Source organism: Varroa destructor, unplaced genomic scaffold, assembly GCF_002443255.2.
Source record: "Varroa destructor unplaced genomic scaffold, Vdes_3.0 BEIS01000005.1, whole genome shotgun sequence".
In the NCBI taxonomy this organism is placed as follows: domain Eukaryota; kingdom Metazoa; phylum Arthropoda; class Arachnida; order Mesostigmata; family Varroidae; genus Varroa; species Varroa destructor.
In genome coordinates this window covers 40,238,134-40,381,035 of record NW_019211458.1, presented here as the reverse complement: position 1 = coordinate 40,381,035, position 142,902 = coordinate 40,238,134, and the positions used below count along the sequence as shown (strand labels likewise).

General features: G+C 40.6%; 3 protein-coding genes and 6 long non-coding RNA genes across 24 annotated transcripts in view; 5 read left to right on the top strand and 4 right to left on the bottom strand.

The window, feature by feature from the left end:
• The window catches only part of LOC111251903 (uncharacterized), a 17,478-nt gene extending 13,082 nt beyond the window's left edge, over window positions 1-4,396 (top strand). Inside the window, exons 3-5 of one of the 3 annotated variants that reach the window (XR_002674011.2) lie at window positions 1,393-1,505; window positions 3,325-3,382; window positions 3,925-4,396. This is a non-coding gene — a long non-coding RNA (uncharacterized LOC111251903). The remainder of the gene's footprint in view (window positions 1-1,392; window positions 1,506-3,324; window positions 3,383-3,924) is intronic. The other 2 variants (XR_002674010.2, XR_002674009.2) reach the window with 2 other exon arrangements.
• Window positions 4,397-21,472: 17,076 nt separating this feature from the next.
• LOC111250813 (glutamate receptor 2-like) lies at window positions 21,473-31,201 on the bottom strand. 7 transcript variants are annotated; one of them, XM_086989716.1, is made up of 11 exons: window positions 29,495-31,201; window positions 29,162-29,229; window positions 28,901-29,012; window positions 27,645-27,694; window positions 27,300-27,476; window positions 26,645-26,806; window positions 25,965-26,115; window positions 24,709-24,923; window positions 24,493-24,594; window positions 24,022-24,209; window positions 21,473-22,864 (listed from the first exon to the last, which is right to left on the bottom strand). In XM_086989716.1, coding segments are annotated over exons 1-11 (1,422 nt in total). In that variant the 5' UTR covers window positions 29,496-31,201; the 3' UTR covers window positions 21,473-22,668. The 7 variants fall into 7 exon arrangements, with proteins under 7 accessions (XP_086845842.1, XP_086845843.1, XP_086845845.1 ...); XM_086989717.1 differs by lacking the exon at window positions 28,901-29,012 and having other exon boundaries at window positions 27,645-27,659; window positions 29,495-30,808; XM_086989719.1 differs by lacking the exon at window positions 28,901-29,012 and having other exon boundaries at window positions 29,495-30,793.
• A 778-nt stretch (window positions 31,202-31,979) lies between these two features.
• On the top strand, window positions 31,980-35,957 carry LOC111250812 (tubulin alpha-2 chain-like). The gene is made up of 4 exons (XM_022806593.2): window positions 31,980-32,353; window positions 32,963-33,824; window positions 34,561-34,670; window positions 35,185-35,957. The coding sequence occupies exons 1-4, from the start codon at window positions 32,109-32,111 to the stop codon at window positions 35,315-35,317; spliced, it is 1,350 nt and encodes a 449-aa protein (XP_022662328.1). The 5' UTR covers window positions 31,980-32,108; the 3' UTR covers window positions 35,318-35,957.
• A 1,704-nt stretch (window positions 35,958-37,661) lies between these two features.
• On the bottom strand, window positions 37,662-41,651 carry LOC111250814 (large ribosomal subunit protein mL62). Of its 2 annotated transcripts, none has more exons than XM_022806597.2 (6): window positions 41,408-41,651; window positions 40,535-40,580; window positions 39,988-40,047; window positions 38,796-38,878; window positions 38,200-38,364; window positions 37,662-37,893 (listed from the first exon to the last, which is right to left on the bottom strand). In XM_022806597.2, the coding sequence occupies exons 1-6, from the start codon at window positions 41,549-41,551 to the stop codon at window positions 37,795-37,797; spliced, it is 597 nt and encodes a 198-aa protein (XP_022662332.1). In that variant the 5' UTR covers window positions 41,552-41,651; the 3' UTR covers window positions 37,662-37,794. The 2 variants fall into 2 exon arrangements, with proteins under 2 accessions (XP_022662332.1, XP_022662331.1); XM_022806596.2 differs by having other exon boundaries at window positions 38,195-38,364; window positions 41,408-41,645.
• Window positions 41,652-46,817: 5,166 nt separating this feature from the next.
• On the top strand, window positions 46,818-63,312 carry LOC111251890 (uncharacterized). 6 transcript variants are annotated; one of them, XR_002674005.2, is made up of 6 exons: window positions 46,818-48,108; window positions 48,862-48,989; window positions 50,576-50,826; window positions 56,862-57,030; window positions 59,257-59,780; window positions 59,924-63,312. It is a non-coding gene; the product is annotated as an uncharacterized LOC111251890 (long non-coding RNA). The 6 variants fall into 6 exon arrangements; XR_015328066.1 differs by having other exon boundaries at window positions 46,829-48,108; window positions 59,257-59,317; XR_015328063.1 differs by having other exon boundaries at window positions 46,834-47,644; window positions 47,782-48,108; window positions 59,257-63,312.
• An 8,127-nt stretch (window positions 63,313-71,439) lies between these two features.
• LOC147755690 (uncharacterized) lies at window positions 71,440-73,923 on the bottom strand. Its single transcript, XR_015328842.1, has 2 exons — window positions 73,816-73,923; window positions 71,440-73,577 (listed from the first exon to the last, which is right to left on the bottom strand). It is a non-coding gene; the product is annotated as an uncharacterized LOC147755690 (long non-coding RNA).
• Window positions 73,924-86,302: 12,379 nt separating this feature from the next.
• On the bottom strand, window positions 86,303-89,360 carry LOC147755689 (uncharacterized). Its single transcript, XR_015328067.1, has 2 exons — window positions 89,046-89,360; window positions 86,303-88,055 (listed from the first exon to the last, which is right to left on the bottom strand). It is a non-coding gene; the product is annotated as an uncharacterized LOC147755689 (long non-coding RNA).
• LOC147755688 (uncharacterized) lies at window positions 89,206-90,990 on the top strand. Its single transcript, XR_015328068.1, has 2 exons — window positions 89,206-89,626; window positions 89,898-90,990. It is a non-coding gene; the product is annotated as an uncharacterized LOC147755688 (long non-coding RNA).
• A 6,419-nt stretch (window positions 90,991-97,409) lies between these two features.
• LOC147755687 (uncharacterized) lies at window positions 97,410-102,580 on the top strand. Of its 2 annotated transcripts, none has more exons than XR_015328835.1 (2): window positions 97,410-98,039; window positions 101,700-102,580. It is a non-coding gene; the product is annotated as an uncharacterized LOC147755687 (long non-coding RNA). The 2 variants fall into 2 exon arrangements; XR_015328834.1 differs by having other exon boundaries at window positions 97,410-98,080.
• Window positions 102,581-142,902: the final 40,322 nt, after the last annotated feature.

The following is a 142,902-nucleotide window of genomic DNA, read 5'->3' as shown; positions in this document are numbered from 1 at the left end:
TATTTATATTACGTGGCCTTAAAGGTAAGTTTAGAGCTGTGATATAATGGTCACAGAACCTATTAGCTTTTTTCGTCTTGTTGGAATGTCACGCGTAATTGTCAAATGAGGCCCAGCCAATGGACGTCTAAATATACGTATGTTAATAGTGACCGCACTACCTTGTCAGGCTGCATTTGGTAATGTATTAACCTATAATGAAATTCTAACTAAACGAATATTCTGCAATGATATTATAATACAGTAATATTTTAAACCGATTTAGCTGGGTTTCTGTGTTGTAAAAAAATAGCAGGCCTCGATCAGCCTAGCCGAAGATTCCTGCTCCAGTGGCCTGGGTAAAAATTGACCTGCTTTCAATATTAGATAGTATCGTTACTGCAAGCACCCAGTCACTTTCAAAGCGTTTAACAAGAGACAGAAACTCAACAAGCCCTATTGAAAAAATTCACAGCCATAAGGTTTTCACAGACATAAAGGGAGATGCCCAATGATTAACAATTAGAGCTCACACAAATGGGCTGCAATTCAGCAAAATAGACCGGGCTGTATATCACAAACACTATAAAAGCAATTTTAAAAACTCGATTTATCGCATGCAATGCTCAGATCAAGCTGAAATAAGTAAATTTCCTCTATACTAAATAGCGCATTTCACTACCCTGAAAATCGAGCCCGTCATCTCCTCAGTATCCGCATAAAGAGACAAATCGTTGCGCTTCAAGGTAGTGGCAAGTGAATAGCAATGCGACACAGGCATACGTTTTTATATGCAGAGATTTTTATATGTAAGTCGGTAAAATAAATCGTTCTCGGCCTACCTAGCTCCACCACCGCCATAATTTCGTTTCCATAGCTAGCACGAGATCGCAGTTAATTCTGGGTCGCCGATTGCTTCTTTTTTTTTTCCGATATTTTTTTCGCCTGAGTGGGTCGGTCTGATCTGTGTGGTTTGTCTGTTTCACCACAATGGTGAGGCTCTTCAAAGCATACATGGAATTAAGTTATACTATTTTAATTTTAGAAAAAAAAATGTATATATATATATATATATAATGATAATATCACGTGAAGATTGTCTTAATCTGGAGAAGATGCGAGTGATTCTGCTAAGGTCTTTGTCGTGTTAAACATAATAACTTATAGTGACCTATCGTTAAATTTGTAAATCTAATTAATTCATTGGCCTAATTAATAATGTCGACAAATAGATTTTTTATATAATTTCTATGATATTTACTATATCCAAGCGCTGGACCTCCTATTAATTTAAACAGCTATATTTACTTATCGGCAGACGAATACGTATCTATTACAGTTCACGCCGAGTTCAAAGAAATTGGTTATGGTCTCCAATCAACGATCAAAATCTATTTTTTTTTTTTAACGCAGAACATAGAGATGTCTCATCACGGTCCATAGCTAGCCTGAGTTACGGATTTACTGAAGATTTGATTCAGAAGTCATTGGGTGAATGGACATCCGAACGGCGGCTATTTTCAAAGGTGCAGTATCAGTTCATTTAGATCAACGAGACGACGATTGAAGTTAGAAATTCTGATTAATATAAGCGCTTACTGATGAAAGCAATTTAGAGATTGTTCGATCAGCAGAAAATAGTTTTGGCTTCAGAGCGAGTTGGTTGGCTGCTGAACAGGAGAGATGGGGGCATGGAAGCGCAGATTTCAGACGGGATAGCAACTTGGTGGATCGAAGTCGCAAACGGATACCGCGTTTGCGTCATTTCAGCTGCAACGAAAACGTTATTACTTAGGATATGTTTCTATTAACAGCAGCCATTGCGACGGTGACAATCTAAATATTTGTAATGGCTCAGAAACCATATCTGTAACCATACAACTATTGACGTTTATAAAAAAAACTAACTGGAGTTTTAGTATAAAGATTGTTCCAGATTTTCTGTAACAATTCCGAGTTTTGCATATATATACGTATAACAAGTTAATAACCTGTATATTTCACTTCAAATTACGTATACGAAAAGAGTTATCTCTTACGAATTAAACAATATATTCAATTTATTATTTTGTCTATACAACTACGTATATTGGCACATGTGTATCTGTATGTGAATGTGCGTGTTAATCTAGGCTTCATTGATGACTGAACGATGTCTTGCACTAGTTGTAATTGCGGCGAAGACCTGTAATTTAAGCTACGATAAACTTATGTTACAAATGTTCTTCAAACGTGTTTTCGAAACCTTTATATATATATATATATATATATATAGGCGTTTAGTGGAGGTCGTGCTTGTTGCTACGGAACTTGTCCGCCTGGATGACTACCTGATTTTCTAGCAAGAAAGGAACACGTTCTTACTAACGTTTTGGTTTGACATTATTCAAAAGTATCATAGGAAATTAGTAAATTTCCTGTATCCTCAATTATGAGGCTAAATGAGTGCCACAAACCGGACGAACCCCAGCAAACCCCCCAGTGAGAGCTAGGAGGCGAGGGATGTTTAACTAAGTGTATTAGAATTTATTTTCAAATTATAATACGATTTATATGAAGTTTTTTTTTCTTCTATATAAGACAGAAATAAGTCTCTCTGACATTTCCTTTTGTGTTAGTTAATAACAAATATGTAGTAACAGTGGTTGGCTAGTTTTTGTCGGTGTCTCTGATGCGCTAGCGCGGGGTCTATTTCTGCATTTTTCTAACCTATTCTCGAAAATAATGACGATCTGATTCGTTCAACTGCTAAACCATAATCCATTTGCACCAGACTCTATATTTATAATATCTAAAAAGATTTATTTTAGTTAGGACATCGCGTCATCGTTTCGTTACTTTTGTTGCAGACTGGACTTACATTATGTTGGTCTCCGTGCAGTCAAAAGCCAGAGATCAAATTATAGTTTACTCGAAATCAAACTGCTATATGTACGTTCGTGCTAAAACGCTTATGTGTCAAACGATGGCATGAGACGGGAGATAAATGTTGCTTACGACAGGCAGGAGTTTGACACTAACATAAAATGTAGATCTCTATCGATCTGGGTGGTCCGGTTGAATAGAACGTTCAAATGGATCCCATATATCCAAAATGGCAAACTCTTCTACAACTGGATACAAAAAAGAGGTACAACAAATTTGAGATGAGTCACCAGACTATTTGAATGCAATTGTCATAAGACAAACAGATATGACAATAATGTTCTATAGCCACACGAAAACTGGACCGTTGATTGCGAAATAGAAGCATTTTTGGAAGCCAATGCTAAAATGTACGTAGTCCAAAACATTTTTTAAGCCTTCTCTGAGTCCTAACTGAGACAACATGTATTTTTATTCTAGGGATTTATCCTGGTGCACTGAATGCTCGAGAGCAATGGGTATCTTAACTCGCACATAAGTAACTATTAAAAATTTATAAAATTATTCATTATTATTAATAAGTGTATTCTATTATATTATATATATGATATATAATATATTCATAACAATATCATCGTAAAAAATTAAATGGAGCACTTTATTTTGTGCTGCATTCTAACAATAACAGTGCACAAGAAATAAGTTTTTCCTCGATCCTTTTTGACCGCCTTAAGACTTTGACCTTAAGCAATCTATATAATACATAATAAAGATCCGTTGCATTTGATACTGTTCAGTATTCACCTTGCCGATGCCAGGTCTGGCTAACTTCGGACAAAGACACATAAACATAGAAGCTTCTAATTAAATCAACATACCTCACTTGATCATTTTAATCTAGCGGTTTGATTCTAGGCTAAAGGTCGTTTAAGATAGGTATTTTGCAACACGTTTATGTCAATATTATTATAATTAGCCTATAGCTGGTTAGAATGCAGATAAGAAGAAATCACTTTAGAGCAGTTGGTAAGTAACCCTCTCACTTTATATCATCGTTCTAAGATATTTTTATCTTTCCAGGTAGAAGATACATTTGTATGGTAACTTTCCACTAACGACAAAGCAGGATTCCACTTAAAGCAGCCGTGACAAAAGTAATTAAGGGCAGAATTGCTATTGATCGTGCACTTTGTCTGCCTTCTGCCTGCACCTCCTCCCCCCCCCCCTCTGCGATGCCCCTTTGACGTTTGTGATATAGGCTATGAGAAGCTGGTACTCCAAAACGAAGCTGTGGTTACGAATCAAGGGGTTTTTTTATGCTTTTTCAAGGAGACGCGCATCGTTGGAGTTCTTGATGGCGAAGAACAAGCAATGGATTTATTATATATTGTGGATTCCAATATATAACAATAAAACATCAATGCTACGTCGTTGAAAAGGTTGTTACCAATTGTTTTGTCGTCACATTTAATGATTTTTAAGCGCAGTCAATAATGTTACATTTGATGTATCGGTTTCACTATACAATAAACTATAAAATAGACGAAATGAGGCTGGAAAACAGTTAACGAAACCAAATCTTTATATGCGTTTTCGTTTCCGAAACGTCTTTAATAAGTTAGAAGTGCCTGGAGTATATCTAATAAACTTGTGCTCCATTCTACACGCTTCTTAAGCTATCCCTAATTAATGGATTACCCACCCAGCGTTACATCTCTCGAATATAATTACTTTAAATTTCCAACACCCGTCAACGACGGACGCATACTATATAACCTGTGTAAATAAAGAAAAATTATATCTACGCAGGGCTTCTAAAGTCCTCTTTAGTAACACTTGTTAGAAGCATGCTGGCCAAAGTACTTAGTTGAGCTGTTCGATAGACTTGTTAGATATCAGCTGTCTGAGTACGACGTGAAAAATATGGTTAAATAGGGGTGCTACGTGCGTACACAGATCGGATGTTCTAAAAACTGTCCTTTCGTGTCCTTGAGAACTCATAAATTGTCGGCAATAATCATTTATAGCGCAACTTCAACACTAAGGACATGACCTCGGAAGTATAGTCAGATACTGTGAAGGACACCATCTGTTTATGGGAAAGAAAGACAGTTTGCAAATATACGTACACCGAAACCGTTGACAGACGTGACCAACATATAAATCAGGCTGCAGACTTAGTAGCATTGTAATCAACTTTATCTGCATTTTTCGATCATCGCAGTCCAAGCAAGCTTCATCTAAACGATACTTTATTAGATTAAAACATTTCATTTTACTTTATACATGAACATACGCCGGAAACAATATCTACGATGACGATCAGAGGCGGTTAGAACCGTTTAAGCCAAATGTGCTCCATTTAGTATACTTCATCATTTTGGCTCGTCCGCCGTTCTCTAATACCATTTGCACAGCGGAAATGGCTCAGTGTTTACGCAGACAAAAGCCACCCAGCCGACTCCTTGTTGTTATGCAAAACAGCTTTATATAGATTCTAGATTTTTTCTGTTTCTATTGTCTATAATATTTTTTATATACCTTTATAACAATTTTTGCAACAAAGGTATTTCTCCTCGGACAACACATAGGAGAACATGTGTATATATAGATTATGGTTCGTTATCTTATGACTTGTTCACGTTGACCTATGTAAACATACGATAGTATTTAATTTATTATTAAACTAAATAATTTAATTAGGCACGAATAGAAGCAGTAGATACGAAACCTTGTATGTAGTTACTGTCACGCGCCTAAAAGCTCTTGGACCTCTTAAAACGCTCACAGTAAATGGAGAAGATACAATTCGACATTCGTTAGATAGAATTTGAATTAAAGATTCGAGATCGGTTGGACGGCATTCGAACGAGCTCAGAATATCGGATAAACGTTTTATATTACTATCATTGTTAGGTTTCCATTTTTCGTACCGAAATATGATTTTTATCCAATGAAGGCACAAACTGCACAGAGAAATCGCAGGTGGCATAGGTTGAATGCTGCTTTCGTCCATTTATATTTAAAAAAAGGATAAAGGCTGTTGTTCTTTGGGACATTCACTCAGGCTATAGCCATTGGCGGATACTGGGCATACGTGGCCTTGAGATGTATCACCGCATCGTTCTGTTTGTGCCTGCTACGTAGGGCGTCGCCAGGTACTACCGCGTCGTTCTCTAGATTGCAATGTAGCCTAATCGGTTGTAATGAATTACATTTTGGCCAAATGATAAAAAGTTTGCTCAAGGGTCGTATCGGACACAAGCGATCCTCAAAGTTGAACAAAAGAACAGCGAACTCCAGCTAATTGAGGTGTCCATCACGTCGAACTGCAATAGTAAAAGGCAATAGCAATAACCAGGCCGTCGTTCGCATTGGCTCAACGTTGGAACATGAACAACTTTTACCGCTCAGTTTTACATATATTGTACGTGTTATTTTAGGAATCGATGCGTTAAGCAACTTGCGATTGGGCTATGAGCTTTAGCAGCGTTAGCACTAAATAGTTAAAAAAAAAAAAGTGCACACTTTCCTGAAAGAGCTAACTATAGGTAGATTGATAACTAATAATAATATCAAGAATTATATTTATTTGGAATTACATCAATAAAGCGCTGACCCGATGATTGCTAATTAGCTTGCTTTCACCCGGGAATAACTCGTCCATGACCTCACTGTATTGGCCAGCTGAACAGCTTGACCCTGCTTTAAAGCCCCGAAGTCGTTGCGCACCTTCTAGGTTGGAGGATCGTATCAAGGAGGATCGTAAAACCCTGGCTATATTTCGACTTCAGCCGTTGCGTCGAACCGATACACCTTTTACTATTAATGCATAGCCAGAACGTTGGAGCTGTCTAAAAGAGCAGATGGGCAAATCGCCTTAATCTAACGATGATAAATGGCAAAAGCTAACGATATGCGTATATGCACTATGTTCTTTTTCTGTGCCATGAATTTTTCCAGATACGAAGCCATTCCAGTACACAGTTGATACAAGTAGCGTTCCGGGTGGCTGTGGCTCAAGTGGTAGGACAATTCGAATTGAACAAGTGCTTCAGCTATTTTTCTATCTCAGGATTAAAAACGTTTCCTACCGATTTACTATGCCACAAAACCACAAGGCTCCCCATCTCTTTTTGTACCCGGATAAGCTAGATCTCTCGTCGAGCTTCAAGGTCGACTCCTGCCGTCGGCTCGTCTAAAAGGATCACTCGAGGACCTCCCAGTATTGCTAGGCCAACCGGTAACTTTCGCCTGTTCCCGCCACTGAACTACATAAAAAAAAAAAACATAATTAAACAAGAACGCACCATGGAACGGCAATCAAAACGAATACTTTTAACTACAATGTATAATATACTAGTAAAGTTCATAGACCAAGCATGAAAAAGAAGCACACAACTGATCGAGGATCCAGGTGACAAATTTAAGTTGAACGTTCCGTTATCTTAACCAGCCTAGTATTTGTCATCATCTAAGTGACTATTTAATTGGTTGATTTTCTCCATAAATCTAGATGAATTAAAGTGACAACATTTAATACGGTGGCCGCCGTTTATACAGTGGTTTTGTTCATCTTTGAAGTGAATGTGCCTTGGAAGACTCCTACCTGTAACTATCAGTTTGTTTGTCGGCGTACATTTCAGGATCACAAATCCTGATAAGGAATAACGCTAGATCGTCAGCTTTACTTCATGAAACGCCACGAAGTAGGCAGAACAGGCCCGACGGATTGTGGGCAGTAACCAATTTCTTTTTGAAACTAATACATCAATAAAAGGCCCATTATATAATATATAAACAAGCCTTATAGTGTAATAAAGCAGACTTGCTTTATTTCGTCCGGATATCTCCAATTGGCAAGCCGTTATTTTAGTAATCAGAAGGGCCTTCTTTAAGGATTATCATGAATTTAAAATGATCGCAATCGACTTTTCAATTTTGTGGCCACAGCGTCTTCCACGTTCCTGAGCTTCTTCTTGCTTGTGAACAACTTGAGCAGCATTCTAAAAACGGCTTTTAACCTTAATAGATGGTCAAAAATAATGTAGAGCGTTCAAAAACCATTTTAAACAAGAAATCTTATCAAGGGTTTGTCATTATCAGGTTACCCTTTTGACGCTTGCCTTCAAGCTGCAATTGCTGATGAAAGCGTCACCGCCCGACGTCAACAGATCTCCACTGAACATTCTAAATGTCGTGATTTTACCGGCTCCATTAACGCCCAGTAACCCGAAGCCCTCGTTTTTTTAACCCTGAAGCAGAACGTTGTAAACGTAAACGGTATGACGTTTACTGTTGGCGAGAGCCTAGAACTAAGTCCGTTTAGCCTGACATATAGCGTTAAGGTTATGATTATTGGCGCAATATTAAGGGATAACGGAAAGCTAACGATTTACATGTTGATAAACACGGCTTATACAAGACAGGCTGAAAGTTATCTTGTGCATTTACCTGAACAAAATATCCTTGACGATTTCTAATCTTACATATGTTTTAGACAATTTGTGGGCTGCCATGGCAACACCATGATCTATTGTCCCAGTGATTATTTCTTCTACCAAGTTGCTTTCCTGAAGGACGGACGTGCATCCGCCGCTCGTGGATGATTAGCTTCTTTTTCCGATGCCCCTAGGAATATACCTAAGTCCATTGAAATTAATAGGCTAGTAAATAACAAATAGAAGCGTAACATTATTATTTCTACCCTTAATGAAAATATGTTTGTGATTTGCTTCACTAGCAAAGTTTGACTGTAAGATTCAAGATCATGCGATTTATTTAGTTATTTTTTAGACACGTGTTTAGGTGATCCAGTTTATTTTAAATTAAAATGGGAAAGGAGAAAATCTACGAAAATTTATTGTGAAGGACGTTTACTATACGTTTTGAGCAGCTAATGGCATTTTTAGCAAAGATTGAACGTTGCTTCATACAGGAATAGTGATGAAAAGCAACTAAAAACAAGCACTAACGAGTAAGATCATCTTCCGGCCGGCTCCAGCTTCCGTAACAAATGCCGATTTTCGATGGTAACACATCGCCTCGCTGTATTCCGCGGTCGGACACACTGGAAAAGTATATTTTTCGGTGAAACCAATCCGGTGAACCAGCCCTTCTTCGATACAAAAACGCAATTTGCTCGAAATGTCTTGGACTATTTTATAACTATCGCAAAAAAGATCTGTAGTGCTTTCTATCTAGCGTTTAAAAACATAAATAAAAATCCAGTTACAATTGTTGTTTTTACTTTTTTGGTTGGCATGAATAATTGAATTTCAAAACGCTTTACGATCTGAGTTAAGCGAGTAGTTCCCATAGTGAAAATTCGCATTTGAAAAGATAGTGTAGTAGAAGATGAGAACATGAAAGTCAAAGTTACTGAAATATTAAGTAACTTTACCACTATATCAATCTGTCGAAAAGAGGTTTTTTAGGACCAAACGTGAACCATGTTTAGGACACATCAAAACGGGTACCAGCCTAAAAAATGCATCAATTATCTATGAAATGTTTGCACAGCCAGCTAAATTACCTATTGTTCGGGCCCACGATACAAGTGGCTGTTATCGTAAAACAAAGATCTGGCGGAGTTGTTATATAAGTGTAGTTCGCATTTGAGGGAGTACGTTCCATATGAATATATCAATCATTTTCATTGATCTTGATTTTCTGTCTTAATCAGGATGCTTATTAAATGGCTTGGTCGAATCAGTGCAATAAAGAAAATATTCTATATTCTCTACAAGCTCCTCTCTACTCATAAACTACATATAAACAGCATTATCCATACAAATATCATAAGTTCTAGGCAATATTAATTTTCTTTACATATATATGTATACATATTACTTACGAGTGCGTAAACGTGGCCTACCCACGAGAGCAGCATTTGTTAAGGAAGTCTCTGTTTTCTTCGCGGGTGCAAAGCTCTGTCCGCCGACGTGAATCTCTTGGCATACTCTCTTGAGCTTCACGTTAAGATGAAGATTGGCTAGACCAAACTGCGGTATGAAACATACAGCATCTGTGGATGTTTTCAAGGCTGCAGAATAACGATTCCCACGCAGTCGACCAAGCAATTATAGCATTGCGATGATGAGGATACCGATCATTCCTGTGTAGCTAGACAAATGTCATAAAGAGAGCATCAGAATCTCTATCGGACTTGGTCTATCGGCGGCGGCGGCGGCGGCTCGAGTGAGGGGAATTCTGTAGTACCTTCGCGTCTCACATACGAAAATGGGACTTGTCAGCTCCGCTATAAATCAACCCACCTAAGTAACCCTAAACGGAGACCAGTTCAAGAGCTAAAATAATTATAATAATATCGATCTTACTAGATATGCTTCCACTTCCATAATGTTGTCTACTAATACTAGACACAACGATGCTTATCGACAAATATACAAAAAAACATTATCGATAAGAATCCCGACGGTACGAAAAAGTGTAGGACAGTGAGATGGTGACGAACCCACAGAGATAAAGCAGAGATCACAATATCACGTAGAGAAATTTTTGTTTCCTCTATATCGTTTCGTGTAATTCAGAAACGGGTTACATTTAGTAGCAGCTTGATGTTTATTTTAAATTCTGTAAACCAAAACCCTCTGTCTACGTATACGATACCGTAGATTTAGTAGTACGATCTCTGGATGAATTGTGCGATCTAATTAGTGCCGTTTTCGTGTGTAGATACGTAATTATAAATCTAATCAAATGCTGCTCGAAGTATTCAAGGAAGTTGATCATCTTGTCCAGTTTGGGAAGTTCGAAGTTCGAGTCTGATAGTGTATTCATACCTCATAGCAGCTTCTATCGCAACGAAACCTCCTACAAAACGTCTTGCCACTTCACCAATACAGCGCTCATATCAGCGTTCGTTGATCACACGCATCCTATAGCGCGTCGCTATCGGCGTAAACAACATTATTATACATGACTATTCTTAAGCAACAAACAATTCCCCCTGTACTCAATCATCTTCAGTGAAACAAAGTAAACAAGCTTACCAGGCTCCAGCATAGACATAATATTTGTAGTGCATGTCATCTCTCAATATAAACCTAACCCCTACATTCGAACCACATGGGATTTACGGTGACTATCTAAGGGGGAGATGAGAATAGATAACTAATTATCTTATTAAGTATTTCTTTTTTTTAGATAACGAACGATCCAGAGCATATCATACTTCCAGCTGAAAGAAAGGTAATGGGTCGCCCAATACATCGACTTGTTCCATCGCAAGATTGTCTTTTCTCGATGAAGGTCTTGCAAGATTCGTCGTGACTGAGGACACATTCTTGCTATTGGCTCATCCAGGATTATCGCCTGTCTTAAAAACCCCATCGTAGCAGTAGACAAAGTCCGTTAATTAACTCTTAAAGGTTGACAAAAGATATGCCGATTTACTGTTCAATGAAAAACATGCACATGCTTCACTTGAAAGCGTTCGAAGCTACGTCGTTTGTTAATTATTTAAGTAAATGCACCGAACTTCCCCCAATCAGCGCACTGGCAGTCGACAGTTTTCGCTTTATTCCTCGTGATAATTTCTTGGAAAGAACGTCCACTTTGGGCTTTAGCTAGAATTTTCTCACTAGCTCAGCCGTCGCCTCTCTAACGGCTGCAATGGTTGCACCTTTGATGTGGCCAAAGAACAGAAGATGTTCACGAATCTTTTGGAATAGTGAACAGTTAATTAACGTAGTTTCATAGGAATAACCTCTTTATCTTAGAGTAAAGCATCTTTGAATAAAGTATTTGCAGACGCTACAATAGCGACGGGAACTACGAGAAAACGTGGACTAATAAGTCAGTCAGAATGTAATCTTATACGACCAAAATAAATGATTTTGATACACAAAATGCCACCCCATGGCGTGCCAGTACTGTATTCTTTTGAATGCCCGTATCCGTTAACGTAAAGTTAGGAGGAAAGAGACCCGACATGTGTATCAATAAAGTTCAAGTAAGCTAAAATGCAAATAAAATACCTATGTTACCCCGAAGTATAGACGACCGATGGGGGGTGACAGCGTGATTCACTCTGTCGACAATAATTTGCGTTCATAGTATTGTTTCGACTGTGCGTCAGATCGAAACCGGAAACTATGTCCTTCCTTAGGTTGCGACATCGCACGCTGAAGGTACGCATCGGACACTTCTATTGACAAATTATCCAAATATTGCTTCTTTTTTTGGTACAATTAGTATCATAGCTATACTTCACCGGTAAGGACGTCCATTATGGTAGTTTTCTCTGCGCCCTTGTGCCCAAGTACGACTCAGATCTCGCTCCCAAACATCTTCAAGCTAACGCAGAAGCGTGCCTTACACGTCCTGAATGCATCAGACACATTGTAACCTAAATTCATTGGGTTACCATCGTATTATTGTTATTATTTTCATCACTGTATAAGCCGAAGACACTAGCCAATGTCCTAGATACAAATAACTTGCGTCGCCAATTTGATACAATCATAGATGTTAAGTTGCGGTCGAAGTTCTGTTGGTTTCCATTAGAAAGTTCTTTGGAGCTTTTTCGGATATTTTAATGGAACACAAATACGAGGCGTTTGAAAAAAGACTCTTCGCCAGTTGATACGGCCATCCTTGATGCCTGAACCAAAGAAGGCTAGTATCTTGTGAGCTGAACAAGACGATAACGGCAATCTCGCAGAACAAAGAAGATGCTGTCATGCAGGTTAACAGAATTAGAAGCGAACATCCTACTTCAAAAGTAGACTGAAAATGTAAAATTTTGGATTTATGGACTTTTTGAAGCGGTACAGTTGGCAGCGCACGATTCGATAAATGCTTTTCAAATAGATCCCACGAGTCTGTTTCTTCCTCGATATCGATTAAATCAGGAGACTTTTTTTTATTGAGTAGGATTTCTTGTAGACTAGTAATGTGACATAACGAACCGTTATTATTGGCATCACTCGTTTAATTAACGTGTTGTCTATTCCTTGGATAGAATCACTCACAATAAAAACTTCATTGAGCTTTACAGATGAACTGTTAAGCAGTTAAAATGTTGCTATTACATTAGAGTGTCACACATAACACACTGAGATTATCAAGATTTTTGTCAGAGCGTAAATGTCGAATAAATACCTTTCTGGCAACAATATCAGTCACGGCACCCAACCCACCTTGTGGAACTCTAAAGCAATGTACATATCATTGTTATATTATATGAATTACTTGCCTCCTATCTGTCTCGGAGTAATCATACTATGTAGGTATAGACTAAGTAACAACAGAAATAAGCCAAAGTGCCAAAGACATTAAACGGTAGCATTTACTGCGTGCGGGTGTACTTAGTTGTAAAATCATTTTTTACCCAAGCAGAAGCCCAATTCACAACCTTTGACCGAGTTAGCAGGTAAAATTTTTATGTTATTAAATATACTCAAAGGTTTTTATGTACAGATGAATAGTCATAAGACCTGGTAGGCTGAATTTTCTCTTCGTACCTCCTGATTCGCCCACTTTAAAGAGAAATAGGGGATGTTTAGGTATTTCGATCTGCCATGGCCACACGTTGTCAAGGTAGGTCCATAAATGCAGCACGCTGCAAACAGCGCTTCCATAGCAACATCCAGGACAATGTTACCTTCGAGGATCGCTGCCTCGTAGAGCGTTGGCTACTGAGCGCCCACGTCTGACTGTATGCAAAGTAATTACAAATCCGCGTTATTCCCTAAGAAAATATATCTGCAAACCACATATTTCATTGATTCTGTGCCACTCATTCTAAGAATTACCGCTTCGCAGAATCCCTCGGAACAACAGCGGGTGTTTGGCTCCCTGCCGTATGGTGATATGTTATAATTATAGCTTTGAAAGTTATAGAAAAAATATTCATAAACTAATGGTCTTCAAAAGATAGCGACAGCCTCACAGAAGATAATGAGCTTGAAAAACCAATACAGTTCGGAGTTCGGCATAAATAGCGTGCTTAGTGGCTTTGTTGATCTCGAAATCTCTCGGTATCGGCTCTGCTGGACGAAGTCCAAAATGTCAAAAAACATAAATAGCGAAAGAAGCCGGCACAGGATACTGACAAGTGCGTCGAATACCACACGTATATCTATTGATGGTTCTGTTGTATTTAATGGAGGTGTTACTATACCGATGTTTTTTTTCTTTCGTGTCGTATAGCATTTTACAATAGTTATTTTGCCAAGCTTGTAGGGCTAAGTTCAAACGAATTTTCTTCCTTTTTTAATAGACTACTAACGGCCTCTAATGGATCTAATTGTGAGAAATATAAGATATAACGTGGCAGTAACTGCACACAGTGTAAAGGAATAAGGAAGGATCCGAATTTGTAAGAACCGTCTGTCCCCTTCGAAGAGGAGCCTGAAAAACAGACGGATAAACAATGGTTCTAGAACGTCAACCTAAAAGGACTAGCTTAGCAACGTCTGATACTTAATATCGTTAATTACCTCAAAACATAACCAACTTTCTTTCTTTATTTAATAATGTTTTCAATTCAGTTAGGGGTGTCGCATGGTAAATTTCTGATCTGATTAGTAGTATACATCTACCGGTTTACCATTAATGGCAAGAGATTTCAAACTCGGTCCTACAAATATACAGATGTCGGTAACTTGTAAGTTGCGCGAAATGTTACACTGCTTGATCCCTAGCGTCGCTTTTCAAATATTAAATACGACGTTCCGCCATTCTGCAGTGTATCCACATACGGATGGCACTCACTTCTACACTAGTTCCAATAGCACTCATGAAGCTATCTGACAGTAGGTAATTTTTTTTTAACTGTTTTTAAAAGGTCCCTGTCATTCTGATTATGTCATGAATGACAGAGATATTTCAAAAGCGTTGGGTCGTAACGAGCAGGCCGAAAGCCTAGTAAATACGATGACGACTACGACTAATCCCAGCAGCATCGTGACGAATTCATTAAAGAACACGTACGCCCAGCCTGACAGTCTCATCATGCGAAGATACTCTTTAAATTGCCAAAAGATCATATCGAAACGACAAACGATCTCTCGTTAATAGATAGAAATAATCAGATATGTACACAAATGAGGACTATATTTATGTCGACCATGCCGCTATAAACTCATAAAATTACTAGACAATTTTACTCTGTAGACGAAAAACTAGTGTAACTGAAAACTATGAAATCACTGATGGAATCATTCACGCGAACCAAGTGTCTGTATTAAATTTATTCAAAGTCTAGATTTTCGTAGAACCCATTGAGAAATCGTTCCGGGATTCGTTTTATGTCAACCGATAGTAAACACTAAATGTTGATATTTTACTTTATGGAATTGTTTATATTGCCTGTCGAAGCGAACAAATGAAAAATAAAAACACTGTTATTATAGAAGTAGGGAATAACTAATCGAATGCAACAGACCCTTATTCGTGAATGTTTACCATGAACGATCTGTCGAATATATCGTACGACGAACAGGGTCCACGCTACGCTAAACGAACGACCATTTAGCCATTTCGAGTACAGGAATCGAGGCACGTAAATCCGTAGAGTTTACGTATATTAAATCAACGAATAGAAAAGTACAGTGATCAATACGGGCGCAACTTTGTAGCGAGGAGATGGTTAGTATCATATCGTACAAGTGTTATAGGGAACAGGTGGGCATGCTATGTTTAAATGTGGCGCATACAGGTTTGAATATTGGAAAATTCATGGATCCACTATAGCATCATTACCTTGTGTCGAAAATGGCTTTCCCTTTCTAACTTGTACCTTTTTCTATACAACATACATAAACGAAGGGAAAAATGCGCATATATGAGAAATTGCGGCCGCAACAGGAAGCCAGCAAAAACAAGCAAGTCTTCGCGTGTCTATTCGATAGACTGAGACGATTTTGGCCTTCAATAATTTAACTTTACTATATTATATAATATGTGCCTTTTCCAGAGCGTCTGTCAGTTCCACTAAATCTTAGTTAAGTTTACCTACAGGTCAAACTCCGATGTCATAATAGTTCAGGCAAGACCTTACTATCCCTATGCCTTGAACCCTTACTGGGGTGCAGAACAGACGTTTTGTTTCACACTGGTCCCACGTTGGATAGAATAAGACGCACCTAACGTTTATCTACGCATGTACACTGTGTCTAAAAAATCATTGCGTAAGTTGTGCACGCATCAGTACGCATTGCTAGACACGAAGCTGCCTTATTTTAATTACAGATGATTTAATCGTTAACGAGTTTGAAAAAGTACATCTACCAATTCCATTACCAATAGAAATTCAATTACTGTATTTTTTCTTACTTAAATACAACTATAATGTTCGAGTTGGTGGTAAATAGATTTGCCTTATGTTTTACCACCAACCAATGCTTCGGCATCCTTCACTTTAAGCTACGTTATAGCTAAGGTTTCTCTTGTCCATCTTCCTAAATTCAATTGCAAGCGCCATTTTACCTTTCTTGAGCTCGTTGTTGAGCTCATTCGCATCTTTGAGTGACTCACTCGAAAGTCCGGCTGCAGGCATAAATTGATCCAATTATTATCAAGTATTGTGTTATTAACACTGTGCTCTCTTAAATATATATAAATATAGATGTTATTCTAAGATTGTTTTTAGTTCACGACTGTCAGAATGCCTAAGCGCCCCACAGACACTCCACAGAAAGAGGCATATGTATGTCCATGTACATGCTAGATAACGAGAGGGGCGAATGCGAAAAATACGTTGTACTCAATCGTATTATTTCGATGGCTATTTCAAACGCACACTACCATTTTCATATAGTTTATAATTAATCATGGCGGATGCCCAAAGAAGCCATTGCTCTCCTGGAGCAAATGCCAAAAGTAATTTAATAATCTGACCCTGTCCCATTTTGCTTTGTCGTTAACTCTGCTTTTCTTAACCTGTATCTTAAGCTTTGTACCTATAAAGTGATGCATCGTAGTGCTAGAGATGAAGTTAACGTGAGACCAGGTCTTTTTAGACAGAAATATTTCTACCGCTATACGTCTATTGAACATGCGGTTTTCGTGTGGGTTGTTACCGTAGGTACTAACAATCTGCAAAGGCTTCCTGAACGACATTTTCAGTGTAGTTCGTTTCTGGAGTGATGAGCACACGAGTATTTCCACTAATAAGTTGGCTGCTTAGGAAACTCCGGCTTGCACGCAGTACTGCGAAACTGCCGTATGTAGTCTTATTATTCCAAAGAGAACCATTCGGGTTTACAAATTCGGTATTTTGACTTCGAAGAAAAACCAAGACCCCTGTAGGAGAATGCAGCATACTAGTAATTCTTTCATCCTGAGGTGCATCTTACATGTGGTTAGAGCCCAGTGGTTATTAGCATACGCTCGTCTTCTCTAAACTCGTAAAAAGTACTTAAGGAAAATGTCCAGTAGTTTTTCAGCTCGTTTTCAGTATTTCAAACTTTAAGGAAGTATGGCCGAATGTATTTACGCACGATTGGAACACCTGGAGCTAATTCCCCAGTAATCCATAATTGAAGCCCAACTGTGAGACTCAGTTAACGGACCTCTCGGGACCACTGAAGGTTTGGCCGTTGGTTAAACTAGTACCCACTAAAGCACGATCCGCCGTTGTGACGACACGCAAAGGTTACGCACCGTTTCTCGCATTACTTCGGGGTTCTCGAGGAGGGAACAAGGCAGCCGCCAGCATTCTACGCTTGTTTCATGTCAACTAGTATTCTTCTACGTGCTTTTTTTCAGCTCTTCTTTCCTCCTCATGATTCTTTCGAGGAAAACTGAACCCGCTATCAACGTTGTTTTCATTCTTATCATACCTTCGAACCCGTCCTTGATCGTCACCTATGATGCCATTTCCCGTGCTAACTCCTGTCGGATGTCCCGCAGGGCTGAGCATCTAAAAACCGTGTGCTCGGTCCTATCCACTTCCACTTAATCGCATATAATGCACGTGTTTACCTACGTTTTGCCTGTTTTGAGCATATACGTTTGAAATTGATCGTGGTTCGTAAACGTCTATGTGACTTGGTCCATCAGCTCTTTGTGTGGTTTGTTATATCAACTCTTTAAATCTAGGATGGGACTAAGTACAGGATCCTAACCTTTGACCTAGTCCCTGATCCCAGATTTGCTCACATCCATTGCTACTGCTACTTCTGAAGGATGGCGGTCTGAAATGTCGTGAATGTAAATCGACATAGTGATACCGCTTGGTCCTCCCATGTGCAAGCTGGTGTTATAGTGGCAACGTAGCCAGCACAAAGACTGGCTTTTACGAAGCTGTTCTATAGGATCGCGCTTAGATAAAATTTTCGCATGAACTCCGGTACGAATCTAAAACAAAGTGAAAGGTGCGGAAGTATGAATAAACGAGTGTGATCTAATGGAATACAACTCTATAGGAAATGAATTGCATACCAATCAATTCCAGAGAGATTAGGAACTCAAGAAGAGTTCCGGTAGGCGATCTTTTGATACCCAAACATCTTTCCACAGCAGCACGCCTAGTTGTTTGCAAAATGTCGGCTGGAGAGACGCAGCCATCGAGGAATCTGCGTTCCTCGATCGGTGCAGGTGCTAAACACGTGTAATAAGAAGATTGCATTGTGGCGTCAACGACTCACTTAGGCACATACTTACCGAGCTATATCTACCTTAACGAAAGAATGAATTTATATAAACATGTATGTATATATTGATATTAGCGCTTTTCCTTGTAATATAAGAAAAACATATTTGTCTTATAATATAAATTGACGTTCCCTGTTATGTTCAAAGGATAGAAGAGTGAATTTAGCCGTTGTCACGGCCGTTGAAACAACCCTAATCCATTATTGTCAGTATTTAATTAATTGCTACTAATTTGAATCATAATATATCCGAGGAGATAGATGTCCTCTTAAAGCTGCCACTGGGGAAACGTTCTGAAATTGGTGTGAAACAATAACGAAATTTTAACATTCAAAAGAAAACAGGAGCTTTCAAGGTAGGCGAAACAGATAGATCAAGTTCATTGGCTCAGAGTTCTTAAGGTCCTTTCATACGGCCTTCGTATGCAGACAGAACTGGTCTACAAATTCGGGACACCAAATACGTCTTCCCAATGTAAAGTAGCTGTGGACACGAATGTTCGCAGATCCAATACCTAAACCACTTTGTCTTCGAACGTGCCTCGAAGAGCTTATATAAATAAATCAAGATATCCTTGATCAACCATGTAGTAACGGCAGAGGAAAATTTATTGTTGAATAGGAAAAAGCGAGCTTCTATTTCCGATGCTACTATAAAATTATGCAATCAACATTGTTTGGCACCTTCTATCCCCATCCACCCTCCTAAATGTGGCCGTTATAACGTTGATCATTAGAGGCCTTACAGGATATTCCTTAACAATCTTTCTAAAAAGGTTAATACCTTGACAACAAAGTTGTCAAGAGGATGAGGCAGTTTAAATCGTATCGCTATTAACTAAACATGTTCACTCAATCTTTAAAGCGTATTATCTTCTAAAAAATCTAAATCTACTTTGAAGCTCTCCAAAAAATAATCCTGTATAATAATCCTACAATACTAAATGTTAACTATTAAAATCTGTTCAAAAATTAATTACATTGATTTCAAAAAAATTAAATTCATTCAAACTTTTTTACGGGACAAATTACATTAATTGACAAAAGCCGTATTCGTTTCAGCGTTAACGTGTGAATGTCCTCTTGTCTAGGTAGTGTACAAATATTAAGCTAGACAACTAATGGTCCGCATTAATATAATAGAGGCATTGTCAGTATTTTCAGGACATTATAACTGAGGTCTATCACCGAGATGACCTTCATGATGTTCTTCAATGAGCCCTTTGTCCATAACAACTCCTTTAATTTGACTGAATATTCAACTCCTAGCAACCTCGCATGTCACATGCTCTTTGCTACCGATCACCGATTTTGCAGGTACCCCCCCGTTATGCCGCATTTCTATATGTAGAAATTCCATCTTTAAATCTTGGCTTCTGTTCAAGGACCTTCTAAGTGATAATTTAACAAGTTATCTGTATGCTCGTACGTACTCAACTACGATAGCGTAGTAACATACGATGTAATATTCATTAATGTGAAAATTTTTCACATAGATACTGTTTCTGCTAGTGTAATATCGAGTCTTGTACTCCAAGTATATACATTCCAGTTAAAAGTAGAATGATAAATTTATTTAAAAGTTTCCACGTTTAGATTTAAACGAACGGCTTTTGTTGATAAGCTACAAAACTCATAGCTAAATTGAGGCAAAAGCGACGCTCTACTTAAATTTGGCAACCTGAACTTGGAAATTCTACCATTTTGGGTTTATGGCATTTTATGCCGAGAGCGAATGTGTTCAAATATTAACGATACTCGCAGATTCCTCAAGGCAAGGTATACGCGGCAAGTTTAAGCTAAGTAAAAACTAATATGAACCGAGTCATAGTTTTAGTTTCGATCTAGATGAACTCTACAGATATATATATATATAAATGAAATATTTTTCTATGCAAGCAAAACATGAGTATCTACAAGGGCTATATTATCACTACTTACCGTAACCATAACGGGCCTTTTGAAAAATAGCCTCATGCATTAGGTTAATGATATTCGAGGTTGGCCCAAGGTTGTTCTCGATTCGGAGTGAAGCGGCAGCAGTTTATGGATTTATCGGAAATTCATTTAGTGCCGGGCCTTATTTCTCAGTTGACCTTGCTAAGCCTTGATTTCAGTGCAGACTCTTTTTTAAGATAGAAAAATGGATTCCTCTCGTTATGTAAATAAAGGGTATACGTTAAAGAGGTAACCATCTTCGATGTATCCTGTCTGAATGGAAGCTTAGCTAATAGATCGAAACATGGATTGACAAGCCTTTCCAATACCCCTGACATCGGCTTATGTCGTGTATAGTATGCTTGCGCTTCATTATCATTTAAAGGAAGCAGATCATAAGACATCCGTTTTGACGTGTTTTTTTTCCTGATAAAACAGAAAAAAATACCAATGAACATTGTGGTCTGAGTAGAAATTATTCATAATCTACAGACGACATGAGAGTATGGACAGCTAATTTCATGTCTTATGTTATCTTTCGCCCAGAATAAAAGGGTGAAACATAATATATATTAGTAAAACGAATTGGATTCATCTGCTTGGTTACCCTTATTCGTAGCTAGTCGTATCATCAAGCCTAGCGCTGTAAACGTGTGTTGATTAACTGTATTTGCACGCGCATCCTAAACAATGTTCATAACCTTCAACCTTACATTTTTTCAACATTTTGTGTCTCAGACGATGTCAACTTTAGTTAAAATTCTAAACGCCTGACGCAGTTTTCAAACATAATATATATATATATATATATATACGGCAGTAATTTAAGTAAAAACAGTAAGTGAAAATAACATTCTATTTCTGGCCTACTTTTTATAGCATATTAAATTGATATGATACTAAAAACTTGAGGGCTTAGCGAGTGAAACAATGAGAATAGACGGAACAAGAATCGCTTACGAACCTGTGAGTTGCGCTACCTGCTAATGAATAAAATCTGAAAACCAGAAAATACCCATACCATAATTTAATTAGGTACCTATCGATGAATTGACTACACGTTCTTGACACAACTGTTGTAGAAATGATTTTCATTGGACGCTATGAATGAATGAATGATTGCAATTCACCTTGTGCTCCTGTCTCCTGTTTTTCCTTTGCCTATAAAGAAGCCCTCTATCAGACGCTGAATCATAAGCTGACAGAGCAGTTGTATCATAGTTTGGCTAAATGCGTCTGCTCTGTGCAAAACGAAAGTGAGGTTCCAGTCTATTAATGGCTTTTTGTTGGAGTGCGTGCGGTTCATTGTACACACTTAAATCCTCGATCCGTACACAAATAACTTAACCTAACTATTATCATATAAAATCATGATCGACTGGCATATAGTTATAAAAGTGGACGCTAGCAACGCATTGCTTTTGCCTTCTATTGCTCTGAAGCCGTACGGCCAACTTTGAGATTCGGCTAGATCATTTATGTGCTTAGAGTATAATTTCACTGCTAGGCTTAGAAGTGTGATATTTCCGACTGCATTCGATGTTTCTCCAGACAGATCTACTGGATGGACCATCGCCAAAAACAATACCACCCCTCTTCCCCCGATCTTCGTCTAACTATGTGTTGGGTAAGCTTCTCTCACAATAATTGACGTCCGTTACGTTGCCTCTTGTTATTGTCGTTAAAGCTCTTCAAATGACGTTGGGCATTTTATCATAGCATTAGCGGATGTATCGCCGATAGAGTGACACTATTATGTTTGCAAACGTTATTTCGGACTGAGGCATCGGTGTATGAAGTTACAGCCGCTACGATATTTTGCTTTCCCCATGTGAAACTGGGCAGTCGATGTTACCGGGTTTTTCCCTTTGCCTCTTCTGATTGGGTATTATCTGCATGGTGTGCTTCCCGACAAAATAGTTAGGAAAAGCATTAGTCAGTAGTAGAAATATGCACACATCTTTTCCTCCAGTTAATTTCTAACCGAAGGCGCAATTGAAACTGTATTACCATGATAATAAGTAATGAAAAACTTTTCCGATGTCATATTCAGTTGACTATTTGGAAATTGTAAGCTGCGTTCCTTTACTCGACAAGAACAATACAAACATTTAGACTTCTTTCTATTTCGATAGCATGTTTCTATTGACCCGCTGCAATTTGCCCTATATCAATTCGACTATAATCTTCCAATCCATAATATTGTTCCCTTATTTTTTTAAGGTAGACAACCGCGAGAGGCATAATAGTTACACTTGCTTCACCTTTCGACCAACACAAGAAAAATGCTGATGAGTAAGCCGGACAGCCAGACTAAGAACATGGGTTGAGTTGCTTTAAGATTTAAGGCTCTGACAGGATCACCTGCTTTAGTCATTGCCCTGCACTCATCTAGGCCACCGTACTGTGAGTATAGCCAACGATTTATAAGGCCTTGCTCAACCATCCAACGAATCCTACAATGAAAAAGAGAACGTAGAGAAAAATTGTTAGTGACGATATTCACTAGATACATGGTTTTCTCCGCAATAAGTGTTATATGCACATGTACGATGTATGCCTTACACGCTACAACCTGATGCCCAGCTGGGTAGCGGTCTAATAGTTTGGATTGCTTTCGTCATCGTTGTCACCGATTGAAGTGAGAGCAAAAACGTGTTTAGCGGACTTTGCGGTCAATAGATAGCACAGACCGCACAGATAAAAGGCTTTTGACATCATCATTCGTTTTCATGTCGCAATTAGCCCATCCAATACGATATAATGAGCCGAACGAATTAATTTTTTATGGCCTAAGTCGACATTGTACACGACCACGTGTATTGTCCTATTTTATATTGCATTGTGTGCAACTTTTCAAATTATATTGCTACTGATAACGAAGGCTTTAAAGATTGACCAGACTGACGCAGTTTTCGCCGATTATCTTACCTGTAGACACTTAAACGGAGAAGATTGAGGTAAATAACGAAACGAGATAGTTTCAGTCAACAATGATTTCTAGCCAGGATTAACAAGTTAAATTATTCGAGTCGAAAGGCCCTTGTGCCTTATCGTCTGTCTCCTACCGAAAAATGTACAACGTAAATAAACAACACCTAAAACGATGATTTTATTCTGTCTTTAATGAAAACCTTAACCCAGTAGCTTTATCACCCTTTATGCTAAATTAACGGTAATTTTTTTTTCGTCCAGTGTTATGGAATGAATTCCTGCAAACTTCTAATTGTCTTAACATTTACAAAAGTGCGCTTGCAAAAGAGTATCCCATAAGCAACACTTTATTTAGCATACAAAAAAAAGGTGCCGTAATAAGAAAATCTACCTAATTAAGGGAAAGGATGTGCCACGTATATATCTTTGTTGAAGCTCAGAATCAACATGTTTATTTATATATATATATATATAATATATAAACCATTCGCATTACGAATGATGTGACTGATAATGTCCATAGGCAGAATACGATCGTTTGCTAATTGCCTCTGTATAAGCATTTTTAAAAAAAGCATTTATAAAGCAACACTTTTTTTATGTGCGTAATCAGCCTGTAGGCAAATGAAAAGTACATAAAGCGTGCTTGCAACCAAATATTTAGTAATAATAAAACTACCTTTTGTTGATCGCCGAAGTAATCTGTCGAGGTAAGTTCCTATGAAAGCACATTGCAACTTCATGCGGAAGAAAACCTTCAATAGCAAAATGATAATTCCCAATTGGCATTGCGCGAAGACAAGTACGAGCCACGTGATAACGCATCACAATAACGCTTGACATAATTACCGCTTTACTGCGGATTACCTGCGAATAAAGCATTTCGTCAGATTAGTACTTCGTAGACGTAACGTGTATTAGGTTGACGTAATTTCACTAATAGTAATCTTAACGCATCTATCATTGGACGACGAACGTCCCCTATGGAAATCCAATAGTACTGACAAAGTACGAATCACTGATACGATCATTCATCAGACTGTTCGTTTCTATTCAAACCGCTGTGGGATGAAGTCTATGTTTGTGACTTCAGACCTACTAATTCAACGCAACTTTTCAGTGTGTATATATATTCTAACTAAAAACAAACCTGATCCATCGTTGCATCGCTGTACAGTTCTCTTGTCTCTTTAGACGATTGGTATTTCATAACCAAGTTGTACACGTTCAAATAGTCGACTGAGTCTGATGTCTGAAATATTCATAGGACGCAATTTAATTTCTTGCGCAGAGCATACGCAGTATCCGACAATAATCAAGCTGATCAGACAGCGCGGACAACAGGGGACTGGAATGTCCTTCGTACCTTCAGTAATGCCTCGTAAGCGCTTCCTCGCCAGACGAATACTGGCATATCTTTTTTTGCCAGTTGTTTCATTGACTCTATTTTAATTGGATCGGGTTCAATCATCATCGTTGCTTTCATGTGACCAGTATATGCAGTCATAAGTACAATCGTTCCCAGCCACCAAACTTGAAGCAAAACACGCAATGAATCCGTTCGAGGCAGGTGTACAGAACCTGGGAAATTATAGGTATATTATATCATTACGTATTTTATTAAAAACCATTCTCGCTTTTCTGTTGTAATAATTTCGTATCATTCATTATCAGATAAAGCTATTTAATTATTTTCGGATTTAAACTAAAACGTTTGGATCTATGATGCCAAACTAATTCCGGTAACAGGCTCAAAACCATTTCTCCATGAAGTGGTCCGTTTCTGGAGTATTGCCATAAATATTATATTTATTTAACTTTCTACAATTATTTCTATTGTTGCTATTTTGCACGTATAAGTTTCACGTCTAGCCACACTGTTCTGAAGTGCAGTAAGCAAAGATCTTAGCAGCAAACCATGTGGGGGGTTTACTCTCACATTTTCCAAGTAGCCACCGCCCACATGTACCCCTTGGGGTATGTGCGCGTTTTGGTAGAATATTTCTCGCTCTCGTATGCAGTTTTATATCGGCCTTTCCGTCTCATTCGTATTTTGGCGCGTGAATTAACCCGCACACACGAATTTCTCTCTGCAGAGATACTTCTTTGCGTTAATGTATGTATTTTCTGTATTAGTCATGCTTGCATTTTGTAGGTTCAAATCACTTTGTCGCTTCCCGGCTTTTTCACTTCTGTCCGCTTCGGAAAAGTCGGTGCGCCAACAGCTTTGCGTCTCGTACACAAACTGTTCACTACAAAGATCTTCCTGAAAAGTTTTATTGTACGGCCAGATTCGGACGTGCGCCTTTCGCAACAGCGTCCATTTTTACAGGTTTGGAACTCATTTGGTCTACCTAACGTCTACTGTAATTATTTAAGCGTCGGCCTGAAAAACGGGCAAGAGGCTTTATCTTATATTTAGTAATCTCTACATTGTAATCGAAATTGCTAGGCCTTTCAGCGTATGCCCTACTACAAACCCTGTTTTGTTCGTAAGATACAACTGAGCCTATCAAAACATGTTTTATTAGGTGTTGAATAATTACACATAAAAAAAGATAAAGATTATAAAAGACTTCCGGAGCGCTAATATTTCGTTAGCGATAAAATGGTTCTACTTACTTTCAGCAAATACAGCTTTTAGGTATGTCTCTATATAGTGACTGAATCTTCTGAGGTAGTGCTTAAAGACATTCTCGGGGCAAGACACTTTCTCAAAGTAAACGCTTAAAAGAGAAATCCCAATTATTGTAATGGTCAGGGCTAGCCAAACCTGCAAAATATATTTAAGGTGTATTAAACATTATCAAAAAAAAATCAATCATATTACAAAATTTTTAAATAGGAAGTAGTTAATAAATAAAGTCATTGTCTGTTTAGTGGCGACCAGTCAAAGTGGTGACGATTATGTACTATACTATACTGTAGTGATTCAGTGCTATCTGTACTCAGGCAGTAAAGTCGTAAACGATCATGCAATACCTAATACAAAACATGCTATTCAGTATCGCAAGATGTTTATATAAGTCAAAAAAGAATTAAGAGAAACTAAAATGATCCTTTTTCATTCGATGTATGTATTAGTTAGTCTCACTATTGTTATTATTATTAGCGTTGGTAAAACAGAATAGGCCGTATTGATTACGAAAATAGGTAGTATGTAGGTAAACTAAAAAATAAGTTATCTGTGTATCAACTTATTTTTTGATAAATACACCTAGAAAAGAGTAAAGTGCTCGCATGTGCTGTTGGCTATAGAGAAATTTCATATCCTGTCTACAGTACAAAGTATGCCTACTTACCGTCCAGTTAAAGACCATCAGAAATCCGAAAGCATTTACTTGCGTGTAGGTAGGATATCCTGATAGGATTGTTAAGTAGTCTGTTGTGAGCATTGAACTGAAGTCGACCGCCGCAAAACGCTGTTCTGTAAGAGCGATAGGACCCAGAGCAATATCGGTCCTCTGAAATGTAAACCAATAATTATCTTTCAAATGCCTATAAATGTTTGTAGCAGAAGGTCAAAGAAGCTTTTAGACGAAGCCCCAACGTCAAGTAACTTGCTACGAAAAGAGATCATTATCGCAATCGTGCTAATCACAACACATAAAAATAAGCTGGCCGACGTACTCGCACTATCTGAGCGCTTCGGCAGTGTGTGATCAGCCTTTGGCCTGATTTCGACTACTACTATCCGTGCGGCATATAAGATTTCACGTACATGTTTATGGTTGACGAAGTTAGTGTAGCCTTGAGAATAATTATTGTCATACAATTGGCGTGGACAGTGTGTGCAATTCGAAATCAGTGCACATGCTCCCCCCGAGCTCTGGTAGAACCAGCAAGCTAAATAAACAAGGTGCGTAGTAAAAAAGAATTGTAAGCAAAATTATTTTCTAGAAAAAAGAGCGAATTCTTTATAAGCTTTTCCTGCACTCCTAGATGCAAACAACTCACATTGTTATAAAGCATTCCAATCTGCCCAGTCCAATTATCGTGTATTTTCACGCCCCACTCGCCATCTTCGGGTGCCTCCATACTGTATTTGTAATTTAAGGTCTCGGCTAGGGTGTCCGCTAGATTCTGCATAGGTCCCCAGGAAGCAGTTCCGTTTGAGAAAAACCATGGAGGCAACTTAAATCGAACAGGCAGCAGCGTGAAGAGTTGGTAGTAGTACAATCGAACGTTTGGCCATATTTTTGACTATTCGATGGTGGAACTACAGATCGCAAGAAATACTTTCTGCAGACAGATAAAGTATCGCACTCAGCGTCGATTACAGTTGTTTAACGTATTACTTACGTGGGCTGCCGTCATCTTAAGTAAGCCATTTGTCAAAAATTCCGATGCGTCTGAAAGAAAGGCATTATTATTATTAAGTTCAAGACTAACAAATACTGAACAAAACGGAAGGAATCAACCTGGCCAAATATAGCATGTTATTTAATTATTATTGGTTCATTAGTTTATGGCCTTTCCGAATAGATACTGCTGTCAAGCAATATCTCGTACACATACGACCAGAGTTGTTCAGTAACGCCAGCTGGGCTTGAGCGTACTAACCTCAACGACATATATGCGTGCACGAATGAGCATCATTAAAAACTTCCCTATTACGCAAATCAGCGACGCACCAGCAAAAACGTTGCAACGTAAATAAAAAAACAATCACTAGAAATGTATGGACAGTAGTTCACCCAGCTTACTGACATTTCTCTTTGCCATATGATATTGTACTTCATTCGTATCAAAGCAAACAGTTGAAAAGTAATAGATCGCAACGTAAATTACCTTGTCTTATTTTACAGGTTCATAAATAATAATAATAATAAATAATAATAAAGACTAATACCTCTCATTAACCTTATTATTAGGAAGTGATAAAACTGTAATTAGATCTGTAATCTTTTAATATGATGCGTCGATTAAGTGCAGGTCGGGTTAGCGGGCTTACTGCATAAGCTACTAGGAGTAAACCTCGTTCGCCGACAAAAACAACCAATTGCAGTAAAAATCCTTTTCCTTAACGCCTTCCCAGTAAAAATCACTGTTCGACAGGCCACATGCACAGTGTATTGTTACAAAGTAAGCACAGGACAAACTCAAGGCGAAAGGCTCACTATTGAAGGCAACTCACCATCTAAACGCAGCAAATTAACCCCTCATAAAATTCGCCTCAAATTCATATTTGAGCTTACGTCTTGCTTGGATTTTACTATTTAGAATTAGAGCAGTTTATAGCAAAATCATCCAATATGACAATATAATTGTTCGTGACACATCATGCTCGTAGCTCACAATGAAAACCCTTTGCGTAAATTAAATTACATATTTCCAGTAGTTATTAAGAATAAGCCTGTCGTAAAGGAAAATACTTACTAAACCCTACCATATTCCACCTACAACCTGTCTACAGTACGACGACCTTAATCCTCTTTGCCAAGTAGCCAACTGGCCCACACAAATTGTACAAGAAACGTAAATATAGTGCAAACTTAACGAATGATTTGTCTAATGATACAGTGGCCATTTGGTTGAATATTTAACAACGCGTTTACCTTCTCCGCCAGCTAAATAGTTTACCATTGTCATCGCCATACAAATCGCTGCTATAACCAGTCCTTTTTGATCGATGTAGATACCGCAACGCGTTCTGCCTTTTAGTAAATACTGTATAAATAATAAACAATGTACATATAAGCAATATAATACGTATTTAGTTATTATCAAGTTCTGAATGGGTTCTAAGGATTCTTTGGCATACACATTCAGACAAAGCCTTTGCGATAGATTTCGCATCAACTGTACAAACGCTTCACCTGATCATTAGAAAGCTGTTTCGCAAAGTTAATTGTTGATCGGAAATGCCGTCGGTCACACTGCTTCACTGAAACAACAGCACCACAAGTAAACTTGAGAGTGCATTATCCACGTTCCTCTCAAGAAGAGAGCGCATACGTTCATATCTCAAAACGTGGGGGGCGTGCGACAAAGTTCCATTTATCGTTAGTGCCAAAAAGATAGCACAATTCATTAAATATATCGCAAAATTCTGGGTACGGTAGTATAAGTTATGAAGTAACTAGGCTTTCATTCATAATGTATATATTTATAGGTGATCAGAAAACTAATAAATCAGGTATTATACTTACTTTGTCACTACCAATTTAACTGAGTCTGGGCAACAGCCTCTTCACGAACCCCTGCAATCGTTCATGCGCCTTCGTCTTACGGCGTTCAACTGCCGCCCTTTCGCCTACTCAGTACATCTATTTCGTCCTTTTTGCCGGCGTTACAAATTAAGCAGTCAGCAGCTTTAAACGATGTAGCATCCCTTGTTAATGATTCTGCAGTGTTCGGTCCACAACTTCGCAGCTATCGATCATCAGTGCCGCTAGCCATCGAACCTGGACGCACGAACTCTTCACCAGTTTTGCTTTCAACCTTTTTCTGAGCTATCGACCTTATCCTGCTTCCAAGCGTATCGCTCTGAAATTCTTAGGTCTAGGATCCGACTTATCGTTATCTCTTTTGCGCTTAGCGTCATTCAGCGTTCATTGCCATCACCTGCTTAACACTCGGTGGCCGGTTGAGCAATAAGTTCCCGCCCTTCTTTTTTAAAAGATCAGTTTATCTCCCTTCGCTTGTCGTTTACCATTGATATACCGCTCAAAAGTGATTTTTCTGTTCTGTCAGCATGTTATAGCAATATCGTGTTGCAAGCGCAATTTCAACCCGAAAGAGCTCCTTGACTTTGGATATACTAGGTGCAAAAAAATGTATTTTCAATACCTATTGTATTATGATTTTCCTCATGGCCAAAATTTAGCTGAAATAGCCTAGAACATTCGCTTTGTGTACGGTGACGGTGGCATCATTCGAAGGACTGCCTGAGAGTGGTGAACCAAACTCGGGAATGGTTATCGAGACCTAAAAGAATGCCCTTCGCTCGATATGACATTTCTGAGTTTGACGACGACCACCTGAAGGTACCTTTGAAAGAAAACAGCTAGCAAGTAAGTCGGGAATCAGCCGAAAACGTGGGCTGCAGCCACAAAACCGGTGTCAACCACTTCGAGTTCTCTGGATCAATACAAACACTTGAAACGTGGGTTCCTCATGAAGCGTCTAAATCCAACAAGATGGGAGAAAATCGTGAACAATGACTGAGAATAACCTAACATAATAACTAATTGTCACAGTAATAGAAAATACGGTGTGTTCAATATATTAAAAAAGACCGCAGGAACTTCTTATCCAACCTAAATACGTAAAAACGTAGAAAGGGCTTGTACGAAGGGCAGGTGTTGGATTCGTACAAAAATGTACGTTTACCGTGTCTTATAATGATAGAGCGACCACAGAGATTTTTCCGCCTAAAACAGCGAAATATATGAAGGACAGAAAGACGGTCCGTTTCCATGTATATTTCGGCAGGCAGAATTGCTTTTAAACATATATCGTTATCAAGATGTACTCACCCTAATGCAAAACATACCTTTATATAGTGATTTTCAAACGATGGATTCGATATCTGTTAAAAGACTTCAAAAATCTTGTGCGGTCATAATATATTTCTGTTATGGACATTACAATCGCAGCCTTAATATATTAATTATCAATGCTATTTAAGAGGTGAGCATAACAAGCTTAACAACCGCTGTGACGGACTTATATTCTTGGACCTGTTCGACCTGCATTGTGGTTAAACCTGTTATACTGGTGTAAGACCAGTCGCCGAGGCTCTTTTGTTTGCCGAGGAATTTGTTTTATTTGTATAGATAACATCTCTAACTTGCGAGGTCTACAAATATTCGAATTACGGGCGGATCAGCGGGTTGCTTTAGAATACCGTGAGCTACTACAGAACTTGAATAGACTTGGAATAGACGAATAGATCTCTATTACGCGTTACTAGAACAATTTGAGCAAAAATACAATATAGTAGCTGCTGTATGGTTGTTTTTTCAATTATTTAATCAGAACGTATAAAAACATACATTCATATTAGGATACAAAAAAAATCGCTGAGGTACAGATGATAAACCTGTGCGATAGAAATGTGCGATTGTTTGCGAGCCTTTGTTTACCTATTCACCAGCTCAACTGGAAGTCAGGCTGTGGTCCTTGCAACACCATGCCCTTTTCAGTTGGCGAAAAAGAGTGACAAAACTTAAAACAAGAATACGAGATAGCCAAATGGTGCAGCCAGCTACCAACTCCTTCTTATGGCAAACATGCTGTTTCAGTCATTCAGGGTAGAAACACAAGGCACGATTTGAACTCTGTAATACGACCGAGAAACCCAATAAGAGTTCAACAACGCCGTCTTCACTGACTCTCTGCCAATACGCTGACGGATCGACCAGTTCATTTTGGTTACAGTTTTTCCACTGGGTAATAAACTGGTGTGCCTGAATGAACAAAGTAGCGCAGATCCCATGTCAATCAAAAACTAGTCCCACATCTGAATCATATTATGACGCTGTTGATCTGTCATTCGCTCAGACTACAGCATGATATACAATAGATCGCTGGCAGCTGTCAACTACATTGCGGCTGTATAGTGGTACGGCACGTAGAGCTGCTATTCGTTCATTCAGCCAAGCCCTTCCGCACGCATGTTAATGTCACGCAAGCTGCATCGGCTGCTTGGCGTTGTCTAGCAGATGACTTCGGTTCGCAGGTCACTGCGCAAGACGCACAGAGAAAAGCAAGCTTATCAAAAAAAAGTCTAGTACCATACGTAAGTGAGCTCCTATCAAGATGAGAGAGATTCTCAACCTTCACATAGGTCAAGCTGGAGTTCAATTGGGCGAGCAGTGTTGGAAACTCTACTGTCTCGAACACGGAATCGGCAATGACGGCACAGGGGTCTACGAGGACAAAAAGCTCCGTGACTCACTGATATCGTTCTTCACTGATACAGGAAGAGACCGATATGTTCCCAGAGCGATTTTTGTCGACACGGATCCCTCAGTTATTGGTGCAATGAGCAAGAAGCCTATCGGGTATGTACAAGTAATGTGATGTGCACAATGGGATACACTACTCAAGCAGCATCAGCGACCTTGGGAAAAAACAATCGATAAATATGTGTCTTTTTTTTCATTTTGTCTTAAAATGAATTTAGTTTATATTAGCAATGTGCCACTGATCAATATCATCTTACGCTCACAAATCACTGACAATTATGGAATACATAACGTTTGTTCACCTGCAATGGTACACGTTTCTCGATATGTTTGTACAGAAATTGATAAGTTTAAAGCCCTCAAAGTTCACGGGGCAAAGATCCTGGGTCCGCGAGAGAATTAACGCGCCACGCTGCCCACACCTTATCTATGGAGATTCCTTTTAAATAAAATAACGCTAATTTTACTGGAAGATATTATGGACGCTGTGTTTCTCTCTATTTGGAACAATTAATCCATTCAATTGCGATGGCCAAAGTGTATAAAACGCGGACTCTTATCATGACAACCTTCCGAGCTACTTGAATACGAATATTGAAGTAAGCTATTTTTCCTTGATCAAAAATACGTTCATATACATATATGCGTCCTTGCAGAAACATGCCAATGAATACAATGCCAAATCTGCATGTGATTTGCTTACAGGAAACTTTTTAGCCCTTCGCATTTGATCTCTGGGAAAGAAGATGCTGCAGATGTCTACTCTCGCGGTTACCAATCGGACAATCGCCAGCTTTTAAAAAATACTCTCAATGTATTAAGGCGCGTAACTGAAACTCTAGACTCACTTCAAGGTTTCGTAGTATCACACTCTATCGGAGGCGGTACAGGATCTGGTTTTACGGCTGCCCTTCTACAGCAGCTGCACGAATTTTACGCGAATAAGTGCCGCCTACAGCTGATGATCGCACCTTCTCCAGACTGCAGCGAGGTTGTAGTTGAGCCTTACAACGCTGTGCTTCACGTAGACTCCACGTTCGAAAATGTCGACTGCACGTTTATGGTTGATAATCAAACACTCTTCAAGCTTTGTCGAGACCGGCTAAAGATTAGGAGTCCATCTTATGACAACGCAAATGCTGTCATTTCCCAGGGTTTTTCGTCAATCATGAATTCGGTGGGGCTGGATGGATCCTTGAATGTGGACCTCAGCGAGTTCCAAACAAATCTCGTCCCTTTTGGAAGATTACATTTTACGATGATGAGCTACAGTCCATTCGTTACATCCGGACACCGCGATCTAAGCCGTGAGACGTCCGTCGTGGAGATTACTCGTGACCTCTTTCAGTCAACTAACAGATTCCTAACTTGCGACCCACAGAAGGGCAGTTATATAGCTTGTGGCATCCTCTACCGTGGGGAAGTTTCACTGTGTCATGTGCAGCAAACTCTGTCGAATATACGCGCTCAGAAGACGCTGAGTATTGTTGACTGGAGCCCGGCGGCTTTCAAGCTTGGGGTGAACCCTCGCAAACCATCTGTACTTACCGACAGTGGTTTCACAAAGGTTAGTCAAATCAACAGTTAATTTTAAGGTCAAACACGCATCTAAGCGGCCAGAAACAATGTGTTACAGTAATTTACATATGCTTTGATTTTGTGTATGTAATCGCTTGAGACTTTAGTAGCACTTGGTACACTACCACCTGTTTTTAAATTCTGTGGTTTTCCTACCCAATTTTGATTATTGTAGTTAAATCACTTTCCTTTTTATTGAATTATTATTAATTTATTAAGAGGCTGCACCCAGACGGCGCTTTAGCTGCCTTTATTCTAACGTAACGTTATAACAACTGGCACAACATATACTAAACAAAATTTCATGGGCCGCTAAACGTTATCTGACACACCGTTTGGATTCTTCTCTTATCGTTATTATGATATCATTTGTTGCTATACATGTGAGCGGTATGCCCATTTAAATATTGCGACAAACCGTATCGGTAAAAGGGGCCAGCGTAGTTGCTAGCCAACTGAATTTTTCGTATACTAACTCCAAATTTTAAAACACAAAAATAAAGTTTATAAAAATATTGTTTTTCTGGTAAATTGATTTTAGTCAGTTTGTTCACAATCACACACGTTTATACGATTAACGCAGCTCTGCAAAACGCGTTCTGATTAAATTGTTATCAAAACTGCTACAGATGGGAGAACTTTTTAAAAATTAGATTTGTAGTACATGTGGCGATGCTATTCAAATAAGCATTTTTTTGCGGTATTTATGTTTACTTTGAATTCAGGTACCGCGCTCCGCGTGTATGTTAGCAAACAGCACGGCGCTTGCTTCGGTTTGGAGAAAGGTCACGCGGAAATTTAATCTCCTGTATCGCAAGAAGGCTTTCGTACATTGGTAAGTGTATCTTTCATTTGCCTGAGAATTTAATTCGAGAACGAGTCCTATCTAAATATATTCAGATATGCTTGATAAATAAACGAATGGTATTCATAATCTATAATCAGTCGATAAATTGGAAAAATAAAAATAGTAGTTGTTTTCGTCATTAACTATGTTAGGTTCTATTGGATATGCAGGATTATACTGCTCATGACTTAATAAATCAATTAATTTTTCAAAAACTCAACGAACGAAGACATTAAAAATAAGTTGGTTTATTATTATTTTAACACTATTTTAAACTTTTAGTTTTGCTAGTGTCTCATGGGAAGTTTAGAAAAGCTAGATGGGACCGATCAATTTTGGTCGTATTTTTGCCGTATCAACTTGCAAATCTTGCTTGGCAAATCCAGGAAGTTTCTAAGAATTATTTAGTTTATAAGAATATTTAGTACATGTCCTAAAAATTGATTCAAAACTAAACTCGGGGCGAAAACACGTCAATATAAATGACTGTTCAAATTTACAGGTATTATAATGAGGGACTTGAAGAAAATGAATTCAAGTCAGCTTATGACAACGTTGTCGACATGCAAAAAGAATATGCGGATCTCGAAAGTAGCCAGATTGAGCACAATGCTTCACGATCAGACGGACTATAGAAAATGTCCCATATAAATGTTCTGCTACATTGACCAGCTTTCTGGTTGTTGGTGGTTGTAAAGCAAATCTACCTCTGAACAACGTTCAGAAGCAGTTCTTTAATAAACACTGTGGCTCGCAAGTATTTTTTGCTCAATCGCCAAAATGATAATATGATATATATATAATGAGGAGTAATATAGGTAATTATGATTAACACGCCGTTGATTATATGTACATAGTTATTGTCTGTGATACGTTTTAGCAATTGCATTAATTTAAATATGATTTTAACAAGTTATTACTTTTTTATTTCTACTGATATATCCGATACAGTAACGGTTTGTAATAGTATTTTTTTATTTACTTTTACGTGACCTATGCTTGATTAGAGCGTTCTAAACGAAGCCTACCTTTATTACATTTCTACCCTATACCTAATATATATCTAATGACCTGTTAAATGGTATCGGTTTTAGAATTCGATGCGCTTTTGCCTACTATTATGGTTATATCTGCATACGTGAAAATTATGTTCGGTAGTCATTGGCCAACGTGTTAATACCCGAGACAATCGTTGTAGACCTACAGCTTCTCTACGAAGTATCTGGAAACCGTATTTTTATGTCGCAATATAAACGAAGATGTTTGGATCTACTACTCCGTTGTGCTATTAATGTCTAGTAAGTAATATCTAAGATAGTTCGCAGTGGGAAGTGGTCGAAATTCCACAGGTTAGATCTGGTGTATGTGACACGTTAAAAGTGCGAAGAATGCTTCCAAACAAGCTCATCCAAACGGATAGCCAGGTTTGGTAAAAAAAAACCCAATAATCGCGTTATCGCAAAAAATTATGTTCTGAAGTACATGACTTGCTTAAAGAACGATTTATTTCAGAGCGTTTCACTCAGGTATATATATACCTGAATGTATATATAGATTATATACATCTATATATATATATATAGATTATATACATCTATATATATATATATATAGATTATATATATCTATATATATATTTAGATTATATACATCTATATATAATGTAAAAAAAATTCCTATAATTGTAGTCGAGATGTTGCCTCAGCCTTTTTTAAAACAAGATTGTCATCGTAGTACATATTACCTTTAATCAAATACAAACAACGTTTTCAAATCCATAGCTTAACTCAAACTGAAGCAATTCGAGAACCACTTTCGGAAAATCTGCACCACAAAACTGACCAGCTCTAATAATATGCGCATTAAATTTTCAATAACCATCTGTATGTTTCTTCTTTTTCCCAATACTTGCAATTAATCGATATATCAGTAGTTAGGACGTACAAAACACAATGCTAAATAGGCTAAGTTATGTCTGAGTTGTTGCTTCAATTAGTATTTCATGAATGGGCTTATGTATATGTCCTCGCCTTCCTATCGCAATGAATGCGTCTTTGCCGGCACATAAAACTAAAGTTGATGGGAAGAGCGCAAAAAGCCAATGAAAACCCTTAAAAATCCTGTGAAACTGGATCAAATTGCCATTTAACTACATTAGTGTATTGATAGCAACCAGTGCGAAACGTTAACTTGTTGAGTAATACCTATAAAAGAAGTGCCTGTGATTATTTCGGCCTTGACGAGTAGAGTTGACTGTAATTTCAGTGTAATCCGCTGAAAGCATCAACATAAATTTGTTAAATGATGATTTCGAAATTTGATTTCATGAAGAGGTTCGTCCAATAGTCAGACGTTATTACTTCAATGTAAGAATACTACAACCAAGCAGGTTTTTTATAGTATATCTTTTTTTTTTACAAAAAGGAATAACCTATTTTTACTGACTTATCCTAATAATAATAATAATAATAAATAACGTGACTTTAATACAAATATTGACAGAGATGGAACACTTTTATATGAACATTTAAAAACCTGCTCTAGGAACAAACGTATCTCAGATTTAGCTACCGAGCGGTAGTACTCTGTCCACAGCGTATTCTATACGTTGCGCCAGCCTGGTACCGATAGGGTTCGATTCGCGCTTGGGGTCAAAGAGATTTTGCAATTGGCACCGATCATCACGTGTAAGCGAAATAAGGTAGTGGCGACGGGCGTATCCACCGCAACAATAATATGTCTTGCGCGACTCTCCATCCAGAAGGGGCACAAGCATTTTAGGTTCTTATCCCTCAGATACAACAGACCGTACAGTTAGCAACCGATGTAAAGGAACATGACATAATATTTCATTGCTCGAGACCGTTAGTCGCGGATTAAAAAAATATTTAGCCACAGCAGCCATTGGTCTTTATTAGCACGCAAAGCGGAAGTGCTGACTTGGTTTAAGATAACGATAACGGTACAAAGAAAAAGAACTTCTTGAGCGTAATAAAAATCTTACTTTTAGTAATTTTACTATGTGAAATACGGTAAAATATACATTTTCACATACTGTTTAAGCTAAAATATGACTACAACTATCATTTTGTGTAATGAAGTTTAAGCAATGTCATAGTGTGTTCAAAAGCCATGATCGGCTTGACTGTTTCGGCGATTTTGGCTTTTGATCCGTTTCTGTCGGAGGCGAATGGCAGCTGCGCGGTCCAGTCTATAAAAAATCAAAATCAAATGTAACCTACTATTTAAAGATTGCACATGAATTAAGTATTTAAAAATGTAACTCTGTAATGAAAACTCAAGTAGAAATTTTAAAAAATGTTATCAAGGCGCTTCGAATCTGTATATCTTTAGCGCTTCGAATATATTTAGTGGACAATCATTTTCAATGCATATAATTCTCTATATTTACCGAGCTCTGTACTGGATGACTTTTCTACAAAAATGACGTACGTGCATAATTAGTTCGTCAATGTTGGTTTCAAGGCCAAAAGTCCGAAACCTATATATACCTTGCCTTGAGCATTTGTCGTGTCTCCTGGCTGACCTCTGGCGGAGGTTTACATGCTTCGAACACCATCGTCCGAATGCGATCCACACAATCAGCCGTATTAAGGATCTGCTTTCGAGTGCGGTCTGAACTAATAACAAAAAATCCATCCTTCGTAATGGAGCTGGCACACTATAAAGTACATATCACAAACGCCATCGTTAATACATAGAGGTTAGAACATGATAAAACATCACGCGGTTATAGCACAAAAATACCTTTACTAAATAATTATGAATAGCTATGTTTTTTGTCGCTATCGTTTTCATATATCACACAATTAACAATATGGGCTGACTTAAAAAATTATATATAGGTCTCAATTAAGGTATGCTATTTTGACGTATAGCATGCATTTGTATAAAAGATAATATCTACAGCAGAAAATACTATCCAAGGCTTAATAGCAAAAGCTCTCCCAGCTGAAACGATTTTATATCGCACTACATTTAATTGATATTAAACATGAAAATAAATAAGCGGCCCTCTAATATCTATTCGTTGTCGGCGCGGCAACAAAATATTTATCGATCATATTGCTAACAAAAGAACGTAATTCATACTTGGGTTTTGAGCCTTTTTTTCGCGTTATTAGGAATCCACGTCGCCGAATCGATATGGAACCGTATGTGCACTTTAGAGTTTGCTGAAATGATGTGGATATTCATTAATTGATCATACTATTCACCTGAAAGCCACTTGCGCTATTTTTTTGCGGTAGGGTTGTTAACATAAATAGAGCGTTAATTAACATAAAAATTCAAACCCCCCTTCTTCCCCCTTTCTTGCACGGTTATATTTTTATGTTCCACTTGCTACTTATTCTTCAACCTTTTGTTTACACAACTGACCTAGAAAGGTCAGGTTGTTCGGTCCATTCTTGAGCTTGTTTACGTTCACCTTATTTTTCTTCAAACGACGTGAAAAGTTATCTTCCCATTTCTTTCAGAACTTTTTATCTTGACTCTAGCAATGGTGCAGCTTTATTAGATTTTTCAAATGCTCAAAAGCGCGAAATTGCCATTATGTAATACTGGGTGGTTCGAAGCGCTTTACCCTCCATTAGCTGCTCTAGGGATATCCTAAATGTCTTATATTTTATATTCGGTACTGCCTTAGTTCCAAATTACTTTAGACGGTTGACATTCATCAGAATGAAACGAAGCGTATTTGCGTCCAACTTTGAATATCAAAACCTCAGGCATCGCTTAGTTTAATAAGCAAGCACATAATCACTGCACGATGATAAAGATATGGGCACCCTAAATAGCATCTCGTTTCATCTGTCGCGGCGGCTCTAATCGCAAATCATAGAGCTCGTTCACCAGAAGCAGACTAACCATAGCAACAAGGTTGTAATACAACGTTATAATAGTTCAGTCTATGAGGTATTTATGAAGAATTAGTACCCCAAAATTTGTAGTACATTTACATCTATGAAAAAAACGGTACATCTATAGATCTTTTTTTCAAAGCGTTCAAAAATAGTTATCAAAAAATCAAAAAAGTATCGATACTTTTTACGTAGAGTATTATCAATACGATAGCATTACTAGTATTTGCTCAAAAAGATGTTAATAAAGACTGTCGGCGGCAAAACACATATATAAGATTTTAGTAAAAGAACGATCTATATATGCTTCACTTGCTTTAGAACATTTATCATGCAAATATATTCGAAGCACACAAATTACGATAAGTAGTATTTTTTTAATAAATTCAGTTTAAATCACAATGATACGATGAATAACTTACTTGTATTTACATGTTGACCTCCTGGACCGCTACTTCTCGAGTAGGTAACACTCAGCTCTTCTGTAAAATATTAGCAAATTATGGTTAACATAATACAAATAGCATTGCAATATGTTCGGATTTTAATTGGAGCACGTGTGTTGGATATGTTGAACGTCCAGCGATCTACTATCTCTTATTTTTGTGACCATGTACACTGTCAAATATTACAGATAATAAGCTGAGTTCAAAGGGTATCAAGTGCTGAATGCATTACCGAGGTTTTTCAATTCGGTATATAGGGTAGTCCTATATTATCGAATGAAATACTTGTAATATCAAGCTACAAGTATCTCAATATTGGAACCTCTGTAACTAGTCAAAAAATACTAAATCACTTAAAATGACCATAAGTATGTATCAGGCCAAAGTTAGGTCATAATTCAAAACATTTTTTTCCTATGTAAGAAGACGAAATCATAGATTGCAGGAAATGCCATCATGTTGAAGAAGGGCTTCGGAGGCATCAATCGCATGCGAACACATGTTTGACTAAGATACTACTTACTCATAGGAATAAAGCCGCTGAATGTAGATTCTGTTGACTGGGGGGGCTGAAAATGTGAGTCAATGTAAATTTGAGAATTTTACCTATGAATTATCCAAGCTTTCGAGACATCTGCCACATACAACAGTTCGATGATAAAAGTCGTAATTACAGCATATTCATCAGTTACATTTAAAATCCTTTTTTGAAGAAGTACCTATTGCATATTCTAGTCCATCGGGTGAATGGTTCAACTGAGCCACTTCAACATTTTGAACCATAGCCTTTTATTTTTTTATAACGTATTAATGCTTGCAACGAATAGTTTTAATACATCTTGCTCGAAAAAAATGATGATGACTAATAAACATTAAGAATACACAAATAAAATGATGAGGTAACAGAATACTCTGACATCCTTATATGATTCCAGTACACCTTGTTGCTCGTCGTACTAACAACACGAAGCTTCGTGCACTTCATAAATGTTACGAAATTACTCGTTATAAAATGGTTTGCATATAGTGAAATTATTATAAACCAATTTAATTATTAATTTATGATATTACCATTGTCGTTTAATTTTGGCTTTATCCGTACTTAAGCATAAGGCACTGTATTTGATGTTGAAGCCATTCATGCTATTTCTATCGTAATGACTCTTTTATTAGTTACTATTCTAATTCGCTGCTGAACCATTCAATGCCGTAATGCTTATTCCATTGTTACATTTATGTAAGATGTGCAGCAGTCGTATTCAAGGTGCTCAAGTAAACAAATGTTGCCTAAAAATTGATATTAACTTCTCAACTCAGCCTTGGGTTTACTTCATCCTCCACGAAATGATTAGTCTGCGTAAATCTTTATGCTTAATTGCAGATGATCATTTTTTACCTGAGGGGAATCTGCTATAGCTTCGGGTCCCGCACCGTATAGGTTCTCAATATTAAGCGGTGACTTGAAGGAAGCTTCACGAACGCCAGTTAAACTAGTTCGTTTAAATAATACACCTAAAACGTGCCTTAGACAATGGGCCATGTTTGCCCCTTTGTGTCTTGTTTCGTTGGGGCTCAGTAACTCTGCGCGCACAACAGTTGCACTTCTGCCAAGCGAATTTCGAATATGCGGTGTGCTTACGGCACACGGCAGTGATTTGGCGCGTATGTGGGACGGGCGGGCAACATGAATACCCTCCGTTCCAGCATAAGTTTGTATTTTGTTTCTGTAAGTCTGTGTCTTCGGCCACTCCTTAGCACCTGCTGAAGCGATTCAAACTGCTTGCTTGAAATGTTTATTGCGTGACACTAATAGTACCAAACTGTACCACATTTGCCATGTTAGTTTTCCTGTATTTTAGGCTCATGATAATAAAACTTCACAGGCATAAGCTTTTTTTCGGGGTAGCATCTTCTCGTCAAGTAAAGCCTGACTTAACTGTTAAAGTTGTTATTGAGACTTTCTTTATATATATACATATATGTGCAAAACCCATTAGCCTTATTTTCATAACGTATAATATATAAATAAATTAGTATAGAAGGTCTTAAAAAGAAGCATTTCGATTATTTTTACTGGGTAGTCCTGGCTTAAAAAAAGGCTGGTGTCAAAAGTCTGTGAAGATTTATGTTTGCTCTCATAAAAAATAAACCATTGTGAATTGATGGTCGACTGCGATATACGCTTGGAGCTGGCAGCCGTCTGAGGACGTATAAAGCCGCCCTTTAGGCCTATGTATGATACGATTCTTTACTAGTATTCAGTAAACACCCTAAGCGCTAATGGAATTAATATCATACTTGTCCGGAGATGTTGTTAAAATTTCCTCCTAATCTTAACGCATGAAGCCTTACAATAGTCAAAATTAACTTGAAGAGGTGATATTACCGAATACAATGAAGGCAAAAGAAAGTTTCTATGGAAAGAGTTCTGCCAAAAAGCGAATTCGTAAACCCAAACATAACTGAGTACAACCTATGGTGAAGTAGTTAAATGGTTGATGTATTGTTCCTATTAGACCAACGTCCATTGGCAACGAACTTCACCAGTGATAGAATCGATGGAAGTAATTTTCATTTTTTTCCTATCCAAACATTTTTTGGGTATAATCAGCCCTCTTGTTTTCATCGTAAAGTTTTCCTTACGATCCTTATCGAACTTAATCTTATGATAATAATAATCTCAATCGTTGCAATAAGCTCTGCGAGTGTCCAACAACGTCTCTGGCAGACAAATTTAACATATCATTTGAAAAATCAAAAAGAGGTTATCTCAAAGATGTACATGGCTATATTTTTTTTGGCATTAAGTTTTGTGGCGCACACATATGTCTAAGAATTACTTTATTTAGAACAAAAAGAGATATACCGAGAGTCAAAACTTCGGTTACAACTAATTATGAAAAGAGAAAGACGACAAAGCAACTTGTTGTAAGTATAAATGAGATTAAGTATCCGTCCATTCAATTAAATAGATGGTCTTAGCAAGGATAGAATAATGGTTAGGCAAAGGAAATGGGACCTTTGCAGAGGGGCTGCAGAAGCTCAGCGAACCATGCTCCAATAGCTTATTTTATACGCAACTGGCGCAAACGTGTCCTTAGAACCACGGGCGAGGTTAATGATACGTTCAAATATTAACGTTCATCTTCGTTTTCGCTTCTACATACACCTGCGTTTGCAAAATGTGTTATTCGTTTTGCTTGAATCAGCTTTGAATGTATATATATATATATATATATATATATACACATTGTTTCCTTTTTTGGGTTGGGTAATAAATTCTCGCGTTTTTTTCCTTTTCGTTTTCCTACTTTCCTCAGTTATTTCCATGCTCTGTCAGCCTGTTTTAACGGTACTACGCTGCCGAAATAGCCTGAGATGTTTCGCGTACGTACAGTAAGAGCCCTATCGCTTGGAAGACTGTTCCAAAGTAGTTTGCCAAGTTGAAAAGCGTATCCGAGAGCTAGAGGATGCCCCCTATCTGAGTTGATGACAATCAACTGAAGACATCTTTGATGAAAAGCGGCTGAAAAATTAGGGACCACAAAACTGTTGTTAAGCGCCTCAAAGCTCCTTGGTCTATTATAGAAATTTGGAAGTTAGTCCGCAGTGATTAGTTTCTGTCATCGGTAATAAGAGGTGGTTTTTGCATGTTAACAGCAGAACAAAATTTGTGTCCCCCTGTCTTCAAAAATCCTTAGTTCTAGGGTTCTGGCAAAGGAACAAGCGTTAATCACGTAATGTTATATGTCGGATTATAGCGATAGTTAAAGACATTCCGATGAATCAGACGTAAGTGAACCTTCATGACTAATTCGATATAAGTCTCATCTCCTTTGACAACCCTAAGTTAAATATCTAGTCTTATTTAAGTTTAGTACATTCCAATAAGTAACTGACTCTTCGTATGACGTTTCTGTCACAAAACGATTTTTTAAAAATCAAAAACATCGATCCAATTTTTTGGAACGCATCAAGTTACTATATAAACTCGGTAAGTATATAGGGGCTTTGGCACATCGTATTGAATAAGCTTGGAAATACACTGACAGCATCTTGCTGCAATAGTTCCCACAAAACCACAGTACAAGAAAGATCTAGGATTTACGCAATAAAGAACTGCTAAAGATCAGTAAAAAAGCGTTGTCATCACTAACAACTGTACTTTATTTTAGCAAATGTTGATCTATGAAATTTAATGAATAAACAAATTTGATAAATTCCACAGTGGTACTTTGGTAGGACACGAATTTATTGGTAACGACGCAATTCATAATTCTTTGAACTTTTTTTTTTAACTAGCTCTGCATTTAGATATTAGATGTTTTTAAGATTTTATAACTTATAAATGACATTGTTCAATACCGTGATGTTCGGCTAGCATTTATGCAATGACCTGCAAATTGACCTTAATAGAACATTGGCAGCGTTCCAACAAAAAACACTCAATATGTCTTTAAGCACTAACGATATTGACAAAAAGGACAAGGCTTAATCGACCTTTACGATCTTGTAATTTATAAAATCGAAAATCCATAAATAGATGTTTATTATTAGAGGCCATTCGATACTCAGTACTACTATAGGACCGGGAGAGTTAGACAAAATAAATATCCAAAAGAAATAATAACACAAAGTTATAGAAAGGATAGATTGAAACGATCACGTGCGTTTAATAACTTACATTTGAAGACTAAATTTTGAATAGACACTGATTTTCCAGACGACTGACACCCTGAACGCGGATACAGTTAACATGTCAGTAATACATAGCTTAATAAACAACCTCACATTCGTTGTCGTTGTCAACAACCCGAAAAGATGATAACAGTTATTGCATTTCGCGGTCTGTCGATTATTTTTACTAGAACCACTGTGTGCGTGTCTTTACGTGGGTAATTGATATTTCTGAAAATCACTATGGTCTCTTGCGATGATGATCAGCCGTGCCAATACACCTTCTTGACTAACCTTCGGTTACAGACAATTTCAAAGACATCAGAACTATCCAGATTTAGCGAATTCGCCATTTTTCCAGTTGTTGCCTATAGTATCGTATAGTCAAATTATACCAGCCTTCTGGTTTTAGTACTTGTCCATGTGCAAGTACCCACGATCGACGCCATATGTACTATGCAACCGTCGAAGCGGCCATTGTTGGTCTGATCAAAACTCGTACGCCAATCGCTGTCATCGCTTGTACACCCATGCTTTGAACGTCTATGCTACTGCTGATAATGATAATTGTTTTGTTAGGTTTATTCGATAGACGCAAACAAAACTGATGAACGGATCAACGAGTTGATAGATTGGCAGCCACGGACGGTCAGAGGGCGACACCTGACATTCTAAGGCATTCGTCAAATTTTCAACTTTCACTCGCACCGTCTTCGTCATCGGTTCGATTCATCGTTTGACGCTGACGTTGTTTCGGCACATCGACAGCCGCTGCTAGTTAGACCCGTGTAGGCATTTACTGCGTACCTATACTGAATCTGCCGCTGCCCCTGACTTTGCGTCCAGCATCTGTCGACGTACACGACCACTTCTATGCTGTAGTAGTAGTATACATAAATCGTAACATATGTGCAAGTACGAAGCAGAGGAATAGGCGGCAAAGCTAACGTGCCGCATTAGCGAACGCAAGAAGCGTGCATTAAAAAAAAAAAGTAGAAAAATCAAAAAGGAAGAAAAAGGAAAAAGAGCGAAAAACTTAAGGAAACAATGTGACAGAACGCGGTAGAGGGCGTACGTCGTGGTCGCTGTTGCGATAATGGTGGTCATCGATGACGTTGTTCGCTTGCGCGAGCTACAGCCGCAACAAAAAGAAATGAAAAAGGCGACGCAACAAGAGGTGGTATGAAGACACCGGTCAGGTACTGCGTACAACAGGGATGATACCAACTGAGAAGCAGCAGATAAAAGCCCTAACGAAGAAAAAAGGCAGGTTTAACACAACGAAAAAAACATCGGCGAATCGGAGAACGATAACGAAGATGAAGCAGAACAAGAAGACCGAATAAAACGAAAGCTATGCTCCTGTCCGTCTAACATCACTCGTGCCACTGCCAACAACATCGTCATCATCATCATCATCAATAATGGCAATCATTGCCTCCACCCCGTTGACCTCTGCCGAATGGAGGTCATCATCTGGCGGCAGCGAGGGAGCGGGAAGGGGGCGCATGAGAAGGCAACAGGGCGGGTTTTCAATAATCGCAGAAACTGACTTCTAGCATCGTGCATTGACTCGATCTCGTACCTACCTAGCATAACAATCTTAGCAAAGCTAGCGTAGTAGGCGATCGAACCCATCCCTTAGCTCCGTCCGATCAGCAGAGAAGTTAGCCTATACTAACAATTACCGTATATGAATGTTTTGATATAGATTGTGTATTTAGTACAAGAATGTATGCATATTTGGTATTTCATCTGAAACTACCGTTCGCAATCGCAGTCTATACAGACGCCTTTGTTGATGGGCCGTATATACTACTGAGTAGTGATGAGCAAGCGGGTGAACGCAGGGCAGGAATGTAGGCAACCGCATTTGCAGCAGCAGCAGCAGCAGCAGCAGTATCTGCGAAAGAGATTCGCACTACCGCACGGTGTCTCGCGTCTGATTGTGGTGGACTAATACGCCCCATGCTTACAACGAAGAAACGCTTGATTGACACCCGTTTGAGATACTAGTTGTTGCCATTAGCGATTGTATAATGGGCAAATCAATGATGGGAGAGGACGCACGAGGTGAGAAATAGAAATGGCTCAAAATGGCATGCGCGGCACGTCAAGCTGCTGCCTGGTAATGTCTCTCATTCAATATGGTCAGCGATGCTGTCAGCAAGCACAGATCATCATCATTAGAATAAAGAGCAACGTGGCCACCGTCAGCTACAGTGGTCACAACAATAATAACCAAACTAATGCCATCTCCAGGTTCTAGTGATATTTGTCCAAAGAGAGCAAAAAGCAAGCGCAAACAATTCAAAGAAAAGGGTAATGAAGTAACAAAGGGCGCTTGAAAGGTTGGAACGGGGGTTAGACGAAAAAGAACCGTATGAGAGAAAATGTACAAACCAGCGCTGGATTTGAGCATTATCAAGTAGAGAATGGCATTTCAATACAGATAAAAGCGGAGGATACAAGAGGCTCGTAAAATCAACTAAAAGAAAACGATGACAACGAAAATAGCTGAAATCCAAAAGCAAAATCACTATTCAATGACGAAAAAATAAAAAGTAGGAGTCAATCTGGTTAAATTTTTCTCCACCTGTCGAATTCGCTACCACTATTCACTAGGAACAAAGGCAGAATTCTACTTCCTGCCTACTTATTTGTGCCAATCCTCAGAGAAAGAAGACGCCACCGTCACCATCGTCTTTTCTCGGCTGTACACAGCCATCCAGATCTTACGTAGCGTCATATATTTTTAGCGTGCGTCCATATGATTTCGACGGCACGCGGTTGTTTGTTATGCATAGCTTGCCGTTTGCCTCCGGATTTTTAGCCCCGTGTCACCTGACTTTGATCAGTTAGTGTCCTGGCCACCGTACTGATTAAGGCATCGTACCCGATGTATGGGATGCATTTGATCAATTGCTTGAACGTCGAGGCAACTGGGTCCTCACAGGTCAGTGCATGCAAGCAGATTTCGAATGTCGACATCGAGCGGGTCACACCCAACGCCACGGAATCAAGTGAACGCTGAATATGGCTAATGTTATCTCTATTTCTGTCTGTGTGGCTGTGACCATTTACCGTACAAAGGTGGCCCTATGGACGGGACGAATGGCACACGCAGCGGCAATAGTGATTCAACCTGTTTGACCTATCGATGGTTCCGTTCGCTACCGTTTACGATGCCGGTCGATTTGGCAAACGTATTGACAGACAAGGTCCAAAAGCAAATGCTAAGTTGTCATCACGACTATCAGAGTAGGAAAAAGAGACGTAAAAATTTACCAACCGTGACAGCTGGTTATTGCCTGACGAGTACGAGATGTTACTGCAGATGTAAAAAATGACACATGGTTGAGCGTGCATTTAATATCAGTTAGCGCGAAGAAAATGCCGGCGTGTGTTACTACGACAATGGTAAGCGAGATCTACTTCACGCATAACTTAATCTACAAATATTGCCGAGATGACCGTAGCCATTGATTTTATGTGAGTTAGCATCCATACATTATAAACAACATCCTCTAATAGCTGAATTGGATTGAAGCATGACAAGAGTAATTTAACAATTTGCACTATTGTTTACTTTTGTTTTTTCTCTACCTAATGCACAACAGGCCAATGCAAACAATAGCTATAACCTTAATAGAAATATCAACAATCCGTGACTGATGATGGTTCTACAAAAGTATAATACAACACTAAGAATTAACGAGGTATCACTTTGATAATACTCATAACCGGTACAAATCGATTCCTTAGCTCTTAGTTGTTTTTTTTCTAACTAGCAAATGTTTACTGATTAACAGTATACCATTGTGAACGTCATTGAACTGAGGGCTACCGTTACTAGTTTCCTATACCGGCCTATCCTATATTATTAGGATTCGTATTCTAGGCACTTTTTGAAACTATTATTAGTCTTGGCTTTTATAGCACCTCGTACAAGGTAGGACACAGGAGTCTCGAAAGGGTGCTTTAATAACCTATCGTATGGCCAGTTTGTAATGACAACGGTGGAAAAGCATGAGTCCATTGAAGTAAACTTACCTGACGATATCCATTTTGAAATTTACTGATGAACTTGTTCTATGTAGCTAAGGGAAGAGGTTCTGGAGTTCTTACTTAATTACTGTCAGTGTGTATATTGATGTTCTAAACGCCACACAGGATCTGCAATCAGCCAAAACGCTCATGTCAAGACCGCCGAAATCTTCCACCGCAAACAGAAGGGATGCAGATCTATTTGAGAGCTTTTACAGCCGAACAGATTTCCTGCATAGATGCTTCCAATGATCGTGAGTACTTTACTTTTGACGTACAACGATCTTCACAACTCTATACATTGATTGTTCGTTATTGATTTTTCGCCAATCAACTAGATATGCGCAAAAAATTCCGTAATATTTTTTATGATATGGCCTCTATGTCCGTTCCATCTATTGGCATTCGGACCTTATTTCGGCCTTTTTTTTTTTTGCTGTTCGCGAATATCGTTGATACGTGCGAGCGGTGAAGAGGACTGTGAAAAGCAAAGTGTAGTATATAGAATTTTTGTATAAATTGACTATTGCAATATTGTACGAGGTATTAAGTCGCATTTTTCCCACTGATTCACACCTGCATATCGATCTAATCAGGGGTGTTAGTCGATTTGTGCTTCAGACTGTGAACAATGAAAGCGATTCGAAAAACCCAGGCCTTTCCTCTTATAGTCGTCAGCCGACATAACGAAATCAGAAGGAAGAACCCACACAATGAAACGTAAGGAAGATAAATACATGCATGACCTGGTTGAGAGGGTGGAAAACGCACTGCATTACCTTCTCCTCTTCGACAATATTGAAGAACTTCACATAACTTCAGCAGACGAAGACAAATCAAGTTGACCTCAAGGGTCAGCCGCGCACCAACCGGCTTTTTAAGCTTCTCTAGCTGTATGAAAAGAGCATCTGGCTAAAGGCTTTCCCTTCCTTTTGTCTTTCAAGTGCCAACTGAATCTAAAATGAATGCTCTGATCATACTTTAGCCACTCTTCTCAAACGAACATTCTCTAAGCAACTGATGCTACGATAAATATTTACATGCATTCTTGCCTTCGTGCCACCTGTAATTCTCGTATTAACATTATCGAACAACTTGTTCTTGTTCTACTATATATAACAACTTGAAAATGAGCATTCATCGATGGTTAGGAGTTTGACCTTTATATGCGTATGCAGTCCAAAAAATTTCCTAAACCTAGAACGTAAGCGTAGCGCTGTCCCGAAGGAAAGAAGAGTTACAACATTACAATTACTCTTCTTTCCTCCCTAAACCTGTAAATAAAGTCGACTGAATAGCAGCGTATATTGAGGCTTATGGTAGACTCTCCGGTTGGGCTAAAAGAGTTCGGGTCACCGACGCTACGAGGGAGAGGGCGCTGTGGTTAAATTTATTGCAAAATTCATTGGAGTGCTGATGAAGTTTGCATCGTCTCACCACACTCATGCGTACCGCTACGCGTCTGTTGGCTATAGCACGATCGAATCGGACTTTCGTAGTCAAATCCAAGCGGAGTAACAGCTTTCCGCACACAGCGACGCCGTCAACGATTCCTTTAGCCAACTAACACAAAACAAAAAAAAACTTTCCAAATCGTCGACCACCGTTCGCGCTATATCGCTATAGTACCGGCAGCGGCGATAGCAGCGCTCAAAACATCGTAACTTAAAGTGAATTATTCGATAGAAATATGATATGGTATCGCTACTATTGTTGACGCTGTTTTCGTTATTATTTCTCGTGTCCTAGTCGTCTGCCGCTAGTGGTGTTCACTTTTTTTCGTTTAACCGCCACTATCGCCGTCACCTCTCACATCTCGGCCGATCTTCGTTCTCACCAGGTGATCAAGAAACTGCCGTTTGCTGACGCCGATCATCATGATGAGGGCGCGTGAAGTCTAGCTTCTAAACAAGTTGCCGCCGCTACCGCTTCTGCCATATCGAAGCAAAGAGGAAAAAATGCCGAGAAGACAACGGGTTCTGGAGAGGGCGGGGAAGTTTGCTGTTCATCTTTTATTACAAATGCGACCAACTACATAACACTCAAGAACGACTATCGACGACAACATCAGCGCCAAGTGCGTCAACAGCGGTAAGCTAACGTTATACTAGAATGGCCACGACTCGGCAGTCCGAGCGGCAGTTGCCGACAGCGGCCGAACATAGAAAAAAAACAGAGCTTGACCTAACAGAGTGGTGTTTCGCCAATTGTGATCTCTGTACGCAGTCGCAAACGTACGTATGCATGGCTGTTGGTGATGTGCGGTCTGGCCAGCAGGCAAAAGGCACCAACTACTATGAACTAGAATGGAACAAGCAGTTTCGTGCTCGCTTTCTTGGGGCATTCTTCGTTTCCTTCGACTCTCTGGGATTCTTCCCCTCTATTCTTTTGCTGGTGCCTCGGCAACGTTGAGAGCAGTAGCGTCGGCGGCCATATCGGCGATCAGCCGGGATCGATTCGGGCGTGAAAATTGATTTGGATTCTTTTTTGTCGCTGTTGTGAAAGGATTGTAAAGGAAAAATCGCATAAAAGAAAGCCGATCGCCTGGCTGGTTGACTTAGTGATTTGCTCAGGTTCAAAGGCTTGAAAATGCCACTTGGATCACTATCGCAGTATAACCTCTAATGGAATGCACGTTATCACCTAGCATAAAAACGGGAGAGGCGCTAAATAAATTTGCCGCGTACATTTTTTTTTTTGTTCTTTTTTTACTACGCGATTCGTGTGTATATCATATCGTTCCTCTGATAGGAAAAAAAGAGTGAAAAAACACATACACCGTATATCCACAGTTATGGACCCCGAAAAGCATTAGAAAATTTAAAATTATAATCGAAAAGTGTGTGTTGAATCGCCGGTTAATTATTGCGTTAAGGTTTACTGACATGATACGTTTATCCATATTACGATAAGCCTAAAAATGTGTTAAACCTTTGCTTAGGTTTTTCCTGTAACTCATTACTACGCATGCAAGCCAGATGCTTTTGCCACTTTTTCTTATTTTTTCAATTCGACAAAGTTCTAAACGGTAGCTAAGCAGGGGGGTTTAACGTTTCTCAGTATACATTTAGATCTGCGAGTGAGGTACGTGGGGAGATGAAGAAAGGCTCTTTGCATATACCGAGTATACCTAAGCAGCTTAGGTGCCTAGCGGGTAGCATACTGCTTTCCTTTTCAAGTATTCAACGGATCCTTTGGTATTTGCGAAACAGTCGTTTGTGATCTCGGATTGTCATAGGATCAACTTGTTCGCGGCGCTCGTCGTGACTATGTCGATTGATTCAAATTTTACTATTTTGTTTCTAGCTCCAAATTCGGCTCAGACGTTTAACGTTGTCTGAGACACCGAAAATGGGCCTATATTGAAACCTTTAAACGATTCGTCACCATTCTACTCCATACTATTGAAAAGTGTCCTGTCTCCTCTAGGCATCCGTTGTGACCTCACAATACAGTCAACGAAATTTCTTCTCCAGTTCATTTTCTTAGGTGAGTTCGTAGGTTTGCTTAAATGTATCGAGTTAAGCTTCCTAATATGGACGCCCCTGGCGCAAAGAGAAAAGTGAATTTTCAACATCTACCTTATTTCATTTTCATGCCGGGGTCAAAAACAGCCCGGAATCTTTGTGCCATGTATGATGTGGATTTTGTTCCTAAAACGGGTGGTTCGCGAAGTTCAACAATTTGACATTTTGCAGCTGAAACAATGTGCTTTGCTCAGGGCTGGTGAAGGTTACCTAATAGAAGACGGTAAAGAACTAGCGAAATGACCAACAAGATAAACTGTGATTATGGTCAGACATGTTGAATCTATGGGTAGCAACCGTAGTGAGCCATAAACTGGATCAAAAGCGCAAAGAAACATTATTCATTATTGGCTGTGAGCATCTTGCCCAGCATTGGATAGCACAAAACTTCAATAAGGTCCTAATCAGAACTGCTATTGGTGATTAAAAGTGGCGTCTCTGCTTTAATACGAGGTAAATAATACGGCTAATCTCTAGGGATACGACTAAGCCCAGATACTCATTTATGCTTTACGTCTGGTGGGATTGAGATGGGCTCACTTACTGGGGTATCTTGCGAAAAACGAGCCAGTTTACAAAAACCTGTACGTAGTCTAGTTAGAGGCTACCCAACAAAAAGGACAGGGTGAACAAGGGAAAGTTCTTTTTCTCGACGACAACACCAGAGCTTACATGGCAAAGTTCTTCCACATCCAACATATTGACCGGACCTCGTGTAGATGGATAATCTCTTTTGCGGGCCATTGGTGATTATAGATTTGACAAGGGAACTCATCTTAAAAACTGGCTGCACAAGGCCTTCAATAGCGGATCAGAAGGTTTCTTTCAAATTAAATCGACCGAGGAATAGGAAAAGGCCGTACAAAACCTCGGCGAATACCTAAGTACGTCGATTTGTTTGGAAGAAAACCTATGTAGTATTTTAATGAGTCGCTTATAGCGTCGAATCAGATTATCATTAGGCTGCTAGTGAGATCATCTATGGAAGTCTTATTGGTTTAGTTATTCAAACGGCTATAGTGTATTAGGTTTTTATTTAAGCCAGCAAGTAAATCACAACTGACCGCGCTCCCTTGTACACGTACTCGTATTATAGTAGGCTCGTAAACTCACCGCACTCATACCGATTTTGTCATAACCCCTTCTATAAGTATAGTGAGTGGTTTGCGATCGGCATGTCCGTGCGGTTATCGACCAACGACGTACCGACCAAAGCTGCACAGATGCACGTTCACCTGTATAAGATATGAACGTCATATGTATGCCTATCGGTTATGGCAATGGCCATCGCGACAAGGCACGCGGCTGATTTCTTTTTTATGCTGCTGCCTGCGTCATCGTAGCCGCTTCTATTGATCATGAATGAGTACGAAATGCAGTGGTGAGTCCCAGCTGATGTTGATCATAATGACGATGGAGATTTGGTCACCGCGATTTTCAGCAACACCAGCAGTACCGTCATTGACTATTACCAGCACTCAGGCGACTTGGCGATGAAGTGAACAGCCGCTAACGGCTTTGCAGTGGACACAACTATCGTTTACCACTATAACAACAACAATGTACGACAGCACAGTTTTCTCTTAAACGCACACGCGCGCCGGCAACCTCTGACCCCCCATCGAAGGGGGGCGGATTCGGGTTTAAGTCGATAAGCAAAAGCAAAAAAAAAAAAGAAAAAATACAGGAAGGTGTGTAATTTTTGTGTAATCGAACGAAGCACGTCTCACGAGCGTGCGAACACGGAGCAACGCGAATCGGGGTCCGCGATGATCCGATCACCATAGTACGACATCATACTACTGATATAATGCATACCGATGTAGTATTCTGTGAAAAAACGGGCAGCAGCGAAAACTCCTATGAATGAATGATTCGTGTAAGTGAGCGTTCTTGGGTGAATGACGAAGCCCGTTGTTATTGGATTGGCCTGCGATACGATGTTGCCTTAAGGTGGTAATGGTTCCGATCTGCTGCTGCCGCCGCCGTGCCGTTGTTGTTGCCATCGTATGCCGTCAATGACTGAATGAATGGATAATAAAGTTGTATTGGTAACGATAATCATCATCTTTGCTAGTGATTACCATGACGTTGTTACTGATGACGACGACGACGACGACGGTGTTTCTGTTGTTGTGACTGATCGCTATTCATGTTTAAGTGTCAGTTGGAAGTTGCTATACTGATACTCAGCGGCGATAGTAGAGGCAGAGTCGCTATTGGCTAAGAGGGTAATACTCTAATATCAACAACGGCAAGGAGCAGTAGCGGGTGCGATGAGGTGGGCGGCGATCGCGAACAACCGATATACGTTAGGCATTAAGAAGGATAAAAGGAGTACAGGCAGCGGTCTGTGGGTCTAAAGCAAGCAAGAATACAAAATGCTATTCTTATCGTTATTGTCGATTTTCGTTCGGTAATGTCGAGCGGTCATGTCGCCATGCGCGATGGCTAACAGATCAGATCGGGTTATATGTGGAGGATACGCAAAGCTTCACAGTAAATCGACCAATGGCCGACGTACGTAGGGTCTCGTCAGTTGATCTCTGAAATGAAAGAATTACAGTGACTTTCGTATCACGAGCATCGGTATTACCAGCTTCACTATATGCGTACCGGCGCCATATTGCTTTTTTAAATAACAACGAACTATCATAATCAGAGATGGCGCATGTAGACGCAATACTAGCGGTCTTTTAGTTCATATTAGATACAAATTGAAAGCAAGAAGGAGACAAGGATCAAATACGTATACTCTCCAATAGAGCTATTTTTACCTAACGGGCATGCACATAGAAGTTTACACAAATATGTACATACATGGACAAACAAAGGTAAAAATATGTTTCGAAAACGCTATTCCATCTGCCAGCCTCTAGAAGCCCTATAACCGTACCTTCGTAGGTTCGTGTGAGCCGTCGGACGTATAATGCTCACTGCAGTTGATGCTGTCGCAACGTTATTCAAGAACGTCGACCACCCTGAGAGTCGTCGCCTCAGTAGACATTTTCGGCCAATCCGGTGCCAAACCCTGCTGGACGTAACTGACCATCAGCAGGCAACGAAACCCCACAAAGCGAGGCAATACGACGAAAGAGCGATTTGTTATTACCCGAATATACAAAGGGTATATCTGATACATAACATTATTATTTATTGTTGCGTATAATTCCAATTAAATAAGAGGCTACATATTGTAGAACACTGAAAAATGGAACCACATTATGATCTTTTTCAGTTGGTTTAAAGGTAATAAATTCGCTCGTTTCCATTATTAATTTTTATCTTGAAAAATATTCTAACATTTAAAGCGAACGAAATATGTATGTTTGTATCGGTTGCATTAAAAATAAGTCGTAGGATTTGCTCAATATTGTCTTCATAGTTAGCCTTCGTACAGCATATTTGAAATGCCTGGGAAAAGGCACTTTCCATTTCGAAATTACTGGAGGCTTACGATGACCCCTGCTATATGTGGGGCACTTCCTACGACGGCGCGCAATACTGAAACTTCGTCTTATCAATCACTCTAAGGCTAGTGCACTGCTACGATGGATGTTGCCTCATGATAACACTGCAGGACGGTTGTATTAAATTATAGTACAGAAAACTGTTTTCATACACGTTTTCATAGCGCAATGAATTGATAACTGAGGCACCTTGCTGTCAGGAGAACGGATCGCGCAGCCTAGATCCAACTTTCGCAAACAGTTAATCCGTTGTGCTGTACTCCTGCTAACTTAAAGACAAAGCTACTAGGGATAATTAAATGCGAAAAAAAGGAGGCCAATGATGTTGCTAATAACAACGAGTAGTATCATGCCACAGACTAGCTTAAGAATTAAGAGTTCTACCAAATCATATGAAAGTCAAGCAGTTTTTCCACAGCCTCATCTTCGCCTATGTACCTAATGACGTTACATTTCTTTCCCGACCCCTCGTCTGGCTTATTGCAGAAGCAGAGTATTCGATTGTAGTAAAAATTATTTCGTTGTAGGCACTATTTTTTCTAATTTTCGATTGCGACAACTACCGCGAAAACGCCAGTCAAATCTATGTAGAACGTTCCGTCATTGACCTTTTTGTAGTCGTCCAAAGCTCCTGAGCAGATCTTTTGAGTGAAGCAAACCTTATTTCAGCTTGTTTTCGATTTCCATTGCCAGCGATGTGCGCGATGGCCATGGCCAAGTGCTTTATCCTGATGTCTTCTAATAAAGGGGGTGTATTCTGCCATGGCTGACTATGATCGTCAATGGGTTGTTCAAACTGATTTGGCTAGCAAGGCTGTGTTGCCAGAAAACATAGAATATCCAGATCGTTCAATAACTAAGACGAATTTTGGTTTCTCTGCTCAACTTTTCTATTTTAAGTGTTTTTTTGATTGCAGCTTACCTTGTGTCCATAGCATGCGTAACAATGTCTGACTAGTCAAGAGAAATTAAAAACTTAGAAGTACGCGTTTGTTTTCTGCACACTCCCTATCGTATGCCGACCTCGGACTAAGCATACTGCGAGTGCATGCTCACCACCGATGATATTTAACTCATAGTGACTCTTTAAAAATAGTTTTTTCTTCTTTTTTTTTTTTTTGATAATTAGCAAATATTCAGTGAAGGCGATTATCTGAGAAGTTAACTTGAGTCAACCATACGTAAAGAATACACTTATGCGATTGCTGGGGTCTTCGACGACGAGGGCCGCTTTCAGTCAGGTGGCGTCAAACTAAATATAAAAGTAACTATCGAAAACTACATGGACCCCTATCGAGGTAATATGTAATAGATAATAGTCGATTTTTCGAGTTAGTGGTAATTTGTACATTTTTTGTTAATCTTTAATAATTAGAATTAGCATGATTTCAGTTTAGTTAGCTAGTTTTCTAACTTTGTCCGCTAATGAAGCTGGTGTCCGTATTCTAAGCAAACCGAAATGTCCTATGTTTGCGTCCCGAAACGAAGACGAACAAGAATAAACTCGTCCTCTTAACTTCATGTCTGGTCTATATTGTCTCAGAACAAGTTAGACATCGACTGAACTTTTCGGTGTATTTGTAAAAGCATCATAGTCAGTGTCGCAATTTCGTCTCACGACATATTAACTTACCTACGACGACAGCTAAACAAGGCGAATTTATCGTTTGCCCTTTATAACAATAAAGTAAAAAATGTATGTTCAATTATGCTAAGTTGGGGTAGGTGTCGCTGAATGTTGTGGATCAGTAGCTGGGTCAGATACTGAAGGCGCTTGGACCAAACGAAAAGACTGAGGGTTGACGCTGGCCAAGATAATAATCAGTATTTAACAATTTGTTATTGATTTCAATAAAAATGCAATTATCCCGTACTGGCCCAATAGTGGTATGATCATCCAAGGGATGCTGTCCAAAAATTCAATCGTCGGCCATAGATAAATTATAAAAAATGTGAATTTCTATATTTGTCCCGTTGAATCCTCCTTGGCTACCTTTTGCTGTAATCTCTGCGTCCGGCCATTTGGTGCATCGGTCGTTTTCCTACTTCTTTTTTTTTCTGCTATTGATATATCAAGCCGTTTATTAATGAGCAACACGCTTTGTCCATTTTGTCTAATCGGTAAGAATCACGAATTTCCATTCAAAATTAACACCATCATCATTAACAACAGCTACTTTCTTTGTTACCCTTCTATCGCCTATTGATATTCATTCGGGGTTCGAGGTTCATTGTCCGTTACCAATCAGCGAATGATTCAAGTGGTGATTATTTTTTGTAGACCTGTTGATTTCCCTCCTAAACTTCACCCCGCTGGCGTTGATTGCTCGTTGGTAATGCCTTCGACCCAACTGGTCCTCGTCAGTTGATCGACTCTGTTCAAAATGACGCTGTTGCCAATAATCATTATATATGATACAGATTTGAAATTTGTAAAACGACCGACAACCGCTCAATAACAAAGTTAGTCAGCCGCACGTTCTAAATGGGGTGTTACAAATCAGTGGACAATTAAACATACGGCGGCGTAAAAATTCAATAATGAGTGAAAGTGAGCATTTCAGCTTGCCAATGGAAAATCATATTATGCCGTTGTGATGAGTTAATATTCCTAAAGGCCCGTGTCCATGTGCGAGATCCTATAGGCACTGTTGTAATGGGGTCCGTACCGAACGGCACGGGAACAACGAGTTGATCTACGAGGGCTTCGTGAGGTGCTGACAACTTCATAAAAGCTAGCTAGCTAAAGGCGCTCCTGCTGTTAACACTGTTGTTTATTGCTCTGTCGGACAGGAAGAGTAGCGAGTTTGAATTAAAACTAAGTTTCGATGAATTCTGGCAGACCTAACGCTGCCAGCTTGCTAAGGTAACAGCAATTAAAAAAGGCCGCCGTTCGAGGCCGTCAGACAGTCGAAAAATAGAAAATAGCAGTAATTATTAAAGGTCTGTACAGTAGAAACAACGCTGTGCCGTTTTCGTTACGGCGATAGTCCGATAGATGCGTTCGTTTGTGCAGAGTGCCTTCCTTAACTTAAGCCGGGTGAAGGGGCAACTATGACGTGCTATGATGACAGGCACATGTCATCTAATGTTAGTAAAGACTTCCTTTTTTTTTAACTTGCCATTATGTACTTCTTGTTCACATCTTTAGTATATAGAAGCTTCTGTAGAAAAAAAAAGTAGATAATAATTTATACTGATACCTACTATATCAATAGTACATGACTTGTCTACCTAGATAGTAATGAAAGTATGGTAAATATCTTTTAAATATAAAAAGAACATATGCTAAAGCGTTTTAAAAAAACTACGATTTCCGCGTCTAATTGCTACATAACAATAATAATGTAAATAAGAATAATCGATAAATATCAAACTAATGTTTAAGGTGATCTGCCAGTTGCACTATCTCAAAACATTTTTTTTCTTTTTTGTAACAATTATCGTTATTTTTTCTTCTGTAAGGACTGAATCTTATATTTTTTTTTATCATAAATTACTAACTAATGTGATGTTTATTATAGGTGATATATTATTTCGTCGCATGATAATATGAAGATCTCATCTGCAGCAGACAAATATAAGGTCCTGTACAATTAAGCCCCACAATCAGACATGCTTTCTGTTCTCTGAGACACGTATCTGTTGTATAATAGCGGCGTGCACAGTTTTATTCTGAATTTCAGTATTGTCTAGCTAACCTAAGATAGGTTAGCATTTTGTTCCAGATTAGATAATGAGACTGTTTTGCTGAAAGGAGTTGTTAATGAAAAAGGGTTCCGGGGGGAAAAATTAAACCCCAGTTCGGCGATGATGAATGGAGCTACCTGCACGCACAACTCTTAAGAACGAAACACTTTGCGCATATGCCCAGCTACAATGTAGGAATGTACAATTGGAGGAAAGTTCGTTGAATAATAGGAATGAAGAGCTCTGGACAGAATGCGTCGGTCACAATTGTCACTCTACGAGTTGATATAAAAAAAAAAAGTAGCCGACGCAGATATGCACGAGTGGCAAAACACCAATGAGCGAAGGAAGACTTAAGGTCTTTAGAATTATACTTCTTACCGTTTAATTGTTTTGCAGTGTACTTAAATTTGAAAAAATCCTTTACATTGACAACGATTTCCCCCAGAATTAGTTTTACGTACCACTAATACTAACTGTTTGTAAACCCCACGATCGTAGATGGCATCGTTCGAAACAAACCAACAACAATAACAATACGACCGCCGGAACAACTGAGGTGAACCGTACGCAGTTACGCCAGTCTCTCAACCTCTGAGGGGACAAAAAAAGGTCACAATCTTACATCAAAGGCGCCATATTTGAACGAATCTCGCCTCGTACGTGCGCAATATGACTGAAGACTGCGGGGTTTCAGCCTGCACTGTGGAAAATGCAACAGGGTGTTCTATAAAGTTAGTTGACGAGACCGACCCTTAAGCTAAGCCAGCAAAACAATGGCAATGTAGACCATATGGCTTGCCTGTTGCAATGGGCTGGCACTGTACTGGACGGCCTTGTTTAACGAACGTTTATTCCGGACTGTTTCGTCCTCATATGCGGGATTTCGTTATCCCAAAAAGCAAAGGCGACACAAGCCAACCGACGCCGAGGCGAGGAGTCACGAAAACGTGTTTGCTATGCACTGCCTTTCTATCCGCTGGCAAAAAGATTGGACGCGTTCCTAGAGAGTATGAGTGCAACATTCAAGAAACAACACGATCATAGGAAAAAGACGTGCAAGGTCCCCCCTTGCCGATATCAACTTCGGCCAGACTTTATGGACTTGAAAGCTGCTTTCGACTCTCTCTCAAGGAATATAGCCTAAAGTATCCTTGCCGACGTACGAGCTTCTGCAAAAGTACTTAGTAGCAGCGATACTGCAAAAGAACAGCGCTATCTATAATCGATGCTGGTGTTTTGAAATCCAGACTACAGGTTTAGCCCGGGGTGATCACTGAAGCCCTCTCCTTTTTTCGGTTTTGCTTATCCCGGGCAAGATGCGGGGGTTTACAAATATGGTGAGGATTTGCCTCTGTGCAGGATTTTTACAGGAACAGTCGCTTCTATCTGCAGCACGCTACAGCCAGACCAGATTCCGTTGTCTCGGAATTGAGTCTAACCATCAGTCTAATCAAAGCCGAGGCAACTGAAATCAGGAGAAATATCAGAGTCGCGCTTTGTGACACGCTATACCTCTCGAGTCAGCCACCGACATATATAAGATGTATATTCGCCCCGCTGAAGCTGCTGATCTTTCTTCCTACCAAACCAAACCAGACCAAACTTTCTTCCTTCTTCAAAGACATACGAAAAAATGTAGAAAGTCTTGATAACGTAGTCCTCAATATTTATACCTACCGATTGCACCTCTTAAACACTTTACGACATTTCCACCTCAAGGTTTCACCAGTTGCCACTTGCGGGGTGGGCTTAATTTAGAAACACTTAATAATATTAGAGGACTTTTCCTCAAAAGAATCTTGGAACTGCACAGGACAACCCGTAACAGGCATGTTTACCTAGCGGCGGCTGCAGCGACGTCACCGTTTACCAACCACCTACTTCGCAGTTTTAATCTACCCGCAACACGGACGCTTCAAAAAAGCAAGTGAGAGAAGCTGTAAAATGGAACCGAAAGGGGCGGAGGTTGACCCCGAATGGGGGCCATCACAGATACGACGTGGAAAGGATTTGACCGGCCTATCAAGCATGTGGTAACAGGCAATGCAGTACACAATTTCTACCATCACCTATTGAAAATACAGGAGTTCTGTTATGCGTTTGTATTAAATCTAGGCAACCATTTGGTTTGTATCATACTTTCGACTATTCACAAACTCAATCGCAAAACAGTCTGACGCAGTAATTAACCGAGGAATGGCACTTGTATAACGCACTTATTGGTGGGCCCTAAACAACTTACCCCGTAGACGTTGAATCAACCAGTTTAGAAACGTTATCTTTAGCCAAGCTTGTGAAGCAATCATATATATGGTATCGGATAGGGTATAAAGCTTAGTACGCCAAGTTGCCATAAATATATATATTTCGAATTTTATCTGGCAAATTTAAATAAATGGATTTATCGGATTGATTATTTACAAGTTTACAAACTATTCCATATATTCTTTTAAAATCTCGTTTTTGCTATACGAACATCTCCTCTTTCGTTGAGACATGTAAAATGCGTCGCTACTGGTTCCGTGCGCTGTTTTTCCACAGCTTTTACGTAACCCTTTAATTGAATCCATCCCCCTTTTGCTTATCATTTATAGCCACTGATACATAATTAAAGTGCAACTTCTATAAACGTTGTGTTTGTAAATAATCTCAACTAACTTATCAGCTTTAACGTTCAACAGGCTACGACCAAGAACTGCTGCCAACTTCGAAACCTCATATTAAAGGCGAGACAAGCATCATTACGTCCGCAAATCTGCTATAATTTATTATTAATTAATTAAGATTAATGGCTTCATTTAAGTGTTCCAGCTGTAGCGGTTCGCTATTGTAATGTATTGGCTGGAGTAGTGACAGTACGGTGATACGCACTTGTGTGTATATACGTGTTAATATTCCTATATATTGTACGTATGTGGTGCAATAAATGAAGGTACCCGCACGCACATTAGCCAGGGAAGGATTGTTTGTTAGCAGACGGGGACGTGAGTCAATATTCGAAGTCCATTATGAAGATGCCATTCTAACGAAAGAGCTTAGCGATGAAAGCCAATAAAAAACGATTTAAAGCCGTTCTCTTGAAAAGATAGCCGTATGACGACTGCGGCCGGTGTATCTCGTCGGCTATGGATGAAGTTACGTTCTGAGTGCGTCTGTTCGCGCGGACTTCCTTCACTAGTCACCTATAGCTGCTCGCTGATGATGATTAATGTGCAAACAAATCAAAATAGAAAAAGCTATTTTTTTGTACTTCAGGCGAAAAAAAGCCCGTTGTCACACAACTTGGGAAAGGCGCTTTTTCCCGAGTCATCTAATTTAGATGTGAAACTGCTTGTGCGATTAGGGTCTTCTCATGTCGAGGTTGCGCTGTCACTAAGTTGTTCGTATCACGCGTTCCTGTGCCAAATTGTGTTTACATTCATTTAATATAAAGTAAAGGGAAACATTTTATACGGCCGGTGACTCTAACAGGTTCATATATTAGATAAATATTTTTTTTAACAGCCTAAAATGAGTTCTAACTCTCTTGTCCTATATAGAGATACCACTGTTTTTCAAATGTACAGTTATCATACCCCAGGCCTTCCTGATACCAAACCGTAGCCGGCCTCTAATATATGAGTTTACGAATCTTATCCGAGAAGAGCACCCTAATGGAATTATTGATTGATATCAAAGATTTCTGTTTCAATCGTACGTGCGACAAGGTTACGTATCCCTAGCAATGTTTAACCCTGCCGGTGAGAGGCTCTTGCAAAGCTGTTTCCTGCCTGTAATTGATTTGACGTCGGAAAGCTTTAAAGCCTCAATGTACCTATCATTCAGCCTTAACGATATACTTGTACTGTAATATGATTATGGAATAAATTCGTGTTGTATAAAAACAACTGTCCGATTCGTTCAACCTATTTAAGGCTAAGCTGCCAGCTGAAAGAAGGTCAAAACACGACTTAAGGTTATACCATCTTTAATGCTAATGATGGTGGTCCATGCTGATAGGATGGCCGCTCTTTTACGTGTCCGGTTCGTGTTTTAATAGTCGCAGGTGACTGCCAAAGCTGAATCACCGATTTCGTTGATTGAGATGGCTGAATCGTTCGTTAGACCCGTTCATCCGTGACGACCGCTCTACTCTTGTATTATAAATTGATGATATTTGTTTGAAAACAATAATTATTGCATCTCATCGTAGATATGATCCATAAAATTGACTATCCAACAATCACTCCTAAGCGAATACAAGCTACGATACTGTTGAAGCGTTTTTTTTTTTATAAATAAAATAAAAAAATAAACTAATTTTGATACGGCTAATAATAATAATGATACGCGACAGGATCGATTAGATGCTAAGGTAAAAGAAGGTAAGAGATACTGCACAGATTTGATTGATTATGGTACTTCAGGATGAATGAAGCAAACAAATAAAGGGAAAGCTAGGTTGCTAGGCGAGGTTAGGTCACACGCTGCTAATGAAGCCTTGGCCTCTGACTGTGGCCTTGGCCTCTGACTGTGAATCAGTTCGTTACTGGAACATTGAACATTGAGCATTTTCTTTTCGAATATCCAGTGCAATAGACTTACGTAACGTAAAGCAAAAGCGATCTTAAATTCTTCGTATTTATTTATAAGTAGTTTAATAATTTATCTGTTTATCGTGGTTTTGCTTAATTACATCGTTTTAGGTTTTCTTTAGACAAAGGAAGCAATTGGAGGGAGGCCAATTTCGGCATCACCGTTTACTCTATTTATCAATCGGCGATATCCGTTCTCAGGATATGTTTACAAACGAGAAAAAAAATCTATGTTAATACTGTGAAGACGCTGTACCGTGAGATGGCAAACTAATCTACCAGATTGTTGTTGCCATTGTTTTCTTTCCGCACAGTAGCTTTACATCCTTTGTCCAGGTTCACCGTTGAGCTACACTGTCGTTGTTTAAGCGATCACTTCGGCTCGTTCCGGTGCGCTTGCGATACTGTATGTCGATAACGTCCGATCCTATGTGATTCAAATCCACTTTTCGACCGAACCATTTCATTGTCGCTGCAGTCCTCGTTCCCCTATATCTACACGGTAGCGCCTCACGTTGTTCGTCAGGCACGCATACGAAGAAGATCTTCCCATAGCACACGTGTCCCCGAACCAATAGACCGAGAAGCGGACGGAGAGGAAGATCTAGGTAGAGGCGAAACATGAAGTATAAATTGAAGAACACTACAAAGCAATTCAAACAAATACAGGTTACTGTGCAGGCGGGTAAGGACAACAGAGCAACGCGTCGAACATTCGGTGTTCGGTTGATGGCCGATGTCGCTTATAAACAACAGGTGCGTTCATGGGATACTATTTTTTTTGGTTTTCAGCAGTATGTGACGGGATTTGTTGGAGACGATTTCCGGCGGCTGGCAGAGGCGTCGCTTTGCTCCGTTACCGTGCCCCTGCTGGGCCCTTTAAAGGCTACTTTTGTTTTGTCGCGCGTTCCGTTACCGTACCATTACGATAGGGTAACTATAGGAGACAGTGTATATTTATATTGGATCGGGAGCAAGAAGGAACGGAAATTGATAATCGAATTAAGGTTGCTTTGCCTGTTGTTAATGCTCGGACGAACTCCGTATTGTTTGTGTGATTGACATTCTATATTTTTGCCATATTACTCTTTTTGGATCAGCGTATTAGATGTAACAGTTCGCACTTTGAAAAAAAATCAGCTACCGATAAAGGGGTACGCACCGAGTTTACTATGTCGATACAAGACGGCGTTGGTTTGAAATGGGTATTGGCAGCGGAAAAACAAGCTATATGTTAGGACGAACGGCAGGATAATAAAGAAAAATATTCTAGTGTGAGTAGCTTTGAACCAGACTACGAGGGGCGAGCGTAAGGTTTGATTGTAAGACTTCGTAGAAGTTATTCGGGTGGTACAAAATTCTAAGTCATCAAATCATACTTTCGAAAAAACAAAGTACGTTAACAGCTTTCGCTTATCAATTTCTGAGCTTCACATAGAAGCGCTTCATCCCACGTTTCTATCAAGTGCGGAACTATGCAACTATTCAAATTGCGACAGATGAAATCAAGCAGTCACCAAGCAAGTGCAAGATAACTGTTTCTATTAAAAAAAAAAAATAGAATTTTTAATATCGGAACGTACGAGGATGTTATTGTACCCAAATACGTTGGCCAATATATCGTTATATCTTTAATGTTGTCGGATGTTGACATTAATTGACCAGTCTATGTAACATTTGAGAAAGTACTCCTTGGCTGCATTTTTGTCTTGTTATCGCTCGCGGATAATCTACAATTACACAACAAGTGGAGATGCTCCAAGAGTATGCCCCATAGAACGATAACAGGATTATCTGCGATATATAAACTTTGGTAGGCTGAAAGATCAACTGATATCTTTCAACATTAACAGGCACTTAGCTGTCCAGATATGTAGCTGTTTCAGAAAATATTCTTCCGCATAGTTGTTTTATTGATTCGGGTTAGTTGCTTCTCGATTTTCGTACTGTATATGAGGAACGTGGCTTCCTCTTCACTCAAAGCTAAAATGCCGATTATCAGATACTATATGGTTCCTCTCGTGCTTCTAACACAAACAATTCAGGACGCTATCTTTTGCTGTTTCTTAAATCAACTAAACGCCTTGAAATTTATATCAATCCTTTTACGAATTGCTCCTTTCAAATGAGTGGCATTTTACGCCCGATTCCACTGCACTAAGGGGTTAACCTTCAACACGAAACAAATTGTATCTACGCTTAGATTCGAACTCAGACCACCACAAGTCCCACCGGTTTAGGAGGCGAACACGCTACGCACTACGTCATCATCAAGCATGCTTTTTTTTTACAGTCGTACAAATCACTTTTAGCTTAATGTATATACTGCTGCGAATTCAAAATGACGCCAAACTGTTATTTCTGAAAGTTCATGTCGTACGGTAAGAACATGTAGCCACCATAGTCTTAACTCTATTCTCAATCGTTACTAACAATGTAAACAGCCATATATTTACCCGTACCTAAAAGTTCAATCTTGTCTCTAAACATTTTAGTCCGCTTCTATATACACGCAGGAGTGGCTTGACTTGCTGAAATAGCTAAAACCGTAAGAATCAGCGACCGCTGCAGCAGTAATACTCACAGTGGCAACAAGGGCGCCTAGTATAATTCCTTTGTCGCGATACGCTGGCACCACCTTAACCGCCGACCTCAGATTTTCATCAGATATAATATAACAGTACTACTATTGGGTTTCTTTATTATCTCCAGGCTCGTTATTCTCACCCAACCCGAACAGGTATATGTCGGGCTAAGCCAAAATCTAGGGGGCGCCTGTATTCGCATTGAAATCCACGTGAGTTACATGTCCAACCGTGCAGCACTCATACGTTTCTGTGAGACTACCAACCTCCATATGAATGCAGGTTTTATGTAGCATTACTCTGTAGTGCTTATATTCCTATTTAAACGTAGAAGGAAGAGCGTTTAAGTATTGGTTAAGCATGCTCCAAAAGTGACAATCGTGACCGATCAAACAATCGAAGACGCTTGATCGAGCATATGCTGGAGAGAATCGAAACTGATGTATGCCTATCAAATGTATCATATCAAAATGAGAGCTAGGCAGATCTTGTGATGCCCGCCCTCGCCCGGGGCAATACCAATGATACTATTAAACGTCGCATCGTACCGAACGGCACGGACGGCGCAATCGAACATATTTGTAATTGGGTTTTCGGTGTCAGGCGTATAGAGCCGATTTCTCCGAGTTTCGTAATTACCAGTGACATTCTCTAGTATAAAAAGACCATCTCCAAGAGTGCTTTTGAACGACATTTATTACCTCTACGTGTTGAACCCACCGTGCCTATTTTCAGACATCTATAATGCCAGTGTGTTTCCTTCACAGTTGGGAAAGACTGGTATTATAGGATTCTCATACAATACCATCTTTACGAAGCATAATAAGCCGCTCATGCAAACAGTGAGAACGCCTCCGCGATCTCTTCAAATTACAGACGCCAAGAGAACTAAGAGAGATTTACTGATTAGACTTAGTACTATAGAACGGTAATGATTGATCGTCAAACGCAAAGCAATCCAATGGGGTACTTCTTCATATGCGCACTGTTGATTGCACTATATGACTGGTGTATACCCAATTAGAATGGCCAGGCATGTGATATCAAAGCCGGTCGGGACCATTATTACCCCCTTCTGCTGCTATCTACTGCCAATCAGTACAGATTTTTACATAACCGGTATTTATCCTTTTCGGAAGGGTTGGCATCGAAATCTTGTGTTAAACCTGTTATAACGAAGCTTCATCGCATACTTACGGGCGCTTGTTATGAATATTACATAAGGTGACAGGATACTTAGAGTCCTTGTTATATATGAAGCGCCGAACACGTCTAAACGCTAGTAGTAACAATAAGATGTTGTTAATGATACATCTGCGCTGCTTCCTAGCCAATGTATCGCAGTCCCGCATCATTTCGCGCTATTCGAAGCTAATCAATACGGTCAACATTTATTTGGAATACCAGCTCGGCTGCTTAAGGGCCTCCATGTCGTCTGGTTACGTTTCCGCAGCAGTTCAAAGCATTCATGAGTATCGGCCGATTTTATCAGACTTAAAAACTCCCCCTGTGGTGAGGCCATTCCGGCCGGATTTCCACCCAACAGTACGGCGCCCGTCAACGCTGGATCGAAGTATTTCGAACGATTTGTTTGCCTTCGCAATCGGATGCGTCGAGGTGTGAATCGGACAAAACGACCGCGAGATTCTTGTTCGTTCTGATGCTAACATTTATCCTATGCAGAATTTCCCGTATGAGTGATTTCGTTCTTTAAATGTGGACTTCTGAAAGAATCACATAGGCGTATCTCCTCCTTATAGATGAACGGGCTTATACAGGTAGAGGCTAAACCCTTCTGCAAACCTTTTCATATTTGAAATTTAAGTAAAACTTAATTATCACATTGCTTATCCACAAAGCAGTTGCGCACTTGCGAACTTGTTGAAGTTGGTGAACTTTTTATTATGCCCTACATAGAAGATACTTAACAGCGGGCAGCATCTCAATGAAGAATTCAGCCTTTCCAAATTTCATTACGCTGTGCATATCGAGCGATACCAATTCAACCGATGACAGTAGCTCCCGTACAATGAAATATTAGATTAAATATCTCTATTCATAACCGGCCGTTATCTTCAATTATCCGAGGTGACATATAATACGCGTATGTATATCTTTCAATTAGAAAAAAGAAAAAACATATTTTTTGCTGCGGTAAAAAATCAAAATTTTGACTTATCCTACTATAGTATCTATGCGATATACAATTTGCGCTTCAGAAATATGACTGATCTTACAAAATCAGATGTTACGTCCGAACACACGATTGAGTCCTTTTCGTACTTCGCTTGAGTTCAGTAGTCTTTCGTGGGCTATGCATTCAATATATCGATAATAGGCCATATAATTTACATTTATGATTGGCAGTAAACTAAATGGAAAATGTACAATGCAACAGTTATCTCCGAGTAGTACAACGAGTTGGATTTGCTTAAGGTCGTAGTTTAATACTCAACTATCAATTGTAACAAACCAAATACAGAATTAGCGGAATATCAGTCGCCGTGCGTGCTCTCTATTGTGTGTTCACCATGAACAGAAGGAAAACCAGTAAATACTAGGTAAAAGTATTTAGCATTCAATAAAGTGCGCATTTCCATCCATCGCAAACATGTACTTGAAAAGTAGAAAGAACTAGGATCCTTGTTTTAGGCCCAGGGGACAGTGGTAATGAGAGCAATACATTTCACAGGACGGTCTCTAGAGACGCTACCTTACATCTTGAATAAGTAACGAATGAGTAATACCACCGTGAGACATGTTGGCAGAAGAATGAATGGAGCCCTCTGCGAGCGCTAAGCTAAATCTGATAATGAAGAAGCCTGCCCTTGAACTGTGGCGGGAAGAATGGGTATAGGATAGATATTGACAAAAACGAGATGAATGGACAAGATTTCTGATTCTAGATATCTCGAAACGGTACGACAGAATCGAAGGGGAGACTGGTATATTATAAAAATGTTGGTATTAGATAGATGTACATAGATAATTCCAAGCTTACGTAGTAAGGACTGCAAAGGCCCTAACAGATACCTTTAATAAACTCAAGGAGTGGACGGAATGGTACACAGTGCACCCCACAGCCAAGCACTTTGCTCAAGATCAAAAACAGAACGTATATGGTTAAGGACAAAAATGTATTTCAGCCAAAAAGCATAATAATATCTAAAATAGGATGGAAATGCGGACCGAGATTTGTAACAGTTTCTATGGAACTGAAAGGTGAATTTGAGAACGACAGCAGACAGTCAGATGAAGAGAAGATGCTTACAAAAAAAATGTCAAAAGTAAGCAGCCCCAAGCAAAGAGTTAACCCAAATATTGATAACTGCGAAACACCTGGCGAACATTTAAAGCAATATGAAACACCGAACTTAGAGTCGTTGGGTAGTAAGGCCGCTCTTTGTCGTGAGACACTTGAAGACCACTGCAAACATAAACAGTGTTCTTGGAAATAATTTCTTTTTTGCCTTCTGATAGTGAATAAAAAAACGAATCCCTTGCGCAAGGCAAAGACTAAGAGGCCTTTTCGCTGCCGTCCTGTCTGAAAAAATGTTGAGCGTCGACTATCAAACCGTCATATCCTCCAAAGAAAAAGTTCTACTCCTGATGGGTCAAAAAAAGAGCCACTGCTTGATACAGTACTTCAAGAGTGTCTCCATCTTGGATTGAGCACCTGTTTTTCGTGTATTAATGTTTTAGGAAATCTAAACTGTAGCATTAGATCGCTGCACCTCTTTTGTAAAGGCCGAACCGAATTCGTTGTAAAACTATGAATTTACAGTTCAGTACACTGAACAGAAAGCTATAAGTGTTTCTGTGAGACGTAAAAGCAACATTAATTTCAAAAACAAAGTTCTGATCGCAGTTTGGGCCTCTGTCCAGGGCAGGGTTTTTGGACAACTTAGACGTCAATTCACTGTAGACGGCGCCATTGAGCCGGACTTCATCGGGCTTAGGCGTATCGATGTGGCCTTATATTGAGTTACTAGTTAGGAGCTAGTTGTGCATCTACAGAGGGCATTTCCCTAAATGACTTGTCACCTATTCAGGACCTCATACAAACAGTACGTAGTTAAATCGAATAAATACGCTTGTTAGAAATATTTAACAACGAAATACTCAAAAGCTTCGCTGCATCCCTCCTCATTCGACATGTATTCTGATTATGATCTGACATTATGAGAACGATCTGAGCGAGAACTAATCGGCTGCGCGATTCCTCATTCGAGTTCAAAAGCGATGAGTTCCTATTTAAAAGTGACATATTCATAGCTGACAATCATTTTCGATAATCATAATGATATATGCTATACAGGTCCACGATCGATCAACCACTCGGAAAATGTGGCGAAGCTGTGGCATTTAGCTCTCTTCTCCTGGGCTGTTTCGGTGACACCGGTGCAATGATAAACGGGCATCTGTGTGTGCTCGTCAATTGAACTTACTGGCTATTCTGTGTAGTGGTTTCCTCTTCTAAGATCCTCTACTCAACGATCCAGTACCTTTACAAAAACATCTAGACAGATCGAACGGTCACTTCTGTTCATGGTTACCATAACAATCTTAAGATATCGTAGGATGGGTTCCTGTTGCTACTGAGGTTGATGAGTTTGCCTCTTGTTACAAAGGTGCAATGCCTCACACTTTCCTCGGCTACCACACAGGATATTGTTTTGAAATAACGAAGAAGCAAACTGGCGATAATGCCTAAAAAAATAACGTATGCGTTATTAATTGACGATAAAAATGTGATCAATGATTCTAGTGGCATCCCCTGGAAGCGAATCAATGCACAAATGCGTTTAACATAGTCCGTTTGTGAGTAATTTAAGCACAGAAATTATTACAGCTATTCATTTTTAGGTACTAAATTAATATTATTACGGGTCGCCTAGTAATTGCATGTTTGTTTTTAAAAACGACCCTAAGCTCTCTAGCTTAGCGGGAAGCTTCTTTGTTTCATGTTGTTTTATTTCAGTGAATCTGCTATACTGAGCTCGGTCTTCATCTGCTAAGTTTCCTCCGTTGGGAGATAAGCAAACGCTTTCACATTCACGTATTTGCTTATTATGTCGCAATCATTCCTGCTCCCGCACACTCGATCTCTCACGGTCGAGTATATGTAGAATCATTATATGCGTCATATAATGCGGAAATCTCATTGTCCCGTTGTCAAAATTCAATAAAAATTCAACTAACCTGTCCCTCGCTGATATGAGGCTGTTTTGCATTATTTCCTGACTTTTTTCATTCTATGTTCATCCCATACGATGACCATACACAAGCGAGACTCGGCTATCAATATTAGGAAAGGCGATACTATTCGAGTGGAAGCAGCGCGTTTGTTGGGGTACTGACTTTAATTTTTGCCTCTCGATCATCAGTTCTCTGAAAGAGATCGCTGCCTTTTCCATATGAGCTTTCCTTCGCTGATACTTATTTACACTGGGCCTTGTTACCTTCGTTCGTCTTTTGCTCGCCGTTGTCGTCTGCGTTCCTAATATGTTCGACATACGTTTACGCACTGCTCATGCTCCGATAACTGTTGTCGTTGTAGAGACCCGTATTTGCTTTGATCCTCATTTTTCTTTCGCGCCCGGCTTCTGTTGCTGGCGCTGGTCACCGGTAGTAATGCTACTGTTTTGTTGGGTCCTCTTGTATTCAGTATTCGGTTGTTTGGGCATATGTGGGCTTGCCAAGGATCTCTCTCGATCGAAGTGTCCATTCCAGCAGCTCCCACCGGGTCTGCCAGTCGACTACGGCCAGATTAAGCCAGATTGCCGTAGTGATAACTGGATAGGGACAACACATCCAAGTAACAACATATCATCGATGTCTACGAGGCTCGTCCGAACTGCACGAACCCCGTTGCTATTGCTTCCCCCTTAAACTCCCATATACCTGACTAATCTAGCAATGGAACGTGGCCCCGGTCGCATTTCTTTCATTTAATTGCACTGTGAATTCGTCTGCGGACGGCACTGATAGAGCGTTGGTAGCGCGCGAGAAATCGACTCAATTTTCAGCCTCTTTTGCGACTGTGATTTCCTATGACTAGTTGGGTGTTGTCCGTCAATGGCTATTACAATAGAGTCGGCCTTTTCATAATCTCAGCTGCAATCGTTATCTGAATATTGGTTTCTCATTCAAGCTCTTCCTTCCTACGACGGCAATATTTTACTGCTGGCCGATCCGGGGAATAAGTTCATTACACTTCAGTTTCCTGCATCTTCCTTAGCCGAGACAAGAGTCCAAAATCCTTATTGAAGAATCTGCTGTAAGGAGAATGGCTTGGATGGCACAAAGCTTTCTCGCCGTCACGCTGTTGCTATCGAATGTGTGGCTGACGGGCGAATGTCTCCAAGCGGAACCAACGAAGTAGCTGATACGAAGAGAGTCGCCAAGAAGGGCTCCCATTGTATAGCTCATTTGGCTTTGTGATCTTTTGTTGCTTATTTTTCATACTGTAACTCCGGCTCAGTCTATAATAAGACAACGGAAACACTGTTCTGCGAAGCGATATTTGAAAGACGTTTTTGACGTTTGTACTGAGTAATGCAGCAAAATTTCCTTAATGTACATACATAACGCATCCTCAGACCCCCCAACAGCAAACAGCGGATGATATAGAACATTATCATCTATATGACCCTACAAATATATACGTATATGTGTGCGTACAGCGAACACTATGAGAGTTCCAGGGTTAACCAAAGGGGGTCAATATAATTTGTTTTTATACCGGTATTAACGGTTTGCTATACGCTTTTTTCCTACTAATTATATTTAACAAGTTTTTTCTCAGGTTTAATTGTCAAACGATACTTTCTACGGGGTAGATGTAACTGGGGGCTTTTTCAGCAGGTCTATGGAGCGGTATGGCAACAATCTGCCAACGCTAAAATTTGATGCAGTAGTAACCGCTTAATCACGCTTGTTATAGCAATGCACCTAATAGTCTGACGCATTTGCCATCCAGTTCACGCAGCCCTGAAAGACAAATCATTTGAGAAGATAATTTGTGATTTACTTCCCATAGAACTTCGTTACAGTCTGACTTTCTCAACGATAGCCTTCATCGTCAAAGGTATAAGCCCACGGTCTTAGTAATAGATACAATTGCAGCTTGGGACTAATAGGCTGGGAGTAGCTAGGTCGTCACAGTGTACCACTGCCGTTGTAACTGTAATAACAAAGGCCCAAATCACAATTGCTTGGTAACACCGACCATTGTTTTAGTAGATAAAGTGTTAACGAGATAAGCACAGGATGGAACTTGGCACAAATTCGAAAAAAAAAAAACAAAACAAATCGAAGCTGTGAGTATGCATCTGTGCAGACGATGCTACAGCAACGACACGCTCTTAATACTATCGGCTGATGATACTAGCAAATGGAGATAACCCCTGGCAGGTGATGTGGACCGCAACGTCACGTGGGAATTTCGTGGCCAAATTCTTGTTTAAAACTGGACAGCGGCTGAACGACTGACAGACCGTGCCCTACAGATACAGGTTATAATAACGGATCAATATCTGCCATAAATACCTTTCCCGTTTCATACAACGCTAAAGTAGGACAAATCATAATAATAATAATAATATATAATACTAATACACCGACAAATCTAAAATCCAACCCAAATAGATCATCTTGTCAAGCAAGGTTGAAGTGGACGACTCATTTATATCGGCCACAGAACCCCTACAATACCCTTTTACAAAACCAGATATCTTTAGTTTGATTTATGTAGAGCAACTCCGATTTTCTCCTATAAGACCTTCCAAGAATTTGAATATAAACAAACACCGTTGTTTGTTTGCTTATTCTGGGACTTTTGATTAAGTGCTTTTCTCGTGAAATTATCTTCCTCTGCCTTGTGTGACTCAGACAGAGGTTCCAAATACGCCAACTGCTTGGAATAAGGCAAGACCACTATGACTTACTCGGCTAAAGTTTAAAGAGAACAATTGAATCCATAAATATTTGGTGTTATCAAAGCTTAATAGAGTATCCTCATAATGACTATTTTTCAGTTTATCATATCAGCGAAGATTATAGCTGAAATGTTTCATTCAGCAAAATTTCCCTAAGTGGAGTTTGCCCCCTAAAGTACCATGCCACTGTGGCAATATATATACTCGTTAAAGTATATGTGTGTGAAGTTCGCACTTATGGCACTGTCCATATATATTAGCTGAGAGCTATAAAGCTGGGGAGCGATATACAGCCTCGTATGAATGTGGCGCGTTGTACAATTTAAATACATGCACTTGATACAGCGTAAGAGTAGGCTCTACTTAGTGACAATAAAGTTAGAAGAAGAAAACTCAAGTGTGTGAAGAATGAACGAATGCTGATCAATATGATAAGTGGATCCCGTAACGAATCGACCATTACTTACTTATATATATACAGAGAGAGTGAGAGAGAGTTAATTATCTGAAATAGATCCAAGGCACATGTAGCCGTTCCCCTAGCTATTTTGTATGCACTCTCTGTTCTTTTTTTTGTTTTCATGCTGAAACTACATTGAGATTATTAGACTGCCATACTGTCTTTCATTTCAGTTCAAATGTCGGTCGTTGCCATAACGTTACAGTAGAGCCGCACTCGCTTCTTGTCGCGTCGTCGGTGCTTGGACTTTTGTAGTCGCTAGCCGACTGCCCTGGACCCTGGCACAGGTTCCCACGCTCTCTCACTACTTCTCTATGTCATACAGTCGTAGTACCGATCTATCTAGTTGTGATGGCAGCATATATAACTTGTAACAATCGTACCACCGTCTTTTCTTAGTGGTCCACTGGCCTAGGTGTCGAAGAACTATTTTCCCAAAAGATGTAATGGATGTGTTTAGCGACATTTTACGCTTGGTTAATAATGTTAACAGCTACGTAACGTGTACATTTCTAAAACAAGTCCCTTGTTAACGTTTGCTCGCAAGTGTCCTGCTACGTCAAAGGAGAATGAATGGATGGCCGATTCTGTCGAAGAAGCTGCGGTGTCCACTGATCAAAAACGTGTGCTATCCAAGATAAAGCAAACGCAAAAGCAATATGGTCAATGGGAGCTGTTTGAACCCCTTATACTACTAGGAACCTTATACTAGCTCAATCATAAATTCTTGACTAGTTGGAAACTCGTTGCTATTGGAAGAATGTTTTCGAGTTCGGCCTAACGAGTTACAATAGGGTAACTTGGAAGTTTTGTCTTATTGCGTTCTAATACGGAGTCGGCACCTATGAGTTCGAGTCTTCAACACAGATACTATATGACCAAGCAATAGCGATAGGGCGTTGCATTTCCAGTATAAGGCTCTAGAATGTTTTGCCAAAGTTGCCTTTATACTGTTTAGAAGATCAGTTAGTCTTCGTCTAAGCGTCCAATTTGACCCCTTTACAACCTATGCATTTTAGAACTGCTAATTGCATAAGAGGTATAGTTAACTGTTATAAAAGGTGAAATGTTAATAGATTTTTCAATAAACATTCGTCTAGCGTCACTGTATTGTCGTCTATATTTGAATCTTCTTCTGTTTGTTTTTATATTTCTATTGCCCTAGCCATTTTTTTTGCTCACCTCTGACCCTTACGGTGCCAATAAACACTACATCGAAAATTTGGTCTACCACTTGGTCGTCTTCAGATGAATGCGTTTCTCCTAAATTTACAACTTTTCGTTCTATATGTACCCCGCTATGGCACTATGATTTATTCTTGACATAATATAAAAACCCGAAATTTCACAAATACGTTTCTGGGGAGGAGGTCCACATAAGTAATAAAAACTTTAAAAGAAAACGTTCGCATATTGTTTATATCTATATAATGTGCTCAAATTAACGTTTAGATCTATTTAGATTGGTGACCTTTATACTATCGGTATTAGAACCTGTTTTTTGGCGTGACGATTTTTTGGTCACAAAAACAACAAAGGCTTCGAATCGTTGCAGAAAACCCCTCTAATTTTTTTTATTTGATATCATGTGAGTGACTAAAAGAAGCCAGTACATTAACACTGATTCGTAAATTTTCTAACTTGGACTGGAAAATTTAATGATGAAAATTGATGGATTATCATTTAGTATATGTATTGCTATCCGGTTCAATAGCATACAAAACATTGATAGTAATTAACATGACTGTCGCAATATAGTGTGTTTTTAACATACATATGTACGTACGTACGTACTGCATGTACTAATGTATATTTGATTTTGTGAATTGTTATGTAAATCACGCCACGTATATAGAAAAAACTCATTCGAATAGCGCGGGGGAGGGATCAGCCTCAAAAATATTAGAAACTATTTACCTGTAAAATGCAAATAAGGCATATTGATGTTTCGCTTCAGACTGCAAGTAAAGCCGTCTGCTTGCATACGATGACAATTTAATTTTACAATATTTTTTATATCTGAGAGATATAAAAAACAGCTAGCCGTGACGATATTTTGAATTGCTCTACCAACGACAAGCTTGGTCCAAATGGCCAAATTGTGTGTCGATTTCATATGTCTAAAACCATGGGGACGAACTTTGATGTTTGCAAGGTTCCCATTTCGTGGCCTGCTACTACGAACCATAAAACGGACTAGTTAGTCCTAATAGTTCGCTGTAGTTGTTTGTTGCTTTATGCAACATATACGCTTGATAAAATTCGATACTGAGACGCTTTCATAGCCAATACAGGAATTTTAGACATTGAAATAGAAGAATGTTTGGCCTTATAGCAAGTATGAGAGAGATTCTCTAGAGAGTAGTTCTATTCAATGCGCAACGAAGTTAAAACAAGAAAATGTAGATATTACGAATACGGCTTCTCGAAAATCGATCGTTTGCATTGCTTACGGAAAGCACCCAAGATGGCTTGTATAGGGATTGAAATTCAAGCTCTTGTGTTATCTGATGCCAAACAATGCGTGTTATGTTGCCGAGCTACTAGCTATTCCTATACGCCAATCATGAAGTTTAATAAAAATGCAATACTGATGTCCTGCTGTTCTACTTGTACGAGCTAGTAAGAAGATTAGAAATATAGGGTTTGTCTATATTAAAAGCATTTTTTTCCGGTGTTTTTCTGACCGCTGCCGAGCAAGCTGCCGATAATGGTACTCGAAAGAAGCCATCAGTAGATAATCGTCAAATAATGTAAACGTCAGGTCAGCTCCTTAGGGTTTAGGCTGGTGAGGCAGCACAGATCTAGTGCTTAGTTGTCAGATAGAATATAGTGCTTAGGCGGTTTTTTGGCGGTGAGCCTGCGTCTAGACGTCGAGTCAAATGGAAAAGCCACGCTGCTGCTGCTGCTGATGCTAAATGTTATTAATTACTTCGTGGGCTTCTCTCCCCATCCTTGTACGTTTTTTACCAGCTATGCAATCATATTTGATGGTTTCAGCTAGGTTTGTCTTATTTGACGTTTTGTTATTTGTCTGGGCCTGGGCGCGGGTTTTTTGGCCTTGTTATCCGTCGTCCCGGCCATTGATGTCTACCTTTGCGGCCGCGATCGCCATCTGACCCGGATTAAAGGAAGATGATTCGATTCAAATCATCGTGCATCAGGGGGGGTCCAACTCTGACGAGACCAATCATCAACCGTCGATATCAGTTGCCGTACCCTGACTTTACGTAGCTACTTCACATCTCCTGGCGGAACCGTTACGCACTGCCACGTCTAACCCATCATCCTGTAGTCGACACGTTCATAAACTTGCGCACATACGAGCGGCAAATGGGATAAAATAACGAGAAACATAATTAGAACTTTGTAGCTAACAAATTAATTCAAACCCAGCGCATACTGCTGGTCAGGTAATGGCTAACGACCATCCATAAAATCACGCGTGGTGGCCAAGTGGTTGCTTGGTATTTCCGCTGCCATCATCTAAGAGGCGATCCGTACCGCATCGCCGTCGCTGTCGCCTGTATAAGTATGGCCGTGTGGGTATCATGTATCGTTGTATGTACAAATATGATAATTGTGTACAGTGTGTGTGTTTGTGTGTGCGTGTATGTATAAATGCCGTCATAAAGAAATAATATGGTAGGATATTTATGCTATCTTGACGTACCACTGGATAGACATAAAGGTAGGACGATATTTAGTAACTATTTGTTCAGTCAACTCATCAGCTGCAGAGATAGCAATAGCTGAATTTGTTTATGGCAATAGCTCGAAGAAGGAAAGGAGAAACCTAGTGTGCTGCATTGGCAATAGAAAGGGGTCGCGCTGTTACTGTTACAAAGCACTGACGCCGCTTGGCACACTGTTTAAACCAACATGTATATATGTACATTATTTAGCAAATCAAATGACGGAAAACAGCAGTCGAAAAGCCGTTGTTCTCCTGCCAATGGCGGCAATCGAAGTAGACGACAAAAAAAAAACAGAAAGCAGCAGCCGAACCTTGGGCGAAAACGAGACTATACGTAAATATGCGCGTTTTCAATAAATAGATAAACAAGGGTAGATGGACAGAAAACTAGAAGAGCGAAGGGTCCTAGAGCCAGAACGATATTGTTTTTGCGGTGGACATGACTATGAACTGATAAGGTAATGCGGTAAAATGGCTTGGTCTACGGATTTTGCCTGCGGCGCATAAAGGTTACCGTCGTTGGGCTCGCACATATGTCCGTGGTGAAGTGACGCTAGCCGAAACAGGAACAATCAGAAAGGGCAATATAGGGAATAGATAAAACATCGTTGAAACAGAACATGAATAGTTGAGTACGCATATGTTGCTAGTAATTGATTGTTAAGCTTCTGGCGTCCGCTTTGCTCGTTCGATACATGACCAGTAATTGATTGTAGTGTTATAAAATGTCATAGTTATGAGATGTGAACCTATGTGCTATTCAGATCGTTCGCTAGGTCTGGATTCCACCCGATCAACCACCGTACCCACGACGGCGGTCCTGTTGCCTCGGTGCACATACATCGATGGCCGTTGCAGCATGAAAAATCTACCCCTTCTCTTACACAAAAAGTTTCTCAAATCTATCGCAGGACCTCCTTACAGAAGATTTGTAGTCCTAAGCTCTGGTTCTTTCCGAGACCCAAACGCCGACGCATAGAAAAAGTATTTATCCTGCAAAGTAGGGTGTTCCCAGGGCGTACCTTGCCCTGCTAACGTACAGATATGGCCTGGTACTGCAGGACCACGACACCGGTGAGTACAGTAGAGGATCGACCACGGTTTTTCCAGCTGCCTGAAGAGGTCTACGGAGCATCTCTGGGTTAGCAGAAAATGTCGTCGAGCTTTATATGAAAAGAATACTGTTTGTTTTTCATTTACTCAGAGATCAACTAACGGGAAATCACATGCGAGAGATTCATTGATTCGACTATGTCAACAAGCTTTAAATTATCAACAAAAATTTCACTTTAGCGGCAAGTTTAACAGTCGGCCACAATCTTACAAAACCGTATAGCTAGAGAATACTAGAATGGAACGCGTTTATAAGACTGAGGGTGACAAGCAGTATGGATTCTAACGTTCCTCATAAGAAGGCTTTGCCTTTATCGGTGGGAGATTCAAGAGCACCTTGTTCCCTCCATTCCCAGTTGTTGTGGGCTCAAAGCGTTAATCTGTTCGTCCGAACATTCGTGTTTACCACTTCAGCGGATATTCTTTGAACCAAAGAAGTGAGAGAAATAGATCTAAACGACCCATTCGTCTCTCTAAGTGCCAAAAAAAGATGCGAAATAGTACTAGTTACACTTCCTCCAGTGTCGACTCCCATCGGAGAATGTCGACGCCTTTATCCAGTGCTATATTCAGTAGTGCTTTCTTCGTGGTACCTGCAACCCCACAAGTGCTTTGGTAGTAAACAGCCTTCCCTTGCCAGTACACCTTTAAATTCGCAATCAAGAAAGACCTTACGCAGAACCCTGTAGGATGGACAGAAGCGCAAGTGCACCAAATTTCGATAGGGTAACAATTTCAGCCTTACGGGCTCTTTTGAAAGTGGCGGTAGGTTGGTGCTAACGCTGGCGACTCCTCTAGTGATTTCAGCATCAGCAAAATTTTACCGATATGAATCATTTGATTGATTAGGCCATCATTCCTTCATCTGAACTACTAAAGCTGATGACATATTTGCTGTAGCGGGTCGACGCATTTTCGCTGAAACAGCTCCGTCAGTATTTTCCGGTTGATCAAAGTTCCAGTTACCAGAGCATTATCTGCTATCGAGTGTGCGCCTAAAGGTATGTCCGACGACAGCTAATTTATTTTATCGTTCGTTATTTTGCCCATAGTCACGGCCTACTTCACAACGCCTACTACACAATGGGTGAGAAATCAAGGCAGAAGTAACGCTTTCTACTGCACAACGCCGCCTTAAATTCTAGTCAACGACCCTCCCGGAGCTTGTATATCTTTGATATACATCTTGTACATTTTTGACAAAGTAGGACATTTGGTTTAAACAAAGCTTGTATTATTGCTAATTGGTCCTTTGTATACGGATAAGAAGTAACAATATACTACAGAAGAAGGAAAGTATCGCTACATAGCAGTAGCAGTACACACCGTACTCATTAACACGAAACGCCATGAACTTGAATCCCGGGAGTAATATGCCCAAACTTTTCTACTAAGAAAGAATGGTGATGTCGTCGTACTCGTTAGATGCAGCTGTTTCCGTAGTCACAAATTGTACGTAAATGACGCGGAGTTCCTCGTATATGCTGATCTGTTAAGATGGTCCGCTTCTGTGTAGACTATATGCGTTCAAATACAGTCTATATTCTGATACGCAGTCATTAAAGACGACCTCAAGGCTGAAGATGCAACCGGGAAAAGAGTACATCCATGGTATATGAACAGTACATAAAATCTCATGTATTATAACAGCTATAAGTAGGTACGTTGATCGTGTGCCCTTTTACAGGTCTCTTTGTCGATTGTTTCCTGAAAGTAACCAGGTAACTGTTGCAAACGTTTTCCCTCTGTAACGCGAAAAATAAGCAGCGCTGGGGGAGTCAAGCGTGTGACTTAATTTTACTATGCACAACAGCCGGAAGCCCAAATTAAAGTCGCTGCGCATATAAGTCTAAACTGTGTTGACAACGTAAATACATGCAGAACTATATTATCAGATCAATAACGGCCATAAACCCTACACGATCTTTGATAATGCGCGGCCGATTGTTGAAAACAAACATTGTAGCCTTCATCCTCACAGAACAACAAACACGTTCTATGAGCCCCATTTAACCTATTTATCCACTAGTTCCCCATCGGCAGAAATCTTTCTTTCGTCCCTTTTCTGTATGCCGCAGCGTCAAAAGCAACCCGTATCTCATTATGTGTACCTTGCGTCAGCGTACAAAAGATGGTAGATGATCATAGCGATAAAGTGTCAATATAGAAGTAAAGAAAACTGGTCGCCGGAGATACAAGTTGTTGTTGGTAAAAGTCCCATATGTGCAATGAACGGCAGTTTCTATCATGCTTCGAAAGTGAATATTCTAGATCACGCGCTGAAAAATATCTATCGACTCACATTGTACGTCATGCCGATACGTATTTTGACGTTACTTCAACCGCTGGCCGAAAAGATCGACGTTAATAATAGCGATTAGCTGAAAACCTCATAGCGGCTGTGTGTGATCATTGATTTAACTGACACATTTTTAAATCATAGTCAATCCTCATGAATATGAATGAATCCGCAATATGAAAAGCGTACGGATAAGGGTCTATAAGGAGTATATCGAAAATGTTTAATTTACTTCCATGGCCCCGTGTGGATAGCGAAAAGCTGTTCGAACATCCAAACAATCGTCTACACGTGGCTTTCCTTAGACTGCCTCCTTGGACGACTAGTAAAATCGCCAACTGCTCAATGGCTGCTTAACGAAACTTACTTCGTTCCTAATACAAATACGGTTAATAGAAGTACGTAGACGTTGGAAGTGACCGTGCGAACTATTAACTATATAGTAAACAATACGCGCCGGTAGGCCAGCCTTGCAATCCCTCAGCCTTTAGTAATACTTAGCCGTAAACAGTAGTTACTCGTAAATATCGCTTGTAATGGTGCGCTCACCTCACGATCATTTCAGTTCTGCAGTATCGCTGCTCTCGAATCTATTCCAAGCGGATGTTCTATGTAATTTCTTGACAGGTCGGTGCTGTTTTGCCTGATCGCACGGCCGTCACAACGGCCGCACAGCGGTGAAGATATTGCCGACGCACTCGAGATCATACGCAATCGTCCATCACAAAAACGACAATACGTGAGACAAAATATATCAATTTCATTGGGATATCACGACGGTAATCCAATTCATATATTATAGTGTATGTCTACAATGGAACAAGCGCCTCAACGTGGGATTTATTTCGATAGCCTTGTCTGTATATATATATATATATGGTCTATTCCATCACATACAAATGCGTTTTTCTTCTTTTTCTCTAAACCTTTCCGTGTTCATGCTTCAAAATAATGGTGTCCTTTCAGTCCACCAATTTGGTGCACCCCTAATTTTAGCAGCCATTGTAAAATATTCTCTACGAAGCAACGATTTTTCACTTCCTCCAGGCATACGTACGTATTTGCGGACGTATGTCGCTGTCAGCATCATCGTTTCGATGGCTTTCTCATCTCAATGGTAAGCTAGAGCTGATCGAACATCATTCACCGATTGTGCTCTTGTGTTGTATCAGGTCTCTGGGTCCTCCGCGCTGAAGTCGACGGAGGAAAACTGTATCTGTCGAACACAATCCCACTTAAGGAAAATGTTCTCGATCCTCAGATATAAATTACCCGTCAATTGGCTACTGGTCAGTCGCCGCTTGAAAATAACACGGGTACTGGTGAAGTCGTTGAACGACTCGAATGCTCGCAGCCTTCGGCTAACGTAATGATTCCAAGCTTGACATTGCACAGTTACTGCTATGGCATAAACATCGGGAGCAAGAAAACAAACAGTCAGTTATTGGGCAAAACAAAGCAAACGTATCCCTGACTGAGACAATATCGATATCATATCGTCGTAATGGTGTTGTCGTTTCGGTCAACACGCTTTTTTTTCTAGTAGAGTAAATTTATCTGGTTCTGGCAGCTGGACTGGCATAAAAAAAAAAAGACAGATCTACATAAACTGACATTATCTCATATTAAAAAGGAAGCCTACATTTCGCTTTTTCCCCAATGCCACAGCTAGGAAGAAGGCTGCCTAAAGGGACACCAGTTAGGGCTGTAGGAAACTACTGAGTAGACGTCCATTGTAGTAGTTTGTTCCAACTGGACCCCGTGTAGGCTAGGCCTTCTGCTGTGCGCTTCGGACTTCCGACAGACAGAAGTTTTCCGCTCGGCCGAGACGTGAACTAAGCGCGCAGTAATTTCTGCCTGCACCTGACCGATTTATAGGTAGAGACATTTTGAATACATTTCAGGTGGCGGGAGACTATGTGTAACTTCTCATCTTCCTCATATGTTTAGAGTTGACGATCGGATTGATCGATATCTGTGTTCCAGGTTCGCGATACTGTAACCATCGGATATAAGCGACGGCTTCCAACGCCGGATTGCCATTGCTATTCACACCTTCCTGTAAATTTTTTTATGTGGACTAGAAGCGGCGGCGGCGGCGGCTAGCAAACAACATACGTCTGCGATAGATCCAGGTGATCTGCTCTACTTCATTATCACATATCTGCACTTGTGTAGCTTTGACGGAAGCCGATTATCATCTGCGCATCATCTCGATCGGCTGATTCATTCTCGAAAAAAGCTAAAGCTTAGCTATAGTTTTTTTGGAAACGTTCCTATTGTGTAGCATACATTCGTTCGACTTGCTACATAGATAAGGTTATATGATTTACGCTAAAAACTAGAACAATATATTATATATCTGATAATTAATGTTGAACCGAACTCTAGTTCTTGTTCTGAATAAACAAAGGTACAATTTAGTTTAGTCAGAAGCGCTCGACTTCTTAGAGATAGCGCTTTCAAGTAGAAGATAACCTTAGCGGCATTTTCTAAAGAATCTCTACAATTTCCTAGCTAATTTGGGATCCTTATTTTTTTGCGCAGGGAAAAAAAACTACGAAGTTTGGTGAAAAAGCCGAAAGTGAACAGTAAACACGGGTAAATATTGGATTTATAGTAATACATTTTATGATTCTGTATGATATTGAAAGCGTCACACGTTACGTATTTTACGTGACATCATTATTGCTAACACTGTAAAGCGTCAGTTAATCGTCGCATCTACAATTCCTGTATGCCATCTTTATGTTTTATATGGTAATCGACCGCATCGACTAAGCGCGTTACGGCTGCTACGGCTGAATCAATTCGTGATTCTCGTTAACTGGACAAAATCTCGATTTAAAACAACGTAAAAAAGAGCCAGTGGTAAAAATGGACGCACGTTTAGCAAGATAAATATTTGACAAGGAAAAATGTAGCCGTGAAAAACGAACAAAAAACACTACGACAAAATCAATACATTTAGATATATCTAACGACCTATACCGCTTTTAAGGGAAAGGGAAGGAGGAAAAGAAAGAGAACTATCGCTGATTGGCTTAATTTGACGCACTGGCACCAATAAACGTAATTATAAATAAATAAGTTGTCACGTTCTACTTTTCTTCTGCTCGAGTTTGCTGTTTACTTCCTGACGGAACTGATACCCGCCAATAATTTTTGTCCAAAATTATGCTGTTCAGAGTACGTAATGGTGCATTCGAGGAACAAAAATTTTGCCATCACCGATAATACGTCCCTTGTTAACAGCTGCCGTTTTTTTTTTCATACCTACTTCATGCTAATTGCAAATCGTTTGCAAGCATCAAAAACCTAGAAATAGAGCTGAAAACGTCGCACTAATTTCGTCGTTATCTAGCTGTTTCTAAGTAAACGGAGATTTTTCATTGTACAAGATGTGCATACGAGCCTCATGCAAGCATTCGAGCACACTCTTTTCCCGTTCGTATTGATTTTTTCGTTAAATAGAAGGCCCTTTAATTCGACAAACAAAGCGATATGACGACAGGCACATATGTGAATTGTTCAAGGATCTACTCTCGCGTTGGCAAAGTTTCAGCGAGTAAATGTTTTTCTCTATCTATCTATCTATCTCATATTTGGCAGGCTACTCTTTTTTTGGCAGGCAGATTACTACGTGGGTACCTTTGAGTATAAGAATTGTTCAATTGTGTTCCCTGTTACGCAAACGAGAAAAGATGGCATCGGCGGACTGAGTACCTACCTACCCACCTACCTACCTGTATGGTTAATCTTTAGATGAGCATCAAACACAGCTGTTATTATTATCACTGTTCACCAACGATTATCAGATCGTGTAGATAAATTTCGCCGGTAACTTATTACGTCAGCGCGGATAGGTGGAACGGGAGCTGCCCACGCACAAGACAATAAGACCCGTTTATGTAACGGAACTGCCGCGGAAGGGTGAATGGATAACGCACGCGTGTGTATTTCAAGTAATGGTGATCCCTTCTCGCTGAGTCTAACCGGCTGATGATACTTGTTACAAGTAGTAGTATTATTGAGTGACGTAGCTCGATTCGTTGGCGCTAATCTCGGAGAACTTCTGAAAACCTTTCGGTGTAAAGACTCGTTATAAGACAAAGAGAGAAGGAACAAGTTCATCAGCTGGCCGGAAAAGTACTGCTTAAAATTATTGGATAAATCACTATTTTGGCAGGCATATAAAGAACAAAACCATTTTAATTCATAAAATATTTATTGCATAGAGCTGAAACTTCTCAGCAGCTTAAATTTCCCAACTAAAAGTCTGTTTGGTCCGTGACACGCTATTTCATGGTATTTTAGATTGATGTACGGCGTGTTTATACGCGTCTTTACGCGTATATATCCATCAGGATAACTGATCGTGTTCGACGAGAAAATGTTTGCACAGTCACCAACCGAAATAGATCACATCTTTTACGTGCCAAAGAACGTGCTGTAAGTAAATTAATTTCTGTAAAGGCTGACCAGCATATAAGGAGGCTCTGAAGTTTCTGCCCACGTGGGCCCCTTCTTGAAGATGTTCGTAAATGTTCATATTGTGTTCAATGCGTGGGACTATTGAGTGGAAGCCTTAAAAAAAAATGCAAAAGGGTAATGTTCAGCTATAGGGCGTGCCTCATTCTGACAACTCCAGTCTCGGTCAACTCGTAAAAATGACGTTGGTTTTATCGGTCTAAAGTAAAACGCAGATATAACAGTTTCACTTTTTTGTTCGAGTTATAACAGTAAGAGATCCTCGCTTTATTGGAGGATTGTCACGTATTAGCATCATCGTCCTGTTCGTTTACCAAAAATGACCATCCAGCATTAACACTAGGAAAAGCTTGGTTTTCACGGGCTCATAGAGTGAGCCGCGTCTGGCAGAACAGAGGATTCCGCTATCGCTACCAGACACTACTGAAATATTATGCCGTTCTTATAGCACAACACAGTTTTATGATGACAGGCATTATGGTAAGCTGTCCGTTTATAATTCTGCTAACATCTCCGCCTTATGGTCAGCCAATCGAACTGAATAGTCATCTATATATATATAGAGTAGTTTGGGATGGGTTCGTTTATCCGAGCGTCTTTGTAATGTACTAGATAAATCGCTAAAATCAATCGAGTGTTAGAGAACGGTTCTAGATATTGAACATGCGTTATTTTGTTGCTATTGTCAAAGACTTCATATGTAAATCTGAAACACTAACTGGGTTGGTAGAGGCAGCGATTCAAGAGGTTAAACGTCACGCTGCGATAATTTGTCAATGCTCCTTTCTTCTGGGCGTGCCCCAGTGTATGTTCGCCGTAGCTGTTCTACCAAAATCAGAGTGGGTGAACTTAAACGTATGCCATTGCACTTAATAAAGCAGACGACTAAAAGAGCGCGTCGAGCTAACTGAACTGGATTCAATAGGATAAACATTCACGACGTACCTAATGTAACCTGATTATACAATAAGGGTCTATACCTACTGTGCGCACATACATTGTAAGAGCTGACCATTTCGCACGCATGCGCGTATCGTGTAGATATGCTATACCAATTTTGAAATGGAAGACCTCCTCAATGTACAAACGTTCACACGACAGGTGTGATTGTGTGAAATAAACACATAACAAATGCTGGTTTACTTCCACTTCAAGGGTAGCTTGGTAGCCGTAAATTGTCTTTGTCTTTTTTGTTGTCATATAGACCCTTTCATTTTAAGTGAGAAAATAAAATCTGTCTTCGAATACGGCTTATGAAACATCCTCTTGAGCTATATGGAAGAGAACTTCGCGTCGATCGCGTCGGCGATATCTTCCTCAGCAGCGCATACGTTACAAGGTGATAACCTCAAGCTGCTAGACGAAGTATGTTTGGTATTGATTTTTTTCAAGCGTGCCTCATCAGAAGTTGACTTTCCAATGTCGAGCTCGGATCACTGTGGCCACTTTGAACTTAGGTCGTGCGGGACTTCTAAAAAAAAAAAAAAAAAGGACGAACCACCAATTACCCTGTGGGTCGACGCGGTGAATACACTCGCTTGGCAAAGCAATACAAAAGGCTATCATTGTATGTATGAGTTAGTTGAAATTCAGCCTTGACCAAGCGTAGTGCAACGTTTTGTATGATCGAGCGGTTATCGAAAACGACAGTGTGTAGCCGATGGTCTTGGTTAATTTTAATGCAAAATACGAAGAAACTCCCTTAGAGGATGAAATGTAAGAGTTCCTTTAGACCGCATTGTTCTATACCAAGTCTGCACAGGGATCTACTGTATTTGTACTATTGTAGGTGTGAGTACAGCGTCGGAAGCTTTGTAGTAATGATAATGAACCTTGCAATTAGAGAGTACCGACGATAACATAGAATCAAGAGATCTATGTTCTAGGTTTTTACATGGTGAGACGTACGTGAGCTTTCGAAAGATTCATCGAACGCATGAGCAAAACCGTTCTCATAATACGATCGATATGTACTACGGGATCGGGTCGCTGGCTTACCAGCGGAAGCTACACAGCCTTGGAACCAGCGCCTTGCCAGCGACGGCTTAGGGCCTAACACTAGCGCTTGAAGGTGAAACTGGACGCTTGAAACCCAAATCTATCCGTATGACTTTTTCTCGTAAAAAAACTCAGCCGCAATTGAGGCGGGCTTTTTGAGCACGGCTTACAGAGGGATTATTCGCGTATGTTCACGTATTACGTCTTCTGTATCAGGCCGGACCTCTGAACGCGCTACCATTACTAGCTGTGCACGCGGTATCTTTTCAGAGCAAAAACTTGGTACGCAAACTATTCTAGAAGGTGCCTATGTCTGAATTAGACAATAGCAAACAGGACCAACATCGCCATCTGCTGATTGTTATGACGAGTTGCAACGAGAGCTTGGGTGAAGTCTAATTGACAGTGGGAGACCTGTTAATAATCATAACTAACCGAAGTTAATAGGACAGATTTCACTTACTTGTGTCTCCTATATGCTACCATCTGGCACGAATTTGTGCACGTTTTCGTTTTGTGCATGAGATGCCGTTGATGCCGATACGTGCATCATATCGTAATCACTTTGACTTCGATGTTCTGACGTGATGTTTTCGTCTTATTAATATGCTAATAAAGTTGTAACTCATCCAAATGGATGCCGCGTATCAGCCAGCCATCCAGCCAGCCAGTCAGCCAGCCGGCCGGCCGGCCAGTCAAATACATTTCGTATAACAGTAGAGCTTTTATAGATACGTCTGTGCTCCCGTTGGAAGTTATTACGTGCGTAACATGTGTTGTTATCGGAATCTGAATTGAACGCATAGTCAGTGCTATGCCGTCTCAATAGGCCTCTTAATCAACCGACGCGTAATGGACGTTCAATATAACCCTTCTTCCTTTTCTTCCGTATTAATCGAAATATTCGTAACGTAATTTTCTGAGTGACAGTCTTTGCCTATACGGATACTCATGCGCCTTTAAACGACGTCGCCAAATAGAAAAAAATACGCTCAGAATTTCAGTCATCAGTATCGTCATAATAATTATTTCGACCGCTCAGCCGTAAGTAATAAAATAAATGTCTCTTATAATGCACGCGTACGACTTATATCGCCGGTACGTCTTGCGCTGATATCATTTGAAAGAATAGTTTGCTGAAACATAGGCTTTATTATATATATATATACACTAATGTACCGCTATTTGTAATTCCGCTGTCAGCACTTTTTTTGCAATCTTCAACGAATACGTCCAGCTAAGCTGGCTGTTCAGCCGTTCATAGTCGTTATGTAATTGGAAATTTTCTCATACAGTACGTCTCGAATTATTACAGGAACGCTCGTTTCGTTCACTTTGAACGGAGTCTGCTTTTGCGGAGTGCCCTCTCCGTAGATAAGGAAACGCAGACGAAGTCCGCGTTTCCTTGTCCACATAGGGGCCGCTCGTTCAGCTTTCCTAAACAGCTTCTATTTGAAGGCTTGCGTTTTTCCTTAAACAGTCAGTGTAGGAGAACTGGGCTAAATATGAAATCCTGCGGAAATATCCTGGCCTAGATCGCCCATTAAGTAACTGCAGTGATTTCGTTATGTGGAAGTTTTTCTTCGATCGTACCGTATGTCGACTCTGTTCTGACGTAACAAACGCCGGCTCTGTTGTGATATCATCGGACACGACCTTGATGAAATCAATTCAACAATCATCATGAATAATGTAGAATGTATTATGAAGCAGCACATTTACATAATTAAACCTATCTGTAGTACATATATATAGATCGAACTACTGCTTACTGCTCGCATGCACCAAACGCATGATGACACACAAATTTAAATGGGATGATCTAATCCGTCCGATAGAAGCATGCAGTAATATCCAGAATCTTTTGCTATTTAAACTCCCGTTTGATCGATTTTTGCGCGCGAGCATTTCTCTTTGCAGAATATGCACCATACGTCTTTTAGGCTTGTCCGTGTTTGAACTTTCGTCAGGGCCCTTGTTTACCTATTTGCGCGTGGCTAGCGCGACTTAATTGCGGCCTGTAACAGTCAAATGTATCTATACCTAGATTCGATGTGAACTTACAATGATTTACACGTTGCCCTTTTGCACAGCACTGTGTCATCATTCTCATATGGATATGAATTTATTTATTTAATTAATTTTTATTAAGAGTAGAGCATTGAGATACGCTGACCCCCGTCGATGTGCCCTGACTCGATATCAGTTATTGTGATCGTGACCGTAGCTACTATGTAGTGCAGTACTTACTAATGATACTAATATACCATTGAAAGCATTCAGCCGTCAGGTAGCCTGAAACGGGTCCTCTTTTTTATTTGTTTCGCTTGTATAGACGTTGATGAAGCAGCAGCATATATATGGTGATGTTAATTAAAACATTAAATAAATAAATAATTAAAATACTAGTTGGTGCCGTTGACGTTTTTCAAATAACTTCTAAGTAAGTTCACTATCTAATATTTATATAACCGGATTCACGAAGTATCTGTTCCTATAAAAACCCCCCCAAAAGAAAATGAATCCAAAGAGGTAACGGTATAATAACCTAATAAAATAAATAATAATATTATAAATTAATAACTATTTCTCTCTATGGAGGTACTATGGAGTTCAACAAAGTTTATTAACAGCAATAGTTGGAACGCATAACACGATAGGTCACTCGCACTACAGCGTCCTTCTACAGGCCCAAGTCACTGAACAATAAAAATCTGAGTTGTCTCACTTTCAATATTCTAGTTCACGTACAGCTTTCTGTCTAAGTGTACATAGTAATTGCACTTACATCTGTAGAGGTTGCTTTCGTTATTACCACAATATATTCTCCAATTTGTCACGAACCAGTCCGCTTGCTTGTTGTTATCGTTTGATTTCTGCCGTTGCACTCGATGGGGCGGGGGGAGGAAGTGCGGGGCTAAAGAGACTATGTATCTGTTTAGCTAAAAACGATCTGGCGAACTTATCTGTGTGTTCCGATAGTTTTTGTTATTGTATTGCTTGTTCTCCTTCGTGGTCAAGTGACACTGACTAGCTGTCCTACAGACATCATCCTTCATCTTGGGTGACAACAGTAAAGGGTCGTAATGCCGATTTCACTATGGGGAGCGACGAAAAAATGCCGACACAATTACGATTAAAGCGATTGTTATTACTGGGGCTGCCGCTGCCGCTACATTGCTGCCATCCTGTGGACGCCGCCATTGTATTTCGCATAAAGAAACGCGACAAGACACCGTCAAAAAAAACACTAGCGCCTGATGTCCGGCATTAACTACTACGCATCGGTATGACTCTGCACCGACACTTTCAACAGGATCCGCGATGTTGTCTTACTAAAATACGGTAGCAGTGACACGTCGACGATGGCCACGACGATTCGCCAGGAATCAAGCTCAACTGGAAGCGAATATCGGCCAGGCAATGGTTTCAGCGTTTTTCTATTTTACCCTATCTTGATTTTCTTTATTACGTCTTAAGTAGCGCCGTGTACAGTGGATAATGTGTGCGTGCATGTATCGACCAGAGCGTTCTTCTTTGTGCCTCGTATTGTAGCTTCAGCTACACTCCTACTACAATACGGTCTAATGATTCCTTGTAAAATTCTACAGAGCCTTCAGAACGCTGGAGGGTCTGCGACATCTGCTAGGGGACACACGGATCACGACTCAGCTAAACCGGACATTGATCGTCCCGCAACGCTCGCTTTTTTACAGTACAGTTAGTGCATCACCGCAATAGCGGTATCATCGACGATAGCGTTAACAAAACAGGACCAATACAAATCCACTTGTTCTCATCGACAGAATAAGACGTTGATTCTTATAGCCGTTTGCAATACGGGAGGGTAAGAGGGAACGAGCGCCGATGAGACAACTAGGCGAACGATTCGAGTAAAATCCTCTTGAAGCGAAATCGGTGGTGGCACCCATGTTAACCGACGCGCCTGGTTTCGGCACAGGGGTAGCGTACAGCCATCGAGCGGGGGTGTGCAGTACGCTATTATTTTCATCATTTTCGAGGCGTCACGTTTGGCATTATCCGACTCCGACGCGTTTGGCTTTAGATCGAATAAATGAAATCCGTCTGATTCGTGGAACGCGGACCAGGCAACGAGAACAACGGATACTTCGTTCCTATCGGATTTGATTACGTTGGCGATGGCGTCAATTTGATCTAGAAGCGAGTTTGAAATTTCTAAATGGATAGGAGTAACAGATGCAAACGGCTTAAGCTTATCTTTAAGGACGACGTAACGATAAAAGGAAACATTAATTATAGATTAAAAGTTTATTCGTTTTACGTCACGTTAGCAAGTATTTGCAAGGCTCACTGAGAAAACGCCTTGCTGAGTATTCACGCAATGGCTCGAACTTAAATCATTAATAAATTTGACGCCCTACACGTTTATGCTTCCGATGTGACCAGATAATAGAGTACTTATGATTCAACGGGTTACACGTGTCTACTAATGTTGCGATATTTCTACTACATTGTCAGTGAATGCCTTATTCAATAAATTATGTGTAGTTGTTTAATGAAAAGCGCGCTTTGATGACTCAGACATAAGATATATTCAACAGATTTAAGCCGGACTTAAGCTGCAGTGCTGTCCCTACACTTTCGGCTTCGATGACGTCCAACGCGACCCCAAAAACGACGATTGTTAACAAACTAAAAACGATTCTGATAGCTATCTAGCTATATTATTTAATACGTATTCATATATTGACAATACAAATAATAGCCGTGGCATGTATACTAGATAGATCCATCGACAGTTGATTTCTACCTTGACGCATATATAATACTCCACGTGAATAGTCAGTACTGCGATGTTTTCAATTTTGCTCTATGATGGCTCTCCTTCAATGCAAATGATGGATTAACTGTCTTTCAAGTATGAAGTTGTCCACCGTTTGAATTCTATTCATCTGGCGGTATAATTTTCAGACAATCGCACACGCTGTTAAGCGAAGCGCTGATTCCTAGCCTGTTAACTTTTTGTCTTCAAATAGAAATAGCTCTTCGTAGCCGTCATAAACAACGATATCCATTACCATGGCGAAGGCAAATATTGATTCAGTTATCACTAGCGAATAAATCTTGCATTGTAATATTATGTCTTAATGACGAGTCGTCGTAACTCACATAAGTTCACTCGTTGCCAACGAGGCCCAATGAATGTATTGCAGAATATTGCAATACGTTGTTAGTTCACTTACAATCAGTGGATGATAATATGTGTTGTTTCCTTTAATTGTGTTCTAGAACATTGTTTAGGTGTACATGAGAATGGCCTTAAAAGTACGTTTAGGGATTTCGTAGAAAAGAGGGCCTGAAGTATTCGCGAACAAGCGCGAACGCGATGTTGGGCGTAATCGAGAAAGGTTTTGTCAGGCATATCTACATAAGCTACCACTAGGTGATACGCAAATGTGATCCATTTACGTGAAGATTTGTAATTATTATTTACGCAGTACTTTTACTAGACCCCTTCGAAAAAGTCACACGGTGTGTATTGTTTTATGGCTAATTTTTGAAATTTCAGAAAGATTCTTCTTTCTTTATGCAAGCGCTTATTATGCCACGCTTGCTGTCCCCGTAGCCTGATTTACTGACGAAACGTCATTTAATTACTCCGGCGGGCTGGATTCTCAACGTGTATCGAAAACAGCGAGAAATCTCTTGTATTGAGCTAAATTCGGAAATGCTAAATTATTACTATTGCTAATAATTTAGGGACCACAAATAAATAGACAGAGATTTATTAAAGACCCAACAACAAAGTATTGGAATACACGGCGATTGTTGTTTCCAACAATTGCCGTCACGGAAAGGACTTCAGCACGTCATTCACATGACGGGCAGTAACTATGATTACTTTTGCATAAACTATGAGATAATCCACCAAGCGCAGATCCCGTAACGTTCCACTCTAGTGCTAAGCCTTAAAATAGAAACTAGGTCCAAATATAGCAAACAACGTTGCGCTTCATTTTCCTTATCATTATGTTCTACTTACCCAGAACTAGATAATCTGCGCAGTTATATATCCGGTTTAATGCAATTACCGATCCTACATTAGACACACCAATTACAATGATGTGTTTGTTTTTGATTTTTTCGGAAGAAACAGTGGGATGGTTAAAGACGACGAGGCCGGCGGCGATTACGGCTGCTGCGGGGACCAGAATTTCCAGAATTTCGGAAGATGAAGGACTTGTCGCCAGCGGCGCTAAACGAGAGAGAATTATTAATATAGCGGACGTCATAATGAGCCATCCTTCCTTGACGGACTTTAGCTTTTACGTTACTACTAACACTACCACAGAAGAAGCAACCCTTCCAAGCGGTGATATGCGCATAATACATAGGCTTATCATACTTTACTTACATCACCGTTTGTCTAAGATGAGTGAGTCGCATCTTGACCTACTCTTACACTACGGGAAACTGTTGCAGCAGAGTTAGGTTTGCAAAAACAGCTGTTTCCTGTATGCCCCAACTGAAGACTTACGGAGGTTTAGGTCTTAATAATAATAGTTTTTCAATATCGCCTTGGAAAAGAGGACCGCACAAGTTTATATAACACACTGGATTGCTCCTGTTGTATATCTGAATTTTTTCGCTAATTTTTGTTCTGCTCAGGTGGGCTGATTGTGGCTGAATTTAGCGATCGAGTATTTCATGCCAAACCGGAACTTTATTCTTCTTAGTTGAAAGGTATGGAACGGCATTCATGACGTTGAAGAAAAGCTTATCTGCGTATATGAAACTCTTCCGTTCTTCATGCGGAAAGAAAAAAGAAATGCCGTTTCGCTCATCCACTTCGTGCTTGTGTGTGTATATATATATATTTCCAGAAAGTGTTGCATCTTGTGTCCCTGAAAATTTTCCCATAGGCGACATGCGTCGGCGGCGCTGTCATATGAGTAGAACTTGGAATTAAACCGTCCCTATGTTGAAAAAGGAAGCGTTTACAATTCCCTTTCAAGGTATAATATTTGCTTGCTTTCGGCACAAGGGCTATTAATTAACAATGTATATGTTCTGCCAACTGAGAAAATACATATTAAAATGGACCTGACGTGTGTAAACAATGTCTCGATTTGGAGATGCGTTCTAGACGCAGAAGACGAGTTACTCGGTCGACTTGCTGTAAGTGGACCGTCAAACCCAATGCGTACCGTTCCATATATATGCCTCTTCATGTAGTAGACATTCGTTGTTCCAATAACAATTTAGGGCTCGATTACTTAGCCAGATTACTAAGATGTTATTTGCTGATTGGTCAGTTACTAATTTATACATGTGCTTTCACAGAGTACGGGCAACATATCAAAAGTCAGTATCGCTAAAAGTAATTATTTTCGACCTATCTTTTTAGTGTAACTGGCTGGGGATTTTTCGTTTAGCTTGTTATGTGTTCAAAAGACCTTGAAGACTGCAATTGTGTATTTATGATACTTCGTAGCAGATAACAAAGTACATATATATATATATATACACATGTGGAGATATATATATATCTCCACATGTGTATTCCTATGTATATTCCAAGAAGCGCAAAAGGTATAAGCACCGCTGAGGTTTATCTAAAGGACCTGACAGACGATATAAACTCCAGTCTCTAAAATAACTGCGAAGTTCGTTATCAAAAATTTTGATTATCATAAATGGCTTTTACTCTAGTTTAATTAATTTCCTAGCTTTTGACATAACCTCTATGGTGGATGTTCTCATAAAACACTCTTCGTAAGCCTTATGGAGAGTGGCAACAACTGGTACTTTAGGGCAACGAAAAAACTATACGTAAGAGCTCGTCCGTAGCGAAGACATTAGACAATACATGTCGGGCCTTGGATTTTGAAGACTTTTTGCCCTAGTATTAGTCTAAAAATTATATGCGCTAGATTCTCTTGTGTCTGACCTGCTTGTGACCTGCAAGCCTGTACATACTTATACCGTTTTACTCACGATGACGATTTAGAAGTTATCCGCCAACCTAAAGAAGGATTCCTTGAAACTAATTTACAAGAGGTTTGGGTTCCGAATGAATTCTACGATCGAAGTGAATGAAGTGAACAATACTATCTTGATTCAGCATCCTTTCACGAATGACCTCCATGACCAGCCAACAAGACAAACTGCCACCGGCGAACGTTTCTGTCTTCAGTTGGCCGACTTTGTGTCTGCCAGCTCATCATGGCTACCTGCAGCCGTTCAATACCTGTTGTCGCGCCCCACAGGAGGGCATCCACCTACTAGATGCTGTGCTCCGACAACTGCAACATCCGTAGCGATTTGATCGGCGTGGACACCGTTTTGTACCAACTGAGACATAGTTCAGGAACTACTAGTGAATTTAAGTTAATAGAGTCGATTGCTTGCCATCGAAAGCAGCAGCGCAGCTCGATAAGAAAAAAATAATTTTCAACGACAAAATGGCGGGACCGTAGGTAGTGAACTCTGGCAATTTGGTGTTTCTCTAAATACGATGTACACACGCCGCAGGTAAGCGTACCTGCGAATGTGTTGAGTGTTCTGGGCAGGATTTCTCTTTTAAACAGCCAATAAGTGGGTTGACTCTTGCAGCGACTGGATCGCGTGTTTGGGTGTCTACAGACCCTACCTGTATGTAGCATGCGTTGGTCCATCGGTCCCAGCTTTTACGACGACACCTGTTTCTGCTGCCGACACAGACGCTGTGAAATGCCGCACTGCCGGTACAAGCATTGTGAATCTTTTATACGTCTAAGTGATGCCAACATCAATGCAGGTGCCATGGCTACAATAATGGTGCTAACCGTCGGAGATTCCGGGGCCGTTGCGCGCTGTCCCTATTGGCGGGCCACTGCTCCGGGGGCGGTGCTTGATTTCCTATCGAACACTTGGCCGCGTCGGCCATGGCTTATGGGCGCATGGATCATGCCGTCGCTACCTCTACTGCTCGATGTGTCTGCTGTACGTTTCTGTTGCAACCTGTCGCTGCTATCGACGTCGATGCTGCCGTTTCTTGTGTAGTCGTTGGAAGTACTTGTATATTTTCCAGACAGCGGCAGCGCGCCAAGCTGCTTTCTAGCGTTGGCAGCCAACCCTCGGCTGATTCTGGACGACGACGACGGCGGCTGTGTATGGTATCATCAAGCAACAGGAACTATGAGTCGCTAGTCAGTACTACGCCTAATGCAACAACAACGAGCGTGTTCAAACGCCGGACACGCGAACTGACGAGAGGACAGAGAACGAGGAAAATCAACGAGTATATGTCAATTTGCGTAAGCGGACACAGAAGACATTAACATTAAAGAGCATATCGCGGATCGGTCGCAAACCAATCGAGGTTCGAGCATAAGAATGGTGGAAACACACATGTGGAAGGTTACCGCACTTTGCGCCCTAAAAGGATCTCACGGCTGATTTCTGTTGAAAAATTATGTTGTCTGTTTCTAAAGTGATTATTGTGCTAAACCTCTGTAAATAAGTATAGTTCAGGTATTGTATTAATTGTGATGTATCTAAGTAGAATCGAGTCAAGAACTCCTCTGGTGCAGTCAGGGCATGTTAGCAGAACGTGACGAACATTATAAAATAGAGTGCGATTTTCGCTGCATATCGAGTGTATTATTGCCTAGGTTCAAGTGTTGGGTCTAAAGGATTCAAACGCGTCGAACAGTTTCGCTAGCTGTATGGCATCGGTTCAGAGATGAACGCGCGCCAGAGTCCTAATAGGCCAAGTGTCATGTGACTCATTACTGTTGCACGGTGGTCCTTGCTGTTTTGTCATAGTGATTTGCTTTTCTGTTTCTTGGATTTTCGTTTCGTGACCTCCGGATACATCTATTCGATATTGCTGCATTTCTATTGCTTTCAGCAGCTGTCGCGGCACACAGTTTCCCTTTATATAAGTCAAATTGATTCAGCTGTGAACGAACGACTTCATCTCTATAGTTTGTTCTTCGTTGACACAACCTCTCCATCCAACGGGTACAATGTAAATGCATTGTAGATGAAAGTCTGTGATAGAAACCACCTTCTGGATCACTGTCAACCAGATTTAAAGTCACCGCGGAAATCCATACTCAATAAATATACATTACATCTGCGGTGCATCTGACACTCAGCTTCGGTGAAGGATTTAAATCTCTATCAGATCTCGCTCAGCTGTTGAGGCCTGATCGATTTATGGTAATTGCAATCGAGCACTGATATTGTCTATGTTTATCGAAACGATTAGTTTGAACCTGACGGCCAAAGGGCAGGGTGAATTTATCTAAATGATTTCCACACTCAGATACACTCATCAATTATTTTACTGCGATGAAGGTTTACGCACCTTATCTTGTACTCGTTGATTAGTTTGCTACAGGTTCAATTAAGTACATGTTTAGCGCACATTTTTCCAGGTGACCACACTTGAAATAAACAACCGAACCACTCACTAAAAATTGTCTCCATATTGAAATGCGATGGCCACGATATTTCTAATCATTCAGAAGTTGGTTACCACAAAGCGATCTATATGAGGGTGAAAAAAGCTTTCAGAATGAGCGGTAGCGGCATAGGCTCAGTAAAGAGGGCTGCATTCTATATATTTCATTCGATAAATAGGGCAAATGTGTATCATTTTGTCTCTCACTGATAGATAGGTATAATCCAGTACCGACACTTGGAGGGTGCTTCTAAGTCACGCTTGAGCTCTAATTTGACTAAAAACAGTACACCCCATAATTTCTCCCAGTCAGAACCCATAATTTATGTATCTGTGCGACGATTATATGACGCGAACGTAACCAGAAACCGCTATTTTTGACGTAGCAAAAAAAAAAATCAACGAAATGCTCTGTCAGAGTTTTTCTTTTTTAACACGGTTGGATTTACCAAGGGTTGTATGTATTTAGACCCAAATAGCGAAAGAGTAAAACAGTTTTCTTAGATGCACCCATATATTTTTTTTTTTCATATATCGATACGAAGGGCAAAAACGAAGCATCGTGCAGTCTAGCCGCCACAAGCGTCACGGACGTTAAACCTATCGTAATTACCTACGTTGTTCGTAGTTGCTTATATGGAGATTTCCTTTATCGTATCGACTCTACTGATAACTTGGCAACTCGAAAATGCATCTAGTAGTAACGATGCTGTGATCTGTCTGCTATCATTTCTGTAGAAGCACAGAGCTAGATAGAGTTTACGAATTAGTAGAGAGAAGTTGAAGTGGGTAGAGGCCGGTGTTCGGATTTCCGAATACCACAGTGACGCGGACATCGCAAATACCGATCTGTGTCTCAATAGAGGAAACATTTCATTCTAGCTGCTGGTTTCTTTGCAGACCGTGAAACGGATGCTTTAGACTAACGGCATAATAGAAGAAAACTAGGTGTTGTCACGCTCTTTGCGTTCCTCAGTTCAACTTCGATCAAAGTAATTGAAGAAACGACCCCACAGTATACCAGTCACTTACGCATCTCATTCTACCTATCGACGTTTGCATGTGTCCGGTTTATCAAAACCTTCAACAGGGAACGCTTACAGCCCAGGATGGCCCAATAGATAAATAATATTAACCTACAATACATACACAGATAAATATTTGGTGACCATTGTAATAGTATAAATATCCACTTTTGCTAAACAACGAACAGCTTTCATATCAAAAGACGAACGATGCTGCTTACAAAGCATAAACTCGGCCAGGCTGTACATTGCTTGATGCTGCGATATTTTTCATCTGAGCTCGGGTCTGAAATTTTGTTCAGGTTTCGTACGCAAAAAACAATTCGCGTTCTTAAACTTTTAGCTGAGCCAAAAGGGGACAGGAGGCTTTATTCGTTTAACTGTATATTTCGGCATGTTCTGCCAATTTTTCGGGCGAGTATGGGTGCTCATAGTTGAATTAGAACGTCGATTCCTTAGGGGCTTTTAAATCTACAATTATCAATTAAAATTCTGTTTATGATTCCTGATGAGAAGCGAAAGGTTGCTGGCACAATTGAAATACTAAGTTTATGTACCTCGTTCTTCTCGCGTGAGTTCTATAATCTTCCTACAGTTACGCCCAAAATTCGATCGAGTTAAAACGTTGTCTGAGCTCTTGACATTTCCATGTTTGACTGTTTGGTTTATTTCAGTCCTTGTTTTAATCGAAAATCAATATGAAGGAATAATTGGTATTTTACGTTCTTTCCATAATGAGTCCATATAAGAGTTTCCATATAAAAGTCATTCATTCCCAAGTCGTAGCGGAGCATATGTCTGGCTGAGAATTCTGTGGTACGGGGAAGTTTTATATATTCTGGCTGCAATTATCTATCGATGTAGTAGTGCCAGGGTGTGCCGTGACTCCAAACAATCAAAATTGTTTAAATGCGTTTTATAGTTTTTCTTCTAGCTGATTGTATATATATATATATATATATATATTTCTACCTAATAATAATTTACGTACGTAGAACTACATGCTATAAAGCATTTGACATGACCGTCGTAGAGATAACGCTTGAGTTATTCCACCATTAGAACACCTAGGTTAAGTCACCTCGTATAATGATAGGATGTTCCTTATGCTCGAATTTTGCCAGCAGCGCCATCTAGATACAGAACCGCATGTTTAAATACATAAAATTATCGTCAAAATCCATTTTGACCATTATGAAAAATTAAATCTCGTATAGTGACAGATTAAATAAATATGCCCTCAAGGCGACTTTCGAGTGATATCTCCTAGCTTCTTCAACGAAGATCGCAGCCCTGTGGCTCTAAAAGGAAGATGATCTTTTTTTTTACTTGAAATTTTGCAAATCGATGTGCGAACAAGGTTGAGCCCAGAAGTACAATGAATAACCTAAACACCCAATAGGCACATCTGATTATCTCTACGCGTAGTTTTAAAGTAAGAAGTTGTTATGCCTTAGCGATATGCTTTGGTCTCTATGAACGGATAAATGTTTCGAACTTTTCACCCAATAATGCCGTTAAGCATTGCCTGAGGTGGCTAGACTATGATAGTATCTATCGTTACTTTTATAAATTGCGGTGGTAGATTTGGCAATTACCCACCTTGTTTAGGTCGCTAGTTTCTAACAACCGCAATAGAATCAATGTTTTGTCGCAGGTGGTTAGGGTGAATCACCAATATTTTCTATCGTGCAACGCTCGTCATCACAAACACACGCTTTTTGAGAACGAATCGTCTTTTTTTTCTGCCCCCGATGATTCCTCACGGCCAATTCCTGCGGACGACCTCCACACTTATCCTCTCCATTTTCGGACGTCTGCGTCATCGTATCAGACAGTCTGCCTGCTTAGGATTCGCTTTATAACGTCACTATTCAGCTCGACTACGTTTCCTTGACTTCGGGTACTCGAGGTAGCGGCCGACCGAGGACATCGACGAATACAAGGCAAATTACGGAACCGAAAAAAACATTCAACAATTATTATAAATTACGTCTACGACTATAATTACTGTGCAATTGGCATCAGGCCTACAAGAAATTGAGGACAGCGACAGAGACGGAAGCAAATAACAGGAATGGAAAATATTGAAACAAGCAGAACGAATCAAAGACACAGGGATCTTCCTGAGGGGTATTCTAAATGCGTTTGGCGCGCATCAATATCTAGTCGCTGCTTGACATAAGACGCTGTTAAAACGCCGCAATACAAAAGGCAAAATCTGTGATAAGCCAATTCCGATCATTATTCATGTACACATGTGCAAATAAAATCAAAATATCTACATAAAATGCTTACAGACGCATACCACAAAATTACGATTGGCTTAACCTATCGTACGCTGTAGTGCAGGCCAGGTGTTTAGTTGGCAGGACACGCAGTTGATAGGGTCCGCTCCCTTGGTAGATAAATTGGGGTATATGTACAGAGTGTCGAACCCACCAATCGGGCGACGCTGCTACGCGACAATAGTCTTTGAATAAATACCCAGTGAAGATGAATCAGGAATGATTTTCTCGACTGCTTGGTGATATTTGATTATTTGAGAGATGATTATAGATTGAGGCTATTTAAAATTTATCAACTACCATGAAATAGAAATATCATGTTATGTCTTGTGAATGCTTAAAGTGTGGGAAGCAAATGAAAGATATTTTCCTTTGAAGTAGACGTCTCATAGAAATAAATGTAGTATAGCTATGCTAAACCTCGTAGTAGCTGGAAATAGAAAAGCTGGCCACTATCACGAAAATCTTTGGTTCATCACTTCCTAGTAGGTGGTATGGTACCGATCAAGTTCTGACTTTCTCGTGCAGCATCTCTTCAATACCTTACATTTCACGTATTCTTATTCTGTTTGATGCTATCGACGGATCAAACGTTTCCTAATTAATAGTAATTATTCGAATCATCGAAAAAACGAAATCTATGGATTCTGCTTGTTTATTATGATTATCATGGTAATCGGGGCAATATGATCGGGCAATTGGCAAAGGACTTCCTCACGCTAATGCGATACTGGATTAGAAATATCATATATGAGATACACGCCAGTAATTAGAAAAAAAAAATGCTGCATATGTACTGGGGGAGCTACATAATAAATTTAATTTGCGCCCCATGCTTTACGGAATGGACTTGATTAGAAAATCTAGAAGTTCCCATTAGGCCATTTAGTAAAATGAAAGGATAATCATTGACTTTGACTGATGAGCTTCTTTAAAGGCGCATTTCGCAAAAATCATTAGGCCTCATTACATTACAGGGGCCGACTTCAGTATCCAATAGAGCCTTGTCAATAACCTTGTAATATTCCTAAACAATTGACCTACAAAAAAATGCCTTCGAAAATCAAGCTTCAAGTGCCATTTTTGGTCGACCATGGCCTTTTTAAAAGTCTTTAATGTCATTGCATCAGAAGATTTTTATGCAAGAGTGAGTTGGTGAAATAACAGCCATCGTCCCACAATACTTAAACCTTTCTATGAAGTACAAAGGATATCTAACTATATCGAAGAGCTCTGAATATTTGTGGTCTCATAATATTTACGTTAAGTTGTTGCAATACCAATAATAACTCAAAAATGAGAACAGGATTAATACTAGATAGCAAAAACAATGTTCTTTATTGGCATAACTATGTTTTCAATTCGACATATAACAAGGTTCTGCAGATATCCGAGAACCGTTACCGAGCTTTCATATCTACATCAGTAGTTAGATTCCTGTATGATAGAAAGGCATGCTCTTTATACCTACATAATGATGCTGTGCAACGTATAAACAACACGGGGCAGTGCGTTGTTTACGATGTCACAACAACTATTTACGACGTAGACATTCTGAACAAGCAAGCCTCCAAGCCAGTGGCCCAAGCAGTCCTCTTTACTGCAGTCAATCTATAGGGAGTGGTCGGAGACCCGCCCAGCTGATGCGATGTCCGGCTTCAAGCAGACCAATTCGGACGATAGGATTAACGGGACTGGTCGATAAAATTCGGCCAGTGACGAAGATCGCTCATATCCCGCCTTCGTCTTTTCTATTATGCTTGCACACTGAGAAGAGATTACCCATACTTTTGTCCTACTATTCCCTAATAATAAGTGGGAGCGGGCCTTCAATCAAGGACGGCCAGTCATTGAGCGGAAACTAGCCTCCCCCAGCAACGACTACATGACCTTAGAGGAGTACAATGAAATAGACGAATGTAAACGTGGTCCGGTTTCAGGAGACACTTCCGACTCTAACAGCTTCTTGAAGCAATGTTGTATGCGGGTCCCTGTGGACGGGATATCTGAAAGTGAGGTTTTGAGTCGAAAATATTTAAAGACTCCATTTTGGCTGTTGTGCTCAGATCATTCTGACGAGTTATCATTTCGGTAACCCATTCGAATAATACAGTATCTAAACTGATCGCCATGCACGTGCGGGTTGCCACACATAAACTCACAATGCGCATAGAACGGTTCAGGAGTCTAGCTTTAAGTACTGGTCCTGTGACAATCGGCGCAAAAAAGAAAGCATAGACACTAACATAACAACAGCAATAAGCATATGATTCTAGGGTGACCTGTCGATCAGCCAGAGGAAAAAGTCTCGCCGCTAATACGCGCCAGCTACGAAATTAAGCCAGCTCTGATTTCGTTCAATTCAAAAACTACATGGCTCAAATAAAGATTCACTTGCAATATAAAACAATATCTGATGTTTTTACCTGAAGCAAATGCGAATCTGAGCGTACTTAGGCCAAAATGGAGGGTTAATTATCGGGGCAGTCGCTAAGCGCTTGTCTTCCATGAAAAAAGATGTTTAGCATCATTTTACGAATCTCTTTTCAATGGTTTTAAAAAAGAAACCGGCGATGTTAAGATGACCTCCTTCCAGAAACAGTCTGTCAACAACTCTAGGCGCGTCTTATACAACCTGGAAGAGAAAAATCTTTGTTATGGATTGCAATAGGTATTTGAGTAGACAAAGCAACATTTCTGTTTGCTCAGAGTCGTCCACAGTGAACCTTCGTATACGGTGATTGTTATTATTATCAGCATTCCGAAAACTTAACCACGGCCTCCAATAGTTTCGTACCGAATTCGTGCATCCCATCAGCGTTTCTATTCAACTTATATTTACGTAATAGGTCAGGAAGGGCATGCACTTAGCATATCTGTGCTTCTCGTAATTAATATATTAACACTGGACGTTATAATAGAATCTTGTTTCAACTTCCGTCCGTCTGTCTGTCTGATATGGCCCGCCCAAAAGGCGCCCGTCTTTAGTCCAACCATCGTTCGATCTAGCGCGTCAGCCAAGCGACTAACCGCTTGCCGTGATGGGCTGCCTGCTCTACTTGTGCTTGTTCTTTCCCCGTTGTTACCGCCGCCGACGACCAGAACGCAGGAGCAGCCGAGACAGCGGCAGAGTTAGCGACGAAACGTTAAGCGCCCGTCTCAGCAAACCGTCGCATGCGGAGCTGTTCGTGTGGACGCCTTCTGCATCGGATCTGAAGAGAAATGATCGAATCTAGCGTAAAAGGGAAAAGCAAACTGTTAAAGATGTGCTCTTTTCGAGAAAAAAAATGCGACAAAATCGGTAGAAATAGCATCTTCTTAGGCGGTTTCTTTTAAACAGTAACGAATACAGTTGAACAAGATTGATTGGATAGGTACAAAGAAAAACTTCTTGGAATTGGCGTAGATATAATTTGCCTACAGAGATCTCATTGTGTAGACGTGACCGTAGGTGAAACGATAGATAATTGTCACATGGACACATTATAATCAATCGATAAGGAATTAATTGATTTGTATCAATAAATCCCTTAGCTCAAAACTTAAAATCAAGCTATGATAAAGTACTGTTAAGCCATTAGCTACAATCAACTACTATACGGTACGGTAAAAATCTGAGACTTTTTGGTTAAGTACAACCCATTCACTATTAGTCGAGTGGCTGCTCAGGTAGTGTTGTACCAAACTCTTACCCAACCCAAAATTAATAGGTTATATATTGATCTGAACGTTTATCAGTATATCACTGGCGTCTATGTATTATACTAATATATATTACTTCTACAACCCAGCGTCGAATTTCTCGGTAAATGATAACGTCGCGTTGCCACTATCTCATTTAAATCAGTCGACGAGGGCGGACAGACAAGACACCAGCGCCGGTCGTGTCGTTCCATTGGCCGTCCCATATTATCCTACCGCCAGTGCCACCGCCAATAGAAAACAGTCCGTACCAGTTTACGTTTTGATTGCCCACTGATAACGATGGGCCGCTTGTTTAACAGTGACGCGCGAAAGCATCTGTGGAAAAGACACCACACACACACATCAGCCTCTTTTGACAACTCTAACGAGTATCGATACGCGCGGCCGTAACAAGAGCGAGAGGGAGAGAGAGAGAGATCACTGTCAATTGGCGGACAGTTTCATAATCTATTGTTTCTTTGACTTTGGACGACTGCGTCCTGGTTGTAATCTTTCGCCGGGGTTGGGCCGACTGACGCCGCCCACCGCATTCGGGCGGGCGATAAGATGGAACAACGTTCAAGCAAAACCATACCATCGAGCACACACACACAAGCAGACAAGAACATAAAAAGAGAACAGGCCAATGTTAATGATACGAACGAGGCCGTGCTCAAAGACGCTGGCTAGAGCACCAAAATGTAATAGCAAAGACAATCGTATCGCTCTGGGCGTCAAGAACAAACAGAGATTTGCATGAAAATAGACGATTAGAAGCTACAACCCAGTGATGTTGGCAGTAGTTGGTCTGACGAGAAAAACATAATCCCAAAACGTTCCAATCTTGAGGAGGTGATATGGGTCGTCGCATAAAGATTGGAAATAATAAAATTATATGTACTATCCACATTTACGCCACAGGAAAAAAGCGCACCAATGTGTTTACCAAAAACTCCTCTATCTTTTGGTCAACAAGGCAGGCGCTGCTTTGTTTCCGACATTTCAATCCTTAATTTAGAACAACTATGTTTTTGATAGATATACCTTCTCCTATACCTAGGGGAGCTTATATGCGCTGCTGGTCGTGCTACATGGGCCACTAGTAATTTTGTGCTAAGGACTTAGTTATTCGATAAGGCTGAGAAAAAAACGCTTGCCTTTCTGGAAAAGGCTGTAATCTTGATCAAGAGAAGCAGTCCTTTATAATGGTTAATGTCGAGCTAGCTGGTTCAGAGGTCATCATTCGACCACCGCAGCGCCTTATTAAGATTTGGTAGGCAGTGTGAAGTCGGTATCCAAATGACCCAAATGGTGGCGCATCGTTCACATTTTTCTTACTTTTTTTAATCAAAAAGTCAAAGCGTACTATAACAATGTACGTATTATTCTGCAATGTACGTTTGACAGTACTGAACCCCGTATAACTATCTTCGTTAGTCCTGGGTTTGGTATTAATACCTTGTTCACAACGATTTATGATCGTAATTACCAGGCGTATGATGCAGTTGTTGGCAATATCGTTCTGTATATTTTTATATTCTACTAGGCCGAAATGTAGTCAGACGTAAATTACTGATTTTAATTTCTCTCTCTCTCCCTCTCTCTCTCTCTCTCTCTCTCTCTCTCTCTCTGGAAGATTAGCATTGGATGTCCTTCTATTTCATATCTCTTCGAAACCTATATAACACCACCTTACCGTGGTCCATATAGCGTCTAGACTGGTGATATAACTTGAACTAATGGCTTTTGTACGGTGCGTATTTCGTAAAAGGCATTAGGTGAAGCTATGGTAAAATCATTTTCAGAAATCCCTCTAGCGGATCATGTTTTCTTCACCGCTTCCATATCGGCCGCGGACTGACACGTACACTAAAAAATTACGATAATAACCCGCTCCGTGTTTCCGACCTGCCGTTATATGTAATAATAGGGCTAAAGTCATATTTCTAATAATATGACCTACATAACTTAATCTTAAGAAAAATCAATTGATGGGTGAACTCAATCGTTCACTGTAGTACACGCAGAAATCGAGTTAAAAGGGTTAGGTCAGTATGAAGCGGTCAGAAACGAGTCCAAAAACAAAAAAGCAAGTGTATCAAGATAGGACTACGCATGGCCTATCGTGCTTCCTTGCCACGAGTTCACTGGTATACGTCATAAACAGCCCATTCGACCACTTTTATATCTACGATTAAGGGCTGCTAATCTTTAGGACGGATAATTTATTGCCATCTGTATACCTATCGAGTATCGTAGTTTATCTAAATTCGAAGAGGATCAAGTAAACCCGTGAAAATTAAGATGGTCGCGTGACATTTGTCCAGCTTTAAGGATAGTTTATTGACGTTTCCATCGAATAACCGTGACGGTAGATTTGCCTGACAGAACACATTCACCGAAAGAAATATATAGCATAAAACCCTAAAATCTAAAGTAAGTCCTTAAAATCAGAACTTGTTAGAAGAAGATTGTACGCTAGTAATTGTCGTTGTAACTTGCACTTCTCTTTAGTTAAAAGACAGTTTTGTATTAGCATATTGAAAGCCAGATAATTACTACACGCTTGAGTCTTTCAAGTTCTCAAAAGGTTACCCCTTGAAAGATTACATGCCCTCAATTGTAACAGATACTTTCTTACATAGTCTTCCATTCAGAACTGGAAACCGCTATCCTAAATCACAAGTGCGTACAAGCACATCACAGGTGTTCTACCTAATATTGGGTTGTGAGAAAGGTAATGACCCTCTGATGAAAAGTAATACTCTTGCTAGGGTCGTTAAGTCACGTATTTCAGGTAATATGGATTGTGTCAGGTACGCGTTAGTAACATTTGAAAGCTGAGGTTCGGCACTAGTAGACGTACTTATGTTGTTGGAACGGTTTTATTCAAACTTAGCTGCGCTTTGAACACGGGTCAACTTTCTCCAAAAATTTGCTATGTGTTAATTTTACTACGATAAAGCCGCAGACGCTACCCAGGTTCATAGCAAAATGCGTGCAGTCAGGATGCGCGATTGGGAAATATGGCTTAAACATGCTTCTGTCGGTTTCATCCTAGAAATTTCAATGGGCGAAAAAAATTAATTAAATTATAACAAAACGACACGTACGTTGCCCTGAAGTGGCCAAACGACTGACTAAAAAATGAAGCTCGATACTTGTGTGCTATACGAATTGACGCAATGCTATGGAATTGGAAACGAGTCGCGCATTGTAGGCTGGGCTGCTATTGCCGCTTGGCCCGACGATTGATTCGAATCTCTACGATCAACAGGTAACAGGATAAAAACAAGCCATTAGAAAAAATTGACCGGAACTAGTTAGCAGGGAAGGTCTTTCATTATGACAATGTCATACGACGTACGTTTTTAGCTAGCCGACAAGAGCTCGTTAAGAGAACTTGAATAGGAAATTTTAATGCATTTGCCATACAGCCCGAACCGTGCACCATCAGGCTATTGAGTAAATCAAGGATATCAAGTAGGCGTCTGTTGCGGTCTCTGCAGAATTCCCTTAACAATGCCAGTTTAGTTTTTTCTGCCCAGAAACTAGAAGTTTCACAGTAATGGGATTACGCTGTTACCAGAAAAATGGGACGAAGCCATCAATTAAAATGGCGCATAATTAGTTTATTAAGATTTCCTTAATTAGAAAAAATATTGTTTCAATTTTGGCTTAAAAAAAAGCCAATACTTTTGATAACTTTACAAAATCCTGAAAACGCCTTTGCAGTCCGTATCGTTCATAATAAAGATTCACACGTCCTTATTTTGTTACAGGTTTACGACTTGTCGATAACCTGATGCAATACGTCTTCATTTTATCCGATAAAACTAGATATATTTACTTGGCATGATTATGAAGTTATTTTATGGACTATAAGGGAAGTTCAAGGAAGTGCAGGCCACAGCTGTGTCCAGCTGAAGTCCATTACCTTTTAACACAAGACTGACCTTAGAAATGCACTCGTTCTTTTTTCAAACTTGGAGACTAAGAAGTTCGCTTCTACTCGTCGAGTCAGTGTTATGTTCGAGTTGTTGCTAAAATAGGCTGTTTTTTTAGCTGTCCTATTTTGTATCTCTACACGATGATGATAGATACAGTTTCCATTAATATTGAGGTTTTACATTTTGATCAAACGAGTTTGTCCTTTTTGCGGATTAAATAAGTGCGTCGTCTGTAATTGGTATTAATCAAAAGTGTAATCCATACTAAATACGAAGATACCTAAATGCGCCCAACGTCAATAAAAATGACATTTGAAAATTTCATAAAAACGTTTTTTATACGTTACTAAAAGCTAGAATTAACCGGAATACAATATTGACGCAATTCTCTTTCAAACGACTGTTAATCCCGCGCTGACTTCCACCAGAAACAGGATTTCGCTGAATGGCGAAAATACCATACATACAAGACACTTCAACATGCTTTGCTTCAGTGATAAAAAAGAATGGTTTGAAATAGCTTGAGTTTCTTTCCTTATGAGTCATTCATTGAATGTTTGTTTCTGGCTGTCCGACGGGATTAAAAAAATTATATATATATTTTAAAATATACCTCGTACTCACGGCGAAAATACGGCTTCTGTCAACCACTGTGGCTATGATTGCTGTTGAAATAAATTATTGTATGCCGTCAAAATACCATATTCTAGTTACTGCAACAGAGGAAGTTATGGACGTTTAATGTTCAGTGAAACATCGCCAAGAGCTTAATAACGCGTAATTTCTGTCCAGCCGTTAAAAATAATACAAAAAAACTATTAGCGAAAAAGAAAAGGTGCCTAATCTTTACTTCCGCGGTTGCAAGGCCTTTTTAAAACAGAACATGTTCAACGCTTTGATTGACCACTCCAACCAGTTGACAGGCCAATACCGAAATTGATAAATTATGGAAATGCATAGACATGAACTGTTATGCAGTATCCTACCTAACCTTATGAGCGAATCGCTGAACGTTTTTCTGGTCGAATGTAGGCGTTATGAACCTAACTAGCTGTGAGCAAATAAGCAATGGGAAATAAAATCTATTTTATATATTTAAATAATTCTATAATATTCTATAACGCTTATAGAATTTTCATGTCATTGTCAGAGGGACCATCCAAGTTTTTTCTTCACGATAGCAGAGTACACAACGTGAAAAAAGAATCACAAAGTAACTTATGGCTGAAGTTCTCCGTAAAGTTCGAACAAGTTGTACGCCACCAACGATAATTTCTTGTTGATTTTCGTTCTAAAAACGTATTTACAGGATTGATCAGGCTAGCTGTCCTTAAATCGACTGCTCATAGATACAACTTTCCCTTCTTGTTAAGAGGCTAATTTGAGGATACTTTTATATATATATATATATATATATATATGCTTAGAAGACAATTAAGAATAATTTCTCTCCGATTAATGTCGAATCAACAGAAACGATAGGCGATCTACATTTGTAGACTATACTCTAAATGTTAACTAGTCCATATTTATAATTCCGAAGTGATTGTTCGACTGTACGAGGCCATCATGTTTTTTGTAGCCCAAGTCGAATTTTACATATTTCGCTAACTACACTCCCGGACCATCTGCCGTTCCATGTCGTTGACTACCACTGGCAAATGATAGCAAACAAGGTCCTATAACGTCTAACGAGACTTCAACAAATATTGTTACCTTCAATATTCGTTTTCTGCATGGCTTCACACACATCTACGATATTTGTCCAGTTTTCCAGACGTCGTAATCTTCACTAGTTTCTTCTTTATCCATGTGCTCCACTATATTTGAATATGTTGTCAAAGTCTGCTACCACACTTGTTACGGTTCCACCACTCCTGTTGTACTGCTTCAGTTGCGACAAAGACGTTGACGCTATCGGCCTGTGTAATGGCTACTCTGAGACTTGTTGTTATTGTTGCTGTGTTTTGCAGTCGTCGTCGCCGTCATCGTCGCCGTCGTTGGGTGCTCTGAACTTTTAACCCCCGATTTAGCGGCCATTACAGCAGCGGCGACCGACGATATGATGGGAACCAGTGGGGACACTCAAAACGTATGAATACACCACTTTCTGGTCTCCTCTTTATATTGTTTCAACAACAGAATCTGCAATATCCAAAGTAGCAAAAATAAAATAAAGTTATGGCAGAACCAAAGGACATTCATTGCCGCTGCTGCACTGTATGCAAGTGGTGCAAAGTATCGAATACAGAATATACGCGATTTTATCGTTGTCGTTGACGCATCAGACAGTGCTATGCGTTCCGTACGGTAGAGACGCGATGCGGTGCCATTCAGAGTAGTTCCGCGGTTGTTCGAAAAATCACCGTGGCAGGCTTGTATAGCTAATTGGTGAAGCGTTGATTCAAAAGAGAGAAAAGTGAAGCAAATTCGGGACATTGGCATCAAAAACTTAGCGTTCCCACCGACCAGACGATAACGACCGAAGTGTGAGGCCAATTTCTTCAATGGCCTTTAGACAACGCTTCGGATATATAAATGACCCTGCGCTTGCCTCGTGTCACTTCGTGTTTACGTCGTACGTTTTTCTGTCCTTTCTTTTTGTCCTGCTCCGTGGAAGAGACGTTTCAAAACAACAAAGTTTATCACTATATATATATATATATACGTATTGAGTAATAACACGTATATGTGGTCCACAAAATTTTTACGCGTTCGCTTTGAACTTAGGGTGCTTGATGCCGACGACCGTAGAGACAAATCAAAGCGGTTTATAAACCCGACACACAAGGCTACTATTAATAATTACTAGCAAAGGCAAAGCATGTTGTCCACCCCCGCAGAGTTTAACGAAATAATGAACGCTGCTCCGAACCGCCCTATAAATTATTTGTATATTCCAAGATGTTGCGCTTAGAAAGGCTAGGGTAGTGCCTGCGATTGACTTCACTTAGAAATTTCAACACTGTTACAAAATATCTCTAGTTGCTCTTTTATTTAGATTATTTTTTAGTTTTCTGTTCGACGTTTGACGGAAGCCACGGGGCTTGTCTACTACGTAGTGTTCTTTCTGCAAACGAAGTGAGTTCGCGTCCCAGGTCCTATCCGTCTTTTTCGCTCAAAGACACATTGTTTAAGCACCTCAAGAGTTAAGAGCTAAGAATGGACGCAGTTTATTTCTACTGAAATGCACCTCGGTCCTTCTAAGCTCATGCAAAAAGCGATGTTTCCCGTCAGGCCACCGAACCTCTGAGCAAAGCTGGCACGAGATGCGAACGAGATTTCGCTACTTGGTCTAGCTTTTCATCTTGTCTAAACTGTTGCACGGTGTCTGCCAAGTCGCATTGATGATGCTGGTGGCACTGCTGTCACCGGAGGTAGCACTGTCCCACCGGGAACAGTGTGAACGGGACTATCGCGTCTGAATAGAAGACGTGACCAAAGTAAAGTCAGTAGAGTCAGCTGCCGCTGGCGAGCACGAGCTAATTGTGGGAAGCGTTCCCACCGCAACCACCGCCAGGGTTGTCTCTGTTGAATCTCTGTTACGCAGCGACCCATACTGAAAGCATAGTGGACAGGGCCGAGCGGGCTCGGAAATAAATTCGCTTAGATCTTTTTAATTCGACTTATTTAGATGAGAAGGAGTCGAACGATTACTCTGAGATCGTGATGACGATCGTCATGGTGATGATCATGATGGTGAAGATAGAACTAATGTCGGATGGTGACAGCGATAAGTGCACCAGTTAAGTGGGGCAAACACAATATAAGCTGAGACGAAGGCCGAGGACTAGTCTTCAAGCCCTGGAAACCAGTGGCGAGGCGCTGGGGTGAAATTATGAACTCAACTAAACATTACACTACAAAAGTACAATTGCTAGTAGTAGCAATTCGGTTTATTCCAATACTTCGGGGTGAGTGGAGCAGTTTTGGTGCACCATTCTATCTAAATGCCGAGCGGGAACCCAGGTTTAACGGTGGGCAGCAAACAGCGAAAAGCAGTCATATTTGAGATGCCTTGCCGACGTTTGCATAAAAACAGTACAGAAGGTTGGTTGTTCGTATACGTTCTTCAGTATAAATGAAGTGATTACTTTAATATTATTCATGTAGCAGCAGTTGTCGAAACTAAAACATGTTGCTACTAAATTGATTAAATTTTACATTTGGCACCGCCGCGAGGCATTTCATTAGACGGTTGCTACTGATGCTACTACAACTATTACATTAAAGCTTAAGTATCGTAACTTGCCAATCTTACGTTCTTGATCCGGTTTTATGGACGTATTGCATCGCAGCAGATCAGAACGTGTTCTATGATATTTACAATTTCTTCCTATGGCCTACGTGGTAGATTTACGGTGCTGCGTCTTCCGATGACGGGCAGATCCCGATTTCCGATAGAACAATACTGTCAACTGAGCCTACCCCAAGGGAGAACGATAAAGAGTGCTCGCAGAAGTCATTGTCAGTTAAAACACATTTGAAGGCTTTGAAGACCTTGATATACCAGACGTGAGCATTGATTTGGACGTAATTCTTTTATGCGCCTTGAATTTTAAACACTGCTATTTTTATTTTTAGAACTTAACTTCGACCAGTTATTCTTGCGCAGAGGCAAATAAGTTAGTCGAAATTGGTGATGGCTAATGTCTAAGCTTGCTAGGCCTTTACCGGCGACTGTAGTCTCTGCGCTTTGAATATCGTTTAAATGAGTACGTCATTCACAGCAGGGAATTGTGCTGAGTATACCCATATATCTACTTAGATATATCTTCAGAACGAAGGTTTGTTTAACGCTTTTGTCAGATCGTCGCCTAGTCCGTAGCCTAACCACTGCTACGACTTGACGTCGTAGGCGAACGATCAAGAGCTTGTCGATCACGGAGCTAATTCTAGAACAACAAAAAAAAGCGGGTTTATAGCAACTTCCAGCTACGCTAGAGCTAAGAAGCTCTTTAAAGACATTTTAGAGTCTAACGGTAGCAATGAGCTAACAACGAATTTACGGGACAGTAGGTAAAAGACAATGATTCGTGCCGGTGCGACCGCTCTATCAAGCTAAGAAGGCTTAATGAATTTTTGCTGGGCTATATTCACAACAGCGGTTATTCCCATCAGTAGCGTACTATTTATCTCTTTCATTAATGGCTTTCAGACTGATTCCTTCTGCTTGACCTGTTAATAGCTGATTTTGGCGACGGATCTACTTGCATAGATCCCCAGCATAAATGCTAACGGTCCGGAAAAAGGCTAGCATGGTTATACAATTGGTTAGTAAAGAAAGAGGAGAATCGTTGGTCGAATGCCCACCGTCGAGCACTTCGTTTGTAGCTGCTAGACATACCAATGACATCAGCAGCAATACTCACAGTAAAGAAGACTCTGTACAGCTGCCAGCAGCATTCGCCGATTCATGGCGGAAAGGTCACCCTTTACGCGGCCCGAAATCAAGCCGGCTCCCTTTAATTCCTGCGGCCGGTCAATATATTAAGGCCTTGCGCACAAGTGGATGGAAATTTAATTCAATACAATGCCCACCACCTACCTGTCCTCGTATTGTCTTATCTTTTTAGTATCGCATTGATGCCACTACGTCCCGCATTGTATGTATATACACGTGTATATAGTGTATGTAGTGAAGGATGTGACTGCTATTACTGATCCCGTCCGTTTAATTTTGACTGCGAAATAGCTACTACGGGACATACGAAAGCACATAAACATACACGGATAGGTACTTGACGATTATCATGCTGTTACTCGCAGCCCCTACGGCGAATAGACAGAACGACTATGTAATAATAATGATATACTTAACAATCGCATCCCGTTATAGGTATAGCCGCACGAAAGGGGCAGTCGGTTGTACCGCCAACGTACCACTAGAGAAAGACTAGCATTCGTAGTTGGTGCGGCGGTACGTTACGCATATCCGTAGACTGGTCTATTTGCTTGCGGTACGCCAGGCTAGCAATGCTGTGATAGCAACAACACCAACATATCCGTTCGCCGTTTGATTCCGTTGGTGGTTTCTTCTTGAATAACAGCAATGACGATGACGACGACGACGACGACGATGGTAGCCGCAAACGAAAAAAAAAAAAAGCAAGAACACCAAGAGCGAGCGAATTAGTATTCCCCCGACTCACCCGGTGGGCCCCCACTCCCCCCAAAGATAGCTTACAGGGTGGCCTAACAACAGTCAGTTAGTTACTGAGCACAGATGACAGTCGGGCTGGAGAGTTCTTAGTTTCGTGCTGTTTTTTATGGCGGTTTTGGCGGCGAAGGCAAACGATAGATTTTTAGCTGTAAGTGAATGTGCAAAGGTGTTTTTGCATATTCAATATGAAGACGTGTATCTGTGTATGCGATATTTATGCGGCTATAAGTATTTGCTTCGGTCTGAGCACCGCACGTATGTGACTCACTACGACGATGTTTGCAAAAATGATTAGGCACTCCTACTACGACTTGCCTCGAGAACGAATGCCGCAACTGCTTGCTTCAGCTACGACTGCTGCTGCAGTGCAGGGAAGTGGAGTTACTATTGGCTTCATTATTACTATTATCATCATCATCGTCACTGCCACCACCAGCATCATCCTGATGATCATCACTTGTATCTTCTTCCATTTCTTATGAGGAACAGCTAAATGAGCCACTGCGACATAGCTGACAGACTGACGACGGCCATTCACGCTAGCCACATGCAGACGCATGATCGCGACAAAATTACCGTTACGCTCATCTTTCCGGTCGTGCGCGTTTTTCTCGTGTGAAATGTTAGGATGCGATAGATAAATAGACGAGCAAAACTAAAATGAAATCTAATGGCTGTTATTGAATAGGTGGGCAAATGCTTCACAATGTACACTAATGCTTATTGCGCTCCTAAGTAATGTCACTTCGTCTTTCAGTAGGTCGTAGACTAAACTTGAATTTTATACTGATATTACAAAAATAATCGAAATTTTACCAAAATCATAGTTAGATAGATAACTTTATCTTTAGCTTATATGTAAAGATGTAGCGTTCCATTTGCCAGTATTCATTCAACATTTTTGTCTATAGGTAGACTAAAATGATTAAGTGAAGTCGTTCCCTGTCGGCATTCGTACCTAAAACGTCTATATACGAACCATATAGTATTCGAAATAATTACAGTAGCAAAAGGGCGACTTCGTCCCCTCTAAGGTCAATGAGTGCAAGCAAATAGCAATTTGTGCTTTCTACATGCTTAATTTCAACAGGCTGACAAGTAGAAAACGTTATAACAGCTATTTTCTAAACAAATTAGAACGATTTTCTTGCATGATTTATTTAGCCTCATCTAAACATAAGGCCAGACACGTACTATTCGGCTTGCTAAAATAGTTATATTAATCACTTCTAAGAAATGTTAGACATTTTGTCTTTTTTCGTGCGTTTTTGCGTTTCGTTGCTGCACTGGAAGCTGAACTATATTCATGTAAAAGTGCAACGACGATAACGTCCAATAGAATGAATCCTCTTCAGATGACTCAAGACATATCGTCTGCCGACAGGCACGCGTAGACCTGCCGTTCTCGTCTGGATTCAGCCACAACGAGAGCCGTTGTGCTGTCTCCTTTAGACCCGTTTCCCTGATCAGCCCCATACACTACACACACACACACACACACACACACACACACACACACACAGACATACATTTATTTACACATAAGAGCGTTCAAATTTGTTGTGTCGGACAAATCTCAAGCGTTGCTTACTTGTCGCTATACTAAGACGAGGTTGAACTTGAAGGCGTGCTGAAGTCGACCGTTAAAGTTTATTACTCAACTAGTTTATGGTATGCTTTGACAGTTTATGATGCGTCGGGTGACGGCGCAGCCGTCACTGAATGAAGCAGATAGCGCGGCATCATATCGTCTCCTGCTGACGCTACACCGTATAGAATGCTAGTATAATAGAGAGACGGTGTTCTCTATTGCCTGTTGAACAAATACGAGCTGTTAGGGATTAGAACCGAAATAAGCCCGTAGGTTATTTCTGACTGACCCGAAGTTACTTTCGCATTTGTTTTGACGGGTTCCTACCTTTGTTGTGTTTGGCTCTCAAGAAATGGGCTTCAAGGTTGTGATGGGCGAACATAGTTGTTTCACGTAGAAGAAAATGGTTTCGAGTGCTCTGATTTAATGAAGCGACTGAGGCTAGATTTCCAACTATTTCTTAAATAGCTGAAGTTAAGTGGATGTTCTCAGTAACTTAGTGTGGGAGTTGTTACAAGTGGTATCACAATCTGTCAGGGGTTTGTGGCAGTACAAATCCGTTCATGCGTATTCTTGGACTGCCACGTCATTATTAATTATCCTCAATGCCGAACCGATTGCCTAAACGCAATTAAAACTTTATCCTATTTTCGCACAGTAAGTTGAACGTACATCAAATTTCTCAGTGAACTAGTCAAACTTTCAGAGCAATCGAGTACTGTGCCTCACTACCCAAGATATGCCTTAGCAGTTAGAGATCCTCACAGTCATCAATAGCGATGCGTCTCTGTAACTATTAACACAACATTATGTCTGCATCGAAAATTTGATATTGCCGAATATTATCGTCCAGCCCTTGAAGACTATTTAATTCAAAGAACAGCCGAAAACGTCGAGTAATTACTTATCGTGTTTATATTTATGTAGATTTACGCCAAAAATTTTTACGATGACAATCATATCCTTTCAGTTTTGAGTCGTCCCACGTCCGTTAGCTCGCACCCCAGATGCTGTAGCGAACGAGTTTAACGGCATCGAAATTAGCGTCCACGGCTTCCGATTGGTACCACGGCAAACAGCGGCTGGTCGACGACACTTCGTCACGCATGTCTTATAAGACCAATTCAGTTATATAGCAAACTATGAAGAGCTCCAATGTGGCCTTCTTAGAGGACAGGCCAGTGCAGGCGAACGCCTTGTGGCGGTCCTAACCAAACGGCGCAAAAGACGTCGCTAAATACGAGCGTATCGAAGCCGATCGAGCTATCCGAATCTGAGGAGAGAGTAAATGCCAATGGCAGTTTATCATCTGGCGGCGTACGTCACGTAACATCACCCCCATCTGACAGTAGCGATGGCTCCGACGTAGTTTTCGTCTCTATACGAAGGCTGTGATGATTAAGGAGAGCGTACTGGAAGCTCGAGACCCACCTGAGACAGGCTGGCTCATGCTACGCTCTTCTCAAACATATCGTTGTATACCAACATAACCAATTACGTACCCCAGCAGTGTAGAAGCAACAGATGAAAACCAGATATAAACACAAAAATAATAATGAACTGCCTAAAGTGGGTTCTTTGGTGTGACATTCACTAAAAGCTAAAGATCTTGAGGAGATTCATGCTGGTCACGTGTCGCGTGCCGGCGTTTCGTGCTGTTTATCGCTGAGATTCATTCCTGCTTTTCCGTCTTCGTAACGTTCGGTCTTTGGGGCCCGCTGAATCGACCTATGTTGCTTTTCGTTCATAGTCCTATTCTGTTTCATGTGCGTACCTTTGTGTACGCAAAGCCAGCCATCTGGGTGACGCTAACTGCCGCGATGAGGCCACGAATGTGTACGTTCCACAGACGGCAGTTCAGAGTTAGAGACAGTCTTCCGCCAGTCGGCAGGTTTCTCCCAGAGAAAAAACGACAGTTAGACGGACGTGGGAAGTGAAGAACACAACAATAGGCAAGACTATGGCTATAAATTGGAGGGGGGGGAGAGGGGGTTTGAACTCTGGATGAGGCTGACCCGTAAACGAATTTAAGACTGAGAAGCTAGCAAACTTACTATTATTTTATGACGAAAGGCCCTACTCATCATCTTTTCAGCGAAATTAAATAAATACGGAAGTGCGCTTTAAAGCAAGCTCCTGGGCAACACTGTGAATGAATTATTGTTGTTCTAAGTCGAGATTGCGTTGTATTGTTTCCCGGTAGAGGAAGTCTTATACAAGGTGAATTATTTTCGTCTACGTCGTACGGATTACTCTTGTTAAACGATATACTGTATAGGGTCGACATGCGAGGTCTGTTTGCGCAAGTTCCAAGTAGAGCGGCCTTAAAGATTCATCTGCTGAAAATAGAGTTGTGTTGAGTAGGTAAAATGCGACGCTCTCACGATTTTGGTCGTTGGTTCTGTTGACCGTTAGCGAAGGCTGGTGTTATTAGGTTTTATCAACAAGAACCGATTCGGCCACTTCTGTAGCAGAAGAGAAAGCAACATTTTTGTGGGAACTTATCATAGGCAATTCGACTCTAACGTAGACGGTTAGAGATTAGTAGTGTGACCTATTTACACGGCCATATATACACGTGCAATATAAATACACTAAGTAGGACCTCTAAAACTATACCTAAATAAAAACAAACACTTTTCTTAACCTGTACTTGAAATATCATTCCTAATGATCATGTTTATCAAATATAACTACCACATACGGTAACTTGAATTCGTTCGCTGGTCCTTTCTTTTTGTCTGCAAGTTACCTTTTAATAGTAGCAATACGTGAACGATACTGACAGGTGTCAACTCGTTAGAGTGTCGTACAAATAACGAAATCCAATTTTATGCTGACAGAAAACGAAGAATCCATAGATGCACAGGATTAAAACGGCCGAAAGGTCTAAAAAGTACGACACAATGTGAAGAGTTTTAAAGAAACTAACCGGTCTAGCTTGTCTAGACAACCTTATTGGCAAGTGATATTCTCCTTACTCTAATAGCCCTTAGTTTATGTATCAAAAATTACATTTTGACCCTTTTTCATTATGGAAAATCTCTCGGTTTGCCTCACGGAAGTCTCGGGTTTTTTTTTGAAATCGCATGAAAACTGACAGACTAATGCGGACAGTCGATTTCGGGTAGAGAGGGACGTTTTTAATCCTGGTGAGGGTTGGCCCAGCGCCAAAAGGCTGCGTAGTAGTTGATCTCGTGAAACGATGTATTGTCTTTGGCCACGTTTCCACAAAAAATAGTTGATCAACCTATATATTAGCGCATGTTTGACAAATAACACTAAGAATAGCAACCGACTGGTGTTGCGAGCTGTTGAATGGCAATAAACATGAGCTGGTAAGATAACAACCAGTGGTACATAATCCGAAATGACCGAAGTACCTATGCTTGTAACTAACCTAACCTAACCTAAGTAGACATTTTAATATAAGCCTTACCATTATAGCAGGGCGCTCTGTCAGGTTCTTAGATGTTTTACCCGTTGTGGTAGGTCCCCGACGAATAAAAAAGAAACGGAAAACAAATACCAAAAATTAGGTCTTAACCGTATTAATATAATAATAATATCCGTCGATAATAAACCAAAACAATCTTGCCTCACTTATATACTAATTTGTCTAGTTCCAGCAAGCTACTTAGCGCGTTCATGTGATGCTGTCTTTTTCTTGTAACTGGATTTACCGTTCTCTTAATATTTGAATATATGACAGGGAATCTAAACCCATCTTTCTCAAGGATACCCATTTTCATTAGAATTTACACGGTATCGTAATGTACGGCTAACTAATCTTAAAATAATAGCGCCTAATACCGTATACGACATAATGCAACAAACCTATTAAAAATGAATTTTTATTTCATATTCAGCCCTTACGGGCGTTAAGACGAGCGATCGTAACATAGAAATAAAACAGGCAAAACAGACACAGTCAATATATGAGTGCTGTTAAATTTACAGACAGTACACAATACAACATTTGAGACGCAATAGTTTTTTTTTTTTTTTTTTTTTACAAGATAAACAATATTCATAATTTTTATTGTACATATTGGAAAGATATCTCGAAGGAACCAACTGGCTACGAAGAATGAACTTCATCCAAGGAACGCTTATATTTTTGTGCTTTTTTATTATTGTTCCCACTCGTAGTCGGCCCGTTCCTTTACCACATGTATACACATACAGTATGTACATATCGTCAATGGATGTTCGAACGGATTCGCAAGAGTCATCATTTGAAGACTTTAAACGTGTGTAACGTTGAGTTCTTCCTGGGTTTATTAGCTTTAGCGCCCCATGCTATGACATCCTCTCCGCGTCTCATTGTCGCTTGCGCGCAGGCGTACATAGGAGAATGTGCGATCAATCTGACAAACGAATTCGCATGTCAACTATTGCAATTCTATGGACAACCAAACATACTGCTCAAGACACTTCCAAGACACCAGATAACAACAGAGCTAACGCACAAGCTGTACAAGACACATAACGGCCACTGCCAATAGCAATCATAATGAGAAAAAAGTAATCAAATAGCAGTCACTCGTACTCCGTAACGTGCCATAATTGATTTTAATTTTACAGGGTACTTTTTCATACCTTTTTTCGCCCGTCTCGTTAGTTCATCTTTCGGATATTTTTCGTGTTGTGTTATTGATGACTAATAACTGTTCCTACCGTTATTGCCGCTAGTACGTACGACTATTACTGGCCGTACACTTCTTTCATGCGATATTTCAGTTGTCTCTTTTATCCATAGCTATACCGCACACCTCAACCACTCGTTTGTTACGCCATATGTCAGAGCAGACAGCGTGAGTCGTGTCGCGCAGCAGGGTGACCAACATGACGAAATCGTCAAAAAGTCAACGAAGAATAAAAAAGGTAATAACGGTCTATTCCGTCAGTGACGACGCTGCTACAATCGCCGCTACAATACACCAAACGCTTGGGGTGCTGCTACCACACCAGCAGGTTCCACATCATGAATATACCAGAAGACGCCGACGACAACAACAACGGGGGTACGGCGCGTAAACTGCACGAGCCAATAGACTTGCACGAAAAGGACAGTCAAGGGAGAGCGGTAGTACATCGTACAGCAAGCACCAGATTTGATGGGGAAATTGGGCTGGAAACGGCATGTCGCTCGTGCTACTGCACGCTGAGAATGCGACTCCATGGTCGCAGTGGCCGGCTAAAGTATAATACGATCTGCGGAGACTGCAATGCTACTGCGTCGTGCAATTGCTAAAAGGGCTATGTCTGCAGCATAGGCGGTGACAACTCACATATATGTATATAAATATGAACCTAAACAGCCACATGGTTTCTAGGCATAAGTGGTGAGATAGTAGAGACGAAACGGCGGCCAGTAGCCAAAGCAACCATAAGCGACAGATGTGAACATGAAAATCCGTCTGTTTATGTTCATGTGCGTGTCCAGCTCCCCGCAGGTTTACGTGTGCGCGGTTCTGAAAAGGCAGAAAAAATGCCCCCTGACGAGGAAAAAGTGAATCGATTTATACTAGAATACTGTGTCGTAGCGTTATTCCCTATGCGCACGTGAGAAGTCATTGCATTTGGGTAATGGGGGCAACCAGCATGCGGAAGGTGCCGCCGATCCTGATGATCGCTATGATGGTGGTTCTAACAATGACAATTCTCAAAATGTTAATTTGCTTGTTGAGAGAATCAAGTAATGGACGACGATGCGGATGTGGCCAGTCAAGACAAATTGCGCGTGGGTAATATAGCAATGACAGTTCAAATAGATTGGAAACCTCTAGCGTTTGCCAACGCTTTGATGAACACTTCGCGTAGCATTTTGAAATATAGGAAATAAATGAGGACTAAAGAAACAACATGGATATAGGCAAGACATGCACAGACTGCGTAATGTGAAAGTAACAGAAACGACGGGAATATTAGTAAGGCACAAAAATGTATAAAACAGGTGTTGTAAGAGCTTTGAAAAGATGCATCTCCGCATAGACATACTAATATAAATATACGATGAGCACAAATATCCTATACCGCAGAGCTTCCGAATTTATTCATCTCGAGATCTGCTTAGTGCGATTATCATACCCACGTATCTACGAATCTTGAATGCGCCTAACTGCTACTATCATTACGACGTAAAGGAGGAACATCAATAGCGACCGCTGGCGATGGATGTGAGCCGGTCCATTCACACTGTTGGCTTCGCTTGATCCGACCTAATCCGTTGGCCGGCCTAATGGTCGCCCTTGTCCTTAGGCGGTATCATGCTCGCCCATGAAGGTCTGCTGCTGTTCTTGCAACTAGCGATACTATTGTATTGGCCTACCACTGTGCGGCCTTCGGCAACCACCTGACCATGCGCTGGCCACATTTATGAAATCCGCCTGTACGGATCTTAATTCACCTTCTGGTTGCTGCAATTGCAGCCTTTGATACGCGATTACCGAGTTCCGCACTTCATCTGTGGCTAGTGGCAAAGACCCGTGAGTTTTTACCAATAACGCTTCAAGAACAAGCACGTCATGTTGTAACAGTTTCCGCGGGGTTAGCCTCAGCATCTGTTGGTATTGGCGTGACTCCTTCTAAACGCGACTAACGAAAAGCGCAGGCCGCACGTCCTTAGACCGTTCATGTAAGCGATACACTCGGCTCAATGTAACACCGTGCTACTCGGCTCGAATGGCAATAAACTAGAATATATTGGATTTTATAAATGCAAACATTGCACAGCGAATCAACTACGCCCTATGGTGCTTTTCTTCAAACACTGCATTGCAGCTACTTTTGGTATAGAGTTTCGTTGCTCTTTCTACTAATTCCATGCTGCCCTATGGTACGTCGGACATGATAACTAATATATGTGTAATTGTATGTGCCAATGACCGTTGGTGAGACGATTTTTCAAAAACAATCGGTTCACATGAAACGCGCACCTGAACTTTTGGGCAGTCGACTGAACCACACAAGAACGATAACAGCAACAGGGAACTTGAAGTTCAACAGCAATTGTAGAACTAATCAGGGCTTGTGCTATTTGGGGCAGGATTCTCGACGTCAGATTGAGCAGCACTCATCCTGCCCCGGGCTCGCTGCTCTCCTTCTATGGTTTCAGTCGATGGTGCTCTGAGAAACGTCTGCGGCACCAGAGCAGCAGTCGCTATGACAGGATACTCATCCTATAGTCGTAGATGTGTCCAGGTACAATCGAGCTGTTCGCTCAGTTCCCAGGCCATTCAAGCCTAACCTTGCGTGAGCCTTGTCGATCAAGAAGATCAGCAACGCTCACCAGATTATAGCCAGCGACGAACTTCGAGTGACAGCAGTCATGCCAACGGATGCAACGGTTTTAACCTCGAGACACTTTCATTTCGGCTTCGACTAGATAGGTCTATCGCAGTCGCATGGTACTGCTAGCTTAAGATCTCGGACTCATCAGCGACTGAACTGAGAAGGCTCAGTTTACCAAGCTCTATCGTTTACTCGAACGTTACTTTATAACTTAGATCTTTCTACCATAGCTGCACAAGACGATCTATCTCATTTGAAGCGTTTAAGTAAATTTTCTGTCTGTTTAGTTAAATGAACTTGGTTAAGCGAACGATTATTAAAGGTTCGATCCAGATTACAGGTGCTCAATGGATGACGTAGCTAACACGTTAAAGAGTCGGAGTTATCAAAGATATTGCATATAGTACCCATAAAAAAAGTATTCATATCAGCAGTTTACAGCATGTTACCAGTAGGTGTCTCGTATAATGCGGGAGAAACCTCCTGCACATCATGAATTAGGATAACTACTCGAATGCGGAGTCGAATGCCTATATAACGGTGGCCAGAGACTTTATCAGCGCGGCGATCGAATGACCCCGTTTCCTTTTCGTGCGGTGGCTGATTTTTTCAACCTATGACGATATTCTTAGTATTGTCGGCTAATCTTATGTAAAATAGGATCGCTTGTCGAGCTACAACTAACGGGCGGTCATGAGAGGCGTTGCGTCCACCTTTTCAACCGTCCGAAGTATTTAGTTGGGTAGAACGTCTACTCGCCTCAGAGGAGTGCGCGCGTTCTAGCCGTCCATATGCCCGGAAATCATACCCTATCTGATATTGTTTTATCACGTGCTATAATTCAATTATTAGTAATTATGGTCGCTAGTACTTATATAAAATGCGGTCATGATAAATCAAACATCATCACGACAGCAAAACAGCATACTTACCAACTAAAGCTCTATTCTCTTAAGCTTAAAGCTAGCCTTTCTTTTTTAGATTATTTGAGACACGTAAACTGCAATCGCTAGCTTATATGTACGCAGCTGTTTATAGAGTATCGACACCTAATCCGTCAAAGAACGTTGGGATGAAGTTGGACGCCGTACGAACTCACTGCCTCATATCAACAAGCATCCCGTCCTCAGGCGCCCCCGACAGCATCGATCGTCCAGTCATTGGTACTTGTGTAGCATACAATGCTTATGATGTACGTAAGTGTTTAGCACCGCGCGAATTGCTGCCTCGATCATTAGCTGGACATGGCAACTTTGTTATTACGACGTCAAGTGCTTTACTACTCCTATATTCACTCTTATTTTGTCATTTATGCCGTCAGTCTGTATAAACGAAGCACTCGACTATTAGTAGCAAAAATGAATCGATGAAGTTCGATTCATTGTTGTGTAGTTTATAGAGTAGCTTGGAACGACTGTCACCCCAACTATTTCTCTATGGATCATTTTATGGAACTAGGTCCATGAGACATCTGGACAATAAGCTTACGCACACTTAATGAGATCACAAATGTTTATCTCCGTTATTTAAGGGTCATTGGAAAAAATCTAACGTCGAAAAAAAAGAGGGCCGCCAAGGTGTGTACCAGCTCCCGCACTGTCCGCAGCATCCATTACTATTTATATCATTGTGCTGTAAAAACTGTTAACTGTATATAACCGAGGCTTGATTAAATAAGCGTTTTTATTCCCTAAAGCGTCCGGCATATTGCGGCACCAAATGATACTTTGTTTGGGGGTTCCGCTAATGATCACGTTGGTTGTACTACAACATTTCGAGTGATACCTTCTGACGATTGCAAAAGCGGCCCACATGCGTATTTATTCGTTATTTTTTCATTCTCTGTTTTAGTAGGCCATTTTGTGCACGTGCGTTTGTGATACTCGTGCAAATATTATTTGCGCTTCCATCTAAAAAAGCCATTATGGCAGTATCAAGCCGACTGACCCACGACGGATCGGTGAAGCCAATGGATCCAGCGCGGGCAGAGCGATTATAATGGCAAAATCCGTCCGATTGTTATTATCAGTATTATTATTACCATTTATAGTGTTTTTCTTTATATTTATGAAGCGTACATTTGTTATTGTTGATTATGCATGCCGCTCTCGTTTTTGTTGTGTATACGAAGGAAGGCGTACATACATACATACGCATAGGCTGATTGAAAACGAACTAAAAATTAATGAAATCAAAGCAACAACGCCAGAATTGGCATGACAACGTGTGTCCGTAAAGCAGAAGCACTGACAGGCATTAGCATTGAAGAACACCGACCGCCCTAAACTGTCAAAGTGCACTGAGCGCAAACACGATTCCGAGTTTAGAGAAACGTAATTACCAACGCGAGCCAATTAAGAACAGTGAAATGTACCTCAAGACCTTTTGCAATGTATTCGGCGAAATCAGAGGAAATAATATGGAATTTATGTGCATTGTTTAGAGCTTCAGATAATTTGTGTACACAAAGTATAATCCAATGCTACCGTTTACTAGTTGACCGCTGAACAATATATGGTCAATAACAAGCAGTTGAAGTGCGCGGGTATCTAACATTGTGACAGCAGGTGGCGTGGCATAGCATGCGACCGTCTGCAATCACCCAAAATTAAAATAAGTCAAGAACCCATGTATAATCGCCACTGCCGACCCTCTCTGTGTGCCATAGATTTAGTTGTACCAGTGAGTACTGAACGTGCGTCTATCGCCGACCCCAATAAGGGTATCAGTACCAATAACGAAATCTAACGAACTTTCGCGTATGGAACTGGGCATACGAATGACTGACTGACTGACTGACTGACTGCAACGGCAGATAGATTTAATAATATGCACTTAAACACCGAACCGTCAGGTTCGTTTCAGAAATCGTTGGGCAATTTGGTCCGGGGTAAGCGGCAGGGTCACCGCCGTTCGTCCCTATGCCTATGAACGTTTAAATCTCTGCTGAGCAGAGTTGTGTAAGGCCAAATTTGAATTTAATCAAGCATTAAGCTCGAAATGCCACCTTACTTTTGTTCGTTTGCTGGCTTGTTCCAAGGCGATTGCATTCGACCGGTCTTTCATTTTTCGACCAGGACCCACTTGTTTCCATGCACACATCCTCGCCTATATAGCATATGCGCTTCGCCTAGGTACGGCACATGATTTCGTTTATATGTGCGTATTCAGGCTTCGTTGCTGACTATATGTCGGACTTCAGCTTGATAGGCGCGGCGTCCGCACGCCTGAAGTAGCTTCTCCGGTATCTTCAACAGCTTCCGTGTAGTCGCGCAGGTGAATCTCGACCTGGTCTATGGTAGCGGATGCAAAATCGCACGAATCACGCTTAAGCACATGATCATGATCAGCATCATTTGAATCAAATAATATCCGCCCCCAAAGAGCGGTCTGCCAAACATCGACTTAATCACGGTTATCACGACCGGCCAACGTCAAGTAACAACTCAGGACTTTTTATGTTGAAGGAAACACCAGTCAGCAATAATCAGTAGCCGATGTTCTTACCGACTTTGTTACCTCCTCCAGAGTTGCTTCTGCTACTAAGCTGTATGTTACCGTTGTTGCATATCGTACGTATACACTTACATATATTATAAACGGACTGAGTCCACCATAAGCCTTATAGTACGGTCATAAAGATACGATTCGTTTAGTAGATAGAGAGCAGTTTTTGGCTCAGGCGTAGGGTGAAAGCTTTCGTTTTTAGGTGACTGGCTATGTTTCCGAAACACTCAGTGGTTCATCAGCCCGTTTCTTCAGCAGGCAGTCAACGATGACTAATAAACCGTTGCGATTTTTGTGGTGTGTACTACTAGCGAAGTGCTGAGTGATCCCTGAACTTTGGCAGCAGTCGATCAAGCGGTCACAGGCGATCACACTGGACCTAAAGGCGGTCGTAACGGAAAGACATGCTAGCGACAAATTAAAGCTTGTAATCCAACCATTTCAACCCATGCTTTAACACACGTGTGTGCTGATGGTGGTAGACGATCGGCCTAGTCAGAAATGAAAGTAGAGTGAAGCTCGCGGACCCAAAAGGTAGAAAGTGAAAGGGCGCGAAAAACTAAACCTGAGGTAGTGGAACCTAAACGGGAACAGGTGAAGTTGTCTGTCTATGTTCGAACAACTATTGCTTGACAACTGGGTGTCGTGATCGAGCGGATGTATGCTCAGAGCCGTCCACAGTGACACTAATCCAAAGTCGGCTCAAACCCTCAAAATTTTTGTGTCGCTGAAAGTTGCCCGCTTGTACGCGGTAGACTCACTTCCACTGCTTAGCTTACTAAGACCAAATCAGCATTCGATCAAATCTTCCGATCACCTTCAGCGAACGATAGGAAAACAGCGATCTACTTAGCTAACTTCAATAGGGAACTGGTCAGACGGGCACGCACAACTGACAGCTGATAACCAACATGTCAGCTCAGTATTATTGAAACGACAAAAAAAAACGTAGTTGTGCTTTTACCGTGTGTTTTAACGTGTTCAGCTTAAAGATGGAGTAGCATAGCGCCTGGCTATTGAACGGGAACGTCATGTTACAACTGTAGGTGATCAGTTATAACGGGTAAACCTCAAGGGTGTAAAACTACAGACCTAGTTTAGGGAACAAAAACAATGAGTATTTCATAGCAGGAAATACAAACTGCGATTTTATGAAAGAAAGCGGCTAAAAGCAGTCCTGGAATATTTGTAAATCTATTTCGAAGGCTTTTCTGGCTAGAAAAATAAGCAAAATGTACTATAAGGTTTACGCGTAGCAGTAGCAATTCGTGGAATGACGATACCCAAGAAATCTATATGTGTACTGGTTTTAATTAGTTTAAATACGCATTAACTGGCGACATACTTGTGGACTCTGAACCGGTCCAGGCAAAAAAGGGTTCCCATGTTAGATGTCGATAAATGCGGCTTCCGAGTTGAGAGGCTCCAGTGATTTATTCCGTAACGAATGACTCTGAAATGAGAACACATTAATTACATAAAGTGTGTGATACAGTGCTAAATCTGAAGAACAAAACGCGGGTCCCGTCCATTTACCCTTTTGGGAAAAATTCAATGATTTCGAGTGCAGCGCCTACCGCCAGTCTAAGTACTAGTAATGAGCTTTGCTAGGTAAGATGCGATGCCATGCGAACAAAATATGTAAATGCTCTATAGGACACGAGACCGTTTAAATATGAGCGACAGGACAGAGCGAAGTTGTCGTGGTTACGAGTACCCCGGTTACAGTTTACCCGACGCGAGTAGCGAAATTATATTGACTTCTCTGCCTTTCCTTTTGCTGCTTTCAGAATTTTGTTAATAATATAATGAAAATAAACTACTTAAAGTAATAAAATTATTACTACTTTTATTAAGTACATGCTGATTAGTATTTATTTATATCCCTATGGTCAGAGAACGCATTGTGGAGCACCGCAACGATCAGTAGTCACGAGACCGTGTCAGAAAAAGGACAAAGACCAATCAGAATAGAGGCTCATACTACATTTCCGTTGAAGTACCTTCGGCGGTTCCATAAGAATGGAGGCATCCTCAAAAGAGGTAGTTTGAAGTCTGTCGCTGACCATTCGTTAACTTATCTCCCACAGTGCGAAACATCGGCTATCGTCGTAGTCCAAATGCAATAGCATCATTCACAATGGAAGGAAGATAATGAGTTCCCTATTACATCTGCATGAAATCTTGAAGTCTTTAAACCTTGAATGCGACCGCTTAGGAGGGTCCTGGGAGGACATATTTGAGCAGGCACGAATTGCTCAGAGTCATACGCCTGTTTGACTTTGTAAAATGTGATCATTGCACCTGAACATTTTCGTATCAAGAGTCAGAGAGACTTTTTTTTTTCTTTCTTTCTTTCTTTTTATTCATTTAATAGATGTTTCGACGTGGATGAAATTGCTAAACATCGAGTTACAGTTATGAAATGTAGTTTTTAAAATCTTCGCTGATTTGATGGATGTTGATTTTAAGTATATGCGCTGTTTAATCATGTATATCAATCTAGGCCAACCGCCATCTTGAAGATACACGAATGTTTGCTCCATAGCAGAACGTTGTGTTCGTTTCGTTTTCACTTAAACACTCCGACAATTATACCCATAACACGCTGGAAATTATTACCAGTTACTATGTAAAATTCAACAACAGACCACCGGGCCGATTATATTATTAGTGCATATTATCGAACTATAATACAACCGCTCGTATTGGCACCACCTCTACCACAAATTATCTATGTGCCATCTGGAAAATATTAGATACATGGAAACGAATTATATCTTTTTTTGTTTGACAACTACGTGCACGGGTCCCCGTACCGTAGCCCCTTCCAAAATCGAGCATTGACGCCGATAATTATACGTTTCTATACGAATTCTATACGTTTGCTGACCATAAACTCTGCCGAGCCGGCAGATCGTAAATAGAACGCCAAATGCTCACGGTGAGATTGGCTGGACGTTTCAAACGGAGCTACGTCTGCCCACCGATCGCTAGGCAAATGAAATAATTTAGAGGAACGTATGTATAGAGCCGAGGACGCATGACCGAAGAAGCGTATTTAGTTGCTGTCCAATAGAAACGGGCACAAAGTACAGTTATAGATAGACGATACGCTTTTATTCAACACACACCGCAAGTCGTCTGAACGAGTACTCGCATATGAGCATGATATTATCGATAACTTAATAAATCCTGTTACGGATAGGGGACCGATAATTATTTAGAAAAAGTTCGTTTATGGACTACCTGACGTCACCGATTCTTCTCACAGTTTCAGCGAACCACCTTCGCTTGTGTTCGACCGTCCGCTTGACGGAATACCTAGAAAATACTGATCCGGTTAACGTTACACAGTTTTTCGACGAGAGTACCATGGCTAGATAATAGAGCGTCGATCTGGGTCGAGCTCATATCCAGTTTACAATGTCCTGCGATGGCTAACGCGCACCCACTTTCATCAGTCTGTAGACTGTGGCGTACAATTGTTTAAAGCGGATTATTTCTTACGAGTGATATATGTCGTTTTTGTCATAGACAGCAATTTCAAAGCAGTATTTTCAAGTAAAAGATTTTCCATGTTTTTTACACTCGCCGATGTCACCGTTATTCTGCTATGATCGCTTGCTAGAGACTATTGTTGACGCAGCAGGTACGGGTTCCGTTGAGTATCTCTCTTCAACGTTCAGCGCGTCCAAATCGGCAATATCGTTAACAGCGTTAGATAACGCTACTTACAGAATAAATACATTGTTTCCGTGATTATCTCTGCAATACAGATCATTGTGATAATTTGATCACGTTTTTCTCGTCATATGTATACTCAGTGAATAGTTTTCAAACCAGTGGATGGACGAAGATAACCAAAATCAGGGTTGCATAACAACCTGTTAACCAGTATATAACAGATTCTGGTATGTATCTTGATGTGGCCCGCGCTGTCTGACCCTCAAACAACCGAAACAATATACCGACGATGCCTGGAATCGAATTAATATATACATATTTTGTATGATACCATCGTTTAATACGTTCTTTCAGTGATCGATGCATGCGCATCATTCCCGTGTCTTATATTTGACCCATCCCGAAATAAATATTGGCTTTCTTCGTTTTCACCGATGATGAAATTTGTGGCCATGGAAATTTCTACATTTCTAGTGAGTTGCTATTTATTCACCCATTGGCATCATGTATGTAGTTCTGGTGTTGCAATTACTGCGATCGGCCTGTTGTGCCGATAGTGGCTGTGTCGATATCGTTTCTCTATAACTTTTACCCTAATTTTGCCCTCTTTCTTCGTGGGCCCCGTTCGTTTTGCCGGTCTATTTGTTCGAGAAGACAATCCGCCGAAAGGGTTCGGCAAATACAAATTTCTATCGAATTCTGGCCTTAGCTGTCACGGCGACCACCAGTACACGTATCGTTGAGAGACGTAACTCAGATTCTAATTGCTAAGTGGTCATACAAGATAAAGTAGATTACGCTGAGCAACATCGGGTGCGCTATCGGTACCGCTGTGTTAAATAGTTCTGACGAACAAAAAAAAAACAGGAAAAACCAAAGTGCGTACAGGAAAAACAACTCTTTATAGACGTGACGGGCTAAAATTAATATATCCGAAATCGATTCCCATATTAATTGTATTCCGGACAAGGTATTTCGTTCTACTCTTGCCCCCATCTCGATTTGCCCTCCCCAGGGCTCAGCCATATTTTCCCATAATGTGTGATAGTATTAATATCATTGACAAGAAATGAGAATAATTCTATAAGCTTTTTTTATTTTGCTTTCTTAAATTCAAATTCGACTGTGTATATGCATGACTTTTTCTTACTTAAGAACTCATTCTTCTTTCTTCGTTCTTTGAGATGGTTGTAGAGTTACATAATAAGGAATAAAATTGTGCTTAGATATCATCGACAAGAACAATTCAATCACGAAGATATGGCAGGCAAGGTAACGCTGTTCATATTGACTAGATCTACTGATTCCAAATAACCGAATCAACGTGTCGAGATCATTGTACCAACAAATTCCGCAATAAAAAACTTACATAGATTGGTAAAAGGCGTATGGAATTGTTGGGGAGATCTAAAAGGGGTTTTCGACTTGAAACAAACATTCAATTGATATAGTCCAATTTAAGATCACAGGGTAAGAAGTATGGGCTAGACTAAGTAATTCATTTATGAAGCGTCATGCTGGTTTGCTGTGCGTGCACGTACGTTTGTGCGTGCACCCCCATCATTAATATCCAAAAGCGTTGACCGTCCATTAAGATGTATCATCCGAAATACTCTAACGAGCTCACTGATTCTTGATGACAGCCGTAGTAAACACATGGTATTTACCAGCTAGACGGTTAGTCTTTATCGTTACTAGCAGCTAACTGTATGTAGTCGGCTTTTCATTCCACCTTATGTTATCACAAAATGGAGCCCACTCGTTAAAATCTAATCAGAACCACAGACACATGCTCTATCTAACGGGCTAGCTCGTTTAATCCTAACTAATGACTGGTTACTTTGATAGCACCCAAAAGTAGGGAGTCCTTCTGCGATAATCCGCGTACTCGAGACACAGCGCTCTTTTTGGAGACAAGCGTAACACGGACGTACAGTTACAACAAGTTCATTCATAAAAACGACAGCTTTAGAGACAATCCGGCAGCTGAGATAGTTCCTCTTCAGTTCTCGTCTCTCCCCCATTTTCAGCGACGACAGGTCGTGTCCGTGTTGACATGACATAAGTAGATAAACATGTATAGCTGCGTCAAAATACTCATGATGAGATATCACGCCAATGACTTCGATAGGAATAGCAAGCGCATCCGAAACGGTGCAATTTCTGACGATGCTGGCGACTACGACGAAGTGCACACCAGACTGTGTACATACGTGTGTTTGAGGGGTTCGCACTTTCACCCGCGGGGTGGCGGTAATGTCAGACGGAGCAAACTGTTAGCCAATGATTCAAGGCCAACTTTCTGGGCTTGTTGACGATCCGCTACACAGAATGAACAAAAACTATTTTTTTTGAAGAGTAAGAAAAGACTCACTGTAAATGCCGTTGTTTAAATCGATCAATTGGTTTTATCGCGTTGGTGATATCTCGCTGGTATGCGATATCCGCCCTGTTTCGGAGGCCCGCACGCAACTAGCGACTACCGATTCCCTACCGACACCAGCCAAGAAGGTATCATTCGTCCGACCAGAGAACGTCTGGTTGGCATGGTGACTTCTGTTCATTCGACAAAAACAACCGGGACAGATAAGAAATGACTTAAGTTTTCGCGCGTGCAAGAGTCCTCTAGATGCGAAACTGCTGTCATTTCGTAGAGGGCATATGGTGTTCATCGAGATTCGATAGCCTTGTTTGTTAGATGATTGTTATGCCGGCTTTGTTAATGTATCTTTGTTAATCTTGCTTATGGCGGATATTCCATGCCATATGGGTTACAGTTGAGACAGCTACAACTTTCATCAATAGCAACCTGTCGTCGGCAGAATCTAGAAGCGTAATTCTAATTCATGCATATATTCATACGGACCGACCAACGGATACTGGTCTGTCTATCTATGTACGACCATTCCAGCTCGCTGTTACAACTTTCAAACATAATAAATCATTCAAATAAACTTCTACGATCCTTGTTGACTTTGGCGTGAAGTGGCGTCGATGCGAACAAGATGCGTCAACTTTAGACAGAGTATTGTTTCCTCAACGTACTGCGTGCGCAATCTAGCCTGTACGACATGTGGAAAGCCAATTGGGCAGAGCTGATCAGGGCAAAGCTGGTGTCAACTATCATATAATAGAGCTAATATTGTATAATAGGCCGTTTGGAATATATTGTTACTAATGCCTCTGTTCTGGTATGTTGAATAGAGGACACTAGCTTGGTCACTCGCTTGACTTCAAGCTGACGTTCTTGCCAAGCTCTGGCTTCTCCCTGTTGCAATTCTTACAACCGAAGCCTCGTTCTTTTCTCTGTTTCAAGGTATTTTGAAGTCGAACGCTGTCTGTGTCTATGACGTGTGCCAACGTTGCAATCAACTAGTTTTAGCTAATCACACGTACTGCTAGGGTGCACGATAGAATGAGAAAATGGGTACTAGCTTAACGGTTACCTTATAACTCGCCGTTCACTGTTGCTCAGTTTTATCCCAGGCATTCGCGAATAAGACCTAAGAAGGTAATTTTATTATTATTCTTATTACGATTTCATTGTGGCTGCTGTTCCATTACCGAAAAAAAATATCTAAATTGTGATCATCATTAGCAGAGATTCTTATCTGGTGGCGGAAGGCGGCGATTCCGCTCCTAAGTTCGGAGGTGGGCGCACATCGGGGATGGCCCGAAGATGACGTCGCGGGCAGACGAAGCGGCACACAAAAGTAAAAACTGAAGGCCTTAGTACTGTATAGGAAGAACGAACTTTCAACATTTACATTCTTCTGTTACTACGGTGCCACGTACGCTGGTCATCTGCCGATAGTTGAGATCGCAGTCAGAACGGGAGACGCCGTCTGGCCACCAGGACGGCGGCGGCAGCAGTTCAAAAAGTCGACTCTACATCGGCTTACGATGAATCCCAATGAGCACTCTCGTAGCCAAGTCACTGGTGCAGATGAGCTCAACGGTGGCTTCATTTTTTTAACCGAAATCTATTTGTTATATGTATGCAACTGTCTGTAGCCTAAAAAGTGTGTAGCCATTGGATTTATCTGAAAACACATGAAACATTGAGTTCTACTCTAACCTGAGCACCAGCTAAAGGGGTAGATGGGGAAAATAATCTGATGTATTTCAGCTGACGTCATCAGGAGACACGTAGTCATTGCGTCCGCGTGTAATCTAACCACGACAAATACAGAGGGCCTAAATAAAAAAAAGGAAAGAAAGATAATAGGTTTACGATGCTTCGCCATCGTACCTTAAGGCATTGGCAAGTACATTGTAGTTTCACGATGGTCAACCTAACAGACGACAAATATAGACATCCGTATTATTTCTATTTTCAGATGAGCTTTATTACTAGATGTAACGACCTTCCAAGGGAAGAGGGTACTTCAGAACTCATCCGAGTCCAGCATTCCGCTTCCGATAGACTCCGAGCTCTTATGGCAGTATGGGCTAAGTGACGTTTGTGTGTCTTCGACGTTGTGGTCAGAAGCCTTAGTGCATATCTTTACGGTAAAACCAGTATCGTAAACGTAGGAAAATTCTAACCTTACATATCATCCCGCATGTGGAATATGTGTAAACAAACCAATGCAATTATGTAGTTTCTGTAATAAGTAGATATATTGTTAGTCATAGCAATAACGACGATATAACATTGATTGGGGTACGTTTCCACAGTCAGCTTACGTACAGTTACCATAGTAATGAACGGTGAGTAATAATTGTAGCTACAACAAAACAATAATGTTCAATTGATTGTAGACGTAGCACAATTATTTTAGCTAGTCTATCGTGTAATACACGTTTGTTTTATCATTTTTTGTGTGTAATAATAGTGTATGAAGTCTAATGAATAATCCGGTAAAACGATATACATAAGGCATTAGGAATCCGGAACCTCTCATTCAGGTTTTCTAGGGGCGCCACAGATCGTCGCAGGGGGATGAGGCGTCTAGTGATCTACCCTTCATATTTTGTGACTAGCCCTATAATCGTTAAGTTTTGTAGTATAGGGGGACTAATGTAGCTTCTGCGATTACGAAGAGTAGGCTTAAATTTTCTTGACGGCAACAACATGAAAATTGGGAAATACATTTTTTTCAAAGCTGAATATTTATTTGCCGACATCAGTTGTAATCTATCCTGAAGGTCCGTGGCACAATGTAGCATCACTCACCTTTCTACTAATGTTTCATGGATCTGATTCCGTTACAACTTACAATTATAACTATACTCAGATAAGTGTATTATTAGGGCTTGGGTCTCGTTATCTACTTTAAATCTTTTTATTGTAATTAGCATTATCGCTTCTATTTGTCAACGGTTACCCGTTATCCTCCTGCGCTCCACAATTATATCAATATGTCTGTTAGAAGAACAACCTTCTCATCTTTAATTCTGATACTATTCATTGTTATTTTTTCGTTTTCCTCCTTCGCATCAAGTTGGTCGGACGATCGCCACTGGCCGACTGCTCTTAACCCAGAGTCGTCGCGCACTTTCTGCAATGGGTGTACATCTGTCCATCTTATTCTTTTTTTTTTTTCATTTTCCACCGCTGTTTCCTAGCGCTAGCAATGCTCTTAGCTTTTGTTTCTTCCAACTGTAACAGCGTCAATGGCAGCAGAGCAACAAGTAGAGTAAGCCGTCGCATACCGTTGCTATAAAAATATTATCGGTGATGCCGCCACTGCCACTGCCACTGCTGCTGCTGGTGTCGTCGCTATGTATAATGGTATTGCGAGTGTTGTTGCTTGAAACAGAGCGAGACGAGGGCTCCAAGAGGTCATGATGACATTGTGTCTATCTGTGTAGGCGAGGAATGGGCTTTTTTTAAATATCGGCGGCTCGCAGACCGTTCCGCGATGCCGCAGCAGCAGTATTGGGCAGCGCTCCTCACGACTCGATCCTCCCAATACATATACATATTTGCGTGTGTGTGTGTGTGTGTGTGTGTGTGTGTGTGTGTGTGTGTGTGTATGTGTGTGTATGATATTGAACGACGACGATTCGTCGAAAATGGACCGCGTATTGAAATCGCGTCAGCCACCTGAGTTAATCGGTATAGCATGACGACGGCGTTTTGTCGGCACGATATACCCTATCGACGTCCTTGCCATGATGAAAAAAAGGTTTAGAAAATGGACGAAATGGGAAAAGCAGATTAAAAGTTAGAATTGAGCTCGACCTTGAGTCCGATTCCAGATCGTCGAAACTTAATATTCTATCGGCTATTTTCTGATTCGTTTTGATTACGTAAGCCGTAATTACAATCGAAATCAACCAAACAGTCGAAAACTGACTGCCCTTTGAACTCTTGTGAAGCACTCAAACTAACTTGGCAAGCCCTTCGCACCTTGTGCGCAGGTAAATACTCCGCTAACCCAGGTGGTCACACAAGACGCCTAACAACCTGAAAGCCTTGTGAAGGTAAAACAAAGCTAGACTGTGCAGAAGTTTCTGGTAGCAACCTTCAACTGGACCAGATTCCATCCATCGTGGGTAGCCTTACCTATTATAGCTCATCTCTATCGTCGTCTCGAGTGTAAGCCCCCATGTTACGTCCGCCGCCCGGATCGATTTTTGACGTCAATTTGTTGAAGTTCAACCCGATCCAACAGAATACACGGTTCGACGGACAGCAAAGGCCAAACTTAAATCTGATGATGCGGTTAGTGATGGTCATTCTGTCGGGTTCTGTGTAGCTTGATCGCGTTCTGTGTCCGTGTCTTGAAGTCGCTATTACATAAGTTAAGTCAGCTCAGTATGAACAATGTACACTGTACACGCAACGATATGGAAACTTCGTACTTCATCGCACTGATTTCCTTCCGACCGTTCAAATGCGCTCTATATCTATTTATCGTAAGCAGTAAGCCGGACCGTGATAGCGGCAGCTATATCGATACAAGTAGCATTCGCTCAGTATGGAACTGTGCGCGTACGGGAGAAAAGACTGGCTAAGAGATCAGAGAATATTGCCGGTCTGATTGGCGGTTCACTGGCGAATGAACATGTTCGAAATATTGCTAACATTCTGGGTTCTATCTATCTGTAGGAAAGTGCAGTGGACATCGAACGAGAAAGTGATTCGAAGAAGGAGCAAGTTCACATACGAATTAAATCTGTTAAGCTCACGCCTGTCTGTGTCCTGTTATCAATTATTGCCAAGTCAACAGGATTACTCTAGGGGTCATCCTAATTCACGAGGTCAAATGCACTAATTGAACCGGATTTGGCCGATGAAGCGAGCGATGGAAGCCGCAACGAAGAAATCGTTAAAGTAAAAGACAACAGCAACAACGACACCGACAACAACGAAGTACAAGACGTGCAGGGAAAACATCGCGGACAGGCATAGCGATGTTTTCTGTTCTACCGCTGTCGACGTGTTGTCGTTGTCGTCGTCATCATCGCCGCCGCCGCCGCCGCCGTCGTCGTCGTCGTCGCCACCGCCGTCGTTGGCGTTGTCGTCGTCGTCGTGGCGCTGTGCGACGGGTTTCAGCCGCCGTTGACGCTGCCATAGCCGCTGCTGTTTTAGTCGAATTTATCCGTACACATAGGAGTGCGTATCAATATAGTTCTTCCTTTAGCGGTCTTTTCCACCACTACAAAAACAACAACAACAGCGACAACGATCGGCGGGCTCTGGCGGAGTATCTCGTCACGGCACGATTCAAGGATTCATACACATTGATCGCGCGAGCAAAGTCACATCCATACGCACACACAAATAGAGAGGGATAGAGGGAACAACTTGATACCTACTTGGCCATCGCCCATTCGTTGGCTACCCGATGCATCAGCAGCAGCGGTGGCGGCGTCAGAAGTAGCTCTCGTTGTAAGACACCGCGGGCCGCCCTGCAGCCCCGACCAAAGCAGCGATCGCCGGCGACGCTAATGCCTCCGACTTAGCTCCGCTGTTGCTGCTGCTACTGCTATGGTATAGTAATAGTAGTGCAAGAACGATCGGGCGGGTTCTCCACCCTGGCGGGAATTTCATCCACTTTGAGGAATACAATTATATAAAGTAAAAGATATGTACCGACGGATCCTATCGAATCGACTGAATCAGACCTGACGCTCGATAGCGGCGGCGGCGGCGTCCGCGTCGGCACTCGCCATAAGGTTGCACCGTTCCGCCGAAAATTTGGTGGCGCTCAGATCAGTTATATAAGTTTAACGTCTTTTTCGCGTTGTTTTTCATGGGGCGACGAACGGCTGGTACTGCTAAGCATCGTGAGTGTTGTGAGCGCCGATCCCGAACAGTGGTAGAGTAATACAATCACTAGTACCACAACAACAGAGGCGTTCACAGGTAGAACGTACTACGATATGTAAGTACATGTATTCGTAAATAGTACAGCTGCTGTTGCTTCTATGACGATTATGATTCAGGACGAGGCAATGTTGGCCAGCGATTGCTGCCATTGATTTTTTCACTCCGTTCTGGCTCGGGTCCTCCCATTCCTGCCTGCAAAAAGTAGCGGGGGGCTGCGCTTAACCGCGCAGCAAGCAGGCTTCTGCTGGCCTGCGTAGATCGCAGTATTTCGAGCAGATTCGATGGCGTCGGTAACTGGCCGCTCATCTTTATGACGATCAAGGTCAGGACGAGTCGTTCAACGCGGTACGCGTACGGCGGCAACAGCGTTTCACCCTGTAATGCTTTTTTGTGTACTTACCTCTGTTGATACACACGCGTATCGGCTGGCCCAACAGCTGCGGCTGTTACTTTTTCTGCTACTCGAATGTAATGCGTTGGCAAAACATGCAGTCACTTTGATCTCTTGCCGCTGTGTCGAAGAACAGTAATAACGGAAGGGTAGAACGCGAGTCTGTCGTGCACGGCATACACTCTGGACCGTGCACCGTTCATCTCCGTTGCCACAGGTCAGCAATGCACAGTGCTGACTGTCTACAGTGAGTACATGACAATCAGGATTCAACGAAAGTGGCCGTAATTTATATAGAAATGGTTTATATATAAAAGACTAAATCGAGGTGCGGTTTGAAGCCTTCGTGGGCTTAATATGATTATGGTGTAATATCAATTTATACAGAAGCTAGATTGATTTTTTTAAAGTGCGTGCAAACGGCACAGGTAACAGAATTACAACGTCAAAATCTGTTATAGAGTCCATAGTATTGTGTGCGTCTTGACATGGTCAAACTAAACTGAAATCACGCTTAATGGCCTTCCAAAAGCCTGATCGTTTTGCCTTTGGCCAAACCGGACGCCAGAAATGGGAAGCGTCACGTTAATAGTCGACCTTGCACCAATTATGACTCATAATAATAGAAGTTTACCTATAGATTATTATTTCAAGCACTACGACCCACGGTCTTATAGTACTGAAGAACAAAGATAATCATCTATTTATACAAATAAGCGTCAATATCTTCGCGCCGGTTTTCGACAGTGAAACAGAGCAATCGTCGTCATTGTATGGAAGTTCGGTGAGCGTCAATAATTATGCTTTCTAAAGTGGCTAAGAATCTGCGGCTGCCGCAGTTACTCAGAGTCAACTGATAAGAATATGACTTCCTTTCACCATTTGTCATTTATACGCAAATAGAAATGCGAAAAAAACGATCAGTCGCCAGGCCAATCGGTGTACCGCGATACGGCCGCGAACATTTTCTTTTTTTCTTTAATAGTGACTGATGATAAATTTGCTATATTCGCGAGTGCTTCTGTCGCTGATGTTTCCATAGCACCATGGTAAATCGCGCGCTGCCAAAGTGCAACCGTTGCCATAACAAGTAACGACTCTAATCGAGTCGTATACTGCTCATTGTTGGCTTTTCTTCATTCATTTTTGTATCTGCCCATGTTTAGTCCCTTGTCCTGCTTGCGTCCTTTCTTCAATCGTTATTCGGTTGGCGAAAACTTTTGGCCTGCGCCATTTGCATTTCGGAATCAATCCATCCCTTCATTGATCGCCCTGTCGAATTGAAAAAGTAGTTGACAAAGCTCTGATTACCTTTTGTTTGGAGCCAATAACTGCCGTATCAATATAAACCCATATTTAGTTAGAGAAATATAACGAACCCACTTTCGAACTAATGCCACTTCTCTGCTAGATGCTATATTCTTGTAACAAGTTGTTTTAACAGAGTATGCATTTAGCAGCATTATAATTGAGTATCCGAACAGTTTGTGTATACATAAATAAATAAATACAGGTGTGCCCTAAGCACAGAGTAGCACGAAAGGATGCAATTTAATATATTCAGATCTATTTTCTAAACAAACTGAGCCAAAGAGGCACAGAAAAAACATAAGCAGTTATACGTTTAGCCCAATTTCGTAGGGCTTAATGAAGGGACCAGCTGGGACTGCAAGGAACACTGTGTAATTTCAATCTCATTATACTAAAAATTGAGTAACACTTTCGAAACAAATGTACGAACACAACATCTGATTTGAAGGTTTTTTTTTCGCCATTGTTGCGTGCCCTTTGTATGAGGTAGTAGAGATGCGTGTGCAGTTGCTTCTGCATTATCCACGTTGCGATTGTGGCTCACCATTGTACTAGGCTGTGCTGATTTGACACAGGCTCCTGTTGCAGGCACTCGCGTCCTTTACGGTAAACTGTCAGTGAAGATGGTACGTGCTGCGTAGAACTAACTGAATCGGAGTAAGCAAAAACTTCGATTAAATATGGATGTAAAGCAGTCAACAAAGCGGT

Excerpts from the sequence above, each read along its gene's own strand:
- LOC111250813 (XM_086989715.1), bottom strand. The coding sequence starts at position 29,141 with ATGCGAAATCTATCGCAAAGGCTTTGTCTGAATGTGTATGCCAAAGAA. Across the intron at positions 26,116-26,644 it reads TGATGGTCTTTAACTGGACG|GTTTGGCTAGCCCTGACCAT; the intron begins GTAAGTAGGCAT and ends TATATTTTGCAG. Across the intron at positions 24,595-24,708 it reads CTTACGAGGCATTACTGAAG|ACATCAGACTCAGTCGACTA; the intron begins GTACGAAGGACA and ends TGAATATTTCAG.
- LOC111250812 (XM_022806593.2), top strand. The coding sequence starts at position 32,109 with ATGAGAGAGATTCTCAACCTTCACATAGGTCAAGCTGGAGTTCAATTG. Across the intron at positions 32,354-32,962 it reads ATGAGCAAGAAGCCTATCGG|GAAACTTTTTAGCCCTTCGC; the intron begins GTATGTACAAGT and ends ATTTGCTTACAG. Across the intron at positions 34,671-35,184 it reads AAGAAGGCTTTCGTACATTG|GTATTATAATGAGGGACTTG; the intron begins GTAAGTGTATCT and ends TCAAATTTACAG.
- LOC111250814 (XM_022806597.2), bottom strand. The coding sequence starts at position 41,551 with ATGGCCCATTGTCTAAGGCACGTTTTAGGTGTATTATTTAAACGAACT. Across the intron at positions 40,581-41,407 it reads CTATAGCAGATTCCCCTCAG|CCCCCCCAGTCAACAGAATC; the intron begins GTAAAAAATGAT and ends TCACATTTTCAG. Across the intron at positions 38,879-39,987 it reads AGGTCAACATGTAAATACAA|CAAACTCTAAAGTGCACATA; the intron begins GTAAGTTATTCA and ends ACATCATTTCAG.